The sequence below is a fragment of the Panthera onca genome, chromosome B4 (genome assembly GCF_046562875.1).
Source record: "Panthera onca isolate mPanOnc1 chromosome B4, mPanOnc1 haplotype 2, whole genome shotgun sequence".
Lineage (NCBI taxonomy): Eukaryota > Metazoa > Chordata > Mammalia > Carnivora > Felidae > Panthera > Panthera onca.
This window is the reverse complement of record NC_138345.1, coordinates 14,427,877-14,535,142: the sequence shown is the minus strand read 5'-3', so window position 1 is coordinate 14,535,142 and position 107,266 is coordinate 14,427,877. Positions and strand designations below refer to the sequence as shown.

At 37.5% G+C, this 107,266-nt stretch overlaps 1 protein-coding gene across 5 annotated transcripts; it reads left to right on the top strand.

Annotated features, from left to right (window-relative positions):
* The first annotated feature begins 5,486 nt into the window (after positions 1 to 5,486).
* MINDY3 (MINDY lysine 48 deubiquitinase 3) lies at positions 5,487 to 101,448 on the top strand. 5 transcript variants are annotated; one of them, XM_078450387.2, is made up of 15 exons: positions 5,488 to 5,815; positions 17,578 to 17,657; positions 21,305 to 21,365; positions 23,057 to 23,233; positions 26,515 to 26,566; positions 27,444 to 27,558; positions 30,189 to 30,262; positions 31,126 to 31,205; positions 44,858 to 44,928; positions 49,822 to 49,902; positions 69,387 to 69,459; positions 93,226 to 93,298; positions 94,663 to 94,750; positions 97,996 to 98,067; positions 100,483 to 101,448. In XM_078450387.2, the coding sequence occupies exons 1-15, from the start codon at positions 5,722 to 5,724 to the stop codon at positions 100,630 to 100,632; spliced, it is 1,341 nt and encodes a 446-aa protein (XP_078306513.1). In that variant the 5' UTR covers positions 5,488 to 5,721; the 3' UTR covers positions 100,633 to 101,448. The 5 variants fall into 5 exon arrangements, with proteins under 5 accessions (XP_078306514.1, XP_060515230.1, XP_078306513.1 ...); XM_078450388.2 differs by lacking the exon at positions 49,822 to 49,902 and having other exon boundaries at positions 5,487 to 5,815; XM_078450390.2 differs by lacking the exon at positions 17,578 to 17,657 and having other exon boundaries at positions 5,776 to 5,815.
* Positions 101,449 to 107,266: the final 5,818 nt, after the last annotated feature.

The window sequence follows — 107,266 nt, the reverse complement described above, 5'->3', positions numbered from 1 at the left end:
TTGTTATGACTGCAGTGGAAAACTAATACACTTTCTTCCTCTTCTCTTTTGATCTGCTTATTCTCTGACACTCTATTACCAAAAACACAGTTTAATACAGTGGTCATAGCTTCCTTTCAGGAGCAGAGTCAGCATCCTCAACTCCAGTTTCTATACAGCGGCTTCAGGAAACTTCAGCACTCAGAAGACAAACTCTTCCTTCTTTATTCCTGTTTCCATATCTGGAAACAAGCACACCTATAGGTCTGACCCCCCTTTGTGTTTCTGTTCTGTTTGTGATCCCAACAGAGATGCTAATCTTGTATTTAAGCGTAGTTAAGTTTCATTAAATTTTGAATGTCACCTACCTTCCTTAGTAAATCTCCAAGTTTCACCCATTCTATTTCTAAAACGGCCATGGGATTTACTGCTCAGTGAAATTGCCAACGGCACCATTCCACTTTATGCCCTAAGCATCTCATCATGGATTATTGCAGTAACTTCCTAACTGGTTCAGCCACTTCTCATTTGTAATCATTGTCCTCACTGCATACTGCCAGTTATAATCATAAGATATAAAGATGATGTTAGCACCACACTGTTGAAAAATCTTAACTAGCTCTTGTTATATTTAAAGTTCATAGCATTGAGGACTGAGTAGTATTAAGGCCACAGATCTAGAATCAAATCACCTGTGCTCTGAAATGAGTTTGTGCACAGGTTCTGGGTCAGAAAAATCTGGGTGTCCATCCTAGTTTCTCCATTCACTGCATGATTCAGGGCAAGATTTTTATCCTCCTAAGAGATCATAGTTCTTATTCCAGAGTCATGAGGGTTCTGTACTGTAACACATGTAAATTGTTTAGTATAGGGACTGCCATAAAATGTGATCAATAAATATTAGCTGCTTAACTATGTAAGACAGTATGTTAAGATTCTGGCCCTTTATATTAGTCTTCTCAGGCTGCCATAACAAAATTCCAGAGATTGGCTGACTTAAATAACAGAAACTAGTTTTCTCGCAATTTTTGGAGGCTGCGAGTACAAAGATCAAAGTTCCATCAGGGTTGGTTAATGGTGACACCTCTCTTTCTGGCTTACAGACAGCCACTTTCTTACTGTGTCATCACATAGCCTCTTGCCGGATGCATGTGGGATCTCTGGTGTCTTTCTGCTTTTATTAGGACACCAGTTCCATTGGGTTAGGGCCCCATCTTTATGACCTCATTTACCTTAATTATGTCTCCAACATATGGATTTGAAGGGGACGCAATTCAGTCTATGGCACCCTCCTTTATCTGACATTCCTGACTCATCTCTCTCTAGGGATACAAATGCCAGGCTCCTGCCATAATAGCATTTCATGCCAAAAAGGCACATCCTCCCTTTTTTCTCTGGTCAAAATTATACCCAGTTCAAATGTGTAAGTAACTCATCTTCCATGTTTGCTCCTATGGTCTTTTGGTCAAACCATTAACATAGCTAACATAAGAATGGTATTTTTCAATTACATATTTCTTTCACATAAAATGTTTTCTGTTAAATCTCATAATCATTGTATGATGTAATTATTGTTAATGACCTTCTTTCATGAATGTGGCAACTTAGCCTCAAGGACATTGTTTATTCATCCTATAAAATTGAGAACATTAAAAAATGTGCTTGTTTGTAGAGGATGGTACTATTCATTGACCATGAACCATAGAAAGAGGAGCTGATTTTATGGAAAAAGACGTTTTATTTGACACACAATGAGTTTGAGGTGTCTATGACACATCCAAGTGTGCAAATATTACGTACTCATTTAACATAGCCAGTCTTGGACTAATATATATTTTGGAATTTGATCTTCTCATTTCATAATGTTAGCCCAAGTAAGTGGTAAGGGACAAATAACCTCTTTTATTCTATGTGTTAGTGGAGAATAATGCTAAGTCATTTGTTTATTCTATATACATGCTCAACATTCTTTTTCTTCTCACTTTTTCCATATTTTTTAATTTCTAAACAGTGTTTTTTCTTAAATCATAGAAGGGGACAGGATCTGAAATAAATGGCATCCTAAGAGATGATCTAAAGTTAGTCCTTTTAATTTATTGATGAAGAAGCACAGTATAGTTTAAATGATTCATCCAAGGCCATAGTTAGTAGTCACATAAGTAACATTCATATTTCCTTTTTTAAAGTTTGTACCTCTTAATCATATTCATAATCATAACATTCATGTTTTCTCATTCCAATCAGAAGCCCATTCCATTATACCAGTGATTCTCAACCTAAACTATGTGAGAAGATCAGTGAATAAAGTCATTCAAATGTCTTTTAGCCCTGAATACAATCCTCTCTCTTGAAGAGTTGAGGTGAACAACTGTTTTATTTTTCTATTTTTCATTTATTAATGTTTATTTATTTAATTATTTTGAGAGGAGGAGAATCCAGATGGAGAGAGGGAGATAAAGTATCCCAGGCAGGCTCCATCATGTCAGCACAGAGCCCCATGCGGGACTGGAACTCAGGAACCATGAGACCATGACCTGAGCCGAAATCAAGAGTCGGATATTTAACTAACCAAGCCACTCAAGCACCCCATAACTGTTTAACTTTCCTTAACCCAGATTTTAATCATAGGATCCCCTTTCTACCATGCATTAATGCCAGTAGAAAATGCTTTGGGAAATGATGCAGTATGCCATACTTGGGAATGACAATGGTGGGCTTAAATGCTTGGTAGGAAAATTATCCTGCCAAGATGAGGTCAGGCTAAAGGAAAGGAAAGAATTTCATTTGTTTGATAGATTTATGCTGTTACTGGAAGACATAGGGCCCATAAATAAAATAGCTTTCTTAGTGAATAAGTATGGGATTATTTGATCAACTCACCTGGAATGTATTAACCACATTATAGTGTAGGTTTTTTCAACGATATGATTTCTCTTAGATAACCGGAATGCAAATACACTAAATGACAACTAAGAGGGATTCCAGTTGGACAAATATTCTTTCCGTGGTGATTGCTAGGAGCAAGGTAACGAAGTCATTGTGCTTTGTTTGACAGGGAAATTTGGGGAAAGACAGGAAACTAAGCCCAGAGTTAGGGGTTTGATAGAGTAATTCTGCTGCTGTGAACTAGTAAAGACTGCTAAAGGGAATTAATCATGATGGAAATCTCAGCCTAGTTTTATGGCTGTGCCCTGACTTGAATTTGAACGAAAGAGAAATATTACTAATAAAATTTACATACGAGCAGAATGTTTCTGATTTTTCAGGACTTTCTTTTAGGACTAAAGATCATTCATGCAACCTGTGTACATCTTAACGATACACATCACTTTCACCAAAACCATAGACGGTCCTAAGAAAAAATATGTGTGAAAATATGGAGCAATATAAATACTTCAAAGTAAATGTACATAATTTTCAAGTTATTATAATAAGAGAAACTCATTATTATACTGTGCCAGATATAAATGCAACAAACTTGACTGCTTCCAAAATGTATTATGTTTATGTATAATTACTGAATAAGAACATTTGAAACGAATATTAATTTGCATTTCTATTGTAGTTTAAGTAAGTTCACATTTTAGATGTTATAACTAATGAATTAAGCAACATAAATAATTTAACATCAAATAGTCCTTGTTAAAAAGATGTCCTGCTAATTTAAAATTTTTAAACGCTGCAAATGAAGAATATAACCTAAAAGTGGAAAGGACATATCAATGTGCTGAAGATTTTGTCAGCTCGTTGTAGCTGTAAACTTAGAAAAATCACAGATCAAGAAATATTCTGTTTTTAAAATTATGTTTTGAAAGTATAGCCTTACCCCATATGTATAGAGAGTTAATCAAATGTATAACTACTATCTGTATATTAATGGAAAGAAAACAATTGTGGCCAACACCTCTGAACTTAGAGGTCTGCCTCTTACACACTCTATGAACATAGACCCTTCTATGTCTTTCAGGAAGTGAAATAATCCTGTAAATTGTAAACCACCAAGCAAATAATAGATGTTTAACTGGACTTAATACTACTTCTCCTGATCCCTAATGTGCTAAAAGATAACGAATTGTTAAATTCCAGTAAAGGCAAATATCATTCCTTCAATGAATACTTACTGATATCCAACAATGTTCAATGCTCCATACTAGGTGCTATGAGTAAGACAAGTCCTTGACTTCCATAAACTTATATCCCAGGAGAGTAATTGTTTTTTTTTTTTTTAATTTTTTATTTATGTTTGAGAGAGAGAGAGAGAGAGAGAGAGAGAGAGAGGGGGAGGGGCAGAGAGAGAGAGAGAGGGAGACACAGAAACTGAAGGAGGCTGGAGGCTCTGAGCAGTCAGCACAGAGCCCCGCGTGGCTCTAACCCATGAACTGGGAGATCATGACCTGAGCCAAAGTCAGAGGCTTAACCAACTGAGCTACCCAGGTGCCCCTCAGAAGAGTAATTCTTTGCAATTACAAGGATGACAGTAACTGCCATGAGTAAGTTACACATGAGTTACCATGAAATTGCAGAAGCTAAAATTTGTACTTCAGATTTTAATGACTGGAGTCAGCTTTATTACAAAATGGCATTCATACTGTGTCTTGAAGAATGAGTGAGATTTGGTTTGCAAAAATAGGGGAAAGAGAGTTCCAAAGGGAATAAAAATTAGGAGGGCTATAGATATGGCTCAGGCACTACAGCAAAGACTGTTGCAGTTCGGAATAAAGGATAAATTAGCAACGCCCTCTTATTTGCAACCTGTAGGGAACCCATCAGATTGGCTCTTTTGTTTTAAATTCAAAGTTTGGTCAATAGGTTCTTTCCTTTTTAGGCGTCCTAAATACAAGTTTTTACACAAACCAAATTCAACCGCATGTTTGTCAACGATTAAACCTGGACTTCAGGTGTTGTCCACTCACCGAACACTCTCAAAAAACGAGATGAGCATGCTCTACCGTTTACAAACAGGCTGCTTTGAATCTGTTTCCCAATAAATAGCTTTCTAAGTCTGCGTTACACCCAGCAGAGGTCATTTCCAACGCACATTACACACCACACCCTTCGCTTATGCATTTAATAGGTGGTTGGACTTTATAGGATTTATCGAGGCACACAGGCCGACAGCCTTCAAATTAGTGGTGGCTCTCTGTGAAGTCACAGATGTTTCCTCACGGAGACTCAACCATCGTCTTAGAGTTGTAGCTCTGTGTAACTAATATTACATATTTTAAGGGCTAGTCTACGTTCCAGGCCCTAAGGCGTGGGCCGCAGGGCCTGCGGTGCGCCGAGGGAGGAGGGGTTCCTGGATGGTGAAAACAGGCCAACGCCCAGGGAACGCGGCGTCCCCGCCAGTACAAAAGTTACCACCCCACCTAGAGCCGGGGGCGAAGCTCAGGAACACCGGCGACCACCGGAGCGTGCCTAAGCTCTTCCTAACCCCTCCCCACTTCCGCTTCCGGGGAGGCGACTCCCGGGTCCACCGGGCGGGGGCGGGGGCGGTAGCGAAAGGGAAGCCGGAAGTGGCCCGGCACTTCCGGCACGGGAAACTCCTTGCTGCCGCTCCGGCTGGCTTGACAGGCGCGGTCTCGGCTAGTAGCTCTCTCTCCTCTCGCCTTCCGCCCTCCGCCCGTCCACCCTCCCAGCTCTTTTGCCGCTGCCGTCCCACAACTCCTGTCCCTGAAGGCGCCCCTTCCCCATGTTCCGGGGCGGGAGTCCTGAAAGCGAAGACCCGCTCGCCGGTGCCCCATCATGTCCGAACTGACTAAAGAGCTGATGGAGCTGGTGTGGGGCACCAAGAGCAGCCCCGGTCTCTCTGACACCATCTTCTGCCGCTGGACACAAGGTACCCTGATGGGGCTCTGACTTCCAGCCGCTTCCTTTGCCCTGCGAGAGTCTAGCTGCGACGCCGCCGGCGCCACAGCCCCCCTGGCTTGCCCTGCACTCTGTCCCGATTCCCGTGCTCAGCTCGGACACTGGACTTTCTAGAAACGCCCTGCCTGTCTCGGGGTGGGGGGAGGGGGGAGTGGTTGAGTAGGAGAATGGCTGCAGCTGTCCCCTAAGGACCCGAAGCGCCTCTGCCACTCCCTGGGCTGCCCTCCGGCAGGATGAGAGAAGGATGGTGGTTGGGCTGCAGTGTGTGACACTGAGGGTGTGCCCCGTGCCCCGGTGTCAGTTTCGCAGCCAGGGTTGCGGCTTCCCGAATCCGTACCCACTGTCAAGGCTTCGTGTTATTGGCGTGTGGTTTAATTTTGGCGAGAGGGGAGTCCACAGGAAAGTCAAAGTGGCCAATTCCAGGAGGCAGCGTTGTTGTTTGTGTTTTAACTGTGTGGTCGGACGTGGTCCTCGGCGTAAAAATACCAGTGTTGCTTGCTGTCAGGTGCTCTTTTGACCCAAAGTATCCCCAGTTTTGAGATGGTTTAGTTATCTGTTACGGTTCAAAGGAATGTGGATCACAGCACTTCCCGTGCCGGTCTAATTATCCAGACAGGATTTTTGAGTTATGTAAGAAGTTTTATTATTACGAACTCTAAGGAAATAAAAATGACCATTTATTGTATTCCTCCGCCGTGCCAGGCTCTGCGTTTGGCACTTTGTACCAGTAATTACCTGTAATTCTTAAGTTTAATGATAAAACTCAACTTTGCACATTACTTAAGGTGACTTCAGAAAGACTGAAGTTAAGTGAGGTTACAAGCATAGTCTTTGGAGTCAGGAGGATTCGTGGTGTAAGTATGTAAAACATAGGCCAGTAAATGGTAGCTCTTCATTTCTATTGTTAAATCATTTATTTACAGAATCCGTGTTCTCAAAGGATTTGGGGGAATTTTAGCCTAGTAAATCTAAGTTCCTAGTTCGTAGTGTGTATTTTGTAAGAAGAATTCAGGGTTGAAGGAAATCCCTTCCTCTCTCTTAGATACGCCTCTTTTAAGAGCTGGTAAAATTAGAATCGTGATGTATTACAGGTTATTACAGGTTATTTAGTCCATCACTCTTATTTTGCAGATGAGGAAAATGAGTCATGAAGCTAAATGACCAGGCCAGAGTCACACAAATGGATAGAAAGGGAGTGAATTACAAGTCTCCTGATTCCTCACACAGTTTTGTTAAGGTTTCAAACCTTAACATGGAATTGCTTTTGTACTTTTTACACATTTGATTACATCACTGGAGTAGCATTTTCTGAAATCTTGGACACCTGCATTTGCAGATTTTAAAGCTTGCTTTCTACGTCGACTTCATTTTATCCTAATAGCGAACAGCCCTGAAGTCTACAAGGCTGTGAAGCATTAAGAAAACTTCTACTTCCCGTGTAGTCACCATTAATTAAGCATGTACAACGTAGAATAAGATCGTGTCCGGCCTTGTTTATATTAATACTGTGATGAAGTTTCAAGGAGGATCGAAAGGCACTTCTACTGGTTAAGAGAGGGCTTTGGAACAGGTGTAGTTTGGTTCCAGGTTCAAGTTATTTCACTTCCTCAGGCCTCAGTCTCCTTCTCTGTAAAATGCAGATAATAGTAGTGTCAACCTTACAGGGTTGTTGTGAGGATTAAAGGCATATAAATACATTCAGGCGCTTAGCACAATATCTGACATAGAGTGAACGCTCACACAATGGAAGTCCGTTAGCACTTGATTTAAAAATTGTTTCATTGTAGGCTGAGCCAAAGAGCACTCTCTGGCCGTGAGCTGACAGTTACAAGAAATTATTGTTTATTTGATGAATAATCATTTTGTTTTTACTCTTCTTTCTTTTTTATTGAAGGATAGTTGATACATGATAACCACTATTTAAGCTATAACTTTATAATGATACGAGAATGCTTGGCCACCTTGTAGTCCTGTAGGAGTTCCTTAACGAGAATCATTCAGTCAATACCGTTTACATTTTTTTTTTCTTTTTAGAGTGTGTTTATATCGTGGATAGGTAATTCTTCATGGTCTTACACTGATCAAGATTTTCAGGCAGCCAAATATGTATTTGTAAGTTACCACTTCCGAATCAGAGGGAGGTTGTTAATGGTTTTGCTTTGTTAGCCGTTACATTCATTTATTCGTTTAGAGGCAGAAGTCATTGCTGAAGATCGCTTTGGGGGTCATTTGGGATTTGAGCATAGGCACAGGACGCGGCTCTGCTGCACTTGCCTTACAGCATTTGACATGTGACACCAACTTTGGCTCTAGCTCACAGTCTGTCACTGTGTTTTGACAACTGGAATCGTAGCGAGTTTTTTGGAAGCACGTTAAAAGGGTGAGACGTTTAGGGTAAATATTTGTAAAATTATGTTTAGGGATATTCCATTTATGAAACCATATCGATTGGTCACATTAAACGTTTTTGATGCGTTTAAAACAAGCTGCAGGGGTTGGTGCAGCCCAGAGTTGCTTTTTTTCTCTTCATTGATCTGCCAGTTACAGACTGTACATGACAGCAGTGAGCCACAGAAGTGGCACATGGTCGTTGTTTTATTTCACTTGGCAGTTTTAGTTAATTCTCTTCTGCAATTCCTTTTTCTTAAAAAAAAAAAAAAAAAAAAAGAGGGTTTTGTGGGGGGGGGGGTTTGCCAGTTTTTCTTTCAAAGACGTACTTTTAAGGTTTGCAATTATTTTCTAACTAGGAAATTGAGTCTCTCCTGCCGCCTTCCTTCCTGCTCTGTTGCCTGTGATAGTTTTTTAAGAAAAGTGTGTATTTTCTACCTCTTTTTTTTTTTAATTTTTTTTAATGTTTATTTATTTTTGAGACAGAGACAGAGCATGAATGGGGGAGGGTCAGAGAGAGGGAGACACAGAATCCGAAACGGGCTCCAGGCTCTGAGCTGTCAGCACAGAGCCCGACTCGGGGCTCGAACTCACGGACCGACCGCGAGATCATGACCCGAGCCGAAGTCGGCTGCCCAACCGACTGAGCCACCCAGGCGCCCCTCTACCTCTTATTCAAAAGCACTGTCTGTCCTCCTTGCCTTCTTCCCGAAACACACTACAACAGTGTTCCAGGCAGCAGTGTTGCAGGTTAGACTTGGTGGGATGGGAAGGACGGCAGATAATGCGCATAGCATAAATTGAGCATAAGTGATAGTTAGAAGGTAAAGAACGAGGGATTGTGCAGTGGGGTAGTGTGGCTAGGCCTCATTTTAAGATGAGATTTGAGCAAACCTTGAAGCAGCTGAGTGAACTGTGCAGTTATCTGAAGAAAGGGTGTTCCAGGCAGGGAGGATCGCCACTATAAAAGACTTAATGCAGAATATTCCTTGCTTTTTTGTTCAAGGAACAGGAAGGAGACTAGTTCGGCTAGAGAAGGAATGAGGGAAGGGGAGAGTAATAAACGATGATGTAAGACCTCATTTTCATCCAGTGGCCTAGAAAGCCTTAGAGACCATGGTCAGAACTTTGATGTTTCTTCTGAATGAAATGAAAGGCCATTGAGAGGTTCAGAGCAGAGAGAGACGACATGACAAGTTTTTAAAGCACTGATCTGACTGCTGTGTTTGAGGGTAGACTGTAGTGGCTTGAGTGAGACAGCAAGATGAAATGATAGACAAAGGCAGTAATGCAGCGGGGAGGAAGTGGTGACTTGGACCAATGACAGTAGCACTGGAGATGGTGGCAGGTTGTCGCAGTGACCAGCTCCCGGCAGAACCGAAGTCATTCAGTCATTAGACTTATTGGGAATGTTTGTGGGTTTTTTTTTGTTTTTCAGTATTGATTGTCTAGTTCAGTGTTTGGCAAACTTTTTTCTGTAGAAGGGTCACTGGCATTTATTATTTCTGTCTTAAAACTCCTCTCTGCCATTGCAGCAACAGCAGCCCTAGATAATATAGGTGTGGCTGTGTTCCAAAACTGCATTTACAGAAACAGGTCAACCCCTGATCTAGATTATAAACTCTGAGAAACCATTTTTTCTTTTTTCCCCCCCTTTCCTCTAAGCTTTATTTTATTATTTCATCTATAAGATTAGCCAGAAAGGGAGAAACACAATTGTTAACAGTGCCTTGTTTTGGGGGTGAGGTGGGGAATGGAGCTGTGGTTGGTTCAAATTAGAGTTTGGACTTTGGGTATAGGACAATTTTTGTTATGTAATATGAAGAAAAAATAAAACTTAACAAATAACTTAGGAAAAGTTATGTATTAGGAAAAGTGAGGGATCGTTTTATTTTAAAGTATTTAAATATAAAGTATTTAAGTATTTATTTGAAGTATTTAAGTATAAAATGTATTTACAAGTTAATACGTTTGTTATAATGTGATTTAACATTTTACCAAAATAATAAAGTGATATGCCAGTATTATTAATTTTTCTTCTAAAGTAAGAATAATACTGTGAGATCGTATCATTTCAGAGGTTTTTGTTGGTGGAAGCCTTTTATTTCTCTCAAGAATAGATACTCCTTTCTCCAACCTACCTGAATCATGTCATCTACAATCCATTTCTTTCAAATTTAAAATTTGTGAGCTTATATGAAAAAGTTAATTTCTTGGTACTTTGAATACATGTTTTTCAGTTTAAAGTATCTGTCATAATATCTTAAATTGTATTATACTTTACAGTTTTTGGAAGTCTTATTTAATCCTTGCAACAACCCTGAGAGATAGCAAAGGGTAATTGTAGTTTCCTGATTTTCATAGATGAGGAAACTAAGGCCCAGTTCAGTTTTGGCTCAACCATTATCATTGAGTTTGTAATGACAAACCAAGTTTTTTTCCTCCGGGCTTTTGTTTACATGGGGATCCAGAATTATGGGGACAGAAGTTGTAAAACTGGTTTAAATAACGTATATATGCATAGTAAGTCACATGAAAGTGAAAGGTTAGAAAATTGCAAAGAAGTTCATGGCTCAGGTTTAAATTAGAAGCTATAAAACAGATTTCATGTCTGTAATACTGTGGAATGTGATACAAAATTATATATTTAGGATCAGATGCTTTAGATGGCTAATTCTGGATCTAATCAGGAAAAACAACCATTTTGTGAAAAGTTAATTCCTTTTAAAAGTAGGAAGTAATTTAAATATGAATACAAAAGAGAGAACTCTATATCCTAAAAAATTTGAATTCAAGCACAACCTTATTATGAAAGGAGAAGCCTATTTAGCATAGTCCTGTTTTAGAATAGAATACTTAATTTACTTTTAGTGGACTGTATTTCCTTTTGTGCACTAATGGCCTTTGTTCATTATCTGTTAACACAGTCAAACGCATATACTGTAATTAAACAGAATTTGGTGGGCAGCAGGTCTGCCAAGAATTCTCTCCATGGGGTCTTTATATCTAACATACCAAACAACTCACTGTAATGCATTTCAGCTATAAGCCCCACCCATAGATCTTGACAACTGCATTACATTCGTAGTAATTTTAAGGAAGGTAAGAATTCAGTACTGATTCATGTTTATTACGTACCCTGAAAGTTTGACAGAGCCTGGTTTCACCTTTGCCCTTAGGCTCAAGGCCAGGGTCCCTTCCCCTATTTCCATCCAGTAGGAGCAGAGCTGGGCTGAGTGGGGGCCTCTTGGCTTCAGCTCTTGTTCCTGTGTTGACCTCAGATGTAGTTGTCTTGACGTGATAACCAGCACCCTTAGGTCTCATTGTCCTTACTGAATTTGTCCTGTGCGTCGCACCTGTTTCTCCCCTCCATTTAGCCTGTCATCTGTTCTGTTTTTCCCAGGCTGCTGTGTACTGATGGAGAAAATTGTTGTCACCATCAATACAAATGCAGCGATCAAACATTAGCTGAGCCCTCAGTGTTTCTCTTAGTTCTTTATCCTGTCAGCTTTTGTTATGTCTGTCAGAATTAACCTGCTTCTCAATTCTCTCCGATTCCCCTCATTCTTATTCAGTAATTGTGAATAATTAAACTTAAAATTTCAAGTTTTAATAATTTAATTTTTAGTAATTAAAAATCATTCTTATTCTCCCTCTTTGCCTGAACAGTTAATTTAGAAGCCTGCCAAGATTCACTTCTTCTCATAGGCCAGCGACTCTCAAGTTTTTGTTTTTTGTTTTTTTTAACTCAGGGCCCCATTATAATCTTAAAAGTTATTAAGATTTCAATATGAAAAATAAAATTAATGAGACCTGAGGCATCGTTTTACATTTCTGTAAGGATCTTGAATGTCTGGCTCATTAGATAGAAGACTGCTGGCTCCTTGCATTTGCTTCTCTGTTCAGTCTTTTACAGGGTGTTAGGATGTTGTTAGGAAGTGTATGCAGAAACCAGCCTCACAAAGACTGCGACTGGTAAGGTAGGAGTTATAGTGGCCTTTCAGACAATTAAGGATATTTTTCTTTAGTACTACACCCAAACTTGGCAAGTGGTAGTTTCTTACAGGTTATTAGTGATCTGGAATCAGAAGCCACATCAATGAATTTTTTGTACCCTCTTAAATTGAAATCCATTGGTTTGCCTTGTACTTTGAATGGATCTTTACCCATGCATTCATTTCTAACAGCATGCATCCGTCATCTGGAAGTTACTGGTCCACTGGTTTATACAGAGATGTTAACACATTTCATTATACAATATCAGAAGTCATATTTATTACTGTGACCTCTGATCTCATTAGAAAAATCTCTAAGAATTGAGATGCGGTCAAGTTCACAGTGGTGCATGCAGGTTTTCCAAAAATTTTAGTTATTGCTTGAAAGCCTGAAAACTTACCACTGGCAAAAATACAGTCTGTTATTTTCCTTGAAGTATTAGGCTTCCTTCATTCACTTCCGAGAAAGGTCTGCCACATACCCAGGTCTGAATAATCATAGTTTGTCGATAGCTCTTCAAAATAAAAACAGTGCTCTACAAAAAAAGCAGTTCCAGCTTGCAATTCAGAAAATTACACAAGTGCTTTTTCTTGAGACAACGGTCATTATCAAGGTATGTAGCAGAGGTGCTTTAGTTTCCATTTTGTCATGCAGAATATTTTTTAAAAGGACATTTTATTCAAGGTCAAGGTTTAATAAAATTAGCATCAGTAAGGGCATTCTTTAAGTTAAATTGGCTTTTTCTGTGTCAAAGAGGGTGGTTTTGTTTACTAGGATGACTGCTAGCACAGCTTAACCACACTGCCTTCATGTGTGCTGAGGCACCAGCGGTAAAACCCACCATTACTCTTGTACCATCACTGTGAATGTCAACACAGCATAAAGGGCAAATGATGTCTTAGTACCATTATGAGAATTATTTTAACCTCTTCTAGATCCCCTGAAAGGGTCTCAGTTTTCCAAAGTTCTGTAGACCACACTTTGAGGACCTCTCTGTATCCAGTCTCGCCACCCCCCACACCATAGCTCTTTGAGGACTTGGTGTCTTTAAACTTCCTCTTTCCCATATAATCGCCCCTTTCCTGTTTTTAAACTCCTGTCCTTCAGCCTATATAAATAATAATAAATAATGATTCTTTATCCAACTGCCCTTCAAGATATCATCCTTTTTCCTTTTCACTTGTTTAACAAATAGTTTGTATTTACTCTTTCTCCTTGTATTCTGAATCATACCTCAACCCTTTAAAATTTGGTTACTCTCTCCAGTGCTCTAGATTTCTTTTGTATTCCCAGTGATGTGGTTAATCCATTGTTTGAATGTTATGTGTTTTCTCAGCAGCATTTGTAATAAATAACTACTCTTTGCTTCCTGGAGGACTTCAATGTGTTTTTCTCTTACCTTTCTAATCTTTTTGTCCATCTTCGCTGACTCAGCCTCTGCTTATTTTTTAATGTTCCCATCTCCGTTGTCTTTGTTTACACATTCTCATTTACTATGACTGCCGTGTTGAAGATAATTCAAATTGCTGTCTTTAATCCTAACCCCTGCCCTGAGCTCCAAACCCATATTTCCCCCACTTCTAAATATTGCCAAATGGTTATCTCAAAACCGAACTTGGAATACCTAGAAGCAAATTCCCCCATTTTCTTTCCTTGCAACAGTTCAAAAAGCATTTATGGAACATTAACTGTACAACATACTAGGAAAACAGTGGGCAACAGAACACGCAAGACACGTGTAAGGCCAATAATAAACAAGTAAACAATAATATCATAATCACAGATTATGAAAAGTACTGGTTCTGGAGGATGGTAGGAGAGACCTACTGTCTTAGATATTTAGACACACCTACTTCGATAGGTGTATCAGGGAGTATCTCTGAGGAGTCAACACCAACATGAGTCCTTAAGAAGGAAAAGGATTCAGCTTTATGAAGAGAGAAGGGGACATGCATGTAGTAGAAACAGCAAGCACTAGGTCTCAAGTCAAGGTGTTGCCATGTTGTAAGATCACTGTGGATGATGAAAATGAGAGTGAACTTAGGGAAGGTGGGTTTAATACAACATGGTGTCTTATAAGGCCAGGAAAAGGAGTTTGAATTTCATTCTAATTGCCCTGAAGTGTATTGAAGCAGGCTGGGACAAAATCTGGTTTCCAAATCTAAAATATTCCTGTGGCAAGTCTGTGGTGAACAAATAAAGATGGAGGCAGGACAGGTGGGGAGGAGTGGAGACATCTAGTTGGAAACTCTTAACAGTCCTCGAGGTGAGAGACAATCATGGCTTGATCTGGTCTACCGAGATGGGATAGAAATGGACAGACAGAAGTCATGGTTTGGGGCCTTGAAACAAGAGAATCTTGCCTTCAAGTGGCAGAGAAAAGGTTAGCAAATGTTTCCAGTGTAGGGAACAGTATGTTCAAAGGGTAAGAAACCGGAGAGAATAGGGATATTTGAGGACCTGGAAGAAGCTCAGCCTGCCTGAAATCTGAGAGGAAGAGTGGCAAAGGATGAGAGAGGAGATTCAGGTGGAAAGCAGATCAGACAGGACCATGGTAAGGAAATGAGATTCTGTTTATGTCTGGAGTTCTAATCTGGGCTCTAATTGAAAATTCCCTGAATACTACCAGTAATGGAAATCTTGGGAGTAGATGAATTACCCAAGGAGGATGTCTGGAATGAAAAAAATAGAGCTCCTAACGCCAAGACATGAGGAACATTACCATTTAAGAGGAACTGACCAAGGAGACTGAGAAGAAACAAAAAAGGAAAATTGAAACAAAATTGGACCAGTAAAGCTAAGGGGCAAAGCTTTTTCAGAAGTTGTTGGTGAGCATTTCAGATGATTCTCTCGGGAGTAAGTAAGAAGAGACTTGAGGAACAGCCTGTACCGGTCATTGATGAACTTGGTGAGAATGAATTTGGTGCAGTCATAGGTTGAAAACCAAATTTTTGTGGGTTGAATAAATCGTGAGGTAAAGAGAGTGAGACAGTGCACATAGACAACTGGGTGGGCTTGGAGAGGGTGGTGATTGGAGTTTTTGGTGGATTTTTTTACTGGTCCAATGCACTTTTTAAATTTGGACTTTTTAAAAACTTTTTTTAACGTTTATTTACTTTTGAGAGACAGAGACAGAGCGTGAGTGGGGGACAGGCAGAGAGATTGGGACACAGAATCCAAAGCAGGCTTCAACCTTTGAGCTGTCAGCACAGAGCGCGATATGGGGCTCAGACTCACAAACTGTAAGATCATGACCTGAGCCGGGGTCAGATGATTAACCAACTGAGCCACCCAGGTGCCCCAAGACTTCACTTTTTTAGAGCAGTGTTACAGCAAAATGGGGAAGCTACAGAGATTTCTCATATACCTCCTGCTCCCACAACATGCATAGCCTCCCTATTATCATTACCCCCAACCACAGTAGAATATTTGTTCTAGTTGACAAACCTACACTGACATATCATTGTCATCCATGGTCCATAGTTTACAGATCACTCTTGATGTTGTACATTCTTTGGGTTTGGACAAACATATAATGACTTTTATCCATTATTATGGTTTCATAGTGTTTTCAGTGCCCTAAATTATAAAATACAACAAATACTTTGTTGTCTGGATGTATCACAGTTCATTTGGCCACCCATTCACTTACTGAAGGACAGCTTGGTTGCTTCCATTAGCAGTTACGAATAAAGGAACCATAAACATCTGTGTGCCAGTTTTTGTGTTGCTAGAAGTTTTCAACTCGAGTAAATAAGGAGCTTTTGGTGGATTCTTAAGGAGGATTTTTTTGTTTTTAAATATGTGAGATCCAGGTTTACGTACTGTTTGAAAGAGAGGGGTTGAAAGGTTCGAAGAGAGGAGGTGGATGAAATGGGATCCTCGACAGTATTTCTAATCTCACTTGCTATCACCTCATGTCTCAAGCTAGAAACTTCAGCATCTGCTCTAATGTCTTTGTCCCACTTGCACATACACATCAAATCTTAACTTTTACCTTGTAAATACTGTTTAGATATAGTTCCTCCTGTCCATACTAATGTCAGTTTTATTAGGTCAACACCATCTCTGTATGGCTGTTGAAACAGTCTTATCCCCATTCTGTTCTTTTTATTTTTTTTTTATTTATTTATTTTTTTTTTTTTCCCATTCTGTTCTTTTTAAAAAGAAACAGAAATCCAGTATGATCATATTTAATCAGTACTTGTCATGGTCTGGCCCTTCCCAGTATTAACCTCTTGTCAGATTTTCCTCCTCCCATTTACCATCTCCTTTACCTACCCCCATGCTACCTTTAAGCTACACTAAATTTCCCCCTGACCCATAAACTTGCCCTGCTCTTATCAAACCTTTGTCCTTTAATAAAGGTGTTTTCTTTACCTCGGAGTCATTCTCCACCCTTGTGTCTTGCAAATTCCTATTCAAGATCAGCCTCAAAGTCACCTGTTATAACTTGACTCAGGCATGTAAATCATTCCTCTCTATATCCACAATGCTATCTTCATACTTCTGTTGTAACCTTCACTTATTCTTTATTATTTATTTGCTCCTATGTCCGTATTCACCTGTACTGTAGGCTCCTCCAGACCGGGGACTTTGTCATTCATGCATACATCCTAGATGCTTGGTATAGTATCTTACGTTCATCAAATGTTTGTTGGATGAATGACTGAACTACAGGTGAAACCTTACACATTCCTAGCATGTTGGAATTGGAAACAATCATTTTAAAGATAAGTACACAGAGACCTACAGAGGCAAAATGATTTCCTGAAGGTGATACAAATACAATCCTCCATACTTCTGGCCCTGTGCTCTCTGTAATGAACTTGTACTAGTTGTTCCCAGTCAATCTTGGTTGGATAGTACTGAAATTGAGATAGACCTAGTGTGGACACATACACTGTCTATGATGCCATTTAATTTTTAGCTTATAGAATGTGATTCAAAGATTGGAATGAAAAAGATTCTGTACAGAAAGGTCCTAAAAATTGTTTGAATTCAGTAGCTAGTGTATCTAGTCTTTCTTCAAGTAAATGACTTAATTTAGTGGTCTTTTACTGAGGTCCACACTTTATTCCTTTATTCTACTGAGAGGGTTCCCTGGGGCAAAATGTGTGTGTGTGTGTGTGCGCGCACATGTGTGTGGCACAGGGGTGGGAACATAGGCTCTGTATCTTTTTTCAAAGGATTCCTTGATACCCCAAAAAGTTAAGAACCACTGTGCCTAACTTGGAGATATTTTGCTTTTGTAATAAGTGGTCTTTCTCAAAGCAAAGTACATTAAAAATTCTTTGGGCTGCTGTTTGAATTACATTTTTAATCTTTGCTACTTGCTTTCATTTTTAGGGTTTGTGTTTAGTGAATCAGAGGGATCTGCATTAGAACAGTTTGAAGGTGGCCCCTGTGCTGTTATTGCACCTGTTCAGGTAACATAGACTACTTTACCGACTCCTTAGAGGGACATGTTCAAACGTTCATACTTTATTTTTTGTTTTCTAATATCTGTGTCACGAGACATGATCAGTTATCTCTTAACTTTTTATTCTTGTAAAGTGCTATGAATATCCAGAATAAAAATGAGTTCAGAACATCAGCAGGTTATGCAGCAATAGCCTTTTGACAATCTTACATCAAAAAAACCAGAATAGGTGTTCCCTGACCTTCAGAAAATTAGGAATTAATGATAATGACATCTTTCTAATACAATGATCCTGTTGAGTAATAGCATTTTATACTAGGGATAGCTACATCATAGCAATATATTATTTTCATTTGTTCTTTCTGTAGAAGTGATTTTCCTAAAAAGTTGACGACGAGTGAATACTTTCATGCTCTAAAACTGTATACATTTTAAAAATAAGTTGTCTTTACAATTTTAGGCTATGGCTTCAGCTTTTAAAATAAAATTAGTAATAACAGACTTCAAACAGAATTTCCAAAATTAAAAAAAAAAGGTTTTTCTTTGCACAAGGTAGTGTTAATCTGAATATACGTATATGATTTTGAATCTTGATATGTTCTATTGTTTGAATTTCAAGGGCCAGTTTGCCACAATCATTACATTTTTAAAACCACAAATTGAATTTTTGGTTTACTATAATACTTACAATGTCTGACCAACACTTCACAACTATTATAAAAGAAACTGGAATTTATTCTGTTTTTTAATCAGCACATTTTGAAAGTACATATTTAATGTGATATTTTTTCATTGGACATAAGGAACACATTCCTGAACTGTTAGCTGCGGAGTAAACTGGTCTCTCAAGCCTTATACTACATATTATTAAATTAAAAATTTATTTCTCTGAAGGAGGAAAAAAATCCTTTCATGACTGATTCCAAATTATACCCTTTATAAGTCATTTTATTTCTTTAAGGACTAAAATTGATTTTGTTTGCGTTAGTAAAATTATTTAAAAATTAAGAAAAATTTGAATGTTTGAACATTGTCTGGGAGTTACTGAATATAAAGAATAAAATTTAACTGTGAATTAGTATTGGAGTTATCATGCCGTTATGCTGGGGACAGATTTTGGTTGCTAGCAAAATCTTACCATCTGAATTTGAAGATTGCTTGTTCTGTCTGTATTTAAATTAGATTATATTAACCCAGGGCCTCCTGGGCCATATTAGCACCCAGGGTTTTTACTAAAAGTCTACGAATGTAGTTAAGTGTAAGGTGTACCACAGGAGTTTCCTGTTTTATAAAATTCAGTATATTTCCATAATGATAGCTGTTTCTGCAAGGGATAATTGTAGTGTTCAAAACCCTCCTGTGTCTTTGAGGTCATAATTTAGTTTCATAGTCACATATCTTGTCAATCATGAAGAATTTTGGGTTTTTAAAATACTTTTAGTGTAAAAGTCGAAACTAAACCATTTAGCCTAATGAAGGGAAATGAGCAAGTCTAGATAGTAAAACTTCTTTAAACTATAAAAATTAGAACATGGTCCTGTTGCCAGAATAGGCTTATTGTGGAACCAGGTGGCTAATACAGGAGTAGACCATGTTATAGATAGCAGTTTACCAAGAATTTATCACATACCGTGATAAAGAAGGAACTACAAGTCACTGGTAGAATAAAATGAAATTTAGTAAATGTCACTGATAAGACTGGTTGCCAGTTTGAGGGGGAAAATGAAGTTAGATCATCTGATACCATATACTAAATATGTTCTTGACATAATACTGAACCACAGAAAAACTAATGTATTGCCAACACCAAGAGAAAGATGGAAAAGATTTGGACCAAAAAAAGATTTGCAACGAATATTAGCAATAAGTGGATATTGTCTTTCTTCTACAAAGAATGTGTACAAATCAGTTAGAAAACCACTCAGGCTCCAGTGGTGAAATGATGTGTGTGCAGGCATAACAGGTGGACTGATGATGGATGACCAAAGAATCAGGACGTTCAACCTCACTAGGAATCCAAAAAAGTACAAAGAAAACTACAACTAGATTCTATTGCTGACTCTTCCTAATTTTTAAATATAAAATAATTACCAGGGCCTAGAAGGGTAGGATGGTGCTGGCACACTCATATTGCCATGTGGTACATTTGTACTTTGATTCAGGGAGGGAAATTTACATTAGAACCAGAAGTATAAGAATGCATATTTTTTGATGAAATCATTGCACTTCTGTGCATCTTTCTTAAAGAAATAATACTTAATATGGAAAAGATTGTATTCAATAAGAAGTTTTTATATTTACAGTAGTAAACAATTATAAGGCTAGTGTACAATAATGTTTAAACATGAAGTAATGTTTGAGTAAATTTTGACAGCTCGATAGATATGTAGTGATTAAGAATTATAGTTAGGAATCCTGTTGGAAAACAGAAAAATGGGAAATATCACATACCCATTATGCTTCTCACTTGTAATAAAAATTAAGACAGTTATGAAAGAAAGACTGGAAGGAAGTATATCAAAATACTGACAGTGATCACATCAGTGGTAAAACAGTGGGTATCCCACCTCACTTTTCCCAACTTTTGTAATGTAGTTATAGTCCTCCATTTTATGGTTGTTGCTGTTTTGGGAAAAAGTCAGAAACACTTGATTGTAGTAGTTTTAGATTTTACTTCTTTAAGATACTGCAGAATATTACTTCATTTTTTGTTTTTTGTTTGAAATACTTTCAAATGATTGATTAGGTGCCAGGTACTGTGCTAAGTGTATTACATAGATTATTCTATATAATCCTCACTGCAGCCTTTTAAAGTTTATGCTATTATTATTTTTAGTAAAGTAGTGGAACCAGGATTCAGACCCAGATGTGTCTGACTAAAAGCAGTCCTCTTACCAATACACTACCACTTTCAAACAGTAAGTGAGAAGCGTCCAAGTAACCTTTTTCTTGGATCTGCCCCCTGGAGATTCAGATCCAATAGGTGGAGCCTAAGGGTCTTCATTTTAAGTAAACAAGTCAGGTGACTGGGATGGAAATGGTCCTTGAACTACACTTTGAGAAGGAAACACTACGCTGATCTTCTTTCTATCAAGTCATCAGTGTAACAGAGTCAACTCACTTAAGAAAAGGTCAGAGATCAATTTGTTTTTTTCTTTTGAATCTTAAAGCTTTTTGAGTTAAACCAGGAAGTTAGGAACTCCTTAAAATGATGAGTCTTGTAGTGATATTCTCATATCACAAATCAGAACTAATAGAGCAGAACCAGTTTTGTGTTGTGACATCTTTTCCCCCAAGGTATCTAAGAGAAATGTAGACTTGTTCCTGTTTCTGGGGTCTTTACTTTGTGAATGAGCAGTAAGTTTCTTTAATTTTCCAGTTATGTGTCTATTATTTTGGGTCAGTTGTTCTATTTGCCGGAAAGTACATATTATGAAAGAAGAATTTTAGGGATCTAGAATCAAGTTTATAGTGGTATATTCTGAATAATATGCTCAATTACTGTTGAATGTGAAGGGAAACTATCTGAAAATTTTATAACACTGTTCAGTAGACCATAAAGGAGATATACATTAGGTTTTTTTTCCCATTAAAAAAAAAGAATAAGTCTTGTTTATAATGGATTCTAATAATTATTGCTTTAATTGTATAAAGGCCTTTCTTTTGAAGAAGCTCCTGTTTTCTTCTGAGAAGTCTTCTTGGAGGGATTGCCCAGGTATGATAGTGGCTTTCTATAAACTTTTCCATCACCTTCTAATTTAGAGATGATCTATGCAGCTTCCATTGGCAGTACTTGAACTGAAACCATTTATCTTAAAAAAACTATAAATGGAGTATTTTTTTCCAGAGTTTTATTTTTTCAGTGTTTCAGAAAATTTCATGAACAGTGACCTCAAATTTTAATGTGTATATTCCCAAATTTGGGTTACCTGAGAGGCATAAGACAGGATAATAGACCTAAGGGAAAATAAACCCTTGGCCTCTCGCTAAAAAGTGGTGCATTTCTCTCAACTGTTAAATGATAGCACCCTGTAAGGGATAGTCATTTGTGTTTGTTTTATCTCACTTAGCTCTGAGGAGGAACTCAGAGTTATCTTTGCATTCCTGCAGCTTTTAGTATCGTGCCTTACACAATGCAGATACTGCAAAGAACCGAATTAAATCGCAGATGAAGCTGTCATAGCTTCTGCAGTATGATTAGGTCAGAGAGCTGTATGGTGCTAGCTGATAATAATAAAACGTTTGCATTCTGCTTGACGGTTTACCGTCTTCCCTTTAATACGTGAACACTCTTATGTGAACCTCACAGTAACTTCTGAAGAATGTAGGATATATTATATAATCCTAGTTTTGTGTATAAGGGCAGAACAGTTTCATTCCAAACTATACCCATAGAATCTACTGAATTTAAGAGTTAAAGTGTCCCCCATGTATTTTTTTTTTATGATTTACTAGCTGAAATGCAAAATAAATTGTAGAGAAGAAACCAAGAGATACTATTTAACATTGACATCACTGCTTTACTGGTAAAATTTGAAGTATTTCTTGTACAGAAATATATGCACATTGATAAAATATATAGCATTGTCATAAACGTAAAGATGGTGGTGGTTAGAAAGTGAATGACATAGTTCCTCCTTTAAAGAACTACTAGTCTATTAGAAATAGAAATCTCCCCATAGTATAAAATTTTGCATAGCTCCTATACCCATCTTCCCCTGCTGTTCCTGAAAGTTTCAGGAACAGCACTACTTTTGGGGAGTGATACTGCTTGAAAAGAGGAGGTGGCTAAGGTTCCGGAAGAAATTGAACATTTGTGCTCCTGTCTATAAAAGTCTAATGCTCCAATTACTGCAATACAGCATCGGGAGCCTCTATATTATACAACATAACCATGATGGCGTCTGCTAATGTAATGAATTTGGTATTGTGTGTGCTGATGGTGTGTTATCTCCTAAGCCTTACCCCTGTGGGGCAAGGAGATCAAAGACATTAGACTCATTCAGAAATGAGGAAAAAACTAGAAGTCTCAGCAGGCCCTCACATTGTGCCTGGTTCTGCAGTAGAGGGACCCTCACGGCTTCAGTGCTCCCTTCACAGCCCAAGGAAGGGGAGCGATCAGTATCAGGTTAGTGCAGGGAACTTCTCTCTCCTAAGGTTTAGTTCTTACTTTTTCAGGATTCTTTTTCTAATTAATGGCAATATTTAATAGTAACGACACTTTAACCCTCAAGCACATTGTTGTTCCAAAACGTAAGACTATTTATGCTGGGGGAGGAGTCCTCCATCCACTTAAAATGGTTTTCATTATTAAATGAAAACATTCTTACTGTTGTTACCCATGACAGGATTTTTTTTCCTCTATTCAAAGAAAACCATCATAACTGGTACTTTGGTTATTTTTAGAGGAAGAGCGGAAGGAACTCCTTTGTCATACCTTATGTGATATTTTAGAAAGTGCCTGTTGTGACAACTCTGGAGCATTCTGCCTGGTTTCCTGGTTAAGAGGAAAGACAACCGAGGAGCAGACTGCGGGCATTTCTGGGAGTCCTGCAGAATCTAGTTGCCAAGTGGAGCATTCTGGTAAGATCTATTTTTTACTTCCCGGAGGAGTTTCTTGTACCTTTGTTTTAGTAAAATTGTTGAAGTTTTTGAAGGAAAAAAAAAAGGCGTAAAATCTCCTAACACATCTCGTTTTTAGTCCCTGCTTAATTCAGGAGCCTTAGTATTTTTCATTTCCCTTTCAATTCTTTGACCTACCGGAGGGCAGTGGGGCCTGTTTCCCTTGTTGTCACTTTTGGAAAAAAGAAAGGAAATGCATCTCTTAAACTTTTTAAGAAAGTTTTAGTTAATGTCTGCTTGATGAAATTTTGAGCTTTAGAACTGTCATTTAGAAAATTTAAGGAACATAATCCTACATACTTTAGTTTTAGATGCCTTAGCGTTGTGGGGTTTTTTTGGTAATGGAAAAAAAGGGGTTTTAGGGACATCAGAAAATTTCTTAAATACCTTTAGTTGTTTCTTAGAGCAAAGGTGGGGACATTGTTCTTTGTTACATATTGTTTCTTTCCTCCTGAACTTTTTGGATATTACTCGATACAGTCTATACGCATTATTTTAAGGTAGTTTTAAGTAAGGGTTTTAATTATTCCTTCATTTAAGTTTTTCATTATTGAAGATTTCTCTTTAAATAGTAGCTATTCTTATTCATAAAAATATGTACCCTGTGGGTTTTAGCCTTTGAAAATTCTTATTTAATTGACCTTAAAACTGCCAGAATGAACTAGTAAAGTGGAAACTTCTGATAGTACTGAAGCTAAATAAAGAATTGCTTTTCTGTTTTTCTTTTCAGGAATTCTCTTGCTAGTATGTGACTTTTGATAATTGGTAGCTCCACGTGTTTATATTGAATAAGTGACTTTTTCTTCCTATGATGCATTTCAATAACTATCATCTCTGCAGAAACTGTTTTTAAAGAAATTATAAACGTGATTTATAGAGAGTAAATTTTGATTACTTGTGATGTACATCTTCATTTCCATGTAGGATGATCCCTCAGGGACTATTGTCTCCATGGGCTGAAATGACTCTGATGTGTCAGCATCTTCTTTCTCCTACTTTTGCAGTTACAGTTGCAAATTCTAACAGTAGGACATTTGCCAGGAACAGTTTTAAAAAATTTGAACCGTTGAATGACTTTTCCTGTTTGGTTCTTTCAAACTTAGCCTTTCAAAAAGAATTCAACATACTTTTTGAATTGATGATGACAGTAGAAGAAAACAAGTAGAAAATGTTCACAAGGACGATAGTAAAAAAATCTTAAGATTGGTTTTAAGATATTTTCCAGGCTTTACTGGGTTGCATGGAAGCATGTTTAATAGTTGCATTTAGGACACTAAAATTTTGACAGAGGAATAGTTGAACTAATTAAAACTTGTTTTAGAGAATATGTGCTTAAAGCCAATCTGTATATTAATGTGCAAGAAAATAGTAAGGTCTTTTCTTATAACGTTTCTCGTTAGTATTTTAGGGGTACGCGATGTGCTTTCTATGGGATATACGGTACATTTCTGTAGTTACAGGTTAAATTGCTCTAGGTTAAATAGCCTCATAACATATTAACTTTGGTACTTCAGTAACTAATTTAGGTGGGCATATTAGATTTAATTCCTCTTCAAAAAACGTGTCTTAGTAGTTTTCCAATTTCCCTTGCTTCATTTTAAGAGTGGACATGAAATAAAACCTTGTGTTAAATCTGTTTTTAGTACTGTAAAAATATGACAAGTTTTTTTAACTGAAAATTTGAGAATTTGCCATAGATGTTGACAAATGCAAAAAAACTGAAAGTTTATATTTCATATAACAATCTGTTTTACCTGTTCTTTCCTTTATTCCCAGCTATGTTCTTTTTCTTGTGTTATATATTTTTCCACCATCCTGCCTGCTAAGCTTTTTATTTTGCTTGCCTCTTTTCTCTAAATTACTATCTTTATGTCTACTTTCATAGTGTATATCCAGTAAAATTATTTAAGTGGTCAAGCACTGCAGAACAGTTAGTACAATTTGGAAAAGATTAGGCCGAATTTTTGTTTTATCCTGAGATTTTACATGTGAACTGTTTTCCCTCTTGTCAATATTACATTCTGCACAAACATTAATTTCATTGGCTTGTGTGGTGTGTGTAGTTTTGGCTTTTGTTAACGCACACTTGTTTGCAGTAGTGAATGCTCAGGTTCAATTTCAGTTTGTTTCCCCCACAAATCAAAAAATCACTGAAATTAACCTATTTGGACTTGTGAAGATTTTTAAAAACTGTTGGAAACATTCGAAAATTAAAATGATTTTGAAAGGATGGCCTCATGAGACATTTTAAATTATAAATCAAAAATCCTAATTTTGAACTCCTAATAAATCCATTTCTCTCATTCTCTAGTAAGAATTAATATTTAAAAGTACTAATATTTGCTTTATAAAATTTTTGTGAAATTGTGCATTGTGATAGAGTAGGCGTTTTGATTCATGTAATGACATTTTTAAAGAGAGTATCTTTAGAGGGAGCCAAGACTGGCTTGATTCAGATCTCAGCTCTGTCGTTAGTTACATTTTGCTCCAGCGAGGCTCCTTCTTTGTGCCTCAGTTCCTTTTCTGTGAAATGGGGATAACAGGGTTGTTAGAGGATTCAATGACGTAATACCCGTAGCGCTTTTGGAGAGGGGCCTGACACTTAAAGTGCTGCAGAGACATTACCTTGGATTTAAACGCTGTCTTTTATTTACTTTGGTTTTTTTTTAATTTATAATTGTGCTGTGTTAATAATAATCATAATCTAAATAAGTTACTGAAAACTTCTCAACAGTTGTACAAGTAAATGAGGAAACAAACTTAAAGCTGTCTTTGAACCTGTGTAGTTTCAAAGTGCTATGCCTTTTTATAACATTTGTTTAACAATTAAACATTTAACCTAAAGATCTTATATGATGAAGGAGGAAGATTAGCCCTTTTTCTTGGATCTATGAATTGAATATTTAAAAGTGCAGGACACATTCCAGTGATGTGTGAAGCACTCTGTCAGTAATTTTTCATGTATTATAAACTATCCTAGTGTAACTGAATCGAAAGTGAAGGTTTATTATTTAATCCCCCTTCCACATCCTCAGTATCATATCCATTTTAGTTAGAATCATGGTAACTAGAATTTGAAATATAAATTTGTGTTACAGTAAAGTTGAAAATAAACTGAGAATTTTAAGGGAGTAAGGAAACAGGGAAAATTTTGATTGCTTGAAAGTATTTACAGCCTGCTGTGTGTATCTTGTGTCATTTATTTGCCATGTGGAGTGCTGAAAAGTGTCTTTTATGTATAGCTGCCTTGGCTGTCGAAGAGCTTGGCTTTGAGCGATTTCATGCATTAATTCAGTAAGTAACATTGGAACATTTAAAATACTTACCTTGTGGACACATTGCCATTTTAAGTCTGTTCATACCATGGAAAGGTACTTAGATTTGTATACTTGAGGATTCGTTTGTTGCCAGTGTTTTTGAAATAATAAGTTATAAAAGTTTACTTAAATTACTTGATTCCTCAATTAGCTAACTACCAAAATATACTTTTTCATAATGTGAAAATCTTCTCCATCGTTAGAATGAAAAAAAAAAAAAAATCATTGTAGCTTAATGTTTCTCTGACCTGAATGAATGCAAAGAATTCTAATAGGATAAATATTTGAATTATTATTTCTTATTTGCCAGATTCCTTCTAGGATTTTTGTTAAAAGTGCTCGTATTTTCATTAGAGCATTAAACGTGTTAATGTGAAAGGTAAGGATGGCCGCATTGATAGAATTACTGGTGGCATTTGCAATATGACGTTAATTTCTCTTAAAAGAGGCCACAAATGTTCACCTTATCTTTGGTATTGAGATATTTATTAAATCATCTTCAGCCTTTACAGAGTCAAGTTTTCTTTTTTCTTGAACGCCTTTTAGAGAGGGCCACTCCATTCTTTAAATATGTATAATTATTGTGGAATTTATTGATGCCAGATAGGTCACCCAGGTGATGAAGCGTTTCCTTGCCACATAGGCATTCTTTTTAACGGTATATATTTAGGGACGTTTGTCAGCAATAGCTTTTGCTTTTATGGCTAAATACATATTTGAAAATTTGAGGCACTTACAGAAATCTCATTTGTATGTTCACAGTTTAATGTATAAGGCGATTTAAAAATTTTCCCATTTGTGAATGTCCTCGTTCTCATCATAGTACTAATACTTAATTCTTTTTCCCCCCCCAGAAAAAGATCATTCAGAAGTTTACCTGAATTAAAGGATGCTGTCCTGGACCAGTATTCAATGTGGGGAAACAAATTTGGAGTATTGCTTTTTTTGTATTCTGTGTTACTGACAAAGGTTTGTTTAAAAAGTTACCTCTTCTGGCTTTTATTAGTTTGAGTTTAGGACTGTTTCTCCTGCTGTGATGAGTAATTTTACTCTTGATACTGTTTGTAAATCAATACTTTTTCTAAATCTGAGTAAAAATCTCTTACGCTACTAATTATCAAGTTCTCTGTCTTCACCACTCACTTAGTACCTATGCACTTTGTTACTTATTTTTACCCCTGATCTTCTTTGGTACAGGGGTAATCAATAATTTTCTAATTATGAAATGGACTCAGTTCTGAATTTTGTTTTCTTTCATCCTAGTATCTGGCATTTGACCCCTTCCTGCCTTCTAGAAGCTCTTTCTGACCCTTAGTCCCTCTCCTAACTTACAGATAAATCACGGTGCTGGTTCTCTTTTTGTACTGTTTCATGAGGCCTCTCCCCCTTTTTTTTTGATAGCTTCATTTTCTTCTTTACCTGTTATCTCCTGCTCTTTTCTCTCCCCCTCTACATTTTTATATTCTAAAAATTTTCGGTCCTTGTCAGTAGACATCCTTTTTCTTTTATGGGCATTTTATTTTCTCAACTTACTTTTATGTGGTTAATTCCAGCGTATATACGTCCTATCCTGACTTTTTTCCCCAAGTGCCAATCTCCTGTCTCCAGCAGCACGTTAGTTGAGTATCCTGCTAGATTTACCATGTCTGATAGCAGATTTCTTTCATTGGACAGATGTTTATTGGGCATTGACTCTATGTTAGGGACTGGAATTATAATAAGAGATACATTTTTTTTAATGGTTCCTCTTCAGTACTGTAAAAATAAATTGACACTTTTAATAATTCCATTATGGCAGTGGTTTTTGGTGTTTGTTACATGTACAAGGCATGGGGGGAAAATAGAAATGTCTCAGAAAATGTCTGAGTTTGGGGGTTCTGTTTCGGTAAATTCAAGGACAGATTTTATATGGTAGGGACCATGTGGTGGTTATAGGGTCTTGATGGATAAGGAGAAGTTTTCTAGATGGAAGAGCTGTGGGAAGATTTTGTAAGCCATGGAAACAGCAAGTAAAGTCATATGGGTTCGGGGTATGACACCCAGAGAACTATAAGGAATTCAGCGTAGCTTGCGGCATGTTTTACACCAGAAAGGCAACTGGGGACGATGAGACGGCGCATCTATATAAAAAAAGCTCAGAATGTGAAGGCCCTTGTATGTGCCGTGCAAAAAATAATTGTGATTTCATCTGGCCAAAATTAGAACAAAAATTTTGAATACAGGAATAACAAGATCTTTTTGTTGATAAGATTCCTTAACTGGAGCTAAGAGTTGTGTGGAGAGAGTCTGTATATGGCGTAGAAGGCTGGAGTCAGGAAGGTGAGAAAAGTGGGCACTGAATAGCCGAACGTGAGCTAGAGCAGTGACTGTGGAAATGGAAAAGACAAGGAGCATGTTGAGAAGCATGTTCTAAATTTGGAAATTTAAAAACATCTTAGGAGCATGTCTTAAGAGAAAGAACCAAAAGTATCTCGTAGTTGGTGAGATGTGCCGAGTGGCCGTGGCCGTGAGGGTGGCACCTAAGATGCCTGGGCTCGTAGGAGTTGAGCTTTGTTCATTATTTCCCCGGTGTTTTATACTCAAAACTTTTGATACCTCCTCCGTCTCTTGCCCTCTACAGCCAATAATCCATCATGTCTAATTGTCCTTCTTTGTGCTGGTCTTTGAAATGATGTCCCCTCCCTCACCAGTGATGATGTCACTTGTTCATAGTACTCATTTTGGCTTTATCATGGGCTGCTGCGTGTTGTTTAAAAGGAAGCAAGTGTAAGACCTCATACTTGTTTGTATTCTCCTACAATATTCAGGCCGTCATTCAGTATTTGGATCGTTGATGAATGTCTTTAATCCTTAGAAATAGCCTGTAATTTGATAGAACCAGTGGTTAGAGTTAGGTGAGTAGCACAGTGAAGGGCAGTTTATCTTGGCCTTTTCCAAGTTGATGAGGTTAAAATGCCCAGGTCTTGGACTTATCCAGACCTTTGACGATCTGGATGCCCTTGTGAGGAATCAAAAAATATCAGAAAATTGGTTTTTAAGAAAATAAGAAAATTCCTGCCCTCCTAGTTTTACATTGTATTTTGTCAGTACATTTAAATTACTGATGTTTGTGAGAATGCAAAATCAGAATTCTATTTTCTTTTATGCCAGTTATACCTTTTGTATATTTAAATTTCCTATGTTTTTTAAATGGCCCAAGCAATCACATCAGATGCCTTAGCGGGCGTATTATTTAGCCTGGAATTAAGTGAATATTAACTTTTGGATTAAATAATTTTCTCCTCCTTCCTCCTGAAACTTAAACATTATCTCTCATCATGCTGACATGAGATCTGTTACCCATGAGTCCGTCAGCACTCTTGATATACAGCCCATGAAAGAAAAGATATTCTTGGAGGAGCTAATTCTTACCATTAGCATCTCAAATGCCCCCCCCCCCCCCCCCCGCCCCACATCAAATCTGAGTAACTTTGGGGGAGAAAAGTTACTTAAATAATTGTGCTTTATTCTTTTATAGTAAAAAGTGATCAGTTTTTAAATTACCGTAATATTCAATTTTAGTTTTTAAAATAAGGCAATGAATTTCTTGATTCCTTTAGGGCATTGAAAACATAAAAAATGAAATTGAAGATTCAAATGAACCTTTGATAGATCCTGTATATGGACATGGCAGGTAATTAACTAAAATCTGTTATCTCCCTACCTACACGGACTTAAGTTTTTAGGAACTTGACTTTAAGATAAAACACTCCTGAGTCAGATAATTTTGTCTGTCAGTGTTGACACCATAAGGTATAGAAACTTGAGCAACCTTGTACTTTACGCATTGTTTGCTTTATATATGAAATGTTGATTTCCACTTCAGGTTTATGTATGCATTGCATCTATTACGGCAAAAATTTTCTTTTAAGATGACAACAGGGGTGTTTTAACAAATTCTGCTGTATGTTTCACTTATGAAATTTTTTAATGGATGAAATTTACTTAGAAATAAGTATATCCTTAACTATTTGTAAATGCTTTCCTGTTTGGGGGAAATATTTTCTCCTTACTTTTCTCTGAAACATCCTCCCCCAACACATACCCGAGTTCTTAATATTTCTACTAAAATCAATGAAACAATGATAGTTACCTAAGTCTTTCTCTTTAGATCTTTGCCTCAGAGGTTAAAGTTAAATCAGCCATCAAACAAAAAATAATAATTATGTTTATATTTATAAAGTATTATAAATATCAAGCAAATTATTAGTCTCATCTTTTTTTCGTCCACTAAAAGGTGCCGTGTTGGATAAAGTTAAGTGTAGTTGAACGTATAGCACAATAGATACCCATGTGGTGATACACGTAGTGATACATTTAGCAAAGCTGTTGTTCAGTTGAGCGTATAAAATAAAAATGTAAGGTTTTCTCTAACTTTGTTTCTTAACCAACATAATGTAATGTAAGTAGTCATTACTTTATGCCTTACCATAGGGATCGTTTGATTTGAAAACTAGTTTATTCGTATTTTAATTACTTTTAAATTTTTATTAATAGCCAAAGTTTAATTAACCTCCTACTGACTGGACATGCTGTTTCTAATGTATGGGACGGTGATAGAGAATGCTCAGGAATGAGTAAGTATATTTTTTGCTGTGTTGATCTCTTTTATGACTGCTGTTTCACTGGAGTACAGTTGATTGTTATTCATGTATTTAATGGCTCTGCATTACTTAGAGGTAAGATAAGTGCTTTATATATAAGAATCCTTACCTGTTTTCAAGGCACTGTCACTTAAAGAGTATGGAGTTTGGAGACAGACACACCTGGATTCAAATTCCAAGTGTAAGACTTCAGTCAAATTACTTCTCAAGCCTTTAAGTTTTTTCTAGTATAAAATTGGGATTGTAAGACTCATTTCATTAGAAAAGTAATAAATCTCTTATTATCTATAAATCTGGTACATATTTATCCGGTGGTATCTATAAGCCTCAGACACTATTGGATTTTCGTAAAATTGAGGAGAATTACAAGTATTGCAGTTTTGTGAGGGTAATGGTTTTTCCTGTATTACATGTAATGTCCATAATTTCCTTTAAAATGCTGGGTAGATGTAATGTTACCTGAGAATTTTAAACCACCACCCCATCCACCACACCTCCATTTCTGGTCTCACTTTTTTCTCTGCTGTAGCTTTATATGTTCCCAGGGACGTTTAAGTGAAGCCACGTTATTGTCCAGTGCATCCAGTTAAGAGCTGATAAATAATTCTGAGTAAAATTCCTTTCAGTTGATTACTGAGTCATTGTAAATTCAGTTATTTCCTTATTCAACTTATATTAACTGCTGTGTACCTCTTTTTGGAGTATGTAGCATAGGACAGGAAGCTTCTGTAGTTTCTATACTTTACAGGGAATTTTATTTCTTTCTTCTATCATGGGATCAAACTGTCACCAAATGATAGAAGCAAATATGGTTGAGAAAAAATGTCTTTCTTTTTTCTATAATGAGATGAAACTGTCACCAAATGACAGAAGCAAATATTTTGCTTTTTACTCCCATTTAAATGAACGAATCTTGTTCTTAAATTTGAATTTTTCTTAAGTTTTAGAAATAGGGTATAGTTATTTAACAGAAACACGAAAGGATACAATATTAACATGGGCAATGTTAGTAAAGATTATAGAATTTCAAGTTTAAAAGCACATTCGCACAATCCATCCCTTTGTTTTACCATTTAAGGAATATAAGAACCACCTTCCCTCCATACATTGTATAAAATATTGCAAAATTAGGATGCCTTGATGGCCCAGCTGTTACACATATGATTTCGGCTCAGGTCATGATCTCAGTTTGTGAGTTCGAGCCCCACATTGGGTGAGGATGAACCCCGCATCGGGTGAGCCTGAGCCCTCTTTGGGTAAAACACAAACCCTGAGTGAGTCCCGTGTCTGTCTGTCTCTCTCTCTGTGTCTCTCTCTCTCTCTCTGTGTCTCTCTCTCTCTGTGTCTCTCTCTCTCTCTCTCTCTCTCTGTGTCTCTCTCTCTCTCTCTCTCTCTGTGTCTCTCTCTCTCTCTCTCTCTCTCTCTGTGTCTCTCTCTCTCTCTCTCTCTCTCTGTCTCTCCCTGCCCCTCACTCACTTGCCCCCTCTCTCTTAAAAAAAAAAAAAATACTGCGAAATTATTCATTTAATATTTAGTTAGAATGAGAACCTAGTCTTGCTGATTTCTGAAAGGACAAAAAATTTATGAACGAACAAACTACACGGGTTGCCTTGCTCTGTTGTTTGTGAGCCTGTCCTGTTCTTGAACCTGCCCTTCTGATTCAACACTGAAGGCATTTAATCCTGCCAGTTAAAAGTATGTCATTCTTTCTTGAGTAATATGCACTCACCCACATGACTTCTCCACACCCCTCTTTTTCCCTTCCCCCTGCGGTTTCCGGGGCCTGAAGTATCTTCCATCATCTCAGATGATCAGAGAAGGAAGGTTCCTGCTCCCCTTTGGTTGAGGGGTCTCCGCCTCGCAGCCCCTGTCCTCGGTGCCCCTACTGGGCTGGGGCGCGTAACTCTGTCGCCTGGACTTGGGTGTGTTCCTCTGGCTCTTGATACTGGTTATCTTGGTCCTCCTCTCTCCTTCTGCAAATTCTCCTGCGCCCCTCCTACTCCCAGAGCCAGACTGTGCTTTCTGTCTCCCTAGGCCTTTCCTCACCTACCCTCCCATAGGCTTTTTTTCTTGCCGTAAATTCATTACTTTCTTTATAGAATATTAGTCACTTACACAACTTTTGATTCTTGATGTGTACAAATTCATTGTTTTCTGTTTCTTGAAATAGTAGTTTCCCAAACTATTGTTTTGCTCTGAATTTTTTTCAGTATAGTTTAAGTATCAAAACCAAGCAATGACTTTGAAGTAATTATCTTGGAAAGGAAAATAGGTCATATTTTTTTCATTTTCCCTTAATTGTTAGCAGTACTGACTTGATCTGTTTTCAGTGACCAAACTTAAAAATCTATACTTTATTCAGCATTTATTGGATGCTTTTCTGATGTGACAACCTGCAAGAAAGTTGCAATATAGGTAATATATGAAGAAAAATTGTAAGTTACTAGTTTTAAAATACTTAGGCAAGCTACTTTACTTCTAGCTTCTGTTTCCTTGGTTATAAAATTTGGAGGTTTAATGCCCTCCTCAAAGAGATGTTGTGACAATTAAGATCAAATTTCTAAAATGCCTTAACTGGCCCACGAGGAGAACTCAGCCTTCCCTCAAAAGCACACACACCTAGTTTGGGGAAACAAGAACGTGCATGTAAATGACTATAATGCAGTGTGAAATGAAGCATGTTGAAAGAAACTGTGGCACAGCTTCAGAGGAAGGAGAGAACTTTTCCTACCATGTTTACGTTCCTACCATGTTAAACAGGGAGACTTTAAGTAGGAGGTAACATTTTCATGGTGGCAGCTGGAATGAGTGAGAGGGCATTTTGAGGAAAATAGCAGGTTGTGTTCGGGGCCTGGGAGGCAGACAACACTGAGGAGACCCCAGGTTCTTAATCCTGACTACACATTACCACTTGAGGAACTTAAAAATAAGTCAGTGCCCAGGCCCCCGCCAAGAGTAAATAAATAAATTAGAGATTCTTCATGGTAGAGATGGGACATGGTACTTTTAAAATTACCCCAGAATCATTCTGATGTGCAGCCACATTTGAGGACCACTGGAGGAGAGCACGGCACCTGTGAGAGAGACCAGTATGAGGAATGATCATAAACGTGGGGCTGAAGAAGACCTCAGGGTTCTTGATACTAAGAAGTTGACGTTTTAGTTGGCAAACATTAGGAAAAGAGTCATTGAAGGCATTTGGAAGGAAGAAAAGAAGAGCAACTAGTATTTGTGTGCTTTGTGCTAAGCAGTATGTTTTAGATGTGTGTTTTCTTAACTTTGATGGAAAGATACAAAAATTGAACCTTAGATAATTTAGTAATTTCCCAACGTCAAACAGCAGAGGCATCAAGTGCTTCTGACCACATCCACAGCCTGTGCTCATTCCACCATATCACCTCCCGCTGTAACCCTGCGCCTCCGTGACAGGGACTATAGGAACGTAGAACCCACAGCATCCAACTGATTAGATGCGCGAGGGTAATGGACAAAGGACCGGTAGGTTTTCAAATAAAGCTTCTTGAAGAAATGAACACATGAAGGAACATCATGGCCACTTGACTTGAAAGTCACTTGGTGTATTTTGGTGTCAGAAAAAATCTCTGGCCTCAAGTATTTGACTTTCTTTGAAGAGCAGGTATAGCTATCGATGATTAAATGCTTATTAAGCAGCAGTGGGGAACGTTTATTTAACCGTACTTAGTACTTAATGACTTCATTCTTATAAGTGTTCTATGAAGATCATAGAGTACAGGAAACTACGGCATAGAGTGGTTAAGAATCTTGCTTCGTTTCACACTAGCAGAGCTGAGATTTGAATGACAGTAGTCTGATTGCATGTAACCAGCATACATAATCATTATGATAAACCACCTCTTAAACTACGCTTAACAGAATCTTGAGTGCGATAGTAAGTATATAAGATGATGTGGTAGGAGTTCATCTTGTTACATTCATACCCTGAGAGGTAATTATTTGCCTCATTTATTGAAAGAAACAGATTTTGAGAATTTAATCCAAAGATTTTCTTTTTTTAATAAATGTTTTTAACATTTATTTATTTTGTTTTGACAGAGACAGAACGTGAATGGGGGAAGGGCGGGGAGAGAGAGAGAGGGAGACAGAATCTGAAGCAGGCTCCACACTCTGAGCTGTCAGCACAGATCCCAATGTGAGAACCATGAGATCATGACCTGAGCCCAAGTCGGACGCTTAACAGACTGAGCCACCCTGGTGCCCTTAATCCAAAGATTCTTGTCCATGATACAGAGTTAGTGACTGAGCCACATGCTATATTTCTCATTCAAGGAGAATGAGGACTAAGACCAGGCTATGAATTGAGCAATTAGCTAGGTCTTTGCTTTTAAAAGAGCAATTGAGGGGGTGCCTGGGTGGCTCAGTCTTAACTGCGTTTGCCTTCGGCTCAGTCCACGATCTCATGGTTTGTAGATTTGAGCCCCGCATCGGGCGCTTTGCTGTCAGTGCAGAGCCTGCTTCGTATCCTCTGTCCCCTTCTCTCTCTGCCCCTCCCCCTCTCATTCTCTCTCTGTCTCTCGCTCTCAAAAAATAAGTAAACATTGAAAAAAAAACTTAAAGAGCTATCAAGCTAGAAACCAGATCATAGGGAGTACATATTTTAGCAGCATAAGCAAGGTAGTTTTGCTGGCGAAAGAGGAAAAGAGAGGAATTGATTCCCATGTGGAGAGATGGTGCATTTAGGTTTTGTTTTAAGGAATGGAAGTCACTTAAGTTGTTCATTGGCCCAGGAAAGGGAAACCACTTTTAATCAAGGTAAATGGGGTCAGGGACAACAGTAACATTGGAACAATACACAGTTCTTCTAAAGCAGAAAGAAAGAATGTGCTAAGAAAAGAAGGCATTTGAGGTGTTAAAGATTTAAATTGGGAGAATTTTTGAGATTTTGAAGTCTGCTGAGAATGAGTGGATGGGGTAAAGTTAGAGGTATATAAAGGAGAGAAAGGGTTTGAATCCACTGCTTTAAGAAGGAATAAAAAAAATGGGTGATGGGAGAAATTTTTAAGTGTGGAGTCAGCAGTAAGAGTAGGGATGAGTTTACATAGAGGGATTTAGAGTGGGTCCAACCAGTAAAGCTGATAGGCTTTTTTCCCTGCAGTAATCATCAATCCAGCAGTAGCAGTTGATGAGAAAATGAGTATTCTGTATTATCCAGGAAAGGCCAAGAAAGCTCACTGAAAGATAAATAGGGCAGTTTTTTTGCCTTTATTTATTGAGGATATCAATGCTTGATCTGTCCTATATTATATAACATATAATAAACATTTTTGCCAGTTTGTCTTTTGCTTTAGTTTATGGTGAACATGTATATTGTTGTCGTTTGTGGCTGTTATAAAGAAATACTGCAGTGAACAGTTTTGTATATAAATCTTTCTGTACAATCCTATTCCTATAGGATTTCTAAAAGTAGAATGTGTGCTAAAAATTTAGGCATCTTAATTTTTGTTAGCAATAGCTTTATCAAGATAGAATTCACATACCTGTGGTACTATTTTTTTTTTTTTTAATGTTTATTTATTTTGAAAGAGCATGCATGAGCGTGAGCAGGGGAGGGGCAGAGAGAGATTGAGAATTCCAAGCAGGCTCCTCTCTGTCTGCAGAGCCCAATGCAGGGCTCCATCTCAGGAACCAAGAGATCATGACTTGAGCCAAAATCAAGGGTTCGATGCTTAACCAACTGAGCCATCCAGGCGCCCCATGTGATACTGTTTGTCCAGTTCCATGGTTTTTAATATGTTCTTAGAGTTATTCAGCCATCACCACATCAATTTTAGAACATTTTTATCAGCCCAAAAAGAACCCTTTTATCTTTTGCAGTCAGTCCCCATAATCCCTTTGCCACTCAGCTCCAGGCCTACTTTATTTTCTGTCCACAAATTTGCTGAAACTGGGGATTTCTTATAAATAGAATAACCTATAGGGGCTCCTGGGTGGCTCATTCTGTTAAATGTCCGACTTCGGCTCAGGTCATGATCTCGCAGTTCATGAGTTCGAGCCCCACGTCGACCTCTGTGCTGACAGCTCGGAGCCTGGAGTCTGCTTTGGATTCCGTGTCTCCCTCTCTCTCGGCCCCTACCCCTCTCATGCTCTGTCTCTCTTTCAAAAAATAAATAAACAGTTAAAAAATTAAAAATAGAATCCTACAGTATCTGATCATCTGTGACTGGCTTCTTTCACTTGGCATGTTTTCAAGTTTCATCCATGTTTTAGCCATATACCAGCTATTCATTCCTTTTTATTGGTGAATAATATTCCATTGTGTGGCTAGGCCATATTTTATGTATTCATTTATCGATTGATGGACACCCAGATTGTTTCCACTTGGCTGTCCTGAATAATGTGGTTAGGAGCATTTATGTACAAGTTTTTGTGTGGCTATACATTTTTCTTTTTTCTTTGTTATATACCTAGGAGTAAAATCCTAGGTAATATGATAACTCATATACTTAATCTTAGAAGAACACCTGTTAAACTGATAGATAATGCCAAGTTACCTTGTACAGTCTGCCTTACCAACTGCTAATGTGTCCACTTTGCTTCTAATATTGTAGGGGAGTTCCTGTTTTTCTGCATCCTGGCCACCTCTCAGAACCGTCCATCTTTAATATTATGTCATCTTACTGATAGTTGATAGCCTCTTTTAATTCACATTTCTCTCATTCCTCCTGAGCCTGTGCTTTATTGTCTTTTTGTGTGTTTGTTAGCTTTTAGTATTTCCTCTTCTGGGAATTGCCTCTTTCTAGCTTTTGGAATTTTGTGGGGAAGGACTTATTTTCTTTTATTCACAATTTCTAGGAGCTCTATAAATTCTTTGTGTGTTAAAAATGTGTTGTAAATATTTTCTCTCAGCCTTTTCTGTCTTTTAACTTTGTTAGTGGTATCTTTTATCATACCCAAGCTTTTCATTCTTAGGAAGATAAATCATTTCATCTTTTCTGTTATGGCTTCTGTTTTGTTTTTTAATTTTTTTCTTGAATCAGTTTTGTATTTCTCCCATCCCAAGATTAAACTAATATTTCCTAGTATTTTCTTCAACTGCTTTTGTAGGCTTTTTTTTTTTTTTTAATAATGTTTAGCTGTTTTGACTATTTGGATTATTTATTTATGAGTGATGTGAGAGAGGGATCGGTTTTCTTTTTCCCAAAGAATTGCTTACTGTGCTTGCTAGCTTGTCATTTCTCCACAGATGTGAAATACCCACTTGATCAAAGAACAGATTTTTCCATGTGTATGAGACTTTTTTCACACTCCTCTATTCCACTAATCGGTTTGTGAGTTCTCTTGCCAAAACTACATTATTGCGTAGTTTTATAATGTTTTTGACATTTGTCAGCAAATGTTTCCTGCTGTTGAACTTTTTCAAAATGATTATAGCCATTTTTGTATCATCCAGTCCAACTGAACTTTTTTTCAGCTTTGTAAGTTTCAGTTTTTAAGAAATTTGTTAGAATTCGATTCAGGTTATATTAAATTTGTAGATTATTTTGAAGAAGTGACATCTTTATGATAGTAATCTTCCCATTTAGATTGTTATTTTTGTATCTTTAAATGACAGTGTATATTGTTGATCACAGTTCCCAAATCCAAGTACTTTATTCTACCTCAACCATTAAAACTATCTTTTGCTTCTGCAATAGAACACAGTAGAACTAGTCACCTAATATCACTTTTGCCCGCCCCCTTAGTCCTTCCCAGTGGCCGGTGTAGCATTTTACAAGCTAAATCAGATCATGATAGTTTCTCACAACCACTCAGTGACCGGCTTGCCCGTGCACTTAAACTCCTTAATGAAGGCTCTCAAATCCTTTTGTGGTCTGGCCCCTCTTTACCTGCCATCTTTCTTTAGCTTGCACTACTGCTTATATTTTAAGCCGAGCTTCTCTTTGACTTGGTTTGCCTGTATATCAGTTTTCTGGTGGTCTCTTTTCTGTCTTAAAGGCCTTCTGCTGTATTTGTGTACTGCTATTGAATGTATTGTACATTTATTATGTTCATTTGATAATTATTTTAATGTTTTCTTCATTTTATGGAATTGAGGTGGAGTCAGCTCTTATAAATCAGAAACACAGAGCTTGCTTGCTTGTTTTGTTTTTTTTTTTTTTAATAGAAATCAGTATCCCAGTCTATCCAGGCTATAATTAAATAGTTCACTGAAAGTTGATGAACTCATGATACATAATCACTAAGAGAACCTGAAGATTAAGATCATTTTGAAATTTTAGTATTTTTTAAGTAATAAGAATTGTAATTAAGTGGCTAGGTGATCTACAAATTTGAAGTATTTGGTTTATCAGAATTTGTGTAAGAAAAGAGCACAAGTGCTTATTTTCTCTAAATTTTTTTACTTGTAAAAATACATGTAATTAGTTGGAGCTAAGTTGCCAGGTAAAACACAGGACTCCCAGTTAAACTGGAATTTCAGACAAAGAGTAAACCGTTTTTAGTGTAAGTATGTGACATTCAATATTTGGAATATAGTTTTACCAAAGAAATTTTTTTTTTTTTTATATATGAAATTTAAATTTTAACTGAGCATCTTGTTTCTTGTTTTTTGGGGTTTTTTTGGTTTTTTGGAGTTTTTTTGCTAAATTTGGCAACCGTAGCTACGTGTGAACCTTGTAGCAACCTGACTTCTTAGGAATAAAACAAACAGTAACTGGGTTTGAAAAGCTCTTCGCTTTCAAAAATAGATTTCACAAAGTTCATAGCTCAAATTGTGTATATGTGTGCAATTTATGTCTCAGTAGGTAGCCAAGTCTTTCTCAGTATTTTATCACCTTTTAGTTTAGCTGTTCTAACATCCTTGGAAATAAATCATTTTTAATTTTTCTCACTGCAAACTTTTTTCTTTTTTTTTTTTTTTTTTAATTTTTATTTTTGGGACAGAGAGAGACAGAGCATGAACGGGGGAGGGGCAGAGAGAGAGGGAGACACAGAATCGGAAACAGGCTCCAGGCTCCGAGCCATCAGCCCAGAGCCTGACGCGGGGCTCGAACTCACGGACCGCGAGATCGTGACCTGGCTGAAGCCGGACGCTTAACCGACTGCGCCACCCAGGCGCCCCCGCAAACTTTTTTCTTAAGCACTCTGCATAACTTGATCCAAGCTTATTTTTCAACTGTCATGAACCTGTGCTTGAACAAAATTATGCTACTTGTTTTTTATTTCTCTGTTCATACTATGCCTTTTGCCAAAGACTTATGTCCCTTCACATGTGCCTGTCTAGTCCTTCACTGCCTACCTCAACTGCTGTTGTCCCTCCAGGGGGAGCTTCCTGAGTCTCACAGTCCAGAGTGATCTGTCCTGACCTCTGAGCATTTCGTTTTCATGGCACTTAACGCATTCTACTCTGTCACCTACTGTTTTGAGGGAGGGGGAGAGGATTTTTTTCAATTGTAGTAAGAACATTCAGCATGAGATCTACCTTCATAATGAATTTTTAACTTAAGATACCGTTTTAATTGTAAGTGTGAAGTTGCACAGCAGATATCTAGAACCTTCTCATCTTACATGGTTGCAACTTTATCTGGTGGGTAGCAACTCCCCATTCCCTCCTCCTCCCAGCTCCTAGCAACCGTCATTCCACCCTGCCTCTATGAATCTGATGATTTTATTTTTTTATTTTTTATTTTTTTTCAATATATGAAGTTTATTGTCAAATTGGTCTCCATACAACACCCAGTGCTCCTCCCAAAAGGTGCCCTCCTCAATACCCATCACCCACCCCCCCCTCCCTCCCACGTCCCATCAACCCTCAGTTTGTTCTCAGTTTTTAAGAGTCTCTTACGCTTGAATCTGATGATTTTAGATAGCCATCTAAGTGGAATCGTGCAGCATTTCTCCTTCTGTGACTTGTGTATTTCACTGAGCATAGTGTCCTCAAGGGTCGTTCCTGTTGCCACATATGATAGGATTTCCTTCTTTTTTAAGCCCGAGTCATACTCCATTCCATGTATGTACCACAGTATGTTGCTCCATTCGTTAGTTGCTGGACTTTGAAGTTGTTTGAACATGTTGGCTGTTGTGAATAGTGCTGCAGTGAGTGAGGGAGCACAGTATCTCTTTGAGATTTTCGAAAGATTATCTCAAAGGATTTTCATTTCTTTTGGATTGAACACCCAGAAGTAGAATTGCTCTATCACATGGTAGTTGTACTTTTAATTTTTTGAGGAACCTCCACGCTCTTTTCCGTAGCTGCTATACCATTTTACGTTGCCACCAGAAGTGTACAAGGGTTCCAATTTCTATATATCCTTACCAACAGTTTTTGATTGGCTTGTTGTTGATAATGGCCGTGCTGACAGGTGTGAGGTGGTAACTCTTTGTAGTTTTGATTTGCATGTCTCTGATGATTAGTGATGTTGAGCATCGTTTCCATTTTCCATCGTTGGCCATTTTTATGTATTCTTTGGAGAAATGTCTATTCATGTTCTCTGCCCAATTTTTAATTGGGTGATTTGGATTTTTCCAACTGAGTTGTAGGAGTTCCCTATATATTTTGGTTATTAATCCCTTATCTTTACATGGTTTGCAAAGAAGGTCTTGTCTTCATCTCTGTATTCCTGCTGGTAGCTTTGTATTCCTGCACTATGCAGCATTGTTTCTTTTCACTACTTGGCACTCAGAGTATGTTTCTTAAACAAGTGCAGTGCAGTCATCTGGTTTCCAAGTCAGCATCAAATTTAAAAGGCCCAAACAGGACTTTTGTAGATGGGCTGATGGTGGTGAGAAGTGACACTTGAAGTGGAAGAGAAAAGGGTAGAATGGCAAACCAAGGAATATAAAACTGTGTGTGTGTGTGTGTGTGTGTGTGTGTGTGTGTGTGTGTGTGTATGGTCTCACTGACTGAAGCAGATGGGGTTGATAAGGACTCTGATCGTGATTAATCTGAAATATGAAGCTAAGGAAACAAAGTTAGAAAATTCTCAAATATAATGACACAATTATTAGGATTTTCTGCAAATGTAAATTGACTTCTTTGAGACTTACTGAGACAAGTCTTATATAAGTAAATTCTATAAGTTGTAATATGTGAGGTGAGTATATCCTCACTATATTTACAACTTTGTACACTAATAAATATTCTTAAGGATGCACATTAGCTACTACAGATAAAAAATTTAAATATTTAGTCTAAGGAAATAGGAGTAGTTTTTAAATATTATCATCCAAACTGCATGCCTAAACATGTGATTACTGACCTAATCTGAATAATTCATTCCCCAACAATTACGAACAGCTGGTTCGCCATAGCTAGTAGCATTAAGTTACAAATATATTCTTTGAGACATTTGTTTAAAATTACAAGGAAATCGATGATGCAATATCTAATCATAACACTAGGTGGTGATATCTGATTTTTAGAAATTAAAGTGTGAAAATGTTTCTCAACATACATATTCTTCTTTGAACTTGAAAATAAATCTAAGAAGGAAGAGGAGGGGAAAATTTGTAAGACCGTAGAGTACCATTTCTGCTTATTTGGGTCACTCACCCCCACTCCCTTTTTTTCCTTTGAATGCTATAACTCAGTGATTCAGGTGTTTTTTGTTTTCATGCTTTTTATACTTTTAAAAATGATTGAAGATCCCAAAGAGCTTTTTCTTGTATGGGTTATAACCAAATAATGATCAATATTTTTCTTAGAAATTAAGACTTAGAAATTTAAAAGATGTATCAATTCATTTTAAAATGACAATAATACATCCTTTACTTCTCAATATAAATAACTGTTTTCCAAAATAAGAAGAAAATCAGTAAGAAGAGTGACATTGTTTTAAAGTTTGCAAGTTCCTTCAATGTTGAGCTTATTAGTAGACATTCTCATATCTGTTTATAGATCTAGTCTGTTGAGATATGACATGTCATTTGGCCTCTGGAAAACTTCACTTTACTCATGAAAGTTTAAGAGCAAAAAAAAAAAAAAAAAAAACAAAACAGGCAATTAATGTCCTTTTATGAAAATCATGTAGTCTCTAAAGGGTCTTGTGGATCCCTAGGAATCATAAATGACAATTTGGGAACTATTGCTATACCCTCCTGGTACCTGTAAGAAACTAGTGAAAAATATATGTATATTCTCTTAATTTTGAATTTCCAAATCCAAAAGTTTCAACAACCAGTTCTTGGCTTACACTGTCTGAATGTTGTACTTAAGGATACATGGTATGACTAAGAATTGATATTATTACATTAATTAATAAGGAAAACACTATATCTTAACAGAAAAGTGGATAAAACATGACCAGATGGTGAAAAGGAAGCAAAGCTGTGTGTGTGTGTGTGTGTGTGTGTGTGTGTGTGTGTGTGTAGTACTTACAGTGGACATAATTTTGAACCAGAAAAAATGCTTTGTAGAAACATTTATGGATCCAAATACTATTGTAGTTCTACTTAATATACCTCAACTGAAAGCTATAGTCTGTAAAAGATAAGATCATCACCACAGTTACATCTTTGTTGTGAAATAATCACTTGTCTTCATTTTCTGAGCTTTGTCAGTTCTTTCTTAACCACATCCATGACATCACCTCTCATCTCTATGCTGATGATGCCCAAAGCTCTGTATCCTCCCCTGACCCCTCTTCCTTGTGTTCCTGAGCCTTAGTTGTGTATCCATCTGTAGCTAGAAGTCCTGAGGTTTCCTCCCTTCCAGCTTGTCTAAAACCAAACTCATGTTCTCTCTTGATACCACTTTCGGAACCTACTTTTTCTTAACTCTATCAGTTAGTCACCATTTGTCAGATTCCCCAGGATAGAAACCTTGAAGGAAGGTTTGGCATATTCTTCACCCCTTAAATACATTGATTTTCTTTATTGTTGATAATTCTTTCTTGTTTCCTCTGCCTTGAATTTTCTTCGTATCATCTTCTTGGCCTGGAAAAAATTCCTACATATGCTTTGAGGTTCAACTCACATGTTGTCAGTTCTGTACACCTTCCGTAATACAATAAACAGATGTTCTTTTATCACTTTTAAGATGCATTGTGTATGTGTGTGTGTAAACAGTGAAGACACAAGTTTTTTCTTCTATCTCTCTTGATAAATTTAGCCTTTGTAAGGCAGATAACTTGCTCTATTTGTCTTTATTTCTGGAGTCTTAAGCACACTGTGTTTATTTATAGGAGTCAGGAATGGAATCAAATTCCCATGTTTTAAGTATTCTACAAGTAGGTTCACTGATGATAAATTTTATGGATTAAGATTAGCATATTCATTTGTTTTTCTAAGTCAAAACAATGGATATTATTGAGTATCTCTTTTTTCTTTTTGTCCGTAACTCCTTGGTTTTCAGAGAGAAAAATGTCCTCATTTTAAACATTAACATTGAAAATAAAGTTCGTAAAGACATTTAATGTACATCTGAATATCACATCACCCACACAAACATGATCTAATGGCATTTGATAATAATTAGTAATACGATGATTTGATGGAACTCTTAACAGTAAATACATGCTAGGTTTTGAAGTATAGTTTGGGGAATAAAAGTTTTGATGTAAAATATGTATATAGGGTACATCTATATTTACATATAGGTACTTTTCAGATTTATATATGCTAATGCAGTGCTAACTTCTTTTTTGTAGAACTTCTTGGTATACATGAACAAGCAGCAGTAGGATTCTTAACATTAATGGAAGCTTTAAGATACTGTAAGGTAAGTTGATTCTGAAGGTGTTTTCAATGCTTTTTATTCACATGTCCAATGTCGTGGATGGTATTTTCTCCTAGATGACATTTAACTTGCTAGTACATACTCTCCACTTCTTTCCTGATCTCCTTTCCTAAACTGACAGGCGTATGAAGGATAGAGTTAAGCTGGCTGATGATGCCGAGTTTCCTGTTTTCAAGGACAGAGGGCGGAACCCAGTAAAAAAACACAATTTATAAAAATAAATCTATTATTGCGTATACATTTATTTTTTGGTAAACCAAGGGAAAAGGATGTATTGTTGCTTCCTCATAATGGTACGCTTTGCTGAAACAACTGGCAATACTTAGGAGGCAAAGAAAAAGAATTTGCTAGATGCCTGAAGTTTTAAGTTTTGTCTATTCCATCTGAAAAATGATTTCACACTTAAAAACAAAATTCCAAGCATTTCATAGCATTAAATTCTTTAGCACATGGGCTAAGGTTAGGAACTTCTCATTTATTGATAAATATTTCATGGCTTTTCTGCATACTCTAAAATAACTATTGGATGTTCTGAAATAACTATTGGATAGTTTTAAATGGGGTTCAAATCATTAATGATTTGCACTTAATGAGGTGTCCTGATTTTGGAAAGGGAGAAGTGGATCTCATTTTCTTTTCCATTTTAGAATTGTGGTTCCATAGCAGTAGCTCTGGTGATAGTGATTTAGGAAAATGACGGTGTCTTGCCCTCTTGCCTTCTTACTTTCTTACTTTCTTTTAAGCAGAAGTGTTCCTCTTTCATGACAACACTTGGAAAGGAGTGGTATGGTATGATAATGAATTAGGTTCCATCCTGCCCGGATCTCTTAGTAGACATCATATTGTTACACAGTAGCAACTGTTTTATAATTTTCGGTGACTTTAACTTACAAGCTAAAGCTATTCTGAAGTAGCCTGGCAACCAGAGCATCAAGCTGCATCCCGTTCTCCCAGGAAACACACACAAACATTCATAGATCCTAAAAAGTGTGTGTGTGCTGGCAAGTGTGCACATGGGTACACACACAAAAATGGTAACTGTATAGAGGTGATGAATATGTTAATTAGCTTGATGGTGGTGATCTTTTCACAGCGTATGCATATATAAAAACATCAAGTTGCACGCTTTTAATGTGTACCCTTTTCGCATGTCAAAGACACTTCAGTAAAGCCTTTTTTTTTTTAAAGCATGTGTGTGGGTTTTGCAGGATAGGGGGTGGAGATGATATACTGTGAAATTGTCACCATGTGGCCTGTAACGCCCTGATCCAGATCCCGTCTGTCCCCATGGAGGCGTACTGCCCTCTCCACGCCCTGAACCAGATCCTGTCTGGCCCTCTGGAGGCGCACTGCCCTCTCTGTTGCTGTGCACTCGTCCTCCTGGTTTCCTGCCAGTTTCTGAACACACCCAAGCCCTTTCCTGCCTAATAGGACTTCGTGCTTGCCATCATTTCTGCCAGGAATTCTCCAGATCTTGAGTGGATGGCTCCCTGTCCCCTGCAGGTCCTACTTAAAATGGTGCCTCCAAGACCCTTTCTTCGGCCATTGCCTCAGTGACCCTTTTTCATAATAGCATAGGAATAATCTCTCTATAATGTTCTTGTCTGTTAACTTATTTATTTTTTTGATCTTGAATTTGCTTTTCTCTGTTCATCACCAGTGGACTATAGACCCTTTGAAGCCAGTGATGTTGTATTTCTGGGTACATACTTGGTGGTCAGTAAACAGTTGTTGAATGAGTGAATTACCAATTTCAGAATTGTAAGCTTTTCTAAATCATGCTTTTTGCTTTTCTTTAGCTGTCAGGAAGAGCAGGTAGAGCAATGCCTATTTTCCTCCTACGATCTTAGTGGAAAACCAGTAATGGCTATGTGTTCTCCTAATGCATATTGCTCTAGTGCTCTAGCAGTAACTTTTTTTGTTTGTTTTTTGTTTGTTTTCAAGAGAGAGCAAGAGGTAGGGGAAAATGGCATGCGAGCCGGGTGGGGGTAGAGAGAGAGGGAGAGAATGAATCTTAAGCAGACTCCGTGCTCAGTGCAGAGCCCAACATGGGGCTCAGTCCCACAACCCCGAGATCATGATCTGAGCTAAAATCAAGAGTCAGACACCTAACCATATGAGCCGACCAGGCACCCCTAAAGATTATTATAATGGCAGGACACAACACACTGGTACTCAGATAGATGAAAGGCAGAACTCTCTGTTACTTACACCTCCAAACAAGAGAGGGCTCCCAGACAGCGCCACAGACGGGATGACACCTGGGGACAGGGCAACAGCAAGGTGCTACTACAGAGAGCAGCCTGTGTACGGGCGTTGGGATGGAGTTGGCTAGGTTTCATAGGCTCTCTAGGGGTTGAATAGTTTCAGTCAGCTCTGAGGCTGAGGGCTGTCTCTGCTTGTCTGACATCTGGCTCCAGGGCACTTAGGGCCGTACGTAGTGGCCTGGAGTGTGGGAGACCTGTAAGGGAAGTGGTCGGGATGGTGTGACAAAGTTTTTTGAAGAACTAAATTACACTGTGGTGTACATAACTGTAAATGGCCTTCTGGAAACCTGTATAGATTTACTTTTTACCAAACATTTAGAGAAATGGCATTAAGGAAATCATTGTGTTTGTATTAGTTTTGTGCATCTGAACATTTCCCTGTGCTTTACCATCATAGCAAATTGCTCTTTAGAAATTAACATTTTCATGTCATTTTGATCATATGTGTTCATTAACACAGATGAAACCGTGTCGGTACATATGCACACAGTGCAGAGGGTGACTCTGCTTTGGTCTGTGCCCCCCCCCCCTTTTTTTTTAAATAGATAAACTCAAATACCATAAAACTCACCATTTTAAAGTGTGCAGTTCAGAAGGTCGTGCACCTGTCACCATTTACTGAATTTCAGAATGTTTTTCTTCTTCTGACAAGATCTTCTAACCCCACTAGCGGTCGCTTCCCCAATCCTCCCCAGCCCCTGGCAGCTCTACTTCTCTGTGGTTTTGCCTGTTCTGGACATTTCATCTCAATGGAATCCTTCAATAGGTGGCCTTTAGTGTCTGGCTTCTTTGACTTGGCACAGTGTTTTCAGTGTTGATTCTTGTTTTACCTACTAGCACTTTGTTCCTTTTTATGACCAAATATTCTATTGTATTTATATATCAATTGTGTTTATCTGTTCATCAGCTGGTGGGCGTTCGGGTTGTTCCTGCTTTTGTGCTACTATGAATAACTCTGCTAAGAACATTCCGTATAAGTTTTTTGTGAACGTGTTTTTGTCTCTCTTGGATGTGTACCCAGGAATGAAATTGCTTGTCGTACAGTAATTATATGCTTGTTGAGGAACTGTCAGACTCTTTTTCCAAAGTGGCTGCACTATTTATGCACTCTTTACTTATTTATATTATTATGAAACACTTAATGAGTTCATTTGTTTACCTTTTGATTCTACTGTATATAATCCTCACTTTTTTACTTCTACCTTATTTAAATACACACACACACATACTCATTTTCTAAAATAGAAATTAAATAATGTCTATTTACTTCTCACCCCAAGAGGTAGCGTGATGTAAGGGAAAGCTACCATATTAGGAGTCAGAAATCCTGAGTTTTAATTCCAGCTCTGTTAACTGTTTGAATTCAGACAAGGCGCGGATCCTGGATACTTCCTGTTTCTTGATGTAAAATTGAAGGACTTGCACTGAGCACCTCTAAAATTCCGTCTACTCTGAACCTGTGATTAGAGCTTCTCCTTTGTCTTTGTCCTTTGCCCTTATTCTCTTTTACCCCCAAATCATCACCCTTCCTGCTCTCCTGGTTCACCATTGCCATCAGCACATCCAGCCCACCCTGCCCATCAAAGGACAGACATACCGGTGTTTCTATCCGTGAATACAAAAGAGTCCCTCTCCCCTACTTCCCCATGATGAACATAAATGCCAAAGGACTGTAGTGGTGGTTGAAAGCAGGGTACCCTGTTGACTGATGAGGGAAGAATTGCCCTGACTGCTGCAAGTAGCTGCTCAGAATGTCCCCCATTCCAGGCAGTCTGTGTGAGAAAAGAAAATTCAGCAAATTTGAATGGTAAGGTTGTTTTTAAGTTGTAGTCTCTGTCCTCATAGGGGTATAGAATTGATCGACGTGAACATGATGCGATTTCCCAAGTCTGTTTTTTGTTGAATTTTAAACTTTCTCCATCACCCACAGAAATGATACTCTCAAATTTCAGATACTAAAGTTTTTATAGATTAAATATATAACCTAGAAGGTAGGCTATAACTTTTTGTACATCTTAAGGAGACTTCATGTTTTAAAACTTTGAACTTCCAACCATGCAGAGTGACAGGAGTGAACTTCCAACCATAAAGAGTGACAGGGTTCTTTCATATTCTTAAATATTTTGGAGTATATATTTTGCTTTAGAGGGATTATTATATTGCCCTACGTTCTTTGAAGACAGGATGTTCTTAAGGTTTTTCCCCTTTATTTATTCATAAATATATTTGTTAATTTACAGTTGTTCCCCTGATAAAGTAATTATCAAGTTTATAGTTGTAGGGTTTGACAATCAAGCTGATATTCTTAAAGTGGTCATTCTGTCTAGCAACTTTAGTAAAACCTGAGAATGATTCTTAGTGCTAAACTATTTTTTTTTTTACCTGTGTTAAAAGTGTATTATTGTTATCCTGATGGTAAAGATGCAATATAAACTTAGCCCTGACAGTATTTATAACATTGATTTTTTTACACTCAGCATTTGACCTTTATGGGTAAGGCATTCTGGCACAGCACATTTTTCCATTTGCTTCAGATATTCATAGGCAAATATTCAACAGGCACTGTCAGATTTTCATTTGTTTGTTTATTTTGCTACATTTGTTCTAGGTTGGTTCTTACTTGAAATCTCCAAAATTCCCTATTTGGATTGTTGGCAGTGAAACTCACCTCACCGTATTTTTTGCCAAGGTATGCTTATAGCAGGATTTTTTTTTTTTTTTTTTTTTTTTTTTTTTTTTAAGTATGACATCAGGCAAACAAGTAATATAAGTCCATATTTAGTTTGGATCTTTGTGCAAACTTCAGTGTATTCCCACTAACAGGGGGACTATTCCAAAATCTAAAAAAATGATACTGAAGAAAATATTGTTACACTGCTCTAGTTTTGCAATTATTTCAGTAAAATCTGTCATGATTTAATTATAATTTCTTTACCTTTTGTGACTTGAGAGCTTTGGCTTTTGATATTTTCCAGAAATCACTCTGTTATGGTGAAAGTAACTGAATTTAAAAGTTTTAGGTTGCTCTTTTGTAAAGAGGATAAGAATCTAATTTACGTAATATAAAATAATTTTAAGTTACAACATCTAGGAAAACATTATTAAATACATGAATAGTTCAGTGGTATAGAAATTCTCTTTTAAGATGTTATATTTCCTATAATTTTAATATATACGGGGTTACAATATTGAAATAGATTAAATGTATTTGAATATGTTTATTTTAAAATTCTTAAACCTGTTTCTAAATCTCAGCCTTTAACTATAGTATTTCTATGTCCACAGTGGAGTGGTTAAGAGCTTTGGAGTCATACTTCATTTGAATCCCAGCCTTGCCACTTCTGAACGTCATTCAGCCTCTTTTTCCCATGTCTTTAAAATAGTGATTTCTGATAATACCTAACTCTTAGAATTGTCATCAGGCTTAAATATAAGATATTTAGCAGCACCTAGAGCAAGTTAGGTGCCCAGGAAATATTGGCGGTTGCCATCATCACTCCCATTTTCATTATTCTGTATTCCTTAAACATGGGGGTGCCTAGATGCAGTTGCTGATGTTGGAAAGGGAGAAAATATATAATTGTGTATTTTGAGGTTTCTTATTTCTAGTGGACTTTCCTGATTACCCCCATATACTTTTTTAGGTTGTACTTGTTAGTGTAATTTTATTTGTGTCTGAAAGAAGACGAATTGTATAAATTGTACCAAAAACTTAGTTTTGTGGATTCTATTTCCTCATTTATTACTGTATTACTTTTTTTTTTAAAGTTTTTCTATGTTTATTTACTTTTGAGAGAGAGAGAGAGCACAAACGAGGCGGGGAGGGGTAGTGCAGAGAGAGAGGGAGACACAGAATCCAAAGCAGGCTCCAGGCTCTGAGCTATCAGCACAGAGCCCTGTGTGGGGCTTGAACTCATGAACTGCAAGATCATGACTTGAGCCGAAGTTGGACGCTCAACCAACTGAGCCGCCCAGGCGCCCCTTATTACAGTATTACTTTTAATGTGCTGCCAAAATCTAGATAATGGATTTAGAGCAAGATCCATACTTAACTTTTCTTAAACAGAAAAAGCTATGAAATACAACTAAAAGTACAGGCTTTTATAGAACTACAGGACTAAAAGTACTGACAGGTTACATTGAGTCTGAGAGCTTTTTCTGTTTATTTCCCTCCTAAAGTAGAGAAGAAGTTACAAGCACAATGTAAATGACAGAAACTGAACAACTTTTAATTCCAGAGGGAGGATTTCACCATTTGACTAATTTTTGTGTAAAGTGTTCTGAATTTCCAGAAAAGAAAATCAGTTCCAATTTACTTGCAAAAATGTATTTTCAAGCCAATTATTATTTTTATCTCCAGCTCTGTTTTTTAGCATAGGAAAAGTGATAAATCCTATGAAACAGTAAAAGTTTCAGATATAAAAGATAATGAGATGAAAATATTTTAAATCTTAAATTTTATGTTTGATATTCAAGAAGTGATTTTTGTTGTCAACAGAAGAGATTTTACAGGAGGTAAAATAGAAGGAATAATGTCAACCGAGCTACATAAATATGCAGGCATTTTGTATTTAAGCATCTAAATGTTAGGTCTGTTGACAAGAGTCCTGAAAGTGACTGATACCTACATTTCTATGAAACATACACTTCTTACCCATCTGCTTGGTATTTTCTATTATCCCATAGTGTTTGGTCCATTGTGCAATTGCTCGTATCAGGCAGTGCACAGTTCTTGCTTCCCAAGCCTGTTTCTGTGTCTTCCGTGGTCAGCAGTGAGCCCTTGTGGGCAGGGGCTTTCTCAGTCATCTTAACTCGTAGGCCTCAGCCACGTGCCACAATATGTCGAGTTAGATAGAGACTTGAGGATAGAGAGAAACAGAAAACCCTGCCACATCAGTTGTAGGCCTGGCAAAACAAGCTCCGTGTACACCTCCTGAGTCAGACAAGGTGTTGGAATCTGTCTTCATTTATTTGCATCCCCGGAAGCTACTCATAATCCTGATAGGAGAATGCACACCCGCATGAAGTGATTGGAGAGAATTTTATAGTAAGATTTTAGGTTCTTCAGCTATAATAGGTCTTAAAAATCACCTTCTCCTTTAGAAGTCTTGAATTTTATACTAATTCTTTTGATACCTACCTTTGTATCTTTGGATCTGATATATAGTCTGGCACGTGGTGCAGGGGATTCATTAGTTCAGTGAATAAAGCCTTTGCATGAATTTTCCACACTTGTTCCAGTGATATTTATATCTTCTAAAAATACTTTTTCATGACTCATTCTGAAGCTTCTTAAAAGTATGGGTAATTCCTTTTCACTGTGTTTAAGAAAAAAATTTTTTAACATTTATTCATTTCTGAGAGAAAGAGAGCGCAAGCAGGGGAAGAGCAGAGAGAGGGAGATACAGAATAAAAGCAGGCTCCAGGCTCTGAGCTGTCAGTACAGAGCCTGACCTGGGGCTCAAACCCACGGAACCAGGAGATTATGGCCTAAGCCAGAAGTAGCACCCTAACCGACTGAGCCACCCAGGCGCCCCTACTTTTCAGTGTATTTTAAAACAACTGAACTTAGGTTGCTTGAACATGTTGTTTTTTTTTTTTAAAGAGTTGCAAGTAAAGAATTTTTCCCTTTGAAATAAAAGCTGGAAGATTACAGAAGTAGGAAATGAGGCCACTAATACTTGATTACACTTATTAGATCCAGTTTAAAAACATTTTTTAGGGGCGCCTGGGTGGCTCAGTTGGTTAAGCAGCGACTTCAGCTCAGGTCATGATCTCACGGTTCATGGGTTCGAGCCCCACTGACAGCTGTCAGGCTCAGAGCCTGGAGCCTGCTTCGGATTCCATGTCTCCCTCTCTCTCTGCCCCTCCCGCTCTCGTGGTCTGTTTCTCTCTGTCTCCCAAAAACAAACGTTATAAAAAATTTAAAAAATAAAATAAAATTTTAAATACAGTAATATTTATATAGAAATAAATATTTCTGTATAGTATTTGCCATCTAGAAAATACTGTAAATTCTGTTTTTATAAGATCTATGATTTGATCATTCTTTCTTAGATATTTCTATATTTGAACAGGTAATTTTAGCTTTGTTTTTGTTACTCAAAAAGTAATTTAGGGTTATTTATTTTTGAGTTTGGGTTTGTTTGGGGGGGGGGGGGGGTCATTCACTTTATGTTCTATGGCCTGTAACAGCAGCTTAATGTAAGTGTTGGTGTCTTTTTCCGTAAAACTCATAGGATTGTATGGATGTGTATTTCACATGCTGGCTTCTTTGTGCTGATTATGATTAAGTAAAAAAGTGTGTTTTAAGGTCACAATCTTCAAAGTAATCTGTAATTTAGCATTTGAAAATGCCTTTGAAAAGCAGTATAATTCTTGAGGTGACACACCAGAGGTAGTAAGAGTTGCAGCAGTCATCATTCGTGTGTGTACTCATTGGTCAGATATTTACTGGGCATATAGTATGTGCCCAGCGTTGTGCCAGGTGCTCAAACAGTGGTGAGCAAAAATAGATGTGCTCCTGTTTTTCCAGAGGTGTACATTCTAATGGGGGGGGGGCATTAATCAAAGAATCACTTAATAAATTAGAACAGTTACAACTATGATGAGGGCTGACAAAGCACAGGTATATAAAGCTGTAAGAATTTATCTTAGTATTGGAAATTAGGAACGTTTCCTTGAAGAACTGATGTGTCTCTCAGATGAGCACTCTGAGGCCTTAGTAAGATTAGACTACGGGAAGAGGAGAAAAGAGCTTTCCCTGGACAGGAGATAGTCGGAGTACAAGACTATGGTGGGAACCAACTGAAGAAGAAGAGCGGGAGCACGGAGAATTTGAGGGGCAAGGGCTAGGATGAGGCTGCAAAAGCAGGTCTTTGACTTAGGAAGACCGTTCAAAGAGTAATGACAACCACTAGACTTGTTAAAAGTAGGTGGTGGGAATAGTTGTGGGGGGGCGGGGTAGGAAGGAAAGAAACAGGATTAAATTTGCATCTTGGAAAGATGACTGTGGCTAACTGTGGAAAAGAGACATAACCTAGGGAGTGGGTAGGGAGGACGTCTGTGGTATTTCCAGTAAGCAGGGAATGTGGTTTGGCCAGGGTCATGACGGTAGCCATGGATGGAGGTGCATAAATTTGAGAGAGCCATTCCTGAGTTAAACTGACAGGCTTGGTGACAGATTGGATTGGATAGACGAAGGGTGGAGAAAGCTAATGAGATGAGTGTTTTTAGTGATCAATCTTAGAGCCTCAGAAAGAGCGCAGCAGCTTTGCATTGTTGAATGCACCCACTCGTGGTTAAAGCAATTTATTTTTTGTTGGGCCAGTTGACCCAGTCAAGAGGAAAGACGGATACTGCAGTTTGCGGTATCTCAGTGAGACGGCCCGGCCAGATAACCCCACAGTGAGGTTTACAAGTCCTGCCCACATGGACAGTGCTTGAAATGCTTACATGGAAAACAGAAATCAGAGCAATAGGGAGAAAGGAACTCAAGATAAATTAAAGAAGAAGAAAAAAAAAAAGAATGGAGTTGGTGTAGGACAGTGTAGGGATCAAAAAAAATTTTTCAAAAAACCAAAAACTGTCAAAGAAGTTACTATATCCATGAAACTCTGGAGGCTGTGAGAAAAGAATATTTGAAGGACGAATAAGGAACTGAAAGACAAATTGGAGAAATCTCTCTCCTAGATCGTTGGCAGTAGCTTCCTAACTGATGACTCTGTCGTTGCCCTTCGAGGAGCTGTAGGATCTTCTCAGTTCAGCAACTAAAATGACCCTGTTAAAATGTAAGTTACTTCATGTTACGCTTGTGCTCAAAACCCTACATAGGCTCCCCTGTGCTCAGCGTAAAGGCCAAAGTCCTTAGAATAACTTAGCGGCCCCACCTCACCTCAGCTGATTCCCTGTTGCCCCTCTAATCGCATTTCCTACTGCTCCCCTCCTGTCGTGCTTGGCCTGCTCACCGAGCTTTGCTGTGGCTCCGAGATGCAGCGCGCCCTTTGCGTTTGCTGTTGCCTTCGCCTCAGCTGCCTGTGTGAAGGATTCTCTTCTTCCTCCAGGTCGGTATTCACATGTCGTCTCCTTAGGGAGGCCTGCCCTGGCTCTCTGCCCCTTGCTCTTCCCGCCTTTTCATTGACATTCTGTCTCTCACACCTAGATATAGATCCACTTTAATTGAGGTGAAATTCATACAACATAAGTAACCCTTCTCACGTGAACAATTTAGCGGCTTTCAGTACTTTCAGAGCATTGTACAACCACTGCCTATAACTAGGTCCAAAACATTTCCATTGCTCTAAGATAAAATGGCATATCCATTAAGCATGGACTCCCATTCGTTCTCTCCAGAGCCCCAGGAGCCACCCATTTGCTTTCAGTCGCTGAGAATTTACCTATACGGGATATTTCGTGTAGATGGAATCATACATGTGGCCTTGTGTTGGGGATCGTCCCACTGAGCGTAATGTTTTTGAGGTGCAACCTCCTTGTAGCCTGTATCCTCACCGCTTCCATCCCGTGGCTAAATGACACTCTGTTCTCTGCAGACAACAGACTTTGACTCTCGTGGATGATGCTGCAGTGAAGGTTCCTCTACAGGAACTTGTTTGAATCCCTGTTTTCAGTTCTGTTTGGTAAATACCTAGAACCGGAATGACTGGATCATATTGTAATTCTCTGGTTAGCATTTTGGGAAACTGCCTGTTTCCACAGCAGCTACACCATTTTGCATCCCAGCCAGCAGCGTACGAGGTTCCAAGTTCTTGTACGTCTTTGCCAACACATGTTATTTTCCTCTTTATTATTATTATAACCGTCCTAGTGAGTGTCGAGTAGTCATTGTGACTTTGATTTGCATTTCCCTAATTAGTGACTAATAATGTTCATCTTTTTTTTAAATAGACTTTTTGGCCTTTTGTATATATTCTTTGGAGAAATGTCTGTTCAAGTCCTTTGCCTGTTTTTGAATTGGGTTGTTGGTCTTTTCATTGAATTGCAAGAGTTCTTAATATATTCTGGTTTTAGGCACATACTATATATTTTACTTGTTTGTTTTATATATTATCTATCTTTCTCACTAGTAAGCTCTCTGAAGGCAGGAATTTTGTCTGTTTTATCTCCTGCTGTTTTCCAGTGCCTAGAACAGGGCCAGACACAGTGTTGGTGCTCACTAAACTTTTGTTGAACAAATGATTGCATGCAGAAAACACTGAAGATCTGTCTCACCAAAAATTGTGATACAGCTGTGTTGGGATTTGAACACGGAGGGAGATGGGGACGTAGGAATGCTAAGTTGTCTTTGATCATAAGAATTCAACATACCCGTAAGCTTGTAAACCAAGAAATAACAGTTAGTGTATGCATTAACTATATGGAGACTAAAACAGAAGAACTTGCTTCTGCTCTCCTAGCTGATCAACTTAAATACACACACCTACGCAGATTCTTTCTCCAGATTAGTGAATAAAAACAGCTTTGATGAGTATTTATAAATAAGCATTGTCACATATCCTCTATCATATTTAAAATTTATGTTCATAGTTTGAGGATGAGTGAGAAAATTGTTCCTGTTCAGTGAGATAACTTCTTAACTGTCTGTGTTGGTTTTTCCTTTTGAGATGAATAGGTTACTTTTAGGACTCTTACATATATTAATTTATTTTAAAAGAGGTGTACAATTTGTCATTATAAATTTGAGTGCCAAACTATTTACTTAATAAAGTTATCCCTTCGTATTTGAGATATCCAGTGGCCCAGAATTTAACTTTTTTTTTAATTTTATCGGAGCCCTTTTCCTGACCTGTGGAGAGATTCATTCAACACATTTTGTGGGATTGGAAGAGATTTTTCACCATTCAATTTTATTTAAAAATCAATGGTAAAAATAAATTTAATAATTGACTTTTATGAGCAGGTTGTTAAAACTTCAGATTGATTATAGCTATCTTTTTAATATCATTTAAGTTTTTAAATTTATCTCCCACATTTTGTAAGTCATCGTACTCTTCCATCTGACATAGAAAAAGTGACCTTTCTTATCTATGTCTGTGAAACAACAAAAATGATATTGTATTATTTGATGTATCTTAGAGAATGTGGTTGCAAAACATAACTGGAAGCAATTCTGTGTAAGTGGGAGTTTTATACTAAGAGGGAGGAGCACATAGCCTGACTGCAGGGATCTTACAGGAACCTAGTCATCAAGCAGCAGGACTCCCACAGAACCCTGGGAAAAAGGGATGTGGGTGAGCTAAATGCAGTAGGTAAAGGGACTTCTTCAAAGAAGGAAACTTAATTTCCATTAAGTAGGGTGGAGAATTCTCCAAACAAGTCATCTGAGCCATAACAGAATAAAATTTTCTGTACATTGTGAGGAAGCAGGCCTTGTAGGTATGGATAATATGTTAAAAATCATCATACCAGTGTACTTTTTTGTTTGTTTTTTAATTCTAGTGCCATGGTACTTTTGATAAGCTTAAAACTTGCAAACTTACTGAACAGGTAAAAGAAAAGACTTTGCACATGCTTCAAGAATTTAGAACCTATATTCAATTTTTTAAAAAAAGAGCTCTTATTATTAAAACAAGGCTATGTAACATTTGTTTTATAATATGTTAAATCGTCTTTTAGGAGTCAGTTCTTTTCATTCTGAAACATATAATTTAAATGCCCAAATACTACCTGACACAGTCAGTATTTGAGCATTTCTCCTCCCATCTTTTCCTTCTCTCCAACCATCGTTTTTCCCTTTGATGCTTTTTCTTTTTTATATTTTGGCTTTAAGATTAAATTTTTGGGGTCATTTTCGTAATTTCCTCTTGAATTGCAATTATGAAGTTAGTTTTCAGAGCAAATTTGAAAGCAAGGGTTTTACATTTGAAAATACGATACTTTTAATTTTATTAAAATTATGTGTATAAAATAGTAGACAAAATAAGTTTGTCTCTTTTGTTTTTATTGTGCATTTCAACCTCGGTGTGGGATGAGAGCTGCTGGTTCAATATAAAAGTAGCTGGAACCCACCTATAACATCTAGTTTCATCTTTGGAAGATCAGTGACTAATTGCCTTGGTAATCCATTTCATACTTTCTTTTGAAGTTGGAGAGATGAGTTTTACATCCCTTTCTGTCCTCTTTTGTGGTTATAAAAAGGTCTCTTTGTATGTGCAGAGTATCACCTTTGACCTTTCCTGTGATAAAGCAGTTTTCCTTTTAGTAAGAACACATGAAAACACATTACTGTTTCAGCTCAGAATATATAAAGAAACTGAATTTAATGCGAAGGAGAAACAAAACATGTAACTGTTCCTCCATGAGCTGACTGCTCTTACTGTAGTATCTGTTACTGGGAGACTGTTTAGAATTCTTTTTATAGAGTTAGCTCCTTTTGTGTGTTTGTTCTTTGGTGTAACATTAGGAAAACTACTACAGTTGAGTGTTAGATTTCTTGTTTTAGGTATTTAAAAATTGGACAGCTCTACTTCACCAATAATACATTTCTCTACATGTAAGAAACATAATTTTAAGGGAAAATAGTAAAACAACACTTTATAGACTTCGTTATAAAGAAATTCACCTCTGTGTATCTTTCATTGTTGAGTCAAAGTCCTGGAACTTGGAATGCAGTTAATTCACAGTTGGGCATTCTGTAACACATAAAATGTTATAGTTGGGGTTTTGTTACATATATTTAAGCAGTTTTGTCATCCCATCAATGTATCCGTTTTTGTTTTTTTGGGTTTTTTTGCTTTTTAAGATTTTTAAGTAATCTCCACCCAGTGTGGGACTGAAACTCAAAACAAAAAAAAACAGAAAAAACAAAAACCAGAGATCAAGTCACATGCCAGCGAGGCACCCCACCCTATCCATTTATCTTAAGTAACTTTGTGAATTTGTGCTTAGGTTTCAATGCCCTGCCTTCTCTACTGCAGAAAGAAAATGGATTTAAGACCTACTTATTTTAATAGTTAAGGTCATAACTTGTCATGTGACTTTTGACATCTATCTTCAAACATAAGAATAGCATCTGTTATTTCAACAACTTGGAAAGTTTGGGTAGAAGTCTACATAAATTAATTTTTATTTTTGTGAATTATTGAAAAACTATGTATCTTTAACCACAAACTGTTTCCTGGCTGCTTAACACGCTTTGGAGCTAGCCCTCATCAGCTAATCTGTAGGGTTATGCCAGCGATTGTGCCATCATGATAAAGCTTTTGTTTTGTACCTGATTTTTTTCAGAACTCTTTGAAAATGCATTATAAATATTTTTACCTCCTAAAACTGACAATTAAATTGCTCTTATGTTCTCTTTCCTACTACTCTGAATGCCCTTATGCAGCTGTTCCTGTGTCTGGTTTTTATAATTTTTAGGAATTTCCTTTTTATCTCAGTCATGTTAACTTGCTGACTGAAAGCAGTCCCTCTTTCCTTTTCAATTAGTTTCTAATAATTTTCTTATTACAGTAGAACCCAAATAATTGTCCAAATAAGATAAAATATCATTGATAGAAAGGCCTAAAGGAGTTTGGTCATCAGTTAAGTCTATGTTTTGTTTTGTTTTTTTAATTTTTTTTAATGTTTATTTTTGAGAGAGAGAGAGAGAGACAGCGCGCGAGCAGCAGGGGACAGGGGGATAGAGAGAGAGGGAGACACAGAATCCAAAGCAGGCTCCAGGCTCCAAGCTGTCAGCACAGAGCCCGATGCAGGGCTCACACTCACGAACCGGGAGATCATGACCTGAGCCAAAGTCAGACACTCAACCGACTGAGCCACCCATGCGCCCCAAAGTTTATGGGTTTTAATTAGAATCAGCATTGATACACCTCTAGGTGTTTGTTTATAATTGATGAAAATAATTATAATAAATAGAGTTGATAGACTGGAGCAAAAGGTCTTATATCATGTATTTATGTATGATGGTGTTAACAAGTTTATGATTTTGTTTATGTTTCTTTTATTTATGTTACCCTCTGCCTAGAATGTGATTAAAATCCTGCTCATTATTCATGGTCCAGGCTTGAAATCTTCAGTGTTGGGACTCCTGTTTCTCTTTCTCCCTTGTTGCTCCTGTAATTTCTTCCAGCTTTCTACCTTCTTGTGATCACTGATACTACCTGAGATCTGTTTTCCCACAGGACCCAATATAGCTACATTACCTATATTGCACTAAGTACTGTTGAAATGCAAAGATTAATAAAGAACGCATTGTAGTAGTTTTCTCTTTACATTTACTGAGCATTGCCTGTGCCAGGTATTACGCTAACCGTCTTACATGCATTCGTGTAATCCTCAGTTCACCCCTGTGAGGTAAGTACCATTTTTCGTCAACATTTTATAGTCTGGGGCCAGTGAAAAATAACAACTCCAAAGTTAAATGCTAGTGAGCACCAAAGCCAGGATTCAAACTCAAATCTTCTGACTCCTTAGCTTTTAACGACTTCTGTCCCTTAGGTATACAAAAAGCAAATAATTATACAAGAGTGGAATAGAGACTGGAAGAGGGGAGAGGTACAGAGGATATGATACATGAATTAAAGGACATAAGTTTTTGACTTAATATGAAGTGAGGGCTATGTTCTAGGTTTGGAGAAAAGATGAAGCAGAAACACAAGAGATGAGGGAGGTGACAACAGTCCATGCTATATTTGGGGAATAGTAATGGGTTCAGGATGGCCGAACCAGACTAGTTGTGCTGGAAGATTAAGAAGGAAGTAAAGGCTGGCATCAGATACAGGACCGGCTGGAATAATCATTTATTTCCACACCGTCTTTGGTATACTATGTTTGCATGCTTATCTTGATATGAAAGGCTTAACCTGAATACCCAAGGCATGAATGTAAGGCATGTTCATGGAAGTAGAACAACTTTCATAATGAAGAATAAGAATGTTTCTCTAAAGTTGTGATAAAACTGAATATTAGAACTTTGAGTACTGCGACCCCTTTATACAGTTCATATTATCAAAATTGTTAGTGGGTAAACACGAAGGGAAAGACGAGAGGAAAAGGTAGCCACCTATGAATAGGAAAAGCGAATACACGTGGGGCACAAAGTGAAACCCTGGGTGGAATATTAGGTTTTAATTCCTCATGCCAGCTCTCTGAAGCAAAGACCCTGCAATTTAAGTGATTTATTCAGTATTCGAGGAGTGCAGTCTACCCCAGATAGGAGGGATTGTCTGCCACTGGAATTGTTCAAATTTGCCTGCGTGTGTTGGTGATAAAAAGCATTACGACGGCGTCCGTTTTGTTACATTTAAATCCTCTCCAGACCGTGCACCCTGTATTTGCATATACTGGGTACACCACTCCCACCATACCCCTTCTCCCCAAACACACACAAAAGCTCATTTCTTTCTCACTTTTACATGTTGGCTGCAGGTGCGTTCCATGTGCCTTCTTCATTCTAAGATCTGGACTGAAGGAGCAGCCCATAGGATTGTGCACTTCTCTTGGCAGAGGGAGAACAGAGAGACACCTGGCAAAAACGCAGGTGGCGCTTAAAGCTTCTTCTGGGAGCTAGCGTGATGTCACTTCTGCTTTCATTTCTCTGGCCAAACCTCATGTCCGTGAGGGTAGGAAGTAGACCCCTACCAGAGAGGTACTTTGTGTCCTCTAGCCACAGGCAGTGATAAATAATCCTCTTACAAGGCCTGGAGGGGCAAGAGTGTGAGAACAACCTCTTCTACCACCATAAATCAGTTACTCTTGTGTCCAGGTGATTTAGCAGTTTAAATTGATTCAATTGATATAGAGTCTTTACTTAGAAATCAGGAGGAACTTTTTAACAACGTATTTGATTTTTATCCAGCTGATCAGTGAATATTAACTTCAACCATTTAAATAAGTTAGGGAGTCACTTTTCTTGAATTATGGAGGTATCATGTGCCTAGAGAGTAATGGCTTATGTTAGCTGTTTTCGTAATGAAAATCAGTAATTAAAAGGCTAACAGCTCTTCTCTGCGCAGTTCTTCACATAAGCCAACAGAACACTGAACATGATTCTGGTTGCATAGAGTAGATGCCTTAGGTCTTAGAGGTGAATTCTCCGGCAGAAACCAATTGAGAAAGGTTGGAAGGATTTTTAAGATGAGCTGTATAGTTACGATGAAAGGGAGAAAAAGAAGCCCCTTGACTGGTGTTAATAATAGTAATGACGATGATGATACCTATTGGAGACTTCCTTCTACTGCCTTATTTCAACTTGCACATTTAAAGTTTGTTTGGTTTTTTTTGGAGAAGGAGCCTTGAAGGGCTTTTCTTATGTTTCCTTCCCTGACTTCGTTGCCAGTGCAGCACAAATCAGTGCTGCACAGCCGTGGGCTGCTGTGGAGATAGCCAAGGGCTTTTGCACATTTGGGGGGAAATAATGGAAGAGTAAAGAAAAAAGACCACTGTCCTAGCTACTTTCAGTTGACGTGGCATTACCTGAATTGTTTCTAACATTGGCACTGAAAACTGTTACATATTTAATAGCATTTGGTAATTGATATAAAATGTTTCATAGTAACCCCCAAATATTTTCAGAAGTATAATGAGTTTAAGAGTGCATATGAAACATAAAGTGATTTTAAAGCAAACATTACTTACAGCTTAAAGGTATGTTCTATACCAGTTAACTTTTTTTTCTTTTGAAGGGATCTTCATAGCACTATAAAATGTTGTCTGGGAGCTAAATTGTACTTTATATGTGTGATCATTCCTGAAGTTAGGTAAAACTCTCAGAAGTTCTTTGATTACTTATGACAAGAGATTGCTCTTGATAATGATGAAAGCCATAATGAATAAACTTTAAAGACCTTTTCAGTAATGAGCTACTTACACCTAGCCAATGAACTGAACATAGGCCTGCCTTATATTTCACTGGCTGTTTAGAAGGATAGCTAATGTTACATTTTAAAAGGTTTATGGTGAACACCAAATAATTATAGTAACAGTGTAGGCAGAACTACGTGAAAAGAGGTATTTGTTTCATGACTATAGGATATTAGATAGTCCCTTAACAGCTTGCCTTTTTCCCCCCTTCTCTTCAATAGCACTTTGCCAATTAAGGCAAGTTGGTTGAGGACAGATCATTTTAAAAGCTATTTTGTGTAGCAATCCCAGTTGCCCAGTAAATTGGCTAAATAGAAATTGTTCTAAAATTCCTCTGCTCTGATAAAAGCATCCAATTATATTTGACCAATATGGAGAACTACTTTTAGAATAAAAATAATTTTGATGGTAAATCAGAGTTTAAATAACTAAAACAATATTTAAATATTTGACTGTTAGGTTTTCTATCTTTTCCCAATGAGGGGTACCTAAAAGAGTTTCAGATCCAGTACAACTCGGTATTTTGTCCTACTTAATGCATTTAGGGGCGAAGGAGAAAATGTCTACAGGTATACTTGCTGATTTGGATAACTTGGAATTACATCATTGGAATCTATTTGTAACTCATTGGTTTTCTGGCGGGGGGGGGGGGTGTATGTTTGAATTTTGTTTTGCAGTGTAATTTTCTTAAGACAGTTTTAATACTGTTCACCAAAATAAGCATATAGTAGCACATTTTTCTCCCTCCCACTAGGTGGTCACCTTAAATGTACAGACTACCTCTTTCTTTACCATTTAACAGGCTGGACAGTGTTCAAAACATTATGGAGGTGTGGATAGTTATATGCAAAGAATATACTAAATATGTAATCTAAAAGCTATTGCTATATTAAGTCTTGGAAATGGAAATCTGAAGGGTAATGTTCTCTTATTATTCCTCATACTTACACAGTTATTTATTACATCGGGGTTCCATTTTACTTTATCCTTTATGTTCAGTGAGAAAAACACATCAGTTGTATCTCTCGCTAAAATATTTTGCCTTAAGATGGTAAAGGAGTCTTCCTCAGTTGAATAGAATTCTTCATTTGCCAAACTTGCTATGCAAATATGAAATACATTTGACATTAATATATTACCAAATTTACGACCTGGGTCATTCTGTTACAGATGTTTAAACTAGAACCTTGTTCAAATGTATTTAAGTTAAAGAAATTGGTTAAAATTAGTGTTGGAATTTGTCATTTTAAACCAAATTAGAAAGTTAAAGAGAGTTCAGCATGAAACACTTGAATGGGAATAGGTGGTTTTGTAACTTTTCCAGGTTTCATCTATAAACATTTAAACATTCTGTAAATTTAAGCACGTGTTAACTAAGAGATGGCTTTCTATAATAATCTAAAAATCATTGTAAATACTCAAAATAAGCAATCCAGGAATCAGTTTAGAAGACCATACTGGCTTTGATTTGTGGATGAAAACATTTGGAATGTTTTCATTAGAATTCACTTTTTTTTGCTTTGGCCTTTCTTTTCTTTTCCTTTTTCTCTTCTCCCTTTGGCATAAACACATCTTAAAATGAGTGGTATGATTAAGAACAATTAATTTCTAAGGAGTTTAGCAAATTAGCTATTAGTGTATCACTATTAGTATATCATAGCCTGTGCCACTGGGCCGTGTTTTGGGAGGAGAAAAAGAATTTGTGTTTAGGTGGTTGACACATGGGCTGTTTGCTCACATACAGGGTTTTGAGCTACTTGGTTCAACTTAGAAACTTCAAACAGTGAACAGTCTAAATTCCTTTTTTGCCTTCCTCTCCTGTGACATGTTTGAAGTTACCGCCTGTCATCCGTTCCAGTGCCTCATCTCGTAGGCTCTGCAACCCTGTCTCGTCTAGTGCCCGCGTCCGGCTTCCGCTGGCCTCTTCGCAGCACTAAGTGTTCCATGTGTGCTAAGCATTGTGGGAACGCCATGTGCTCTGCCTGGAGACGTAACCATCACCTCCTAACTCCTGATGTTCGTTCTTCCACCACAGCTGACTTCCCTTGCTGACTACTGCTCTTCTCACAGTTCTAGTCCCCCAGCCATGGCTCTTAATTCCTCCCAGCAAGGGTTCCCTACCCTCTTTTCTCTTTCAGATGAGAGCCAGAATTATCTTCTTTATGAAACCCATTAAGGTACTAAGACTTCTTTATACCCCCAGATGTGTTGGAAAGAAGGCGTATTTAATAAGTGTCGGTGCATTTGAGGAAATAATACATCATGGGTTAGCAAACTGGCCCACAGGGCAAATCAAGCCATGAGCTATTTTTGTAAAATACTTACTGGAACATATCCATGCTCATTTGTTTATGTATTGACTGTGCTGTCTTGCTGCTGAGATCACATGGCCTGCAAGACCTGGAATATGTACTCCCTGGCCCATTAGAGAAAAAGTATACCACCAGCCCCTGTTCTAAGTGAACATTTGTTAAACCAGAGGACGCTGGGAGTTGTGCCCAAGCTTCAGATGATCTTCTGTATCAGGCCAGCATATATAGCCTATTCAAACAAGAATAATACGTTTTCTGAAGCCTACGTGGTTTGTATGTTCATAACCAAAGGCAAGAGATAAGGCAGCACGCTTTTGATTAAGCCTGTTTTAAATCTTTTTGACATTAGCATAGTATATTTTTCATTTGTAGCGCTTGGAACTTAGAGATAAGGTATCAGGTGGTTCGCTTCTAATTCTTTTATACTTCTGCATTTTCTGATACCTTGAATGCAGAGGATTGGATGTGAACTTTTGTCTGTGGCTGAAACCAGAATCTTCCTTATTAGTATAACTAAACAGTAGTAATTTCCCAAAACTTCACTTATTAAGAGTATTAAAATAATGCTTCAGATGTATTCTCTGCCACCTCTTCCCTAAAAAGTTTATTTATTGACCAAGAAAAACAGTATTTCCTTTCCCTCTGTTTAGATCATACTTATATTTAGAAAATCCAAAGTCCTGTTTTAACCCTCGTTTTAAGTTTTTCCTCATCACTTACTAGTAACAAAGGTTGAAATGCAGCAGATGGTTAAGAGAAACTTAAGGACTGTATCCTCATCTTGGGCCCGTACAAGTTTATGTTTGGATAAAATCTCATCTGGAGCTGTACTTTCTCCTTAGCCAGAATTTCAGTGATGAATCCCCGGATCCCAGCAGCCGTTCCAAAGGGAAGAATTGAAAAAGAAAAGAAGGGTTAGAAATAGTTAAGCATGGCACAAAAAGAGACACTCAGATTAATGGAACAGAATAGAGAACCCAGAAGTGGACCTACAAACATGTGGCCAACTGATGTTTGACAAAGCAGGAAAGAATATCCAATGGAATAAAGGCAGTCTCTTCAGCAAGTGGTGCTGGGAAAACTGGACGGTGACATGCAGAAGAATGAATGTGGACCACTGTCTTACACCATACACAAAAATAATCTCAAAATGGATGAAAGACCTCAATGTAAGACAGGAAACTATCAAAATCCTCCAGGAGAAAGCAAGCAAAAACCTCTCTGATCTTGGCCGCAGCAACTTCTTACTCAGCACGTCTCCAGAGGCAAGGGAAACAAAAGCAAAAATGAACTAATGGGACCTCGTCAAAATAAAAAGCTTCTGCACAGCAAAGGAAACAGCAAAATTAAAAGGCATCCGACAGAATGGGAGAAGATATTTGCAGATGACATATCAGATAAAGGGTTAGTATCCAAATCTATAAAGAACTTCTCAAACTCAACACCCAGAAAACAAATAATCCAGTGAAAAAATGGGCAAAAGACATGAATAGACATTTCTCCAAAGAAGACATCCAGATGGTTAACAGACACTTGAAAAAATGCTCCACATCACTCATCATCCGGGAAATACAAATCAAAACCACAATGAGATACCACCTCACACCTGTCAGAATGGCTAACATTAACAACTCAGGCAACAACAGATGTTGGTGAGAATGCAGAGAAAGAGATCTCTTTTGCATTGTTGGTGGGAATTCAAGCTGGTGCAGCCACTCTGGAAAACAGTATGGAGGTTCCTCAAAAAATTAAAAATAGAACTACCCTATGACCCAGCAATTACACTATTAGGTATTTATCCAAGGGATACAGGGATGCTGTTTTGAAGGGACACATGCACCCCAATGTTTATAGCATCACTATCAACAATAGCCAAAGTATGGGAAAAACCCAAATGTCCATCGATGGATGAATGGATAAAGAAGATGTGGTATATATATACAATGGAGTATTAATCCAAAAGAATGAAATCTTGCCATTTGCAACTGTGTGGGTGGAACTGGAGGGTATTATGCTAAGCAAAATTAGAGAAAGACAAATATCATGACTTCACTCATATGAGGACTTCAAGACACAGAACAGATGAACACAAGGGAAGGGAAGCAAAAATAAAAACGGGGGGACAAAACATAAGAGACTCTTAAATATGGAGAACAAACAGGGTTACTGGAGGGGTTGTGGGAGGGGGGATGGGATAAATGGGTAAGGGGCATTAAGGAATCTTAATCCCTGAAATCATTGTTGCACTATATGCTAAAAAATGTGGATGTAAATTAAGAAAATGAAATTTAAAAAAGTTTTAAAAAGAAAAAAAATAGACTTAAAAAAATAGTTAAGGAAACTAAAGCTTACAGTGAAATACATGCAGCGACTTTTACACTTACGGTTTGGATGTGATAAAAGCAGCTAGGGAATAATAATAATAGCCCCAGTGTTAGTAATTGCTCCCTAAATCTGAGAGCTGACACTGGGATCCTAGCTTCAGTACAAAGTTAATTATAGTTCTAAGGCTTTACCGGTGATATATTATAAAAAGGAAAGCGTTTTTAAGAACTAATGTTCTGAATAGGCTAAATAAACATAACACAAGAGTCTGTCAGTATCAACCAGAATTACAAGTGCATTCTTCCTCTGACCCAGCAATCCTACTCCGTGCTGTCTCCTACAGATAAAACTGCACATGTGTGAAATTACATGTGCTGCTTTGTTCGGTAGAGCACTGTTTCTCATAGTGAAGATTAGACACTATCCAAGTATCCAGCAATGAAGGACTGGATCATGAAATCAGAAAGGATTGAAAGTTAGGCCAGATGAAAACATGCGACTTGACATGCAGATCATCTGCAAAGTAGTATTGAAACTGCAGGCAAAGGGCTAGTAAGTGGGAAAGAACAAATTTGACTGTGTTATAAAATAGCATTTTTTTTTTTTTTACTTTAATACCTGAAAAATGTGTAATTGTTTTAATTCCCATTCCCATTTGACTTATGTTCCCATATAAACTGAGGCACCTAGTCTCATAAGAACTACTCTAATTGATTCTTACACTTTGTTCCTTCATCTTTGGGGTGAAGCGGCAGGGGTGGGGAGTGATTAGGACAACAGATAATTAGTACATTTCTTACAAAAATGTGTTTCCAAAGAGGAACAGCATTTCAAATTGTATATCCCATAACTTCTTAAAGAGGATTCAAGAAGGTAAAATGAGGTAGTTAGAAACTTGTTCCCTGAGGAGGTTTGGGTCAGTGAACACAATTATAGACAGAGGCTCAGACCAACACTATGAATAGAGGACAACTGGGGCCCAGATTCTTCATTTCTGTCAGTCAAGTAGAATTTTCTAACAGTTGATATGGAGTAAAGTTTTGTGAAGGGTCCAAGATAACACTCAATTTTGTGGTTATTTTTGATAAAGTGTAATATGGCTTACTATGTAAAGAAATTAGATATGATAGAGAATTCGTTTTATGGGAAAAAGAAATCTGCCTTCTAGATGTTTCCTTTGAGTTAAGAAAAATTAAAATCCTGGACATGCAAAACTTGATTGTTGATCTGTGGCCAGGTATTGATGTAAAATGCTTACTAGACTAATAAATTTCAAATGCATTTCTATGTAATTGTTTGCTATCCTAGATCTTGATTTAATTTTTAAGTATTTGAAAACTAGAGTATATTTTAAGTTCTGTTTATTTTTATTTGAACAAAGATGTGTAGATCATTGCTTTTTGCAGATTCTATTTTATAGTAATGACTCATCTCTGTAATACTAAACTTTTCAAGAGCTTTTATATAAAGCTTCAGTGTCACGATCACAACGATTCCCTATGGCTGAAGTACTTGTCCTGTTTTTCAAATTTCAAATGTACAAGGAAGGCCCAGAGAGTTTGTGACTTACCTAGTCACACACATCTGATAGAACTAGAACTCCCAAGTCTTCTGACTCCCGATGTCCTGTGTCCTCACCCTAGCCTTGTATTTGTCCTGTTTATTTTTAAGGTCATGATATTGTAGCTGGTTGATAGCGTGCTTTCTGTCTTTTCAGGACATGGCTTTAGTTGCTCCTGAGGCACCTTCAGAACAAGCCAGGAGAGTTTTTCAAACCTATGATCCAGAAGGTAAAAGATTTTATTATTTTATTAACACCGACGCTGTGTTTTATCTCTTTACATATTTGAAATATATTAATACCTGAGTTTTATCCAAAAGTGTTTTTAGATTGTTGAAGGAAATGTAGATTGCATTTCTTGAAAATTTTAAAGGGGAAGTGTCAAAATGGGAACAAATAAGGATACTGAAGTGATTGTCAAATCCTCACATAGCATAATAGAAGGTTTGCAGGTTTCTTGGGGGTAACAAAGTTATGGTTACTTGAATCTTGACCTCTGTCAGTGTTAAACGGGAAAATACCACCTTCTGAACAAGGTTTTTGAAAAGGTATTCCTTTATTATTCAAACTAATATTAAGTAAGTCTTCCAGAGTGTTTTTTAAAAATTGAAATAAAATTGACAAATAATATTCTGTAAGTTTAAGGTATACCAAGTGTTGCTTTTATAATTTATATATTACAAAATGATTACTACAGTACCATTAACTGACACCTCTGTCATGTCACATAGTTATAATTTTTCTTTGGTGAAAACAATTAAGATCTAGTCTTGTAGCATAGTATAGAATTTTGTACTATAATCACTATGCTTTGCATTAGCTCTCCCGAACTCATTTATCTACTAGTTGCAAGTAACTTCTTAAACATCTCCCCAATTAATCTACCCTTCCCAGCCCCTGTAACCACCATTCTACTGTTTCACGAATCGATCTTTGTGCGGCATTTGTCTTTTATCTGTCTCGTTTACTTCACTTAGTATAATGCCGTCAAGGTCCACCCATATTATTATAGAAGGTAGGATTTCCTCCGTTGTCATGGCTAATCAATATTCCATTGTTTATGCATATATAAACCACATCTTCTTTATCCATCTATGGACACTTAGGTTGTTTCCATATCTTGGCTATTGTGAATAATGCTGCAGTGACTCGGGTTGTGCAGATATCTCCTCAAATTACCGATTTCGCTGCCTTCAGAGAATACCTACCAGTAGGATTGCCGAATCATATGGTAGTTCTGTTTTTAATTTTTTAAGGAACTCCATACTATTTTTTAATGGGTTACTGTTTTATATTTTCACCAACAGTGTATAGAGGTGCTGTTCTCTCCACATACTCACCAACATTTATCTCATCTCTTTGATAAAAGCCATCTTAACAAGTGTGAGATGATACCTCATTGTAGTTTTGAATTTCACTGTCCTTATGGTTAGTAATATTGAACATCTTTTCATATGCCTGTTGTCTGTTTGTATGTTGTCTTTAGAACATGTCTATTCAGACCCATGGCCCATTTTTAGTTGGGTTATTTTCTTTTTTGCTATTAAATTCCTTGAATTCTTAATGTTGTGGGTATTAGCCCCTTATCAGATAGATGGTTTGCAAAGATCTTCTCCTGTTCTATAGGTTGCCTTTTCAGTTTATTGCTTTGCTCTGCAGAGGCTTGTTAATTTAATATAGCCCCACTTGTTTTAGTTTTTATTGCTTGTGTTTTGGTGTCTTAATCAAGAAATCACTGGCAAGACCAGTGATGAGGATCTTTTTTCCTATGTTTTCTTATAGGAGTTTTACGGTTTCAGATCTTACATTTAAGTCTCTGATCCATTTCAAGTTAATTTTGTGTGGTGTAAGGGATCTGGTTTCATTTCATATCCATTTCATGTGGCTATCCAGTTTTTCCAAAACCATCTATTGAAGAGACTATCCTTTCTTCACTGTATGTTTCTGGCACCCTTGTGAAAAATTAGTCAACCATATGTGCATGGGTTCACATCTGGGCTCTCCATTCTGTTAAACTGGTCTATGTGCCTGTTTTTATGCCAGAGCCGTACTCCTTTGATTATTGTAGCTGTGTAATGCAGGTTGAAATCGAGTGGCATGATGCCTCCAGCTTTATTTCTCTTTCCCAGGATTGCTTTGGCTACGTGGGGTCTTCTGTGGTTCCAAAATAATTTTTCCATCTGTGAAAAATTCCATTGGAATGTTGATAAGGATTGCATGAAACCTATAGATTGCTTTGGATACTATGGACATTTTCACGATACTCTGCCAATCCAAGTATATAGGGTATCTTTCCATTATTTGTTAGTCTTCAGTCTCTCATCAGTGTCTCAGTTTTTGGTGTATAAGTCTTACATCTCTGTGGTTAAACTTATTTCTAAGTATTTCATTGTTTTCATTGCTGTTGTAAGTGGGATTGCTTTCTTAATTTTTCTTTCAGGTAGTCCATTGATGTATAGAAATGCAACTGATGTTAGTATGTTGATTTTGTATCCTGCAAATTTACTGAAATAATTGATTAGTTCTAGCAGTGGTTTAATGGAGTTTTTAGGGTTTTATATTTATGTTAATATATTTATATCATATATATATAATATAAATATGATAATGTCATCTGTCATTCCCACCAACAGTGCATAAATGTTCCCTTTTCTCTACATCCTTGCCAACACTTGTTATTTCTTGTCTTTTTGATACTAGCCATTCAAAAAGTGTGAAGTGATATCTCATGGTAGTTTTGATTTGCATTTCCCTGATGACTAGTGGTACCTTTCATGTACCTGTTGGCCATCTTTATATCCACTTTAGAGAAATGTCTATCCAGATCCTCTACCCATATTTTAAAAATATTGTGTGGGTTTTTTGCTGTTGAGTTGTATGAGTTCTTTATGTATTTTGGATAATAACCCCTTATCAGATACATCATTTGCAAATATTTTCTCCTATTTGGTAGGTTGACTTTTCATTTCGTTGATTATTTCATTCACTGTGTAGCGTTTTAGTTTTATGTACATTTGATTTTGTTGCCTTTCCTTTGGGGTTAAATTCAGAAAGTCATAGCCAAGACGTGTCTTGAAGCTTACCACTTAGAAAACATAAAACTTTTATTAGAAAACCTGATATTATATTCTAGTATTAAATGGATTAAATTTTTATGTATGGTATAAGATAGTGGTCCAGTTCTATTCTTTTGCATGTAGCTTTCCACATTTCCCAATACCATTCATAGAAGAGGCTGTCCTTTCCTCCTTGTATGTCTTGATTCCTTTGTTATTAATTGACCGTTTATAGTTTCAGGTCTCTGTTCCATTGAATTATGTGTCTTTTTTTATGCCAATATCATACTGTTTTGATTACTATAACTTTGTAATGTACTTTACAGTCAGGAAGTGTGATGTGTCCAGCTTTCTTCTTTCTCAAGATTTCTTTGAGTATTTGGGATCTTTGTGTTTCCGCAGAAATTTTAGAATTGTTGATTCTAGTTCTGTGTACTATGCCATTGGTATTTTGATAGGGATTGCATTGAATCTGTAGATTGCTTTGGGTAGTGTAGACATTTTAACAATATTAATTCTTCCAGTCCATAAACACAGAATAGCCTTCTTTTTATTTGTGTTTTCAGTTTCATTAATGTGTTCCAGTTTTCAGTTACAGCTCTTTCACCTCCTTATTAAATTTATGCCTATTTTATTCTTTTTACATAATAGTACATGGAATTATTTTCTTAATTTCTCTTTCTGATAGTTCATTATAAGTGTACAGACGTACAACAGGTTTTTATATTCTGCAACCTCACTGAATTTGTTTAACCACTTTTTTAGTGGAGTGTTTAGGGGTTTTTTTGTGGTTTTTTTTTTTTTAATATATAGTGTCATGTCCTCTGTAGACAGTGACAGGTTTAGTTCATCCTTCCCAATTTGGATGCCCTTTTTTTCTCTTGCCTAATTGCTTGGCTGGGATTTCTCATACTGTGTTGAATGAAAGTGGCAAGGGTAGATATCCTTGTCTTGTCTGATCTTAAAGGAAGAGGTTTCAGCTTTTCACTGTTAAGTGTGATAATAGCTGTGGGCTAGTCAAACATGGCCTTTATTGGGGCGCCTGGGTGGCTTGGTCGGTTGGGCGTCCGACTTCGGCTCAGGTCATGATCTCACGGTCCATGGGTTCGAGCCCCGCGTCGGGCTCTGTGCTGACCGCTCAGAGCCTGGAGCCTGTTTTGGATTCTGTGTCTCCCTCTCTCTCTGCCCCTCCCCTGTTCATGCTCTGTCTCTCTCTGTCTCAAAAATAAATAAATGTTAAAAAAACAAAAAAACAAAACAAAACAAAACAAAACATGGCCTTTATTATGTTGAGGTAGTTCCGTTTATATCCACTATGTGGAGAGTTTTAATCATGAATGGATGTTCATTTTTGTCAGAGGCTTTTTTGGCGTCTCTTGAGATGATCATATGATTTTTTATCTTGCATTCTGTTAATATGGTATGTCATATTGGTTGATTCGTGTATTTTAAATTATCCTTTCATCCTTGGAATAAACCCCACTTGATGGTTGTATGTGGTACCTTTTATGTATTGTTTAATATTTGCTAATATTTTGTTGAAGATTTTTGCATCAGTGTTAATCAGGGATATTGGCCTGCAATTTTCCTTTCTTGTGCCATTTTTGTCTAGTTTGGATATCAGGATAATCCTGGCTTCATGAAAGGAGTTAGGGAGTATTCCTGCCTCTTCTGCTTCTGGAAGAGTTTGAGAAGAATTGGTATGTATTCTTTCAACATATTTAGAACTCACAGTGAAGCTATCGGGTCCTGGACTTGTGTCTGTTGACCGGATTTTTGATTACTGATTCAGTCTCTTTACTCACAGTTGATCTGTTGTATGTTTGTAGCAATTTATCCATTTTTTCTTGTCCAGTTGTCCAGTTGTTTAGTATATAAATGTTAATAGTAGTCTCCTCTGATCATTTGTATTTCTATGATTGTGGTATCAGATGTCACATCTTCTATTCTGATTTTATTCGAGTCCTTTTTTTTTCCTTGATGTGTCTTATTAAAGGTTTCTCAAGTCTCTTTTCAAAAAATCAGCTCTTAGTTTCATTCACCTTTTCTGTTTCATTTCTATTTCATTTATTTCCACTCTGATCCTTGTTCTTTTTTCCCTTCCATTAATTTGAGGCTTCATTTATTTTTTTCTTTCTAGTTCCTTGAGGTGTTGGACATAAACAAGTCTCTATTACACTTCCAATAGAGGATTCTGAATTTCACTGTATATTCACATTTACCAATGAATTTTATACTTATTTATGTTCTCATGTTACTAATTCAGCATCCTTTCATTTCAGCTTGAAAAAAAAAAACAGTATTTCTTATAGGGCAGGCTCATGGTGATAAATTCCTCAGCTTTTGTTTGTCTGGGAATATGTTTATCTCTGTCTCCTTTGTGAATGACAGTTTTGCTGGGTAAAGTATTCTTTAACAGTTTTTTCTTTTGAGCACTTTGAATGTAGCATCCCAAACTCTCTTGACCTGTAAGGTTTCTGCTGAGAAACCTGCTGATAGGCTTGAGATTCCATTGTGTGAGAGGAGTCTTTTTTTTTTTTTTTTCTGTTGCTGCTTTCAAAATTCTCTGTCTTTGAATTTAGTGAGTTTGATTACAATAATATGTCTTAGTGAAGATGTCTTTGGATCTTAGACCTTCATGTTACCTGAATGGCTATCTCTTTCTCCAGAATTGGGAAGTTTTCATTTCTTTCCCCCCTCTTCCCTCTGGAACTTCCGTAATGCATATATTGATTTTCTTGTTGATGCCCAACAGTGTAATGCATTTGGGATTTCTCAGTCTTTTTCATTCTAATTTCTTCATTTTCCTTTGACTTGATAATATCCAGAGACCTATCCATCTTTCTTCTGCCTGATTGAGCCTATTCAAGCTACTTGTTGCTTTTTTCATTGCATTTCTTAAATCCTTAAGCTCCAAAATTTCATTTCTTTGGTTTATACTTCTTTGTTAAACTTCTTTTTGTTCTCATGTTGTTTTCCTAAATTCATTGAGTTTTCTGAATTCTCTTGAATTCTTTTTCAGGTAACTTGCAGATACTCATTTCTATGGGGTCAGTTACTGGAAAATTACACTGTTTTGGTGGTTTTATCTTTTCTTGTTTCTTCATGTTTCTGATGGCTTTGCATTTATGTCTGTGCACTTGAAGTTGTAAGTCACCTTTTCCCACCTTTTTGGACTGGCTTCATTGGAGGAAGACTTTAACCTGGAGGTGGCTGCTATGGCACCCCCTAGGTGGGAAACAGCATCGTGGATTTTTGAGACCGCACAGTGGTACAGACTGTGTATATCTTCATTGGCTGAGTTTGACATTGACCATAGCGTGGGGATCTTCTGTGGCTAAGATTGCACAGTTTCCTACAGGTAGCAGTGGCTGGTAGTGCTGTTGTGGTCCTCAGAGGCAAAGGCTGTGGCTGCTGGAATATTTCTGTTCTTCCCTTTTGCCTGTGGGAGGAAGTTCTTGCTGAGGGTATTCTCTGCTCTTTGTCTTGCCTGCTGGCACTCAGAGCATTATTAACATCAGGGTCCAAGGATCAGGCACGTGTAGAACTATCACAGTGCCTAGATCCTGGGCCACAGATGCACTTGCATCTGTGGTACTGGTGTCTGGGGTCCATGTGTGTGCAGATATCCCACAGAACTGGGCTTTAGGGGCTCACTCAGGTGACTAGGTAGTGTTGGGTCACACAGTAGTGGCACAGACCCTGTGATGACACAATGCAGTAGCAGCATAGCCTGCATAGAGTCAGCCAAAGTCCCAACTTGGGCTCCAGGAAGCAGTCACAGGTCAGCAGCACAATCTCAGTGGTGGTCTGTTGAAGCTGCATGTCAGGTCCTGGGGAACTGGGCTCAGAGCAATGGCAGCACAGCCCTGGAAGTGATGTTCAAAGCTGTGATCCAGGACATGGGGTATGGCTCAGGGCACCCTTGCCAGCAATGATGTGTCCATTGGCACCCTGGTAGTGGTGGAATAAAGCTGCAACCTGGGGGGGTGGGGCGGTGGGCAGAGGTGGGACACAGACCTGTGGCACCTCTGATCTCACATATGGTGAAGTGCTCTATTGCCCCCCTCTGTGGGAGTGAGACAGCGGTGTTGAAGGGCTCACTGCAGCAGCAGCTCCAGCCTCTGGAAGTAGACGCAAAGTGAGGGGGGTTGTGGGTAGCTCCTTCGACTGGAATCAACGTTGCTGAAGGCGGGCGAAGCGAAGGCTGCAGACGTCACCGTGGTGAGGCTTGCTGGGGTTCTCCTCTTTTCCATTATGCCATGTAGTGAACTTCCTCAGAGGGGATCCTCCCTGGTGGCACTCTGATCTTGACTAGGAGACGGAGTGACCCAGGGAATATGTTTGCTGTACTTCTGGATGCGGCCATCCTCCATTATTCTGAACCCCACAGGGTTGTTGCTGCTGCTGCTTCTCTGTACTCTAGAGCTTTGCCTGAGGTGTTTTCTTAAGTTTATGGTTACCTACTTACTGCTTTTGTTGTTTTTTGTGGGGAGTGGAAGGAGATATGCCTCGGGGCCTCCTCGCACACCATCTTGCTGACATCACTCCACTCCACGTAATTGATTGTGCTGGGAAAAGATGCAGAAGGACAAGACAAATTATCCTTATGAGTCTGAGTCTGAGTCTAACATTTCTAGCAAAGAAAGTTTTAAAAGTTCACATGTATATCACTAGAGCGTCCACTGTATCACTGTAGGTGGGTTAATTTGATCAATTTTGCATTTGTGTGTAACTAAAACCAAGTCATACCTGACATGCCATTGTAAATTACGATACAGGAAAATCTACATTGTGGAATCAATAAGTCCTTTTGAACTCCTGAATGGATTCAGTTTTTTTTCTAGCTTTAGGCTAGTTGCTTTTGGGTCTGATGAGTCTTTTTTCCTATCCATCAAATGAAAATAACCACATCTATTTTTTAGAATCATCATGAAGATTAAATGAGTAATGTTGTGGAAAGAACCTTGTCCAGTACTTAACACACAGTATCCACTTTATAAATGTGAGATCCTTTCTCTCTATACATCGAATGGTGCTTGTAGTAGTGACTCGACTCTGATTTAGCTTCTTCCACTCTGCCTTTTTTCTAACTTAAGAAACATGCTAGTTTATTTTCTCTTGGACTTAATAATCATCACTTTTCAAAAACATATCATTCTAAATCTTCAGATGAAAAGTACAACCAACTGACCTCTGTATATTTACCCACCACTGGATGAAATAAGCTTTACTTGGCTCAGTTTAATGAATAATCTCAAATTCAGAAATGAAAATAAACACCAGTAGGTGTGCTCAGACCCAAAAATGAATCAGGTATCAGACCTATATAAAGTGTTACATATGGTCTTTAAAGCAAGTTCATAGTTTCGTGGTTTTTTTGTATCCCTTTTGTGGGGGAAGTGTTTGGATATGTGCACTGTATTCAGGTTCATGTTTTATACAAGTTTTAAAAATAACAAAACTTTAAAAAGTAGATGTTTTGGAGGTAAATTGATGTGACCAAAGATATGGGATAAAAGAAAAATCTCGGAGTACCTCGAGGTATCAGAAAATGACTTTCTCTCTCAGTTGCTTGCACAGGGAACAAGATCTGCACACCAGGGTGCCCACAGGATTCGCTGCTCAGCCACAACATTAGGGCACATGCAATCCACATAGGGGTCACCCCAGGAACTCCTGGTTCTCCTGAACAGGAGGGCACTACACCACAGGACCACTCCTTTCAAGACCTGGAATTTTAAGTGACCTACCAACTACATAGAAACAGAGACTCAGACAAAATGAGGAGACAGCGGACTGCGTTCCAAATGAAAGAACAGACAAAACTACAGAAAAAGAGCTAAACAAAATGGAGGTAAGCAATCTACCTGATAAAGAGTTCAAAGTAACGGTCATAAAGATACTAACAGGACTTTAGAGAAGAGTGGATGAAATCCATGAGAACTTCCTCAAAGAGGAAGTAAATATTTAGTGCTTCTAGAATGTATTTGAACTTAATCATCAACTTAATATAGACTGCCACACACATAGGATGTTGTATATGAACCCTCTGATAACCCAAAGATACCCAAAGGGAAAGCAGTTCAAACATAACACTAAAGAGAACCATCAGACCACCAGAAAAGAACGGAACAGAAAACTACAGAAACAACCAAAAAACAATTAACAAAATGGCAGCATACCTATAAAAATTACATTAACATAAATGGACTAAATGCTCCAACCAAAAGCTATAGGGTGACTGAATGGATAAAGGACAATATCCATCTATATGCTGCCTACAAGAAACTCCTTCAGAAAACACATACAGACTGAAAGTGAAGAATTGGAAAAGTATTTCATACAAATGAAGTTAAAAAAAAAAAAAAAAAACTAGGTACCAATACTTACAGCAGACAAAATAGACTTTAAAACAAAGGCCATAACAAGACAAAGGACATTACATAATGATAAAGCAATCGATCCATCCAAGAAGAAGACATGGGATTTGTAAATATCTGTGCACCCAATATAACAAAACCTAATTATATAAAGCAAATATTAACAGACATCAAGGGCAAAATTGACAATATAATAATAATAGGAGGAGACTTTAATACCCCACTTACATCAGTGGCTAGATCATCCACACAGAAAATCAAGGAAATAGTGACATTGAGTAACATGTTCAACCAGGTGGACTTCACAGATATGTTTAGAACACTCTACCCCAAAACAGCAGAACACACATTCTTTTCAAGTGCACATGGAACATTCTCCAAGATTGATCATATGATAGGCCACAGAACAAGTCTCAATAAAAGAAGAATGAACCATCTGAAGTCGAATGAACCATCGTTTCCTACCACAGCAAGTAATTAGAAATCAGTTACAAGAAAAAAACAAATAGGAGAAACCCAAACACCTAGAGGCTAAAATGAAATCCAAGAGGAAATCAAGAAATACTTGTCGACAAATGAAAACACAATGGTCCACAATCTTCGGAATGAAGGAAAAGCAATTCTAAGAAGGAAGTATATCTCAATACAGGCCTACTTGAAGAAACAAGAAATATCTTGAATAAATAATCTAAACTTATACCTAAAGGAACTAAAAAAGAGGAATAAATAAAGGCTTAAGTTAGTAGAAGGAAGGATATTATGAAGATCAGAGCAGAAATAAATGAAATAGAGAACAAACAACAACAGTGGAACACATCAGTGAAAGCAAGACTGAGTTGTTTGAAAAGATAAACAAAACTCATAAACCTTTACTGAAGCTAATAAAGAGAAAGGGCCCAAACAAAACCAGAAATGAGAAGTTATGAGACCATAGAAATACAAATAATTACAAGTGATTATTATTTAAAAATTGGCAAATTAACATAGAAGAAACAAATTCCTAAAAATGTACAACCTTCTTCTGAGAACGGTCCCATTACTGTAAACAACAATGAGTCACTAATCAAAACACTTGGAACAAGGGGCGCCTGCCTGGGTGGGTCAGTTGGTTGAGTGTCTGACTCTTGATTTCAGCTCAGGTCATGATCCTAGGGTTGTGGGGTTAGGCCCCATGTCAGGCTCCACAGCCTGCTTGGGATTTTCTCTCTCCCTCTGTCCCTCCCCAACTTGCACACACTTTCTCCCTCTCTCAAAAAATAAAAATAAATTAAAAAAAAATTTTTTTTTTTAAAACAAAAGAACTTGTGAGAAGCATAAATGCAGGACAGTGGCTTCACTGGTGAATTCTACCAAACCTTTAAAGAAGACTTACTACTTACCATTCTCATACTACTCCAAAATGAAAAAGAGGAAGGAATGCTTTTAAATTAATTTATGGGACTAGTATTACTCTGATACTAAACAACTCAAAAAAAAAAAAAAAAAAACAAAAACGAGAATTTAAGATGCAAAAATCCTCAACAAAATATTAGCAACCAAATTGAAAAATACATTAAAAGGATCATTTACCACAATCAAGTGGGATTTGTTGCAAGCACGGTTTAATACACACAACAGAATACATGATTGTCTCAATAGATGGCAGAAAAAGCATTTGGCAAAATTCGACATCCATTCATGATAGAATTCTCAACAAAGTGGATATAGAAGGAACATACCTTGACATAATAAAGGCCATATATGACAGACCCACTGCTGACCTACTCAGTGGTGAAAAGCTGAAACGTTTTCCCTAGGATCAGGAACAAGACAAGGATGCCCACTCTCACCACTTTTATTCAACATAGTACTGGAAGTCACAGTTGCAGCAGTTGGACAAGAAAAAGATAACAGGCATCCAAATTAGTAGAGAAGAAGTAAAACATTCACTGTTTTCAGATGACATACTACTTTATGGAGAAAATCATGACGACTCCACCAAAAAACTAGATCTAATTAATAAATTCAGGAAAGTTACAGTATATGAAATCAATACACAGAAATCTGTTGTGTCTCTATACACTAATAATGAAATCACAAGAAGGAAAGGGAACCAGCCCATTTACAATTACATCAAATAGAATAACATACCTCGATATAATTTTAACCAAGGAGGCGAAAGACCTGTACTCTGAAAACTGCAAGACACTGATGAAAGAAATTGAAGACAACACAAATAAATGGAAAGATGTACCATGCTCTTTGATTGGAAGAATACTGTTAAAATTGTTCGTATTACCAAAATGATCTACAGATGCACTGAAATTCCCATCAAAATACCAACAGTGGCTTTGACAGAACTTGAACAGAAATCCTAAAATGGGTGTGGAACCCCAAAAGGCCCCAAATAGCCAACGCAAGCTTGAAAATGATGAACAGAGTTGGAGGTATCACAATTCCAGGTCTCAAGATGTACTACAAAGCTATGGTAATCAAAACGATTATGGTATGGCACACAGATCAATATCACAGGACAGAGAGCCCAGAAATAAACCTATGGTATATGGTCAATTGATCTGTGACAGAAGAGGCAAGAATATACAAGGAAAAGACAGTCTCTCCAATAAATGGTGCTAGAAAAACTGGACCACTTTCTTACACCCTACACAAAAACAAACTCAAAATAGATTAAAGGCTTAATGTCAGACCTGAAACTATAAACTCTTAAAAAAAATTTTTTTTAATTAGAAATTTTTAAAAAAACACACATAGGCAGTAATTTGGAGATCAACCTCAGCAATATTTTTTCTGGATTTGTCTCCTCAAGGGAAACAAATTAAAATCTGTTGGGACTCCCATCAAACTAGAAAATTTTTACACAGCAAAGGAAACCAACAAAACACAGAGGCAAGCACCAAATGAGAGAAGATATTTGCAAGTCATATATCTAATAAGGGGTTATTATCTAAAATATTAAAAGAACTCCCACAACTCAACACCCCCCCAAAAAAATCCCAATTTTAAAATGAGCAGAACACCTCTATACACATCTTCCCAAAGAAGACCTATAGGGGGCCAACAGACAACATGAAAATATGCTCAATGTCACATTAGTTGAAATGTATATGTGGTAAGTGCAAATCAAAATCATGATAAGATATCCCCTCTAGTAGCAAAAACACAAGAAAAAAGCGTAGGCAAGGATGTGGAGAAAAATGGAAAAAAAGGAATCCTCGTACACTGTTGGTGGTGCATACAGGCTCATACACGCTGGCACATCGTGGACAACAGTAGTGAGTTTCCTCAAAATATTAAAAATACAAGTACCACACAATCCAGTAGTTCCATTTCTGGATATTTACCAGAAGATAAGGAAAACATTGATTTGGAAAGATATATGCCCCCCGTATGTTTACTGCAGCATTATTTATAGTAGCCAAGATATGGAGACAACCTAAGTGTCTATAGAAGAACAGATAAAAATGTGGTATATACACATAGGAATATCAGCCGTAAAAAAGAATGAAATCTTGTCATTAACAACATGGATGGACCTATAGGGCATAAGGCTAAGGGAAATAAGCCAGAGAGAGGAAAAACACCATATGATTTTACTTATGTGTAGAATCTAAAAAACAAATGAACAAGCCAACAATATAACAATGATGACAAAGACAAGAGAAACAGACTCGGGGGGAACAAATTGATGGTTGCCAAAGAAGAGGAGGTTGGGGGGATGGGAAGAGGGTCATGAGGTAGTAACTTCAGTTCTAAAATTTAAGCCACAGGGATGAAAAGTACAGCACAGGGAATACAGTCAATAAATATTGTAACACACTTCTCATGGTAAACATTTTGTATCCTATAGAATTATTGAATCACTGTTTAATGCCTGAAACTAATTTGATAGTATATATCAACTACAATTAAAAATTAAAAGTAAAATGTCTTTCTAAACTGCTAAAGACACTTCTGTTGGTATCAGACAGCCTGGATTCAAATCCTACCTCTGTTACTCAGCTGTGTGATTTTGGGAAAGATCCTAACCTCAGTTTTCTCCTCCCTAAAATGGACTTATATCTAGTTTACATGGTTATTCAGTTACTCTGTAAATTGACCATGTTGTTAAAAAAAAAAAAAAAATGGCATAGAGCTTATTCAGTTTCCTTCAAAGCACTGAATTCTACATAAATGGTATTTGAAATGACAGACACAAGTTTGTGCATTACACACCATGGGATTTGTTTTATTTTCTTTTATTCTCTTTCTTTTCCCTTGTATAATTAATTTTTTTTTACATTTTATTTTTTTGAGTGAGTGAGAAAGAGAGAGTACGAGTGGGGGAAGCACAGAGAGAGAGAAGGAGACACAGAATCTGAAGCAGGCTCCAGGCTCTGAGCTGTCAGCACAGAGCCCGATGTGGGGCTCAAACTCAAATGATGAGATCATGACCTGAACCAAAATCGAATGCTTCACCGACTGAGCCACCCAGGTGCTCCTCCCTGGTATAATTATATTTCAGGAGGCAACCTTGTTTGGGCCAGGGCTCTATTTTTTGATATAAAAAGAGCCCTTTAAATGCTATTTTTTTTAAGTTGATGAGATATATTGACTGCCATCTTTTGTCTGATTTTAGTGTGCTGCATTTGTGTAACCTTTGAGAATAATTTTACTTGAGATTATTTACTATTCATCAGTCCTTAGACATTCTCTAGAAATTGCCTTTTGTTCAGTCTTCTCTATTCCTATGAAATGATACCATTTTCTTCTCTGTTCCTTTGTTGCTTCCCCTTTTCCCCCTTTTGTCACTGCAACGCTTTACCTTATGGTCGCACAGTTATCGCTCTGTTTTAGGCGCCCAGCCATAGTTTTTCCATATCCCACCACCATGTTTGTTTTGTAGCTTTTCTATCATTTGTAATAAAAGTGGTTCTGCAGGAGAAGCCATAAAGCACTCCTTTCTGAACTTAATATGTTTACAAAGCATTTCTGGTTGAACCAAGGTGCCTGGATGGAGTACTTTGTTGAAACATGAAGTTGGGACTAGGTTGAATAATTAAATGTAACAAATGTTCTTGAGCGCAAGTTGTGTCAAGCACTGTGCTAGCTCTGGGGTTAGGGAGTCGCTGCAGTGCAGGAGCTCCTATCTATCAGGGAGCCAGATGAACAAACCAGCAGTAACACTAAGGTGAAGAGGCCAAGGAACACTGAAACAGGAAAATGTCGTAACTTAGCCTAATGACAAAAGTACTTTTTTCTATGTGTTATATTAAATTGCAGCTATATGTTAGTAAATTTTTTTTTAAATTTATGCTCAAGTTCGTTAGCCTACAGTATAGTCTTGGCTTCATTAGTAGAATCCAGTGATTCATCTCTTACGTATAACACCCAGTGCTCATCCCAACAAGTTCCCTCCTTAATGTCCATGGCACATTTAGCCCATCCCTCACCCCACACCCTCCAGCAACCCTGTTTGTTCTCTGTATTTAAGCGTCTCTTATGGTTTGCCTCCCTCTCCGTTTTTATCTTATTTTTCCTACCCTTCGCCTATTTCATCTGTTGAGTTTCTCAAATTCCACGTATGAGTGAAGTCATATGATGTCTTTCTCTAATTTCACTTACATAATACCCTCCGGTTCCATCCATGTTGTTGCAAGATTTCATTGTTTTTATCACCGAGTAATACTCCATTGTATATACATACCACATCTTCTTTATCCATTCATCCATCGATGGACATTTGGGCTCTTTCCTTACTCTGGCTATTGTTGATAGTGCTGCTATAAACATTGGGGTGCATGTGCCCCTTTAATCAGCACTCCTGTAACCTTTGGATAAATTCCTAGTAGTGCAATCGCTGGGTCATAGGGTAATTCTATTTTTAATTTTTTTGAGGAACCTCCATACTGTTTTCCAGAGTGGCTGCACCAGCTTGCATTCCCACCAACGGTGCAGAAGAGATCCCCTTTCTCCACATCCTCGCCAGCATCTGTTGTTTCCTGATTTGTTAACTTTAACTGTTCTAACCAATGTGAGGTGGTATCTCAATGTGCTCTTGATTTGTATTTCCCTGATGATGAGCGACGTTGAGCATCTTTTCGTGTGTCTGCCATCTGCATGTCTTTTTTGGAAAAGTGTCTCTGCATGTTTTCTGCCCATTTCTTCACTGGATCATTTATTTCTTGGGTGTCAAGTTTGGTAAGTTCTTTACAGATTTTGGATACTAACCCTTTATCCAGTATGTCATTTGCAAACATCTTTTCCCATTCTGTCACTTGCTTTTTAGTTTTGTTGATTGCTTCCTTTGCTATACAGAAGCTTTTTATCTTGATGAGGTCCGTATAGTTCATTTTTGCTTTTGTTTCCCTTGCCTCTGGAGACATGTCAAGTAAGAAGTTGCTGCAGTCAGGGTCCAAAAGGTTGCCTGTTTTCTCCTGTAGGATTTTGATGGTTTCCTGTCTCACATTTAGGTCGTTCATCCATTTTGAGTTTACTTTTGTGTGTGTGTAAGAAAGAGGTCCAGGTTCATCCTTCTGCATGTGGCTGTCCAGTTCTCCCAGAACCATTTGCTTAAAAAGATGGTCTTTTTTTCCATTGGATACTCTTTCCTGCTTTGTTGAAGATTAGTTGGCCATACGTTTGTGGGTCCATTTCTGGGTTCTCTCTTCTATTCCATTGGTCTGTGTGTCTGTTGTTGTGCCAATACCATACTGTCTTGATGATTACAGCTATGTAATACAGGCCGAGGTCTGAGATTGTGTTGCCTCCAGCTTTGGTTTTCTTTTTCAACATTACTTTGGCTATTGGGGATCTTTTGTGGTTCCATACACATGTTAGGATTATTTGTTATAGCTCTGTGAAGAATGCTGGTGCTATTTTGATTGGGATTGCATTGAATGTATAGATTGCTTTGGGTAGTATTGACATTTTAACAATATGTGTTCTTCCTATCCATGAGCATGGAATGTTTTTCTGTGTCTTTGTGTCTTCTTCCATTTATTTCATAAGCTTTCTATAGTTTTCAGTGTACAAATGTTTTACCTCTTTGGTTAGGTAAAAGGTATTTTATGGTTTTTGATGCAATTGTAAATGGGATCAATTCCCTGATATCTCTTTCTGTTGTTTCATTATTGTTGTACAGAAATGCGACCGATTTCTGTATGTTGATTTTATATCCTGCGACTTTGCTGAATTCCTGTATCAGCTCTAGGAGTTTTTTGGTGGAGTCTTTTCGGGTTTTCTGCATAGAGTATCATGCCATCTGCAAAGAGTGAAAGTTTGACTTCTTTGTCGATTTGGATGCCTTTTATTTCGTTTTGTTGTCTGATTGCTGAGGCTAGGATTTCCAACACTATCAAACAGTGGTAAGAGTGGACATCCCTGTCATGTTCCTGATCCTAGGGAAAGCTTTCAGTTTTTCCCCATGGAGGATGATATTAGCTGTGGACCTTCCATATGTGGCTTTTATGATGTTAAGGTATGTTCCTTCTATCCTGACTTTGAGAATTTTTATTAAGAAAGATGCTGTAGGGGCGCCTGGGTGGCTCAGTTGGTTGAGTGTCCGACTTCGGCTCAGGTCATGATCTCACAGTCTGTGATTTCGAGCCCTGCATCGGGCTCTGTGCTGATGGCTCAGAGCTGGAGCCTGCTTCAGATTCTGTGTCTCCCTCTCTCTCTGCCCCTTCCCTACTCATGCTCTCTGTCTCAAAAATAAATAAAAAACATGAAGAAAAAAAAAAAGGATGCTGTATTTTGTCAAGTGCTTTTTCTGCATCTATTAACAGGATCACATGGTTCTTCTCCTTTCTTCTATTGTGATATATCACATTGATTGATTTGCAAATATTGAACCAGCTCTGCAGCCCAGAAATGAATCCCACTTAATTTATGGTGAATAATTCTTTTAATATACTGTTGAATTTGATTTTCTAGTATCTTGTTGAGAATTTTTGCATCCCTGTTCATCAGCGATATTGGCCTGTAATATCTGTAGTTTGGGATATTAGTTTGGGGTCTTTAGTTTGGGAATCAAGGTAATGCTGCCTTCATAGAATGAGTCTGGGAGCTTTTCCCTTTTTGCAACAGTTTGAGAAGAATAGGTATTAACTCTGCTTCCAGTACAATTCCCCTGGGAAGCCATCTGGCGCAGGACTCTTACTCATTGGGAGATTTTTGATCATCGATTTGATTTCTTGGCTGGTCGTGAGTCTGGTAAAATTTTCTATTTCATCCCATTTGAGTTTGATAGTATGTGAGTGTCTAGGAATTTGTCCATTTCTTCCAGATTATCCACTTTGTTGGCATATAATTTTTCATAGTATTCTTTAATAATTGTATGTTTGTGGTGTTGGTTGTGATCTTTTTCATTTGTGATTTTATCTATTTGGGTTCTCTTTTTCTTTTTGAGAAGTCTGGCTAGGGGGTTTTATCAATTTTGTTTACTCTTAAACAGCTCTTAGATTCATTAATCTGTTCTACTGGTTCTTTTGGGTTCTGTATGGTTTATTTCAACTCTAATCTTTATTATTTCTCTTCTTCCGCCGGCTTTGGTCTTTCTTTGCTACTGCCTTTCTAGCTCCTTTAGGTGTAAAGTTAGGTTGTGTATTGGGGACCTTTGTTGCTTCTTGAGATAGGTGTGAATTGCAATGTATTTTCCTCTTAGAATTGCCTTTGCTGTATACCAAAGGGTTTAGACTGTCAAAATGTTTTCATCTTCATTTGCCTCTATATATTTTTTTAATTTCTTCTTTAATTTCCTGGTTGACCCATTCATTCTTTAGTAGAATGTTCTTTGTTTTTTAAGTTTTTATTTATTTATCCTCAGAGAGACAGAGACAGCATGAGCAGGGGAGGGACAGAGAGAGAGAGAGAGAGAGAGAGAGAGAATCCTAAGCAGGTTTCATGCTTTCAGCACAGAGCCCAATATGGGGCTTGAACTCATGAACCATGAGATCATGACGAGCCAAAATCAAGAGTTGGACGTTTAATCAGCTGAGCCACCCAGATGCCCCTAGTAGGATGTTCTTTAACCTCCATGCATTTGAGGGCTTTCCACATTTTTCTGTAGTTGATTTCAAGTTTCATAGTGTTGTGACCTGTGGCATGGTATGATAATCTCAGTCTTTTCATTCTTTTTGAGGGATGTTTTGTGATCCAGCAGGTCATCTGTTTTGAAGAATGTTCCATGTGCACTCGAGAGGAATGTGTATTCTGCTTTTGGATGAAAAGTTCTGAATATATCTGTTAAGTCCATCTGGTCCAATGGTCATTCAGTGCTGTTATTTCCTTATTGATTTTCTGCCTACATGATTGTTGTAAGTGGAGTATTAAAGTCCCCTATAATTATGGTATTATTATCTGTACATTTGTTTACATTTGTAATTGATTTATATATTGGGTACTTTCACGTTTACAATTGTTAGCTCTTCTTGATGGATAGAACTTTTAATTATGATATAATGTTTCATCTCTTATTACATTACAGTCTTTGAAAATCTAGTTTGTCTGATATAAGTATGGCTACTCTGGCTTTCTTTTGCCATCCATTAGCATGATAGATGGTTCTCTATCCCCTCACTTTCAATCTGCAGGTGTCCTCCCTCAGGTCTAAAATGAGGCTCTTGTAGGCGGAATATAGATGGATCTTTTTTTTTTTTTTTTTTAATCCAGTCTGATACCCTATGTCTTCTGACACTGTTTCAGTGGACAGGACTGGTACTAACCTTATGAGTCTACCCTAGTAGGTTAAGGCCCATTGGTCCCTATCTGCTTTCAGAATTCTCTTTTCATCTTTGTATTTTGCCAGTTTCTCTATGTCATGGTGTTGACCTGTTTTTGTTGATTTTGAAGGGAGTTCTGTGTGACTCTTGGATGCCTGTTCCCTTCCTCAGATTGGGGAAGTTTTCAGCTATAATATGTTCAAATAAACCTTCTGCCCCTTTCTCTTGCTCTTCTTCTTCTGGAACTCCTATGATACGGATATTATTTTGTTTCCTGGAATCACTTAGCTCTCTAATTTTCCTCTTGTGATCTAGTAATTTCCTTTCCCTCTTTTTTTCAGCTTCATCCTTTTCCATAATTTTATCTTATTTCACCTATTCTCTCCTCTGCTTCTTCCATCCTTGCTGTCAATGTGGCTAGTTTATTTTGCATCTAATTTATAGCATTTCTTAATTGATCATAACTAGTTCTTAAGTCTTTGATCTCTGCAGCAATAGATTGCCTGCTGTCTTCTATGTTTTTTTCCCAACCCCAGCTGATAGCCTTAAGACTGCTATTCTCAATTCTTGTTCAGATATATTGTTTATATCTGTTTTGAGCAATTCTCTGGCTATCATTTCTTCCCGGATTTTCTTTTAATGAGAATTCTTCCATTTTGGGATTTTAGCCAGGTTTTTGTCTTTTACATGTTTTAAAAGCTTGTTATGTGTCCTGCACCTGTGAGTACTACTATATTAAAAAGGGGTAATACACTGTCCAGGGCCTGGCTTTTCAGGAAGTGTTTTTCGAGTATGTTGCACGTATTCTGTTGTGTTTTGGCTGCTCTATCACACTGGTCAGTCCTCTGCAAAGCTGTCCCTTGCTTATAGGGGTGGAGTGCTTGGACCTTCTGCCAGGTGTGCTTCGATTTGTTCGTTGAAGTAACCCTGGAAAAAAGGAAAGGGAGGGGGAGCCTGATCCCAAATAAAGAGAAAAATGAAAGTGGGGGAAAAAAAGACCAAGCTGAGAAGCTAAAAAAAAAAAAAAAAAAAAAAAAAGGGCATGGCTTAATCCATAGTGAAAAGAAAATAAAGGAGATATATAAAAGGTGTAAAAAGAATAGAGTGAAAATGCCTGATTAAACAATATAAATATAAATATAAAACAAAAATAGTAATAGTTGTCTGTTGGTGCCAGGGATCAGTGGCTGTGCTGGTTTGGAGGAGAGGCCGTCTGGTTCTGTCAGTGTCAGTAGATACGCAGTTACCAGGCACGGCAGGGCAGGATTTGGTGTAAGCGGGTCCTGCCACCACTAGGGGCCGCTGTCCTTTCTGGCCTATTCCCTGAAGCCCCACCGTGTTGGTGATGGGGAGAAAAATTGGTCTCCCACCGCAGTCTCCCTTCCCCGGACCAAGTGTGTCAAACCACACTGTAGTGGCGGCCCTCACAGAGCGGGCACTCAGCCTGTCCTGCTCCACTGTCTCCCCAGCCTCCTAGGCCTCAGCCGGGATACAAAACCTGATGTCTGAAAGGATCCCGCACCCCTGGTTCCAGGTAGCACCACTCTACCCTGCTGATGAAAGGCCTTTGGCTGGCGCCTGCAGGGTCTTTTGCCCTTGGAGAGGCAATAAACCCTCCTCCCACATTCCTGGAGGAAGGAGACTATTCTTTCCCGTGTGCCCCTGAGATCCCTACCGCACCCCCCCCCCCCAGCTGGCTCCCCTCCCCACAGGCATGCACACGGGGGCAGCTCCTGTCTGGAGAAAGTCGCCCACTTTTGAAACCTCCATTCTTCAGCTCCTAAGTCTGTTTGCAAAATAGAAACTGTCACTCTCCGTATTTCTTGTTCCCCAGTCTGCAGTCCGGAGAGGTTTTCCTCTTGTACTAACTCAATACCGCAGTTTCACAGTCTGTCTTTCCCTTTTGTGTCTCCACAGAAGGGGTTCCCTCCCCTCCATACTTACATCCTTTTATCTCCCCCAGTTCACATACAGGCACCTCCTCCTGCCAAGCTGTCTCCCTCCCATTGTCGAGATCCTTCTGCCACTCCACGGATTGATGTCCTGAGTGTGCCAAGTGATCTGACCTCATCCCCCCACTTCTCCACCTTCTTAACTCCTCCCCTTATATTTTTAATAAGATTAGGTAAAGTATAATACAACACAACATTTAGTAAAAATAATTATTTGACTAAATAAATGGCATTAAACATCTTTAAATCTCAGTTTTATTTTCTATTCCCAAGAAACTTGACTCTCTTACACCTACAGTGGTTTGAATATGTACGGTCCTAAGGGCCATCGTGTTCTGCCCAACCCTAACCCCCATCTCCTCACAAGTAATCTCCTGTCTTCTCTGTTAGTTGCTGATATTTGCTTTCCATCTGCAGCATCAGATGGGCAAGTCTGTTTTCTTTCAGAACAGAAATCATGATTGGTGCAAATGTTTTTTAGCTTATCAGGAAATTACTGAACTATCGTTCTTCTGCATCACTGATTTTTTACATTGAGTTATTCCTCCGCTCAGCCTTTAGGAACTTGATGCTTTTTACAAGCTTTTGATAAAAATAATTTATTTTTTATTGACTTATTGATTTACTAGATAGATAGCATGAGTGAGGCAGAGAAAGAATTCCAAGCAGGCTCCGGGCTGTTAGTGCAGAGCCCTACATGGGACTTGAACTCACGAACTGTGAGATCATGACCTGAGCTGAGATCAAGAGTCTGACGCTTAACAGAACCACCCAGGCACCCCCCCCCCCAAATTCTAATTTTTAAACACACAGCTTTTCCCCCTTCAAGTCCTTTCAAACACAGTTTAATCATATTCAAATATTTACATGGTAACTGCTTAGGATCACAACTGGTACACTCTCTTGTGTTCTCCCACCTCCTGGTCCCCCTTCTTCTGAGCTTTAAAACCAATGGAAGTCCATTTTATGTTTATCTGCTTAATTTAGCGATGCGTTCAAGCTCTAGGGTGTTTCTTAGGTTTGTTTAGTCAGCAAATGGTACTCACATTTCCTCTGCTGTCTTGAGATCTTATCAGTGTCTCTATTTCCATATTCTTCAACGAATTCGTTGCCTAAATACTAGATGATTTAAGTTTCATTTGCTTTCAGACTTAAGAATTTCTTAAAGAATTTGTCTGATATTTGATGTGATATGATTAAAGAATAAAGTAACGTCAAAATTAAGGTTTTAAAAAGGTAAGCAATTTCCAAATCACCTCTTCTCATCCTGAGTATAGTAAAAAGTCTTTGAAAATTACATTACCATCTAGCTTTAAAGTACTGTATGTACCAAATGTAGAATACTGGCTTGCTGGTGACTGTTATTCTCCAGAATGTCTGTGTTTAAGATACTCGTAGGTATCTTAAAAATATGTTGGAATGTTTATGCTTGAGGTTAATCACAGTTGAGCCAAAAAGGTTGTTTGTTTTCCTGGTTGTTCTTTGCATAGATGATACAGTCAGTTAGCCAAGGTTCTAGTTATGGCAAGAAGAGAGAAAACTGCCCACCATTCAGTGCTCATGGAGAACACTGTAATACAGAGGGTTTCTCTCAAGTGGATATACATGATAGCTGGAAAACAGGGAAACCGATACAGAGAAACGTTCCTGTCAGCGAGTGGCCAGACAAAGCCTATTTTACATTTCGAGTGCTGGTTTTAGCTCTGACTTAGCTAAGCAGATTGCTTTTCAAACTCATCAGTGTTAGGCTTACAGAGCTCGAGTCCTTTCACAAGTACCTTGAAACGAGTTTAGTCTGTATACCTCAAATTATTGATAACTTGACAATTTGGAATGAAACCTTCACTTTTTAAAACTACTTTTTAAATTATCCTAAATGATTCTTTGCCTTGAGTCCAGGCCAGTTTTGCTTCAAATGGGTAAGCATCCACTTGAGAGGTTTACGACTTTAAAGTCTTTATTTCCTTTCAGATAGAGACAGAGTATATGCCACATCGCGAAAGAACAGCTACATTTTATTCTGTAGAATTACGGAAGCATGGCTTTTGTACATCTTGTTCTCCATGAAAAGACTTTGTTTTTAACTTATCTAATTCCTGAAAAGGATATTGTGTTGGAAGTTGATTTAAAGCTGAAACAGTCTTCAAGAATGAGTAAATGGGTAGAGAAACTCAGGCACTGCACATTTAAGGCAATGAACTTGCTTGTTAAAACTGTGATTTCAAATTGACCTACACGCTCTCTTTGTGTGTCATGTTCCATTGCCTCATCTGAATTTGGGCCATTTCCCAATGCTGTTCCCTCAACAAGCCCAAGAAAAGGAATATTTTCCACAAACTAGTCTTCATCAACCATTTGATTCTATTCTGAATTTCAACTTTTGAATTTTTCCCATTAAATCTATGGTTTTTATTTAAATCAAGTCTGTTACAGGGATAGCTCTCCGTCTTATATTGTCAAATACCTAAATACCAGCTCATAGTTAACATTCTTTCAAAAAGCTAAATGACGTTATAACTAAAGGAATTTGTTGGTAAAGACTGATTTTCATTGGATTTCTTAAAGGGAATATAAAAATTCACATTGTTTTATTCAAAGACATACCTAATTATTAAATAATTACCATAACTTTAAATAGAGAAAGAAACTTCTTTTCATTGAAATTTGTAAGCCTGTTTAAGAAGTCATTTAGCTTTAAAGTCTCCTTGGAATTCTCAGGTAGAAGGCATGTGGAATTTTTTTATTAGAAGCTCACCTTAAAATGAATCTTTGCCTCTGTGCCCAAGAAAACTAAAAGAAGAGAGTGTCTGGTAACAATAGCCACAATTGCCTCTTACATGGTTTTTCTCATAGCAGGTCTTGGCAAAACTCTTACTCCAAAATGTTTTTGCTAATTTTTTCCCCAGATAATGGATTCATACCTGAATCACTTCTAGAAGATGTGATGAAAGCATTGGACCTCGTTTCAGATCCTGAATAGTAAGCTAAATAGGAAGTGTTATTTAAGTGGCTCAGACTCTATTGCTTTTAAAACATTAGAAGTTGAAGTAGGTGAACTAGTCCAATAAATGGTATAATCCTAATTACTCTGTGCTAAACTGATTTCCAAGTGGAGACCATCTTGTTTATATCACTGTAATTTGCAGAAGAAAACTGAATTCAGGCAATTTTGGTTACTGACAATTCTTAGGGAAAGGAGGGAAAAAGTTTTGTGGTGGTTTTTTTTTCTGTATTCTTACATAGGTGGCTGTATATCATCTACCTAATTTTCCTTTTTTCATCAGAATACATAACATACCTTGAATTGTGAAGTTAGTACACTTGAGTTAGATTGTTTTTCTAGAAGTAGCTGACAGATTGGACTGAGTTCTTCATTCTGTATATTGGTCCAGTCACATTTATAATATGTGATGGCCTATAAACTAACAGGACCCTATTCAGGATTAATGAATTAAACATATTAAATATGACCTTGCCTATTTGTTTCATGTCCTAACCTGCTGCCCTCACTCAGACATTCAAATGTCTTACCCTTTGCATAGTATATATAATAAGGTATAATTAACCTGGCGTTTATAACTTGGGAGAGAAGGTGGAAAATGAAAATTTTCTAAAAAGACCATTTTCACTTTTAAAACTTTGCCTTCTTTCTGGTTACATATAACACCTTTCACCAGCCTTGGCTACACCTGCATGTTAAGGGGCAAGCAAAGCAGCCTTCAATCCAGGCTGCTCCTGGAACAATATGGTCCTTGCCCCTGCTCTAAGTCACTGCACTGGAGCTCTTTGAGAATTATCCTAGCTCTTTACCCTTCAGCTTACATTGACTAAGAATTTCAAGGTTCCCTCTCATTTGGTTCTTAAAGGTAAGATTTTTAGAGATGTTTCTGATTATCTGATGTAGCACTGCCTTTCGATGTTGTTCTTTTTTCTCTTTGAGCTTAAAATAAACATTTTTTAAGGTTAAGTGCTTCATTTGATTGTTAAATGCAGACATACCTATGAAGCAAAGAGAATTTGCCTTTGGGAGGTTATAAGCCTGAGTTTATAAGCTGAGGTTTTTAAATTACTTTACCTAATAAGGAACAATATTCCAAAGTCATCATCGTAATTTAAATTCTAAATAGTAACAGATCACTCTGGTTTAAAAATAACCAAGTTTTGGCAAATTAGATGTCATTCCTGTGTATTTGTCATTAAGGGTCTAAAAAGAACAGTTCTTATGATTTTTGGCAGTCAGATGTGTTACAGTGCTAGTAATTTAATCATGAAAGAAGAAAAGTGAGCTTTTTTTCCTTTGGTATCCACTGTTTTCCTTTTTTTTCTTCTTCTTCTTCCTATAGTATAAATCTCATGAAGAATAAATTAGATCCAGAAGGATTAGGAATCATATTATTGGGTCCATTCCTCCAAGAATTTTTTCCTGATCAGGTAACATGGTTGAAGAAATCCACTTACGGTTTTGTTCCATTGGGATGAGCGTTTTTTGATTGTCTGTTTCAGTACAGTAATGCAACACTTGCGGGGTGGGGGTAGTGGAAAAATGTACGCACATCAGTATATACATGCCATGATACTGTTCTTCTACAGGAAGCATAACATTCAGAAGTACGTGGAGTAAAAAGACAAAGATGCTCTTTATCCACTTGCACCCCTATTTTCCTTCTCTCAGGTCACTGTTGTTCATAGATGGTCTGCATCGTTTTACAATTTTTAAATATGTTTAAATAAAGATAAAGAGGTTCGTATGTAGTGGAAACTGCTGAGGTCCAGCAGAATTTTAGTTGAGTGAAAGAAGAGTGGAGCTGTTTCCTGTTAGGACACGTGTTCCATCCGCATCGTTGACAAAGCCAGTTGTACGGCCTCTGCCTGTGTTTTCTTCACGCTTCCTATCCCAGTGAAGGATTTTACGGCCAAGCCAAATACTTGAGTCAGGTGTATGGGGATCATTTCATCAGATACCAGCCTGGCTTAAGTTAAAGATTCTTGTTTCAATAGAAATGCCAGTTTCTCTTTCACCTCTCTTACAAAGGAGACATACTGTCAAGAAGCAAAATTAGAACAAAATAATGGAGGGAAAATGTCAAGATAGAATTGTTAATTTGATATTTCAGGTTTAAATTATCTTTAACAGAGTAGATGATATTACTGACATTCACCCTCGGTAATTAAAAAAGAAAAAGGAACCCACATTTTCTAAATCTGGATCGCTTACCGTGAGTAAAGAAAGTGGGGTGAATTTCAAAAAGTAACTTTATCACAAGATCTCTATTAGACTTCTCCAAACTTGGGTAAACGCTTCATGAAAAAAAATTTTTCTTTTTCCGGACATGACTAGAACGTCCACTGGATTGTGATGACCAATCTGTTCATACACCCAACTACCAGCGTTTTCTGAAAGTTCTTTTTTGGAACCTAATACTCTGTTTTAGACAGTTTAATTAATGTTCAGTAAGTTATAGCACTTTATAGCATTAAATTAAAAATTGCACTAAATTTAGGGCAGGATTTTGATAAGTGCTGGCGAAATGTAAATGAAGGGGGATAGTTACCATGTCTTTTGGAAATATACATCTTAGATGTAATTAATTACATGATAGGACTTACAAGTATTCTAAGAACATTTTTTAATTGTAGTATTCCTTGAGCTAATGAAAGATAAATTTAGTCCCCTTGCCTTTCAAAATGTAATCTTCCAGAGCTTGTCAGAAATGCAGATTCTTGGGTTCATCCCCAGCCCTAGGGAACTAATGGTGCCATTGTTTGAGACCTGCTGCTTCAGAGGAAGACTTGTCACATCCCCACCTATTCACATTCATTTATACTGCTTTGTACCCAACACATCAATATGGTAACACTCAGTGAAGTTGTAAAACTGGGCTCAGAAGGACAGCCAGGAAAACATTTCTCTAACTTCTGTAATCTCTACAAATGCTTAAAGTAGGCAGTAGGGAAGAGCCTTTCTTTGCCTCAAGGAGAGGCAGATTGGAGGGGAGGGGGGGGTGGAATACAGGTAAGCATTTCAAGGCAATTTGTTAATAATAATTGCAGAAGCAGCTACCATTTTTTGAGCTCACAACTGTGCATGAGGTACTGTCTTATAAATTAGGTGCTATTTTCACCCATTTTGGCCATGAGGAAGTTAAGGATTAGAGAATTTCAGAAAAATGCTTGAGGTCATACAGCTAGACCGTGGCTGATTGAGGAGTCCAGAGTACGTACTTTGCCACCATGTCACCCTACCTTCTGCTGATATTTCAGTATTTTCTCCCAATTGTTAGGTGGAACTAAAGAATATAGATTGTGTAGCCAGGACAGTGAAATACTTTCTAAGTTAAAGTACATTAACTCTGAAAAATAAGCAGCCAAATTATCTAAGTAACTAATTGTATTGACTGATGTATACAATTAAGAAAATGATCAAGTTATTTTTCTATTTCTTGTAAAGCATTTTGAGTGGGATAGAATTTTTTGTAGAAAGATTTATTAGATCTTGAAAAATGAGAAGAAAGGAGTTTTTAAAAAATGAATGTGCAAACAGCTGACCACACCAGGTCTTTTCATGGGAAATGACTAATATGTCTGTCCTAACAGAGAATTCAGAAAAGTGAACAGCTGGAGATTCAGCTGAAAAGATAGACTAGGTCCTGTATTTTAGGATGCTTCATTGCAAAGCACAGCCTGAATTGACTGAAGTCGGCGGGGAAGGTCATAGCTGGGGGGAGTAGCTTAGACAAACTCAAGAACTGACGCAGTGAGCCTCCAGGAAGGCAGTCGGGCCCTCTCCCATCCTTGCCAGCATTCCTAGTATCTCTCTTCTCTACATTCCAAAACGAACAAATTCTAAGGCAGACTGCAGGACCAGCTTCTGTCACATGTGCATCCTTGTATCCAATACGGCAAGGAAAACAAGGCCACAAGCCCTGTGGGAAATCACTGGAGCCGGGTGCGCTTGGTGAGGCCAGGCCACTGATGGCCTTGAATGCCCCAGTTCAGAGAATTGAACTTGATCTTTAGCTGAGAACCCAGGATAAGGCACCTGAGCTAACATCATCAGACATTCCTGCAAGTTATAGGATTTCCTTTCTTTATTGGATGCTGTTATAGGCTCTGAACGCTATAGTTTTGCTTTTCATTTCCCACAAGGCTCTTTTCGCTATTTAAATTTGACAGTATTTAGATGAGGTGGGTGGTGTGGAAACCCCTAATTTGATATTGTGAGCCAAATGAGAAGTACTGATGTCTAGCTGTTGATTGCAGGTTGACAAAAAGTGACGTTACTGTTCTTAGGTAGTTATTGAGAGGAACAAATTATTTACAACCAGAGAAAAAAAAAAGGCAGAGATAATATTTTACAAAACATATGGGCGTTTTGGAGTCTTATCCTTTAAGAAAATATATACTAATGCATGGCACACAGTTAACAATATAAACTAGTATAGAAGAGCTTATAATAAAAATAAATACTTTCCCACTTTGCAACCTCTTCCCCAGAAGCAACTAGTTCAGCCCTTAGGTTTTCTGGTAGATGACGTCTAGTAAGTTTCTTGCTTTATCAAACAATTCGCCAAAGAGTAGGGATTTAAGCAACTTGTGTTTTCGTTTCAACTGCTAATTAGAAATTGCCGAATATCAGAGTATAATTTAAAGTTTTAATAGTCTTTTATTTATAATAGGGTTCCAGTGGTCCAGAGTCGTTTACTGTCTATCACTACAATGGATTGAAGCAGTCAAATTATAATGAAAAGGTATGATAATTCACATAGTAATTTGTCTTCACCTGAGTTGGTAAATAGATCAGTATATGTTAGTCATCGAGATCCTCATTGGAGTTTTGGAACAATAGTTTCACTGTGACAAAACAGCTAACTTGATCTGCGTATGTTTTATTGCTCTCTGCTGTAGAGATATTACCAAACCAAGTTTCACCCAATGATAGTTACTGATCTGTTTAAATTAAGAAAGGGGTAATGAATGGTAAGATTTTTGATTGAGGAAAATATTTTTAAGTATTTAATAACATAATAGCTACCATTTATTGAGCATTTACCTGGAATTCTGTTAAATACTTGGTTTTATCTGAAGTTTCCCACCCTCCCTGTGGGGTAAGTATTGTTTGTGTATCCATCCCCATGTTACAGAGGAGGAAGTGGAAGCCCAGAGAGGTAAGCAGCTTGTCAAGGTCAAGCAGCCAGGAAATGGCAGAGCTAGGATTGCACTTGAGGTAGTCTACCCCGGAGCCTGCATTTGTACGTGCTCCACTTGGCTGCTTTCCTTTGTGAATCATTGACAACTGCACACAGGTGATTCACTTCCACATGTACTCTGGTTCTACCTGGTTTAAGTCAAAAGTTTGGGTAATTAGCTTTGTTTACACATAAAATATATAGGTAATATTTGCATTTATTCAATTAACAGTTGCAATCGATACAGCTACTATTAGAAGGAATAAGGCCTAACATACCTTTTTAATTTGAAATACCCATGCTGGTTTCGTAAGTAAATTGAGGATGGCTATACACAATCATAGTGTACATCAAATCCAAAACTGAGACTGAAAGTTACTTTTTCATGAGTGCAAAGATTTTTTTCACAAGATAAATTAGAACAGAGCATCCAAGTTTTATTTATTTTTTTTTGCTATAGATGTTGATGAGTGCTTCCTCTAGATTTTGAAGTTTTACATAACCTTGTAATAGGAGGTATTGTATGGTCATTAATTAGTTATTTGCCTACACAGTCCCTGCAAGGTAAGTCAAGTATTATTCATATTTTACAGATGAGGCATCAATGACAGGGAAATTAAGTGACTCACCAAGTCATTGGCAGAGCAGGGATTGGAACTGAGTTCCTGATTCCCAATAATGTCCTTGGTCTACTCGGCCATGCTACCTGTATATAGTAAGTTCTCAAATCATGCTCATGACAAGCATCTCACTAACACAAAGATCCGAAATCAAGTATTAATGGGACAACAGGATGTAAGTACTAGAAAGCAAAGCATGTGTGTTGTTAAGTTGTATACATATATGAAACAGAAATACGATGAGCAGTACTACTTCCCACAGGGTAGGGTCCTACCAAAAATATCTGAGGCAATAAACAAACATTGGAATGCTGGCACTGTAGGAGGGAGTATGATCCAGCCACCCCAGGCTGGCTGAGGCCACAGAGGTAGGTCCTAGTACTTTGCCCAAGAAGGTCTGCTCCAATGCCAGAAGCAAGTGAAGTTCCTTATGAAAAATAGGTCCTATTTTATCTGATAATTATAGTAAAACTACAATTCACACTTTTCAAGTTTCTTTCATCAAAAGTAGAAATTAACCAAAATAAAGATACAAATGTGTTTTTACAGAAACTTGTTTCTTTGGGCTCCTTAGTCCAACAGCTTACAGCTTTTACATTGGACGAACATAGTTACAATCATGTGTATCCAACACTGAATATATAAAAATACTTATCCGTACTTTGGAAGAAGGCAGTCTGTATCTGTTCCTTTTATAATTTGAGTTTCTCTTCACGAAATGAAATTGACTAACTCATTTAATGTACACGGTGAGCCCATTTAATGAGTTCGGGTATTAGTAGATTATTTCATAGAGAGTTCTAAAAGTTCATTGTAAATTAAAGTTTCTTCCAGTATCCAACTGCCCATGTATATTTTATATGGTCATTACCACTGTATATAAAATACCTGGTTAGTTTTATCTGTCAAGCATTTTCTACTAAGCAAATTGCATTGACACACATTCAAGTTGCCTCCAGTTCTGGAAACCTAACACTTTTAAATTCAGAATATATACCTTTGTTTCTGTTACAGTGCCTTCGTTATATAAATAAACATTTCTTCCAAGTGGTGTATGTTAATTAAAGGATGATTATCGTAAACAACCTGCATGTGCTTCAGGATTCACATAGACTTTTTGTTTCCTTTAAATCATGAGCTAAAAATCAACTGATAAGCTCTCAGTTACAATGCCTGTCACCCTCGTTTCCAAATATATTTTCCCATTAGTCAGCAGGCATTCTTGCTCATAATTTCTATCAAAGTAAAATTCAAGTTCCAGATGAAACAATATGCAATACCTTGTTTGTTAGCATATCCCTCATAAGAATTTGCTAAGAATAGTGATTGACCTTTGTGGCTTGACTTTGTTCAACAGGTCATGTATGTTGAAGGGACTGCAGTGGTTATGGGTTTTGAAGATCCCATGCTACAGACAGATGACACTCCTATTAAACGCTGTCTCCAAACCAAATGGCCATACATTGAGTTACTGTGGACCACAGATCGCTCTCCTTCACTGAACTAACTTGCCTACGGATTTAGAAGAAAGTTCGTAATAGCAGATGTTGAAAGAGGAATGCAGGACAGGCGGTTGGCTACATTAAGCTATACACTGGTATCATCAACTGTAAATAACAATTAAGAACACATTTTCAGTGTTTAAGATAGTTTAAATTATTTGTTTTAAAGCTTTATGTTAAAGGTTACCCTATTTTAACTCTTTATGTGAAATTTACTAGCAAAATTAAGCTTTAATCAAAGTTCATCACTTTTACAGTCGGATAATTGGTCATTTGTCAAATTAAAAGCATCCTAATACTATATAGTATTTGTATATTGAGCAGAGTTACTCTTTATAAACTTCTACTTTGGGTTTTTATTTCATTCAGACACAGTTTATTATTTCAGTGATCCTGGCTTGCACTCTTTCAGCCTCCACATGGAAAGGCAGAAGAGTTCAATCTTATTTCTTTTCTAAAATCTGGTTTCCATTAGAAATACTGATAAATAACAAATTATCAACCTGGAATCTTTGCCAATTGGCTTAGCTCTGGCATGTTTATAAAAAGTAGAAACTATAAGGAAACATTACCATTTATTCACTGATATATAGAGAACATATTTCAAAAAAATGATAGGTAAGAGAATCTGTTTGATAGTCTTAACACTGTTAACTGTATTGCCAAATACACTTTTCCAAATTTGTCCCAGCAGCCTGTAAGCCAGCTTTCTTGTATATTTATGTGATAAATGCATGAGAACATCTGTTATTACATTAGTATATTGCATTATTTATTATTATCCTGGTGGATGGTCTAAATAAACACTTTTTTTAACTGTAGCTTTGCATTTCTTACATTAGCTACTCAGAAGAAACTAATACTTCACAGTGTTTCTGCCCAGCAGAAAGTTCTTGAGCTTTCTATGATGTACTCAACAAATGCCTTGAAAAGTGAGACCAAACCATATGCTGACCTAAGAGCTCTATAACTTAGCCAGCCCCGAGTGCTAGAACCTGAGTAGACAAAGCTTCAGAAGACCTATCCTGTCTAGAGAAATTTCCTTCAGGTTTGTTGCCTAGCAATTTGAAATGTGAATAGCCAGAAATTGTTTCTTTCCTTCACTTGGGAAGTATTTGTCAAGAGAACTAAATTTTGTCTTCACTGTTTAGCTGAAGGTGTATTTCCTCTGTGAATTTACTTGGGGTTTTATTTAATTGTCATAGATGTTAACTATTCTAATATAAGTAGACTTTAGCATAAGAAAAAAGTGGCACACGATTTTATGTATGACTTTTGGTGATATTATGTTCAGGACTGTGATTCTAGCTACTAAAATTACAGCTGTACAATGTCTTTTTGGCTGTTGTTAATCTTGGCTACTTCCAAATGTATATAAAACAAATTCGGGTCCTAAATTCCATAGGATTATGAAAAAGCACAGATTTTCTCAGAAACACTGAGCCTACAAAATAGCGTATACTTTTTACTACTGCTACCTAACCAACCATCCCCAAACTTCATGTCATTAAACAATCATTTTACAAATTCTGAGTCTGAACAGTTTAAACAGAGCACAGAAGAGAGAGCTTGTCTCCTTCTCAATCTACAGGTGCAGCTGGGAGACTGGAAGGGTCTTTCCTCACATGACTGGAAAAAAAACCCGTGGATACGTTTTCTTTATACGTGCCTGTGGGACGCTTACCAAGATAGACTATATGCTGACCATAAAGCAGTCAAGAAAAATCTCTAAAACTTTGGAAATTAAGCAGTACACTTCTGAATAACCCAAGGGTCAAACTTATAGATGTAACTAAAGCAATGCTTGGACATGAACAGCTTTAAATACATTAGAAAAGTAGAACGCTTGGAAATTGGAAAGGTAAACTTTCATCTCAAACCCAAAGTACACCAAAGAAAGTAAACAAGATTTTTTGAAAAGGGTATTCGCATGCAAAGGAACGAATTTGTACTCCTACCTCACACTATGTGCAAAAAATAAAATCATCAGAAGTCTAATTGTAAAGCTAAAAACTATAAAATTCCCAGAAGGAACAGGTATAAGTCTTGGTAACCTTGAACTCAAAGCAATGGTTTCTTAAAATACCAAATAAAAAACAGGTATTTTTAAATGGGCAAATGATTTGAAGAGACATATCTCCAAAGATGATACACTAAAAGATTCTCAACGTAATTAGTCATAAGGAAAATCAAAACCACAAATTACCATTTCACACGCAGTAGAATATGTAAAATCAAAGAGATAATAAAAAGTCTTGGCAAAGATGTAGAGAAAGTGGGTCCCTTGTGGGTGGGGATATGAATGATGAAATCACTTAAAAAAAATAGTTGTACAGTTTCTCAAAAAGCTAAACAGAGTTAGCATGATTCAGCAATTCAATCCTAGCTACATATATTTACACAAAAACTTTTACGTAGGTATTCATAGTGATGTTATTCATACTAGCCAAAATTGGCAACAACCTAAATGTCCTTCAAATAATGGAAGGATAAATAAATGTGTTATGTACATACAATTATTATTTGACAATACAAAAGAATTACTGACACATGCTACAACATAGATGAACCTTGAAAATATTAAAATAAGTTAAAGAAGACTGTCACAAATGACCACATATTATATGATTCCATTTATGTGAAATGTCCAGAATGGGCAAGCCATGGAGAGAGCAAGGGGATTACCAGTCACCAGCGGTTGAGGATAAATGGAGTAGGGACACAATTGGAGAAAAACTGCTAATGGAGTTTCTTTTGGGGATGATAAGTGGAATAGATAGTGGTAAGGTTATGTAATTGTGAATATACTAAAAAATACTGAACTGTGATAAAGATGAAAGGAGAAAATTGAAATAGCACATCTAGAACAAGAAAAAAAACAAATCTAGACATTGGCTCACTAACAAAAACTGATAAAATTGTAAACCTAGCAAGACTGATGAAGAAAAAATGAAAAATAAATTAAGATTAGAAGGAAAAAGCAAACATAACTATAAATTCTCTAGGTGGTAAACTGAAGGGTATTATGAACCACGTTACACCAATAATTTCAAAAATTTAGATGAAATGGGCTAATTTGAAAAAGCAGAACTGACATGAGAAGAAAACTTCACATCCATAAAAGGAGTTTAATCAGTATGTTAAAGCTGTCTCTCAAAGCGAACTATTGGCCTAGAGGACTTCACTAACAATGCTTCCAAACATGGAGAAAAAGAACAATACAGATTGTAGACAAGTACTCCTGGGAAATAGACAAAAGAGTAACTGTTGGTTTTATGAAGCCAAAATGACCCTGGGAGGACCCCAGAACCTGAAAAAGACATCACAAGAAAGACTACAACCAAATATTTTCCATGATCATGGACACAAAAATCCTATACAAATATGAAACCCAGGAGTAAATTCACAGGTGTATGTGTACATGTGCTTCTATGCAATACATAGTATTGTAGAAGTATTAAGTTCGTTTCAGATTTTAAAAAATCAGCATTTTTTCTAATGTTAACAGATATAAAAGAGAAAAAGCATTTGATACAAAAAACTATTCGTGATTTTAAAATAATGTCAGGAGAGGGAAGATGGCAAAGGACAAGGCCTGAGCTCACCACTTCCCACTGACACAGTGAAGAAACGACTACATGTATTGCAACACACTGCAAATGACCTGAAGACTGGCAGAACAGATCTTCCACAACTAAAGTCATAAAGAGAAAGCCGTGTTGAAAAGAAAATGAAGAGCAGAGACATGGTAAGGAACCAAACCATCAGGGTGGCTACCCACCACTGGAGAGATACCATAAGCATGACGAAACAAGGGGGTCAAGCTCCACACTGGGAATCCTCATCCCTGGAGACCTGCACCACAAAGATCAGCCCCTATAATGTCTGACTTTGAAAATCAGCAGGACTTAGCTCCAAGAGAGCTAGAAGGCAATAGGAACCCAATTCTCTAAAGAGCCAGCATGCTGTGTAACACCACAAGACCCAATGCAAGCCAAGTTTGAAAACTGCCTAGCTTAAATGTAAAGGAGATTTACTGACTAGTTTTAGGATGTATGCTATAGGGGCAAGTATTTGCAGGAGCTTTCTCCAGGAACAGCAGTGCTGGCACATGCCATTTTCTGAGCCCCCCTTCGGCCTAGATAGCCAGATGCCTGTGAGGCCACTTCCTGACACTTCCCATCTACCTTACTAGCACAGCTTGCCCCACCACAACATTCCCCTGTGGACCAGCCCCATGCAACCCACCTGCCTGCCCCTGCAAGCCCTTTTGAAATCACCTTCTGCGTTGGGGACGGGACTGAGCTAACCCCAAAATCACTGCACCTGCTGTACCTGCAACCAGGCCCTCAGCAAGATGCACTGTCAGTAAATTCTGCCTAGCAGTACACCCACAGCAGCTGTAGCAGGGCTTCTCAACCAGCCATGCAGGGGACAAACACTACCTACCAATGAGTGCATAGCACTCATGGCTCAGTCACAACAGAGGGGCCCACACAGCCCACAGGAGACCCCTGGGAGTGCCTGGTTTTGGTGACCAGGGAGGATTGCACTATAGGGAACCAGAGGATACCTTCTCCATAAGAACAATACTTTGAAGATGAAAAGACATAGCCGACCTACCTAATAAATGCAAACCAACAGAGTCAGACAAAATGAGGAAACAGAGGCCTATCTCCCAAATGAAACAAGATAAAACCATAGAGAAAGAACTAAACAAAATGGAGATCAACAATCTACCTGATGAAGAGTTCAAAGTAATGGTCATAAAGATTACTCACTGGACTTGAGAGAACAGTACATAAACTCAGAACTTCAACCAAGAGATAAAAAATACAAAAGAACCAGTCAGAACTGAAGAATACAGAAGCTGAAATGAAAAATACACTAGAGGTAATCAACAGCAGATTAGAGGATGCAGAAGAATGGGTCAGCTAGCTGAAAGACACTAATGGAAAGCAATCAAGTTCAATAGTTAAAAGCACCTGAATAAAATAATGAAGATAGGTTAAGGGACCTCTGGGACAACATCAAGCATTGCAACATTTTATTATAGAGATCCCAGACAAGGAGAGAGACAAGGGGGCAGAAAACTTATTTGAAGAAATAATAGCTAAAAACTTCTACAATTTGGAGAAACAGACAAGATCCAGTACACACAGAGATCCCCAAATAAGATAAACCCAATTATTATGTGTCCTCACCAAGACACATAATAATCAAAATGGCAAAAATTAAAGATAGACAAATCTTTAAAGCAACAAAAGGAACATATAAAGGAAATCCCACAGGGCTATCAGTTAATCTATCAGCAGAAACTTTTCAGGCCAGAATGGAGTGGCATGATCTATTCAAAATGTTGGGGGAAAAAAAACATAAAATCAAGAATACTTTACCTGGCAAGGTCATCATCCACAATTGAAGGAGACATCAAGAGCTTCTCAGACAAGCAAAAGATAAAGGGGTTTATCAATACTAAACCAGTCTTGCAAGAAATATTAAAGGGACTCCTTTTTTTTTAAGTTTATTTATTTATTTTGAGAGAGAGAAAGAGCACATGAGCAAGTGGGGAAGGGACAGAGAGAGAGGGAGAGAGAGAGAATCCCAAGTAGGCTCCAACTGTCAGCACAGAACTCAACGTGAGGCTTGATCTCACAACTATGAGATCATGACCTGAGCCAAAATAGTCAGACCTGAGTTACCCAGGTGCCCCAAAGGGACTTCTTTAAGTAGAAAAAGAACAGGCTGTAACTGGAAGAAAATTATAAAGGGAAAAAATTTCACTGGTAAAAGCGAAGACACAGGAAAAGTAGTAGATCAGCTACTTATAAAGCTAACATAAAGGTTAAAACACCAGAGTATTATACACAAAAAGATGTGAAATGTGACATTATACACATAAAACACAGAGGTGGGAAAACAGTGCTTTCAGAATGGGTTCAAACTTAAGCAACCATCAACTTAATATAGACTACTGTGTACATAAGACGCTACATATGAATCTCATGGCAACTACAAACCAAAAACTTATAATCCATATAGAAAAAAATAAAGAGAAAGCAATCCAAACTAACACCAGAGAAACTCATCAAATAACAATGGAAGACAGCCACAGAAGAGAGGAACAGAGAAGAACTACAAAAACAACCAGAAAGCAATAAACATAAAATGGCAATAAGTACATACCTATCAATAATTACTTTAAAATGAAGTAAATGCTCCCATCAAAAGACATAGGATGACTGAGTGGGTAAAAGAACAAAGACCCATCTATATGCTGCCTGCAGTAGACTCAGTTCAGACCTAAAGACACATACAGACTGAAAGTGAAGGTATGGAAAAAAATATTGCATACAAATGAAGAGTGGGGGCAGGCGGGGAAACAACCTGGGTAGCAATACTTACGGCAGACAAAATAGACTTTAAAACAAAAATTGTAACAAGATTTTTAAAAATGCAGTGCATAACGATAAAAGGATTAATCCAACAATAGGACATAACAATTGTGAATATCTATGCATCCAACGTAGGAGCACCTAATTATATAAAGCAAATATTAACAGACATAAAGGGGAAAATTGACATTAATACAATAATAGTAAGGAACTTTAATATCTCACATAATGGATAGATCATCCA

Bases quoted from the DNA above. Each gene is read 5' to 3' on its own strand.
- MINDY3 (XM_078450387.2), top strand. From the start codon at position 5,722: ATGTCCGAACTGACTAAAGAGCTGATGGAGCTGGTGTGGGGCACCAAG. The intron at 17,658-21,304 runs GTAACATAGACT...AATTGTATAAAG, and splicing joins CTGTTATTGCACCTGTTCAG to GCCTTTCTTTTGAAGAAGCT. The intron at 49,903-69,386 runs GTATGCTTATAG...CTGTCTTTTCAG, and splicing joins TCACCGTATTTTTTGCCAAG to GACATGGCTTTAGTTGCTCC.